The sequence below is a fragment of the Petromyzon marinus genome, chromosome 52 (genome assembly GCF_048934315.1).
Source record: "Petromyzon marinus isolate PM22_M1 ecotype Great Lakes invasive population chromosome 52, UKy_Petmar_22M1.pri1.0, whole genome shotgun sequence".
Taxonomy (NCBI): domain Eukaryota; kingdom Metazoa; phylum Chordata; class Hyperoartia; order Petromyzontiformes; family Petromyzontidae; genus Petromyzon; species Petromyzon marinus.
The window spans coordinates 7,661,334-7,789,478 of NC_133718.1; the positions used below are offsets into that span (position 1 = coordinate 7,661,334).

Sequence of the window (128,145 nt, forward strand, 5' to 3'; positions counted from 1 at the left end):
TTTATCGTCAATGTGTTGTGTGTGTATCGATGCGTGCAGTTCGCTTCGCAGAGCGTCGTGTGGGAGTTGTTTTTGATGCAGAGCATGTTAAGTAGGCATGGGCTAAATAATAATCGTGAGAGGACATCCATCCGTGATTTATGAATGTTACAAAAGCATATTAGCTAATGGAATAAATATAACTCGGTCAATGTCACCGAGACAACTACGCAATGAGACCCAAACCTATCGAGAAACATTTAACGTTTGCAAATAAATGTCTATTTTTAAGAGAGAAGTTATCATCATTCAGTTCACTAGCTGTGAACTCGGGGATCGGTTCAACTCTGTCGTTTTCCATGGTGGATAAATTTGGTACCACTTTGTGACAAGTCCGCAGTTGCTCCTCTCCTGGGAAAGTATTTGTTGTTATGATGACAATGATTTCCTGTGACCAATGAAGAGCAAAACCGTTTCAATCATTTGCGATAAATCAGTGTAAAGTGTACCACGCCTGCATTGATGCGTTCATTTATCAATTAAAAATTTCCTTCTTATGCTCCAGATAAATGTACAATATCATTTCTAATCAGGCACTTGTTAATCCAGTCGTGGGGGTTGTTTGACTATACTTCACCAGGCTGGACACTGCGGGTCGCATATGTGGGGGGGGGGGGGGGGCAGAGAACCCAAGACTGGTTCGGATGTATGTTTGTTGAACTTATTTCGCATCGTACGTAGTCAACCGTGGTTAGCCGTGACCGCATATTAAACTCGAGACACAGCGCAGTGCAGCGCTAACCACTGTGCCACCGCTCCAACCAGTCATCAGCTCAGTTAGGATTTGGCTCACAACACAAACACACAGTGGCTTGCACTTGCACACAATAATGGCACGAACACATTTTGGACGGGGCCACCGGGCAACCGGAACACTTCCCTGGTAAGTCGGCGCTGGGATTCGGGTCGGCCACACAATGGGCCCAAACTTAAATAATTTTGCCGGCTCAGTGAAGTTGAGACTTAAGTTGGACTCGGCGTGCGATGGCCCAACTCCAGCACCAGGCTAATGCCCCCGTTGTTCGATGACCAACTTCGATCCTGTGCAAAAGGTCACTTGGCTTCCGCGTTACAGGACCCTGAATATGGGCCACTCCCAGCTGAGATAACCAACCAGTTGCAGCAGTGGGAATCGAACTGTGCGGGCCGGCTTGGTGGCGAGCACACTGACAACTGATCTCGCTCGGAAAATTCCAGTTCGCGAGATATTTCTGGGTCGCTGCATGTGACTGGCAGTCTCAGCCATAACAATAGTGATTCCCGATGTGGTGTTTTCTGATATGTGCACGCCTTTCCTTAAGTGGGCGTGGTGATGGTGAGATGTTAACTATCTCGCCTGGTATACAGGATGGCCCTGGGTTCGATTCCAACCGTGACGCCTGCTTTATATTTGGAGTTTGCACGTCTCTCTCCCTGCGGTCGCGTGGATTTTCTACCGGGTCCTCCGTTTTTTTCGAGTTATCATTTGTGAGAGCCAGGTGTGTTTCTGCAAAAAAGAGCTTCATAGTTCAGTGGGCCTTACTTGGTAAAATGAAAAAAATAGTAGTTAAATAGTTACGTGTGAGCTCCTCGTGCGTGCGATGTTTTTTTTTTCCAGGCACGGTATAGTTTCCTCCAATGTGTTACTGTGAACAAACATCTCAAACATGACCCTCTTTTAAAATGCGTCTCCAGACTCTGCGAGGCGCTCTCTCCTCAGCTAAATAATGATTGTAATTACATCAGGCCATACATGTGGACATTTCAGAGCTCATTTGCATCGTTGACAATGCATTGTTGACAATGCAAATGAAAGAGATAACAATAATGAACACAATAATGTCATTATTTTTTTTATATAAATGAAGTATGCAATGAAAAACAAACGATAATTTCGGAATACAGGCAAACAATATCAGTATTAGTCAACTACAACAAACAAAAAAACAGACGCTATTCGCCACAAAGTGGCAGTCACGTGACCACAGGTGTAATTTGAAGCTACGTGAAGTGTGTAAGGCTCACTGACGGGAGGTCACGGGAAAGACCCAGGTATTGTGTGTTGATTGACCGAGGTGACTGACAGATGCACCACCTGTGCTCCTCCTTGTGCCAACTTGCTGCATTCTAGCCGCTCCGGTGCCTCCGCTCGTCCAACAACTGACGCAGCATTATTCACGAACCTCATCCATCGGGGGCCGATCTCGACACTGCTGGTACCGGTCATCGGCAAGAACACTCCACTGCACATCTTCTAGTATCACATCAGCCTCTGCCGCGCCCGTTTATCCCCCCACTACCCAGCCAAACAGAAGCTGATTGGGTACGCGGTGGCTGGGATACGCGGGTTACATGACCGAGCCAACGCAGCCTTTGAGGCTGAGTCGACCCAGGTGAGACCCAGGATAGGTTCAGATAATCGTCACTGGTGTTGTCCGTGAGCGGGAATCGCTACCCCTCACTCACCCTCCACCCCAGACAGATACAAACACAAAGATCCCCCATATAGCCTTGCCAGACTGTTGGGGCAAGTGCTGTTAGCGAGCACCTGTGCAGACGGGGTGATGGGGGGTTGTCCAACACCACACGTAAACACAACGACACGTGCGCGCGCACAACACGTGTATACAGACACCACACCACACACCCGAACGTAAGGAGCTTTATCACACGTTTTGTTACACGCACACAGACACAGACAATCACCCCCCCCACCCCCTTCAGCGCTACTGTCCCGCGCGCTCTGGTTACGAGCTCTGCGGCACCGCGGGAGCAAAATTGCTTTCGCCTCTCACTCCTCGTGATGAATACGTCTGGGGCGACGCGCGGGAGAGGCAGCCAGCCGTGAAATGAGGTGGCAACGGTAACCTCCGTGCCCCATACATTTTTTTTTGGCCCTGCGAGTTATCTGGGCCCGGGTTCAGTATGATCACCTGGACACGGAGCGTGGGACACTCCCCACCCCTGCCCGATAATGAAAGAATATCGCTCATCTCTCTGGAACAGCGCGCGGCTGTATACGCAATGGGGGTTTTTGGGGGGGGGGGGGGTCTTTTTATTTATTTTTCGATTTTTAATGTTTTTTTACTAGTAATTTTTTTTGTTCTTCTGTTAGGTTATTGGGGGGTTTTGGATTTTTTTCGGATTTTAGTGGTTTTGGGGATTTTTTGCGTTTTTTTAAGATTGGTTTGCGTGTTTATAGTTTGTTTGTTTACATAACCTAAACCAAACAAAATACTGATTTTATTTTACCAGGTATGGCCCCACTGAGTAATACAGGGTGCTTCAAAAAAATGTGAACACTTCCGAGAACTTGTAACAACACCACGTGACATGTGCTGCTGCCTCCGGGCTCTGGGGACCACCTGGAGATGATTCCAGGCCACGCGTTGACCATGATGGCGAACAAGTGGAGAGAGACTCTTTGACTTTTTGGAAGTATTAACATTACATTTGTAATCCATGCAAGATCTCACCTCGTGGAGTTGCAATGATCATGAGAACGGTGAGGAATCAGCCCAGAACTACACGGGAGGATCTTGTCAATTATCTCAAGGCAGCTGGGACCATAGTCACCAAGAAAACAATTGGTAACACACTACGCCGTGAAGGACTGAAATCCTGCAGCGCCCGCAAGGTCCCCCTGCTCAAAAAAGCACATATATATGCCCGTCTGAAGTTTGCCAATGAACATCTGAATGATTCAGAGGACAACTGATTGAAAGTGTTGTGGTCAGATGAGACCAAAATGGAGCTCTTTGGCATCAACTCAACTCGCCGTGTTTGGAGGAGGAGGAATGCTGCCTATGACCCCAAGAAAACCATCCCCACCGTCAAACATGGAGGTGGAAACATGCTTTGGGGGTGTTTTTCTACTAAGGGGACAGGACAACTTCACCGCATCAAAGGGACGATGGACAGGGCCATGTACCGTCAAATCTTGGGTGAGAACCTCCTTCTCTCAGCCAGGGCATTGAAAATGGGTCGTGGATGGGTATTCCAGCATGACAATGACCCAAAACACACGGCCAAGGCAACAAAGGAGTTGCTCAAGAAGAAGCACATTAAAGTCCTGGAGTGGCCTAGCCAGTCTCCAGACCTTAATCCCATAGAAAATCTGTGGAGGGAGCTGAAGGTTCGAGTTGCCAAACGTCAGCCTCGAAACCTTAATGACTTGGAGAAGATCTGCAAAGAGGAGTGGGACAAAATTCCTCCTGAGATGTGTGCAAACCTGGTGGCAAACTACAAGAAACGTCTGACCTCTGTGATTGCCAACAAGGGTTTTGCCACCAAGTACTAAGTCATGTTTTGCAGATGGGTCAAATACTTATTTCCCTCATTAAAATGCAAATCAACTTATAACATTTTTGACATGCGTTTTTCTGGATTTTTGTTGTTGTTATTCTGTCTCTCACTGTTCAAATAAACCTACCATTAAAATTATAGACTGATCATTTCTTTGTCAGTGGGCAAACGTACAAAATCAGCAGGGGATCAAATACTTTTTTCCCTCACTGTAGGTAAAAATTTTTAATAAATTAAATCACGACGTTTCTGGCGCAACACAAGCGTCCTTCTTCAGGTGTGCTTTCGCTACGTTGTCCCCACCTGAAGAAGGACGCTTGTGCTGCGCCCGAAACGTCGTGATTTATTATTATTATTTTAAATTTACCTACGTGACTTTACCGAAAAAAACCAAGAGTATGAATAATTGCAATCACGAACACTTCAAATCTATAATTATATTTCGTTCACGCTGGTCGTCAGCACGCTGGTGGTTCACGGATGGGAAGAGACCCAAGACCAATTCAGATTCCACTGGCGTTAGCCGTGGCCATGAGTTGAAGTCAGGACGCCGGGTTCACGGCTCCGTGCGTTAACCGCTGCACCACCGCTCCTCCTGTCAACTCGCCCTCTCGCAAAGCAGAGTTACCGTTGTGGTCGCCGATTCATTTTTGTCAGTCCCACGTTGTCACGAGACGTGGCATTTTATTTTTAACGTTGAGTAATTGTCACTGCAAATGTCAATATTTTAGACGTAAGGCATAAAATGTTATTAAAAAAAAACTTTCCCTGTTCAAATTTATATTGGGCAGTGTCCTTTATGTGGTGGTGACCCTGAGCCGGTGATGGAAATGCCACGTTCCTATGGCAGGGGCTAAGTTTACCCACCAATGTTATATAAAGTTAGCGCCAATGTTAGAATAAAATATAAAACAATCATATCAATGCTGCACTAACTAACACACACGCCAGGGTATTACCGGACTCTATGAAACACACCATTAGCGTTACGCTCAATAAGTACATTTAATAATGTCTCTGTAATGCTATTACAGTTTTATTTTTTTATCTCAGTTAGGTTGCATTTGGCCACCTGTGAAGCTGTACTGGGTCTCCCCTAGTTCGACTCAGCCTCAAAGGAGTACTGCTCGCGTGTGAAAAGCTGCACTCGGGAGGCAATGGTGATCAGACACACCACCCCATCGTGTATTGTACATTTCAGCATTTCCATTATAACAATTAAACCATTCCATGATGCACGTATTTGAAACGTCGTGGGTAAATTGCACTGCACCCAGATACAAAAAAAAACGAATTACTGTAAGTTGCTTTTTAAATCAATTCACAGCCCGTCAATATGTCTATTGCTGGATGAAGGGCTGTCTGTATCTTTTGCTGTCGTTCATGGGGGGAGGGGTTGTTCAGTCATACTTCACCACGCTGCTCAATGCGGGTTTGGGGAATAAAGAGGTGGGTGTTGGGGAGGGGAGACAGAGGTCCTACGTCTCCCTACCTCGCCACGGTGGCAAGATGTTAACTACCTCGTCTGGTATACAGGAGGTCGTGGATTCGATCCCGAGCCTGACGCCTGCTGTATATTTCGAGTTTGCGTGTCTCTCTCTCCCCGTGGTCGTGTGGATTTATCTCTGGGTCCTCCGGTTTTTCCCTCTATATTATAATCAACATCATGCGTCTAGAGGATTTTGGCTACTGCTGTAAATTTCCACATGATAAGCCACTTCGTTAGGCTATCAGTTGTGCGCCGGGTCGCTTCTGAAAAAAGATCACGTAGCTCAGTGGGGCCTTACCTAGTAAAATAAAAAAATAGTTTAAATTTATAGTTTAGCTTAGGACCAGGTTCTAACAACGCTCGCCACTGATGTTTAATGCAACCAGGAGTTGAACTCGGGTCACCTGGTACGGGCAACACCGCACTTACCACCGCTTCCACGAGAAACGTGTATTTGTTTAATGCACGCAAACTGAATCCCAAAGAAAACTCTCAAGGGGCACTAGAAGATCAGCACTGGACAACGTCGATGCATTTAGCGCGATTGGAATTGTTGATCAGTGCTTTCATGGCATCGTCGAGGGTTAGGAATTTGATGGCCTTGTGATGTCAAGCAATGCTGTCAGGCTTTGCCATGAGCTTAGAAGCCTCGTAACAATATCGGCATCAATGACAATCCTAGACACATCTCTGGAAGAGCTTTTACACGGTTAGCGCTGATTGTATTATGTTTCTCGTTCTTTGCAAAATGCTTAGCGAAGGAGAAATTCCGTATCATTGTAAGCCGATTTCATACTTTCCAATAATTACTTTGAAGGAAGAAGATTATCTCTGGCCCTGTTGCTCACAAAACGCATACATTGTACATTTTACCTCGACAAAACACGTTTCGAGTTCACCTCCACGGTTATTTACTTCGCCTAGAAACGGGGTGGGGGGGGGGGGGCTCCCCGAGTCTCACCATGAACGTCGTCGGCCGTGCCTCATCCACTCCGAGATGAACGGCTCCGTTGCCGTCCCGCTCGCAAAGCCACTGAGCAGCCCCACGAGTCAACGACCATCGTCACTACATCTCCACGACGGTCGTCCTCGTGGCTTTCAGAAGAAGCTCGCCACCCCCCCCCCCCCCCCCCCCTCCTTGACTGCCATTCCATCGCTCGTCTCAATCCGTCGGCCCGTTCCTACCCGAGCTCGCTTTCTCTCCGCGGCAATCGATATTCCTTCATCGATCATTTCCTGCCTTTTTTTCCCCCCTCCATACATGCCGGCGCATTTGGGATCGACGGATGAAAATGCGCCTTACAAATGTAAATGATGATGATTATCATTATTAATAATATGACGCGTCTGACTTTTTTTGTGTATTTCCCTGATCCATGTATTTTTGTTGTCGTTTTTACGTCTCACGAATGCAATCTTACAGCTTTCGTTCCGCAACATTCTTCGCCAAGTGTCCACGTTTGCACATCCACGTCATGCGGACCGCTTAAATCCACCGCCGGATGGAGGCCTTCCAATGCCCGCATCAACCACGGAGGTAGTTTGGCCATACCTCACCGCGCTGGTCAGCGCCGGTTGACAAGGAATAGAGGGGCTCGGAACAGTTTCAGACTTCACTTCAAGTCACCGACGTTAGCCGTGGCCAGCACTCAAACGCAGGTTCATTGTGCAGCGTGCCAACAGTTTCACCGCCAGTCTATGGCCATTGAAAATGTAAGCAAGCGAAAACAATAATAATTGACGTAATAATTCCATGATTGTGATGTAAAGTGGGTACAGCTATACTTTACAGTGCGTGATTACATAACCTTAAACTGGATATCTTCTCTAATAAACAGGACTGTCTTGTAAACATTAAGGACTTAGAAGCAAATTGGCATCCACACACGCAGAGGAAGACATTCTCTCTTAACGCATTCTTGTAAATTATAAAACGCCAACATGTTTATACCAGAAGCTACAACTTCTCTTAGCTTCTCCGTTCAAAATTCCGACACCTCTGCCATCTCCCCCCCGCGTGCCATTTCGATGGTGGTATCCTATTCTTAGGGTCTCTCGGTAAAGTCACGGAGATAAGTTCAAAGAAAGTAACAAAAAGTCGTATCCTGGTCACCAAGGAGCATAACAACTAAAATATCTCAAGATATTCTTAGCTCTTTCGGTAAAGTAACGTTAAAGGGAAACAATAAAATAATAAAATATATATAAAACAATAAAAATTCTCACGTTTCGAGCATAACGCAAACGGTCATCATCAGGTGTGAAAAAAAACACACCTGGTCGAAACGTCGTGAGAATTTTTATTGTTTTATATATATTTTATTATTTTATTGTTTCCCTTTAACGTGACTTTACCGAAAGAGCTGAGAATATGAATTACTGCAGTCACGAAAGCTTTAAATCAAAATATCTCAAGATATTTTTTTTTTGCCGGGAGATGGCCCGCTACCTGATTTGCACGGCTGTAAAGAAGTGTAACGATGAAGTCCCGAGTGTACGTGCAGCCGCGTAGCTCCCCTGCCATTGTTATTGTTGATCTTGTCGAGAGCCTCAAACGTACCCACTGCTCCCATCGCTCTTACATTCATTCCTGTATCCTCAGCGAGCCTGTGGGTCCCTGTGTGAATATGTGGGTCTACTTAATAATAATGCAGTAAAACCTTGGATTGCGAGTATCTTGGTCTGCGAGTGTTTTGCGAGGCGAGCATTTTTTTAAAATAAATATTAATTTGATAAACGAGCGAGGTCTTGCAATACGAGTAGTACGTATACGCTTTGTCTGCCGAGCGTCACGTGATCACAACTGATATACGAGTGAATTTCGATTTAAAGCATTCGTGACTGCAAGGATTCATCTTCTTTGGTTCTTTCGGTAAAGTCACGTAGAATGAGAATAAAATAATACAAATTATTCTCATTCTACGCGACTTTACCGAAAGAACCAAAGAAGATGATATACGAGTGCTTTGATATACGAGTGCTTTGGATTACAAACACGTTTCCAGAACGAATTATGCTCGCAATCCAAGGTTTTACTGTAATATAAATCATTGTAATTTTACTTTAACATTGCGTCATTCATGCTAATTGCATCCCGTAACGCTGTTGTCACCCCCCCCCCCCCCCCCAATTATCTTCCATTCCCTCCGTTCCCCCAGGAGCTCCCGCCCAGTAGTGACCTCCGAACTCCGTCACGTCACCTCTTCCCCCCTCTCTCTCCCTCTGTGCCACCTCTCGCACTGGGCCGGTTTCCTCTGCTTCTCCCTCCTGCCCACGGTCTCCACCCTCCCGAGTTGGTTTCGTCTCTAGTCTCTTCGTCAGAGCCGTTCTCACGAGGTGTGCTGCCCTACTTACACCTGGTGCTCTTCGCAACGGCCGTCACGAAAGTTTCCAAAGATCCCCCCCCAAAAATGTGCCGCTCGGTGACAAGATGCCCGACAGCACAACCGAAAATATCATCCGCATCTTCTTTGGTTCTTTCGGTAAAGTCACGTAGAATGAGAATAAAATAGCGCTGTCCTACCAGACAGTCTCGTCCCTTCACCTGATGAAGGCCGCTTGTGTTGTGGCCGAAACGTCGTGAGAATATTATTGTGTTATTTTATTTTATCAATTTATTATTTTATTCTCATTCTACGTGACTTTACCGAAAGAACCAAAGAAGATGAACCCTTGCAGTCACAAAAGCTTTAAATCGAAATCATCCGTATCATCGTCATCATCCGTATCATGGTCATGTTGAACTTCTTTCGCACCGTACATAGCCAAGGGGAAGGACAACAAACGAAACAGAAAAAAACAGTTATTAAGAAATTAGTGTTTCAAGATAGGCGATTTTAAAGTGCATAGCTCCAGTGGCTTCCTAATATCGGAAGGGAAGAGCGTTCCAGACGGCCGCAGAAGCGCATCTGAAAGCACCGCGTGACACGGTGACCGCCGCCTTTGTTCGATGGCGAGCGGCCAAAAGCGGCCGCCGCTGCGAGGATGAGCGGAGTTGGCGTGATGGTTGATGCTCCTTGGGACGAGATCAGCGAGGCATCACCACCATCATCAGCCATGGCCAATCCACTGCCGTATGTAGCCCTTGGCGAGCCCGCCACCACCGCCTCTCTCTCACGATGCAACGGCGCTACGCCTCCCTTCCTTCCACGAGAATGTCATCGCGTTGTTTTTGACCACGCACGGTGGGGGGGGGGGGGCAATGTCAGCGCGTGCATGGGACACAACGAGGGCGCGGCCCTTCGCTAACGGCCGTGCGGTTACAACCCTGACCCTCGCCCGGTCAACTTCACGGGCTGCCGTATAGTGGGCGCGGGGAGGCCAGCATTCCGCACGCCACCCCCGTACACGAACATCGCACCCTCAGTTTCGGTTCACAGGCAATCACCCGGCGTTCCTCGAGATTTTATTGCCACAGCCCCCACCCGCTGGCCTTTGAGAGTTTCCCAAGCCCTTTAACTTCGCGGGCCCGATACGAGCTCACGATCCCTTGGATATCTCGCGGGCATCGCGTCAAGTGAATGACTTTGACCGTGAGCCATATGCAAGGTACAATGCCCAACGCTACCACCATCACCGCCACCACCGACCCCACCACCGCCTCCGCCACCACCGCCACCGCCGCCACCACCGCCACTAACGCCACCACTACCACCACCACCGGCGCCATCACCGCCTCCGCCACCACCGCCACCACCACCGCCACTAACGCCACCACTACCACCACCACCGGCGCCATCACCGCCACCACCACCGCCTCCATCACCGCCACCACCACCATCATCGCTGCCACCACCGCCACTACGGCCTCCACCACCATCATCGCCACCACCGCCGAGTAATCAGCTGGAGAATGCGTTCCTTGTGGGTCGACGTTAAATACCCTGTGACGTCACTCGCCAGCTGTAAGCTGCCGGGTCCAGGCCACTCATTATCTCACATCCCACGACAGTTTTTTGGCGCAGTTATATTACAAATAATTACATCGGATTTGAAGCTTTCGTGACTGCAGGAATCCATACTCTTTGGTTCTTTCGGTAAAGTCACATAGGTATAAAATAAAATACATTTTTAAAAATCACGACGTTTCGGGCGCAACACAAGCGCCCGAAATGTCATGATTTATTTTCATTTTATTCTATACCTACGTGACTTTACCGAAAGAACCAAAGAATAATTAAATCGGAAGCAATTAAAACCTTCATAACTGCAGTCAGGTCCCGCTTTCAAAAGAAGCAACGACTTAGCAATTTGTTATAATCTGGTTAAAAGGACAGCATTTCGTTGAATGCATCAGCGTAATATTTTAATTAATCTCCACCACTAATTGTGTGTCCAAAAATGTTTGATTTCCTTTTGTGTTTAATTGACAGTTTTCCGTGGAATGTCATAAGCGTGCGGTTACAAAGTGTTGACATTTGGGCAAAGAGAAGGGTTTGAATATAATACAACACACGGGTACAATTTAGATACATCACATAATACGAACAACTCTGTAAGATTAAAGGATGAAAATGCATTACATTGCGATATATAATGCGAACAAAAATAATTAAATTGTTTAAATCAACTATTAAAATACCCGATTCATAACATAGTTGTAGAGTTATCTAAATTTGAAAGAAGATACACGTGGAGGATGATATAGGAATTGAATGGCAGGATGAGGTGAGCAACTGGGGAGTTTGGGATAGAACGTGGCAGGAAAGTAGGAAAGTGATGTACAGGGGTGGTCCGGATATCTTGTGACCCCGATTTAATTCTCAAAAGCGTCATATTTTTTAAAGTCAGGTTTATTTAAAGCAGAAATTAATATGATCCATAATAACTAGTGTGCATAATATTGTTGGCGAAAGCCTACGTGTTAAACAGGAATGGGAATGCAAAGGAAAAACATTTTTAGATGTTAATTGATGGGGGGGGTGTCACAAGACATCTGGACCACCCTGTCGATGTAACCAGGAAACCGAGGAGGTTACGATGGGTGGGACACGAGTGCGGGGTGGAGGAGGAGGGCCAGGCCACTGAGACAGGCAGTGGAGTGACACCCCAGAGATCACCAACTAAGGGGAAGACTTACAGCCAGTGATTGCTGATGGTGGTGGTGATGGTGATGATGACGGCGAGACTGTAGGAGTAATCTTTTGAGGCTGAAGTGTCGGCTGAGCAACAGCTGAGGGTCCGAGCAGACATAGACAATCAGAGCGAGAGACATTTTTAACACGTAGGCTTTCGCGACCAATATAATCCATAATATACGTTTTTTTGGGTTAGATAGCGGAAATATAAACGTGCCGTTAAACCCGCCACCAGCCGACACAGCCAATTAGGAAGGTTTGTCACGTAAACAGAACGTGCCAATTCGTTATTAGTGCAGCACATCGGTGTGTTGGAGTGCAAATCCACAACATTTACAATCTGAGTACGACGTTTCGCCAGTAATTACAACTAGCTTCATCAGGCGACAGCCAGAATTGTGGATAAATCCTCCTGTTTCGTTCCTTAAATAGGCAGTGGCATCGACGTCACATTTTTTTGGATGATCTCTCGATCCTGACCTTGATGATTTCCTGTGACCTTGAACCCAGGATTTGTAGAGGTCGGAATCGTTGAGCCAACGCACATGTATGAGTAGGCTTCAGGGACAGTCTTGTGGTCAAAACATTCGCGACAGCGGAATTCTTTCAACGGGTTGAGCAATCGATTTCCTATACAAAGGCAAATAGCCCCGTGTAGCCTTAACAGACTGTTGGGGCAAGTGCTGTTAGCAAGCACCTATGAAGGTCGGCATGGCACAGGAGGGGGTGGGTGGCCAACACCACGCCCGGCCGGCTTTATCTCCCCAGTGGCGATGTTTACAAACCACACCAGGTACTCATTTGAGGCTGAGTCGACCTAGGAAAAAGCCCAAGACCGGTTGAGATAATCGAGCTCAGGTCGCCAAATTCGTGGCACAGCGCGCTAGGCGCCACACCACCGCTCCGCATTTCCTATACACGCCCAGTGACACCTGCAGGGAGTTACAAAGTAAGTACACATTTTTGTTGGTGGCAGCGGTGGCGGTGGTGGCCGGTGTTGGTGACGGTGATGAAACGGTAAGAGCGAACTTTTGAGGCTGAATGTCACCTGCGCAACAGCTGGCAAATGAAGCAGACGGACAAGGCGAGACGGTGACGAGCGATGGCACTGACCGCGATGACCTCTTGATCTTGAAGCGTTATTCTCTTTTTGTTATTGTTGTTGTTGTTGTTTTAATTGCGTCCAATTTGTGATCCTTACTGCGTCTACCCGGGGACAGGCGCAGACAGCATGTGGGCTAATGCGATATAGAGACTGGAGCCCCGGCAGAGTGGCAATAGACAACATGGGCCATTGATTCACTCATCCAGGTCACTCGAGGCGCACCTCGGGGCATTATCTCTCTAAGCAGTGCGGGCGCTATCTGTGACCGTAAAGAGCCGCTGGCTGATTGCATTAGCATCCGTCCGTTTGTCTCTTAGTCCAAAGTCCCCTGGGTTTTGGCCCTGGCAGGTACAATGTCAATATTCGGGCCACCCCTGCGCGTCCCATCACACTTGTGTGGTGCTTTGCGCATGCCCGTGCCCTGTAAATAGCGCAATTATACGCGCTGCTAATGGCTCAATTAACGATCCGCGATAATTATAAAGAATCGTCTGGTTGTGCGCGCGCGCGCAAGGTTAAGTTAGATGTATTTAGTGCGACGCACTTATCTTTCGTCACTGTGTTGAACCAGCTGCCTTGGTACACCACACTGTGCGCGCAGGGCTTCGTATCACTGTGCAGATGAAAGGAGAGCGGGCACGGGTCCTGAACTACTTGTGGAAATTCCACATTCCAATGGCAAGGGCCAGTCTCTCCTGGGCGCAACCACTGGTGACTTCTTCCCACAATTGTGTTTATCTTTAATCCAAAAACCCTGTTCAGGATTTGAAATTTTAAATAGAAAATTCTGCCACAATTATTTATTTGTTTTCCCAGGAGAAGATAAAATAACTAATGGGTGTTTACGTGCAGGAAAAACACACAGCAGAGCTGGGAACAACACTTCTTAATCTTTATATTAAAGGTTCTTGGGTTAGATCGCGTTATTATAAAAGTATTATTCATAATAAAAAAAAGATTTATTATGAATAATACTGGTCGCGCAAGCCTACGTGTTAAACTGACTTCTTAATCTACTTGCTGTGCTATCTTCTGATACATAATTACCTCAATACACTTAAACTACTTGCGATGCTTTCTTCTGGTTACATCGCTACCTCAATGCGCATATATACAGGGTGATTCATTTACAGATACTGATTTATAATGACCCCGAACGAGCTCTTAGATGTCTTCTCAACAGCTGACTGAATACTGTGAAAGCGATGGCTCCACAAGTTTCCAGAGGAGAGCGTTAAAATATTAATAAGTGCGGCATTGAGATTTGGTGGGAGACGACGTAGAGGCTTTGAAACGTCGTTTCCTCTCAGCAGCAATGGCTTCCTATTATTAATGATTTGACTGAAGGTATCTATAAATGGATCACCCCGCGTATGAAACCGCATGCTTGCTCGGGACGGTGTTAGTTCAGCTAAACAATACGAGCCGTGTGCCCGAGACGTCCAGACAGCCAGCCAGCCAACCAGCAGTATCGACAGTTCTTATATATGTTCTCTCCGGGCTGTTTTCTTGTTGTTGTTGTACATCTCCCTAATGTGACAACGATGTCAAGACTTGGTCACCCCGGTCTCCAAGAAAGGAAGTTGATTAACAATGACCCGAAGGCGCACTCAATCGGCCCTTTCAGCCCGATCTGGCTGCAGACAAATTCACGCCCAACCACCCCGCGCGTCTAAGCGGTGATGCATTGAGCGGAGCGGGCGGTTATCCTTGCTGGGTGGCTTTGTCCGTCCCAACATTTAAGTCGTTCGATCATTCAATAATCACTTGCCCGTTGGCAGTTTGGCCGACGGAAGAGCCAACCTTGGCTGTCGTGCCGAAGAGATGTTGGCTGTGGCACCAACGCCTGCCACAATGGCTCGGTATCACTTAAGAATCAGAATCATCAGACATATTTGTCTATACCGGAGGAATCCGATGAGCTATTAAGCTCCTTTTTCACAGATGTCCAGATGAAAGAGAGGGGGAATATCGAGCTGGTCGGTTGGTGGAGAGGTCAGAGGGGTCAGAGGGGTCAGAGAGGTCAGAGCCCCTAGGCGGGAACTGCCGATATCCCAAGGTTAGAATTTGGGTTTCAACCACCGATGATTGATTACATCTAAATAAGTCGGTGAATGTGTTTTTGTTTTACTAATATTATTATTAATCTTCAGTTTTGGAATCTACGCTCCGACACAAGTGGCTTAATGTCAACTGGAGCTGTGGAGGGCTGAGGTTCAGAATATACCCCATCCATTACACCCCCACCCCCGCCCTACCAAGTCTGAAGGTGCCACAATAAAATGTAGCCGGCTATGATAAAGCCCTCTATGACGCCACTGCTGAATGGCCCCACCTATCTAAACCAAACTGTTTTCATTTTACCAGGTAAGGCCCTCTGAATGTATAGCGGCCAAAAGCTCTAAACGAATGGTGATTCTAAATGTGGAGGGGAAAACAGGAGGACCCGGATAAAAATCCACGCGACCACGGGTAGAACATACAAACTCCAAATATAAAACAGGCGTTAGGGTCGGGATTGAACCCACAACACCCTGCATACCGGGCAAGCTCGTTAACATCTCGCCACCGTCCCATCAGTGTCTCAAGGCTCAGTATGACGCAGCGCGATAAACTTCCTGCCGAAATTATAACTCTCACCGACAATCCCTTGCAAACTGCCAGATCGATAGCAAACGCCGTGACCCGATATTGCGGTTTGTGCGAATAGAACTGGGACAATGAGTCCATTGATTCGCTTAACCGACTTATATATTCGAATCTAACACGGTTTCAGTGACCCCAAAAATGCGGCTGACCCGACATCCGGCCCTACTGAAGGCAGGAAACCCCCGACAAGCCCCGGGTATCCCCCGTCTCAGCCTCAAATGAGTACCTGGTGCAGTGTGTAAACATTGCCACTGTGGAGACAAAGGCAGCCGGGCGTGGTGCTGGCTACCCTCCCCGTCGTGTGCTGTAGCGGCCTTCAAAGGTGCTTGCTACTCGCTGACAGCACTTGCCCCAATAGTCTGTTGAAGGCTATTTGGGGGGTCTTTGTTCATGGTGTGCGTATGTGTGCGCGCCTTGATTCTGGCTCACGAATATCTTAACCGGTCGTGGGTCTCCCCTAGGCCGACTCAGCCTCAAAGAAGTAGCTGGTACGGTGTGTAAGAACATCGCCACTGGGGATACAAAGACTGTCGGGCGTGGTGCTGGGCACCCCACCCCCATGTGTTCTGTTCCGGCCTTCATCGGTGCTACTCGCTAATGGCACTTGCCCAACAGTCTGCCACAGGCTATACGGGGGGGGGAGCTTTGTCTTTTTTTTGCCTTGCTTGTAACATGCGGAGAAAGGGCAGTTTACAGCCCTTGTTCATTTTAACAACCCGCGATCTGCCTCGAGCTCCGCGGCAAAGGTTGGAGATTTTATTTCAAAGTAACCACAGATATAATGCATGGACAGACATGGGGCCGCCGGGAGGGAACGAAGGTAGACGCAATAATAATAATTATTATAATAATAATACAAAGGCTCCCTCGGCAAAAAGCGCTTCGCAGCGCTCTTTATTAAACAGGAGACGCGTGGGGCTTCCACGGCAGAATTCAATTATTTATTCTCCGTCTGAAAGCTCAATCGAATAAACTGCTGCTGCTGCTGCCTTGGCTACCTTCCATCCGTCTCCTGTTACCAACCTGCCCTGTCGCTTGCATACTTTTAATTCTCGAGCCGTGTGTTTGATTTTCAGTACATGTTTGTATTTATTATTATAATAGTAGTAATAATAATAACAACAACAACAACAACAACGCTTGTTTACGCAGCAAAGTCTCACCGAGTCCTGAGTCTAATGCCTTCGTTTTACGGGAGGGTTGTACGGATGCACCATGTTGAACTTCTTTCGCACCGTCAAGGGAGCGTAAACCATCACGGCAACTCCAGAAATCCTAACAGCAGCAGCGGCGGCGGCGGTGGCTTCCGGCTGCCCATCGAACAAAGACTCTCACCGCGTCGCACGGCGCTTTCAGATGCGCTCCTGCCGGCCGTCTGGAACGCTCTTCCTTTCTGATGTGAGGAAGGCGCTGGAGCTACGCACTTTTAAACCTAGATTGAAAACTAATTTCTTTGGCACGGGTTGGCAGTGTACGGTGCGAAAGAAGTCCCAACGTACGCGCCTACGTTGGTTCCTCTGCATATTTTCGCGGTGGGTGAGGGCGGTGGGTGAGGGCGACTGCTGCTCCGCGCGTCATCCCAACCGTGGACCTCAGAGTGCACCTAGCTTGGCACAAGCGCCGTCGTGACGCCACCGAAACTAAGTGGTGAACGGCGGTTGTTGTTGTTGTACTGTAGTTGTTGTTGTTGTAGTGGTCCCAATTGAGTCATTTGTGGGTCTTTTTGCAGCATTGTTGCACGATTGGGCAATGTTACGAGTGACTGTGGATTTTTGGAACTACCCAACAATGGCCTCGCTCGGGGTGGGTCGGGCTGGAAGGTGGTAACGGATACCCTACCGAACATTGATATTTTATTAATATTTATCGGAGAAAATACTTTTCATATATATTTTTTTCAAAATGGTATTAATCTAGGGCCCGACTTAAACACTTTGCAATGTCGGTATTGGCCCTGGGCCCCCTAGATCCCTCTTTGCGTGGGCATTTATTTATTTATTTATTTATTTCAGAACGATCCCTACAGTCAAAGGGCCCAGCCCAGGAGTCGGCAAACTTGCAGCCCCCGAAGCTGCGTGCGGCTCTCTTTAAGGGCTGCGTCGCGGCCGTTATTTATTTGAGGACACCGTCTCGCCGTTTCTTCACATCGCATTACGGCTCTTGAAACATTGACGGGGGTTGTTGTCGTTGTTGTTGTTGTTGTTGCTGTGTCGTTGTTGCTTTGTTACCAAATTGGAAGCGGTAAAAAAAAAAAGATCAGCTCCGCTTCTTATTTTTCGTTTGCCGAACCCATTGGTCTCACAACCAACGGTCGGATATGCTCGAGCTTACGAATCGTTGGCTCGCGAAGCCACCCGCCGCGCCCCCACTGCTCGTCGCGACGAGCTGCAGTCGGCATAGTCTGGCAGGATGAGTCTCAGGGCATGGGAACAACGCACACTGACCGCTATTGAAAAGCCTCGTAGACATCGGGCCGTGGGAAAGATACGTCACCTAAGTGTGGGAGAGGTGGGGGGGGGCCCTTGAGGACAAATTTTGCTGATGCAGCGTCTAGGAATAATAATAATAATAAGAGTAATAATCGCTGCCCTGAATAATCGCTCATCCCTGGCAGGTCTTAGGGCAATTGAAGAACGCTTGCGTGGATGCGGAGAGGTTGTTTGGGGTTTTTTTTTCCCCCCGTCACACTTGCTGAACCCAAACTGGCTAAAAATGCCAAGCGGTCAGCAACGGACAGCACAATCTAGAAAAGTAATAGAGTGGTCCACAGTCGAATTCATCTCCTGTCCAAATGAGCACTGAGGTGGGGTGCCTGTCCCCTGTTTACAGTCCAGAACCGGTGGTGAAGATCCCTCCTTTCGCACCTCCGATTATCACGGTGGGCTACGTACGGTGTGAAATGAGTTCAACATACATACATATATACATACGAGCGAGTGGGCGGGTGAGTGTGTGGATGAGTGGTTGAGTGAGTGAGTGTGCTGTGACCTGCAGTGTGGTGAATGAGTGTATGAACGAGTGGGTGGGTGAGTGTATGGATGAGTGATTGAGTGAGTGAGTTGAGTGACTTAGAGACTTGTGACTTTCATCCAAACACATTTCAAAGATATAATCGCATGGTTATCCCGCAAGGGCTATTGAATGTAAAAAATAATTCAAACAACGCAGCCTTGCACAGACATTAACAAGCTCACATTAACTCACTTCGTCAGGGTTATGTTATTTAAAAGATATAGTTTCAATTTCGTTAGACTTATTCCAATTGTGGGCTTTTTTTAACTAGAGTACGATTATTTATACTGCATTTTAACATCAATCCTGGATCCTTCGGAATGGAATTGTCTTTCCTTCAGAATATTCGATCTCCCCGTAATAATAATAATAATTTATGTTGTAGATAGCGTAATTCATGCTACTTGCATCTCACATCGCTGTACAATATTTATAAACATAATCACATTCAGGGTAAATACTATTTGTGGAAATTAAGTTTTAACTTGTTGACCCGCCCCGACTGGAGATCTGTGAAAAAGATAGCATCATAGCTCATCGGATTCCTCCTGCCAGTCAAAATAAAGATTCTGATTCTGATCCTGTTAAGCAAATTGATACCCCTCAGAAAAAAATCAACAAAACAAATCGAGAAATGCTATACAACCAAAAACGGCATAAGTAACAACAACAATAAAGATATAAGTAACAGAAGTAACTCTTATTCATATTCTTGGTTCTTTCGGTAAAGTCACGTAGAAGGGAAACAATAAAATAATATAAATACAAAACAATAAAATTCTCACGACGTTTCGACTGCAACACAAGCAATCATCATCAGGTGTGAAAAACCACAACAAGAAAATTTGCATCTCACATCGCTGTTGTAACTCTGCCATAAAGTGAATGGACTGGATTGTTAGGGGGTTGACTGTGGTCATGTGTCGTGCATGCTCGCTTGCCAACCACATCCACTGCCTTTGCAAAGCGCACGCACTCTTTCCTCTCTCTCTTGCCAAATCTTTCGCAATCGTTTGGAAGGAGGAAGGCAACGTTGCTGCTGCAAGTCTGCGCTGAAACATGTCGAGAGAACAAATGGAGCCTGAGCCCTTTGGAAACCTGTCTGGTCAAAACCCAGAAGCCTCCTCCCGTTGTGAATAAGGCCCCCGTCAAAATGTTATTTTCCTAACGTATTCATTTTACTTTATTAGTATTCGTGCATTACATTTACAACAAAACAAGTTTCGGTCACCGTATCACGCCCGAGTTGCGTGTCAGAAATACAACTACAGGGTCGTGCGCAATGTCAAGCCACGCAGTGTGGGCCTCACAATGTCAAGCCACGCAGTATGGGCCTCACAATGTCAAGCCACGCAATATGGGCCTCACAAATGTCTAGCCACGCAGTATGGGCCTCACAATGCCAAGCCACGCAGTATGGGCCTCACAATGTCAAGCCACGCAGTGTGGGCCTCACAATGTCAAGCCACGCAGTATGGGCCTCACAATGCCAAGCCACGCAGTATGGGCCTCACAATGCCAAGCCATGCAGTGTGGGCCTCACAATGTCAAGCCACGCAGTATGGGCCTCACAATTGTCAAGTCACGCAATATGGGCCTCACAATTGTCAAGCCAATGCAGTTAGGGCCTCACAATTGTCAAGCTATTCAGTGTGGGCCTCACAATTGTCAAGCCACAAAGTGTGAGCCTCACAATTATCAAGCCAATGCAGTTAGGGCCTCACAATTGTCAAGCCATTCAGTGTGGACCTCACAATATCAAGCCACGCAGTGTGAGCCTCACAATGTCAAGCCACGCAGTGTGGGCCTCATTGTCAAGCCACGCAGTGTAGGCCTCATAATTGTCAAGCCACGCAGTGTGGGCCTCATTGTCAAGCCATTCAGTGTGGGCTTCACAATGTCAAGCCACAAAGTGTGGGCCTCACAATGTCAAGCCACGCAGTGTGGGCCTCACAATGCCAAGCCACGCAGTGTGGGCCTCACAATGTTAAGCCACGCAATATGGGCCTCATAATTGTAAAGCCACGCAGTGTGGGCCTCAAAAGTGTCAAGCCACAAAGAGTGGATCTCATTGTTAAGCCACGCAGTGTGGGCCTCACAATGTCAAACCACGCAGTGTGAGCCTCACAATTGTCAAGCCAATGCAGTTAGGGCCTCACAATTGTCAGGCCATTCAGTGTGGGCCTCACAATTGTCAAGCCACGGAGTGGGGGCCACAAAATGTCAAGCCACGCAGTGTGGGCCTCATTGTCAAGCCACGCAGTGTGGGCCTCATTGTCAAGCCACGCAATATGAGCTTCACAATTGTCAAGCCATTCAGTGTGGGCCTCACAATATCAAGCCACAAAGTGTGGGCCTCACAATTGTCAAGCCACGCAGTGTGGGCCTCAATGTCAAGCCACGCAATATGAGCTTCACAATTGTCAAGCCACGCAGTGTGGCCCTCACAATTGTCAAGCCACGCAGTGTGGGCCTCATTGTCAAGCCACGCAGTTTGGGCCTCACAATTGTCAAGCCACGCAGTGTGGGCCTCACAATTGTTAAGTCAAGCAGTGTAGGCCTCTTGTTTATGGGTGCCTTTGTTTTTTTTTACAATGCTTCTGACCAGGGCAACGTTCTGCGTGAATGTTTTACCAAAAGCTTGCCGTGGAGTGAAACCACTCCGAGGGTTTATGTTGTCTTACTCAATGAATGCTAAGGAACAAAATACTGTACTAGCGGGGGGGAGGGGAGGAAGAGTGATGGTGTTTAGCCCACTGCACTTTGAATCCAGCGACCACCGTGCGACTCACATAAGAGGTGTGGCGAGTGATATCATTCCTGACCCCCCCGCGTTACAAACCCGGACCGATCAGCGTGATGACGCACGTGTTATTGTACCCAAGTATAAAAATATATTATTTTATTTTACCAGGTAAGGCCCACTAAGCTATTCGTAATTTTTCAGAGCCGACCTGGCTATCACAAATGATAGCTCAACGAAGTGGCTTTTCGACCTGTGCAAATTTATATCGGCAGCCAAACACTCTAAATGCGTGATGTTCATTCTAAATGTGGAGGGAAAAACGACCACGGGGGAAGAGACACCAAAACATCAAATATACAACATGCGTCAAGGTCGGGATCGAACCCACGACCTCCTGTACACCAGGAGAGAAAATAACATCTCCTAGCCACCGCTGCACCCCATATTTTAACCACTCACTGCTCTATGTATATGCAATATGTTGAACTTCTTTCGCACCGTACGTAGCTCAAACGTGCTAATTGCCACTCACTGCCGTAGTGGTGCCAATTAGTAGTAGATTTATACCGCCACCGCTATTAACAATGCGATGCTTTTCACACTGGCCGCATGAACGCGTTTCTTGCTGTCGCCGCATGTGCCACTGCACGCGGCCATCTGCGAAATGCCGTCTGTGGCCACATTTTCACCACCGACTGAAAGTCACTTTGTGTGAAGTATGATCGAACGCATTATTCCGCCCTCTGTAAATCCACCGCTGAATGAAAGTCCCCCGCCACCACCCCCACACTGCGTCAGTCGTAATGCGCATCAAGGATACGAAACGGTGCAATTGAAAACTAGCCGTGAGACTGTCACAGGCAGAGGCAAAGACGGGGAGGCTCATGAGCCTGGACTTGAACCGGGGACGGGGTGTCGGCAGCACTGACGGCTGGGAGAGGAAGGCTTGACTCACCCACTGAGCAGAGGGCTGGTTGAGGGCCTTGCTTGGATCTTCGTACGTACGATGAACTTCTTTAGCACCGTACGTAGCCAACCGTGCTTATCGGAGGTGCGGGAAATCTGAGGTGGTGCAGAGCATACGTGCTGCAGAGTCGTAGAGGGAGAAGAGAGGTCAGAGAGAGGGCGGCAGAGGCGAGTGCTTCGAGAGAATCTCGAAGACGTTGAGTCCTGATCGTGTAGATGATCCGGGATTGAAACTAAAACTAAAAATTATAAAATATATTTTTATGTTACCAGGTAAGGCCCACTGAGCTATGTAGCTCTTTTTCAAAAGCCACCTGGCCACAAATGAAAGCTCAACAAAGTGGCGTATCACGTGGAGATGTATAGCAGCCAAATACTCTAAACGTGGAGGGGAAAAAACGGAGGACCCAGAGAAAAATCCACGCGACCACGGGGGAATACAGCAGGCCTCAGGATCGGGATCGAACCCACAACCTCCTGCATACCAGGCGAGGTAGTTAACATCTCGCCAACAGCGGAGGGATGAGTGTTGGGGCGACGTCGTGACATTAAAAGTTTCGAGCGAGCGAGGAGTCTGGATAGCGGGGGGGGGGGGGGTTGGAGGCGTGGGGCGTCGAGGTGGCCGGCGAGAGACATCCGCAAATCGTCAGGGCAGAAGGTGATGAGTGCAGGGACGAGGGTCTTGGATGATGGGACGGGACAGTGAAGGATGTTGGGGGAGATGTCTTGCAGCGGGTGGGAGCAGGGGGGCTCCGGAGAGAGACGACGGATGTGAGAGGGGAGCAAGAATAAACAGGAACGAGAGTGAGAGCGCAAGCTCTATCTGACGTCGGTGCTTGTGTGTTACAGTCATTTTAAATCATGAGAGTCTGTGCCACTGACAAAGGAGGTAGATAATATATATGTATGCTCTATAGGTATACATATTATATGTTTATGTGTGTGTGTATGTTTTCATTCTCTTACTTCAAAGCTTTAAAGCAGCCACGAACCACGACTGCTGTAACGAGAGCTGTAATTGACACTGGTGACACGATTGGGAAATTAAATTGGAAAAATTGCAGGAATAACCTTAAAGAAACACATTTGGGTGAGCGCTGCACGCCGTCAGTGAAGCATACGCCCTGAGGGCTATTTGGATTGCGAAAATTGGCACTGATTTTGACTATTTCAAATTCACATTGTTATTTTTTTTCTGATATCCGGGACGTTGCGCTGCAAAATTAAAATAGCGGTTAAAATAAATACGACTCCGATCAAACTTTGTTATCTTTTTTTTAAAAAACGGGGGGGGGGGGGGGAGGAGGAATGAGATCCGTGCCTGGAATCGCTCCAAGGAGATGCTGGAGAGGATGACAAATCAGAATGTTTATTTATACCGGGGAGAAATCCGATGAGCTATGAAGCGTTTTTTACAGATGTCCAGCAAGGGAGGGTCAGAACATTACAACAACAATCAATACAAAGACACGATCGGGAGTGCAAAGTTTAGCGAAGGTAAATAAATCACTTTAAAATATATACAAATATCTAAACTACGTTTCACCTTACCAGGTTAAGGCCCACTGAGGTATTAACTTATTTTGCGGAAGAAGCAACCTGGCCACAAATAATAGGTCAACAAAGTGGCCTTATCGCGTGGAAATTTATAGCAGCCCAAAAAAAATCGAAATCATCTCAATGCGTGAACCATCACGCAGCGCTTTTGTATCTTTATTTTAGTTTGTTTATTAATTCAGAGATGAGAAACGGCTCTGGGTAGCGAAATGTCAGCGGGAAAAATGAGAAATCAATCGAATATATTCGATTGACAGGGCATGCGACTCTTTACAGCCCGGTCACCAGGACACACAGCGTTCAGCCACAGCAACGATGATTCGACTCCTGCGAATTAAATAATATAATTTGAGACCACGTATATATCAAGCTACCCCTTATATGCCATTGGTCGTGAGGGTTGTTCGGCCATAATGCATCGTGTCCGTAGTACTGCATCGCGCCGGTGGTGAAAGTTGCGGGACCGCTTTGGACATCAATCGCCACTGATGTTAGCCGTGGCCAGGAATTGAACTCAGGTTGCTGGGTTCACAGTGCGGCACGTGAACCGCTCCGGCCATGGCTCCACGTTCACGCTGTACGTGAAATCGTACCGAGATGGACCAGGGAACCATCAAATCACGGGTAGAGTGGCTCGCCCCTGGACATCCCCGCCAATATAATCGGCGGGGGTGGAACCCACCTCTGTTACTATGGCAGGGGCCAACTCTCTGCGAAAAATGATCGCTGTTGACTTTTCACACGACGGCACATTTGTCGATCGATTCTGGGATGCACGACCGGCTGATAACCCGAACTGACCCCGGCCGGAATTTGAACTTGCAAACCCTCCGGATTGGGAGGCTAACGAGTCGCCAGGGGCAGTGTCGCATCTCGTCATTACCGTATTCTCCAGTGGCACTACCCCCCCACCCCTCTCTGTATTTGAAATAAAAAATAAAATCGGTGGTGCGTTTAAAAACGCACTCTCTAGCTGTCGGGTGTGTGCGTATGGCCAGATCTGTGTAACTGTGTTGACACGGGGCACGCAGTTCCACGTGCGTCTTACTTTCCCGGGGGTATCGCATATTCATGAGAATACGGTAGGAAATATTTTTTTAAAAAATGTATGCAATGACACAACTCAATTCTCTCTTGCAAAAGGTGTTTCAAAGCTGCTACACGATGCGCCGCTCTTGTAGATTAACGTCACAGGGTGTTTAATTTGCACTTAAAAGCCCGCAGCAAACGGCATGGGCGCTTTGGGGGTCTCCCGGGAGAAATATGTGGACGCTCCAGGTATTGAACCAGTTAACTCTGCGCAATCCGGCGGCTCAGACAACATCAACGATGAGCTCTGCGGAGCGTCTCAGAATCTTCAGTGAATTCATCGATCATCCGTTGAGGCAGTGCAAGCTGCAGCTCTAATCCCGAGTTCGATTCCCGCACACAAACGCCAATACCAATGACGATTATCTGAACCGGTCCTGGGCCCCCACCCCCCTAGGTTGACTCGGACTTAAACGAGCACCTGGTGCGGTGTGTTAAACATCGCCGCTAGGGAAATGAAGGCGGCCGGGCGTGATGCTGGCCACCCACCCTTGCCCCGACAGTCTCTTACGACTATACGAGGTGATCTTTGTCTTTATCGAGTCTGTACTCTATAGCTGCGGTGACACAGTGGTCGACGTATTTACTTGGCAATTGCATTGATGCCCCCATTGGTGGCGGTTCAGTGTAATGGATATGAGCCACCCGGGACACGTTCATCTGAAACAGGCACCATGGGATATTGGATTAAATGTAATGTCATTTCGGCAATGTCACTAATCATCTTACCTACATATTTGGTTAAATTACAATGCTCTAGCGGCAGCATCAAAATAATCCTAATCTCTCCATCTATTAATCACGCCGTCCGCTTTGCTTTGTTTTCCATAACAGTTTCTGTTCAAATGCATTGCTTGCGAAATTAGTTAATAAATGCACAACGTTGCTGTGTCTTCCGATATAAGAACCATCTGCCTAGCCAGTATATATATTCTTTACGCCTTTCATTCCATTCCAATTCATGTGTGTTTTTCTGTAAACCGATTGCAAACACACATGCATGTGAGTGAGTCCGCGTGCTCCAGCCACCGCATGCCCAAGCAGCTTCTTTTTGGCCGGATACTTGGGGATAAACGGGCGCGGCACGGACGAGAGAATAGGTGGACTGATGCAGTACATTAGGATGTGGAGCTGATTGGACTTGCCGATGGCTGGTACCAGCGGTGTCAAGATCGGCCTCTGTGGAGGAGGCTCGTGAAGGACGATGCTGCTGCTACTGGGCAGTTGGAGGAGGCAGTCGCCCTACAACAACAACAACAACGGGGGGCAGAGCGCCGGGCGGCTAAAACGCAGAACGTTGGCACAGTGAGGAGCACAGCTACTGCATCTGCTAGTCATCTCGGTCAGCCCGTGGGCACGCGGGTCTGTTCTGTGACCTCCTGTCAGCGAGCCTTCGACACTGAGCCTGGCACAAGCGCCGTGGTCAATGTTGGTGAGCGGTAGTGCAGCGGTAAGAGAATTGCCGCTATGAAACCGACGACCCATTGGCGCTCACGGCCAACGCCAACTCCGGTGACGATTATCTGAACCGATCCTGGGCCTCCCCTAGGTCAACTTAGCCTGAAACGAGTAGTACCTGGTGCGATGTGTCAGCATTGCCACGAAGGAGACAAAGGCGGCTTGGGCGTGGTGCTGGCCTCCCACCCCCTCGCGTACCGGGCCGGCCGTCGTAGGTGCTCGCTAACAGCACTTGCCCCAACAGCGCGCTAAGGCTATACGGGGGATCTTTGTATCCGTGTCTGCCTGTGTGTTCGTGCGTGCAACTTGGCCCAACAGTCTCTTAAGGCTATGCGAGGGATCTTTGTCTTTGTGCATGCGTGTTTGTGACGATTACGTGAACCGGTCATGGGCCTCCCCTAGGTTGACTCAGCATCAAACGAGTTCCTGGTGCGGTGTGTAAAGTCATCGCCGATAGGGAGACAAAGGCGGCCGGGCGTGGTGCTGGCCATCCACCCCTTCGTGTGCCGTTCTGGCCTTCATAGGTGCTCGCTAACAGCACTTACGCCAACAGTCTGTTAAGGCTATACGGGGGCTCTTTGTCTTTGTTGTGCGTGCGTGTTTGTAAATCTACATGGTTGGCTACATACTGTATAGGTGCGAAAGAAGTTCAACATTCTTTCACACATTTGTGTCTGCGTGTCCACGTAGGGCCCACTTAGATGTTTTCTAACAGTACTTTCCCCAAGAGTGAGTTGATGGCTATATGTACGGTTAATGGGAAGCAGTGGCGCGGTGGTTCTTGCACTGCGCTTACAACCTGAAACCCCACGGTCGATTCCTGCTCACGGCTAACATCAGTGGCCACCCATGTGCGTCGTATGAACAGCAGCACCGGGGCAGACAAAAGGCGACCAGGAGTGGTGCTGGCCACCCACCCCACTTCGTGTGCCGTGCGGGGGTGGTCGTCATAGGTGCTTCGCCAAAAGCACTTGCCCCCAACAGCCTGTCAAGGCTATACGGGGGATCTTTGTCTTTGTGCGGTGCCGTAATTGCATCCCGGGGTAGAAATCCCTGGGGCGAGTGAACGTGATCCATGCCATGCCGGCTGGCGGAGTTTGGAAAGCCGCAGTTTTTAATTTTTAAACTCGCTATCCATTGCAGATCACCTTAGCGTGTCTTGCCAAGGCTTGCAGAATCGTCGTAATGGCCCTATACATGTTTACACTTCACAAACTTCGACGTGTGTTGCGTTTCCGTATCTGTCTGTTCACTTGTCATGTTCACGAGTCCGGTGCGGTGATGCGCAGTTATGTTTCGACATGGGGACGGTCGCTTTAAACATCCAAACAGTTGCAATTATTTGAAATGGTCTCCACAATGACGCTGTGCATATCTCCCCCCTCCTCCCCATAGTATCCATGGAGCACTCTTGCCAAAATCATCTGGTGAACACTCGCCTGGTTCTGCTGATGAAATCCAGAAGGTCAAACCCATACCCGGAATTTGCTGTCTTCAGCAAATGTATTACTGCTGGATAATAATAATAATATTGAGTCTGGAAAATCGATAGGAGACACAGTACGGAGTTCTGCAAACGTTTTTGCTTGCAAGCCACTCCCCCCGTTAAACAGTGCCCGGCTAGGTGCCCCTGCTGTTTAACTCGGCTAAAGGTTGTAAGGTCAATCCCCGGGTGAGCGGTCGACTAAGCCTGTCGTTCCTCCGGGTGAAGATACCACGAGTCGTACCCTTTCGCGCGTGGGACATCAATCGGTGGGCCCTCGTTTGGAGAAACTCGCCAGCACCGTCCATGGGAACGTGGACATATTTTCCACCGCCGTAGAGGAACGCCAGCGAACACCCATCGCCGCTCATTGGAGAACGTAAATGTGACTTCGAGGAGCGAACAGAGGGAAGGGGGGGGGGTGATCATTTGCGCGCGTGTCGCTGTTTTCGTCCGTCGTCGCTTTTCGTGAATCTCGACGCCTGCCAATTGTTGGTGCATTGCCAAGCCGCGAGTCGCTTAACAACGCACGCCCGTGGGTCGCGATACGGCTCTAAGGAGCTGCTGGGGGGGGGGAGGAGTTATAATTAAATCTCCACCGCACAAAAAAATCCTTTGTCTGAATCGCTGCGAATTTGTTTTCTGACACCAACAAAACAACCCCGCGCGTGACAACACGTCAACGTCTCTCGCCCGGGCCACCTCTGCCCTCTCCCCGTGAACTTCTTACCCCCACGAGTTCATAATTCAACTCCCAGCTGTTAGCACGGCACGCTCGCTCGCTCTGGGTGGCCCGAAAGGTCGGGTGTCGGTTTTTTTTTGTGTTTAGTTTTTTTTTTAATACCAGCGAGGTTTTAATGTGACGTTGTTGTTGTTGTTGTTATATTTTTGTTTCTTTCGGTAAAGTCACGTAGAAGGGAAACAATAAAATAATAAAAATATAAAACATTAAAATTCTCACGACGTTTCGACTGCAACACAAGCAATCATCATCAGTTGTGTAAAACCGTAGCAAGAAAATTTGAAAAAAGTGGTGCTTTTTTTTTACGTTAGCACCACGGAGAGCGATTTGGCAGTTATTCAGATGGACGAGTCCATCTATATTCTTGGCTCTTTCGGTAAAGTCACGTAGAAGGGAAACAATAAAATAATAAAAATGCCGGGGGCATTAAGAAGAATGGGGAGAGATGATGTGAGAATCGTGAAAGGATGTGCGAAAGAGGAGAGAGACCGCGAGACGAATTTCACATTCACGCTCTGTCGGATGGAAGCGTTTCGTGCTATCGCACAGCTCATTGAGCGCTCTTTGTTTTATCCCCCGTTTCACCCCCCCCCCCCATTTCCCCACACACAAAAACTCTAAACTTTAAATAATCTCGTGCGCGGGAGTCTTTCTTCGCATCATCGCGTTTAAAGGCGTTGACTCATTCTGCGAAAGTCATTTCGGTTGAGATGCGTGGAAATCGTTACGTTCTTGTTGTCATTTGCTCCATGATCAACTCCGGCTCGCTGTTTTTAGCGTTATTTTCAGGACAATATAAACACGAATCTGCATTGTTAGTTAAAATGAATAATAAAAAATGTTTAATCTAAATGTAGATTACAGTATTTTAAAAATGAACTGTTATTCCAATAATCGTAACAATAAACAAGAGAAGCTGTGGTACATTATAATATTATTGATTTATATAAACACGATCCGAGACATTTTAGGACGTTATTGTAATAATTACAATAATAATTTACGTTTCTTTTTCACTCCACCGCTGGATGAAGACCTCCGAATGGCAAATCAGTCAAGGGGGTTGTTTGCAGGTTCAGGTCTTGTTTTCTCATCACTCGCCACTGATGATAGCTCTGGCCAGGAACCGAATTCAGGACGTCAGGCTCGTACCGCAGTGCGCTAACCACTGCGCCACCACTCCTCTACCCCCCCCACCTCCAAATCGTATAATCGGCAATTACATTCGAACAATAACTATGGTAGTAACAGAAGCAGTCTCAATGGCAATCCCTTCAATTGACAGCCGTCATAGCACAATCGACTACACAGAGCACAATGTACTGCACAGGGCACAATAGACTACATAACCATGTTACCATTTGAATAAGGACATTCAGTTATGGCTTCATCGGGTGTCATGCCCGAGCCTGTGTATTGCACAATAGGCAATTCAATCATGCGTGTCTGGGCCAAATAGGCGACTGTCATAAAGCTTAGCTTCCTGGAAAGAAAAAAAAACACCCATTCGGTTTGCAGGGTTCCCATCTTCCAGTGGTTCGCCAACCCCGCCCATTGCTCTGCCCTTTTATCTTTCATAATCACTGCACCTGAATTACTGCAGGAGAGGATTTGTCACTGCTGCTGGAATGATTATCCGTCCTGGGATAGGCAACACATTCACAATCGATGTTCCCAGTGGGCAGAGTCGTCATTGCGACAGAAGAAAAGACGCCTTCAATTCCCTTGCTATCTCCTATGCAACAACAAATATAAACTACTTCATTTTAACCCCCGAGGTAAAGCCCACTGAGCTATGAGATATTTTTTTCAGCGGCGACCTGGCCACACGTGATAGCTCGTCGAAGTGGCTGACATAATCATAATAATCACACGTGGGATGTTTTTCGTTGTAACCAAATCATCTAAACGTGCGTTGGTTATAAATATGGGGGGGGGGGGGCAACGGAGGAGGAACCCGGAGAAAATTCAACGCTGTGACTACCACGGGGAGAGAAGTGGAGTGAGAACACGCGGACTCCAAATACACGACAACAAGCGTTGTCAGCGTCCGAAATCGAACCCAAGACCCTCCTGGGAGATCACATCTCCTCTCCACGGCAGGGCGTGACACACACAATGCTGAGCGCCATCCTGTAGGCGCGGGTGTGTGTGTGTGTGTGTGCTTAAGGGGGGGAGCGGTGGTCTGGCGGGTTAGCGCGCTACGCTACGAACCCAGCGACCCGAGTTCGATTCCCGCCCATGGCCAACACCAGTGACGATCATCTGAATCGTTCGCGGGCCTCGCCTCGGTCGACTCAGCCTCAATTAAGTGCCTGGTGTGGTGTGTGGTGAACATCGCCACTGGAGAGACAAAGACGGCCGAGCGTGGTGCTGACCACCCACCCCTTCGTGTGCCGTTCCGGCCTTCCTAGGTGCTCGTCAACATCACTTGCCCAGAGTCTGTGCAAGCTACACGGGGGATCTTCGTCTTTGTGTGCTGCAGTGATGGGCACGCACACGGCGCTTGAATATTGGCAGCAACAACAACAACAGGGTCCAATTGAGGACAACTAGACGGGTGATAACTGGTACGCGCATTCTGAAGATGGCTTTCAAGGCCCTCCCTTAGGTCGCCCAGCGCCTACATTGAGCGCCCGTTGTGTGGCAGCGCGATGATTAGCGTCGGGACGAGACGGACGCAGGCAGCGGGAGGCGTTACCCCGCCGTGCTTGAGGCCAGCCTTCGTGTGAGCGGCTCGCTTCAGCTGTCAACACTTCTGGAAGGCCAAACGCGTGGACGCGCGTTTGACTATTCATGAACGCGTGCACGCGGGCAATTGCCTACATCGCTTATGCATTCACGCGGTGGTGGAGTGGTTTGCCCACTGCGCTACGAACCCACAGTGAACCGAGTTCGACTCCTGACCACCGCGTAGTAAACATCTCAGCGGCAATGAATCATTTGGCGGGACCCCGCAAAAATCAGGTCAATAATAATCCAGACAGCAACGCGCCGCCACCTAAGTTAGCCGCCCGCCCAGACTCGAGCCAACAAGCGCCAGCAGCAGCAGCAGGCGGCGATCAACACGATGGGCGCCACCCCACCGGCCAAACGCGAGCCCCGGGGGGCGTCCGCCGCAGTCACGCGCGGCGACGACGCCCTCCGGTCGGCCGTCGATCCTCAGCTTCTTTGCCAAGGCGAGCCCGCCGCGCCCCAGTCAGTGAATTCAACGTGTTTGTGTAATTTTTCAACTTTTTACGAAACTTAGTGCCCCGAGTAGCTCTCGACGAGGCCAATCGATTGACGCTAGTTTTGTTGTCGGTAAGGCAACAAGACTCGTGTCGCTACGCGGTTTTTCCCACCCAGTGATGGGACCCCGGGGTCCCGCCAATTGCTTCAAATGTCATTTTAACTGGTGCCGGGCCTTTTTAAAGTCGACCCAGCCTTAGATTAGTACCTGGTGTGATGAGCACACATCGCGGTCGGGTGTAGGGATAGCCGCATCAATCAATCGTGCGCGTGCCCGCCTTAAGAGGTGTTCGCTCACAGCACCTGATCTCAGAGTCTACATAGGCTATACGGGGACATTTTTTGAGTCTTTACGCCCATGCTTAAACACACACTAGCGTAGGAACGGCGTACAGGGGGGTGGGAATGCTATTTACACGTGACACCAAGCACTCGACTAAGGCTGAGTCGACCTAGGGGGGGTACCTAGTTCAGGCATCATTCACCACCTAAGTTAGCCATACACGGGAACGAAACCCGGCAGTGCGCTATACAGGGGACCTTTGTCTTTGCACGTGTGCGTGTGTGCGCGTGTGCGCGCGCACGTGTGCGTGTGTGCGCGTGCACGTGTGCGTGTGTGTGAGCACACTTTACCCGACAAGGGCACGCGCCGAGTCCCTGACACCGCGGCTTTAATGCGCGAGACATCACACGGGCACCAGCATCCCGTCCATTTATTCCTGTCAAATCCCTGACACGGCACACACCGAGGTCAAGCGAGTGCAGGCGTGAGAGGGGAATGGGGCTCAGGAGGAGGAGGAGGAGACCCCAGATCCATCGTTCCCACAATCGCTTCCCTTGCACACCGCTACAAAAAAAAAATAACACAGAGCGATCTCATTGCCCGCGCTGGTCAGCGCTGTGATCGATGTTACGAACGCGGCACTGTGTATGTATGTATGCGTGTTGAACTTATTTCGCACCGTACGCCGCAGACCGTGCTAATCGGAGGTGCGGGACAGGGTTCGGGGTTAGGTCTTCGGGTGTAGGGCTTGGGTACGTACCATGCGAAATAAGTTCAACATACACAGGGCTAGGGCATAAGGGTTTTCAGACTCCCTTTAAGAGTCCATAAACGACCGATCTATTAGCGTACCCCCCCCCCCCATAGGAATGAATGGAGAACAACAATATAAATAAATAAATATGTAAATGTATCGGCGTATTGTGCTGCGGCAGCTCCCCGAGAGTGCCGCTGTATCGACGCCGCTCGTCCGGTGATACCCGGCCGGGTAGAGGCGGCGATCTCCCAATCTTTCACCACATCCGTCCCCGCTGCACGTGAAACACACACACACACCACACACACGCATCACACACACGCATCACACACACGAATCACACACACACACACCACACACACGCATCACACACGCGCATCACACACACACACCACACACACGCATCACACACACACCACACACACGCATCACACACACGAATCACACCACACACACGCATCACACACGCGCATCACACACACACCACACACACGCATCACACACACATCACACACACGCATCACACACACACCACACACACACACATCACACACACATCACACACACGCATCACACACACGCATCACACACACGCATCACACACACGCATCACACACACACCACACACACGCATCACACACACGCATCACACACACATCACACACACGCATCACACACACGTGGCTTGTACAGCATCCCATCAGCCACCACGGCCTTCTTCTGAGAGGGCACCATTTTTTTAAACCCGTAATGTTGAGTTGCACCGTTTAAGAATTTAGCCGAATTAAGTGCAAACGTAAAATTCCATACGGTGGTGTGCTGTGTGTGTGTGTACAATCAGTGTGTGTGTGTGTGTGCGGTAGTGTAGCGGTTTGCGTGACCCAAGTTCAATTCCCGCTCAGGGACAAGACCGGTGACGATTATCTGAAGCGGGCCGTGCCTCCTCCGCTCGGTCGAATGAGCCTCAATCGAGTACCCGGCACGGTGTGTAGTAAACATCGCCACTGGGGAGACAAAGACGGTCGGCCGTGGTGCTGGCCACCAACCCGCTCGTGTTTCCGTGCCGCCTTCCATAGGTGTCTCGCTAACAGCACTTGCCCCAACAATCTGTTAAGGCTATAGGGGGAGGATCTTTGTCTTTTTTACTCGGAGGTTGGCGTGGGGGGGGGGGTTCAGTGGTCTTGATTTGTGGGGGGGGGGGGGGCAGAACAAAAAGCGTGAGAACCACCGGCACAGAGGCATGAGCCTCCACACTCATCCTCATCTGCAGGTTGAAGGGAAGACGTCGCTCTATCGTATTGGTTTAAATAAGATGCCTTACGCTATTGTTATTGCGAGCGTTTGCACGTGTGCGTTCTGCAATTTGGCTCACGAATTTTGCACGTGCTGCGCAGAAACGTACAGCGTGTGTGCGCGTGTGTGTGCGCGCGTGTGTCTGTGTTTATGTTCAGGGATCCGTGTTGGGACAACAGAGGAAGTTTAATGAAAAGGAAGTAATTTCTGAGTCTGAGTTAGCTTATATCGAGTCACGTCGCTAGGGTATTTGTGTGTGTGGGTGTATGTGTGGGTATGTGTGTGGGTTCGTGTGTGGGTGGGTGTGTGTGGGTGTATGTGGGTGTGTGTGTGGGTGTATGTGTGGGTGTGGGTGTATGTGTGGGTGTGTGTGTATGTGTGGGGAACGGTAGTGTAGCGGTTAGCGCGCTGCGCTATGAACCTGGCGTGGGTGCGTGGGTGCGTGCGTGGGTGGGTGCGTGGGTGGGTGCGTGGGTGGGTGCGTGGGTGGGTGCGTGGGTGGATGGGTGCGGGGGTGCGTGCGTGCGTGGGTTGGTGGGTGCGTGCGTGCGTTGGTGGGTACGTGGGTGGGTGGGTGCGTACGTGGGTGGGTGCGTGCGTGGGTGCGTGCGTGGGTGGGTGCGTGCGTGTGTTCGTGCATGTGGGGAGCGGTGGTGTAGTGGTTAGCGCTACGCTGAGTTCGAACCCATCGACCCGAGTTTGATTCCCGCTCACGGCCAACACCGGTGACGATTATCTGAACCGGTCCTGGGCCTCCCCTAGGTCGACTCAACCACAAATGAGTAGCGAGTGCAGTGTGTAAACATCACCGCTGGGGAGACAAAGGCGGCCGGGCGTGTTGCTGGCCACCCACCCCCTCGCGTGCCGTGCCGACCGTCATAGGTGCTCGCTAACAGCCCTTGCCCCAACAGTCTGTTAACGACTCTCCGGAGGAATCTTTGTCTTTACATGCATGCGCGTGTATGTGTGTGTATGTGCGTGTATGTGTGTCAATACGCTTGTGTGTGTGCGTGCGTGCGCGCGTTCACTGAGCTGCACTTTCGCAGAGACTCAGATTTCATTCTGAGCCAAGAACACCAACAGTGGTCGTTATCTCGACCTGACAGGAGCCTGCACCCGACCACCAAGGGTACACGTGGCGCAGCAATTCACCACCAAGCTCTCGGGAGAGACAAAGGTGGTTGTGTTTCGTGTGCGTGTCGTACAATCTCCAATGAACGCTGTGCTGCCACACTCTGCGTGTATGTGTGTTGAGGTTCTTTCGCACCATACGTAGCAAAACCGTGAAAATCGGAGATTTTTGCATTATTATTAGAATTATAATAATACAAGTATTCACGTTTAGTTTTATATATGGCGCATATTACACTCGCTGACGAACCACATACAAGCTGGACGGCGGCAAGGCAGTGAACCGGCCATACCAACAATTCTCCAAGTTCTGCAGTCCTCTCGATACAAAGGGGGCCGCAGTGGCGAGATGTTAACTACCTCGCCTGGTATGCAGGAGGTCGTGGGTTTGATCCCGAACCTGACGCATGGACATTTAAAATTAGTTTGTTCCCCCCGTAGTCGCGTGGATTTCTGTCAGGGCCATTTGGTTTTCGATCTTCATTTAGAATCAACATCACGCTATAAATGTCCACGTGATAAACCACTTTGTTGAGCTATCATTTGTGGCCCGGTCTCTTCTGAGAAAGAGCTACATAGCTCAGTGGGTCTTACCTGATAATATAACAATTGTTTAGTTTTAGTGTTTTCACCCAATAATGCACGCGTCTGTGTACACACGTGGGAGAAAACCGGAGCACCCGCAGGAAACCCCACGCGTGCGAAGGGGCAACGCTCTATCCTCTACAGAAGGGACAGGTGGTGATATTAGTCCGCACTTTGCCGTACGGCCTTCTGCTGGAAAGCCGGTGGCGTGACGCTTCCGCGACGCCCACAGAGAGGGAGTTTCGCGACGTCTGTTCGGCGTTCCACCAACCCCTCGCTGCTGCCTCCCCACAGTGCTGCTGGATGTCAGGCGGCCACGTGGCGTGATCTGAATATCCTCGTCTCCATTCGCACTTCAACTGCCGGGTGCCACTTCACCTCCGCTTACCGGCCCTAAGCCAGTGACAGAAATTCCACATTCCCATGGTAGGAGCAATTTTTTGTCACAGGATGACCCACGTTTGATGTCCCACAAAGTTTTACTCATTTTGCAAGTTCGGACTGACGTGACCACTCCCCCGATATTGAAATCATAGCAGTTCCATTGAATAATAATCATAATTCACGGCCCTTCTGTTAATCCACCGGATGAGGGCCTTCCCATGACGTACGGGTCATCGGGGTCATTTGACTATGCTTCACCACGCCGGTCAGTGCCGACGGTATAGGCAGGAAACCTTTGACACGGGAGCATAGAATTGCGGCACAATAATGGCTCTCGCTGCACTGCCCATTGCTGACCCCCGTGTAAGCACAGGACCTCAAGCCGCCAATGGCAGCCTGTCATGCATGGTGATCGCCCCATCCAAGCACTATTCAGGCTCATCCCTGCCTAGCTTCCGGTCTGGCGAGATTGGGTGCATTCTGGGTGTTTTTTGTTCATCGGCCAGTTGCATATGTGAACCGTTGAAGTAACCTAACTCTTTTTTATTTAACCAGATGAGGCCCACTGAGCTATATAGCTATTTTTCAGAAGCGATCTGGATATCACAAATGATAGCTCAACGAAGTGGCTTATTGCGTGGAAAATTATAGCAGCCAAATACTCTCAACGTGTTTTGATTCTAAATGTGGAGGGAAAAACCGGATAACCTGGAAAAAATCCATGCAACCACGGGGAGAGAGACTCGTAAACTCCAAATATACAGCAGGCCTCAAGGTCGGTATCGAACCCACGATCTCCTGTATACCAGGCGAGGTAGTTAACATCTCGCCACTATGATGATGATGATGATATGAGACATGCGAACTCCAAATATACAGCAGGCATCGTCAGGGTCGGGATCTAACCCACGACCTCCTGTATACCAGGCGAAGTAGTTAACATCTCCTGGCCACCGCGGCGTGACTGCAGTCGGTGGGTGGTGCACAGTGGGTGGTGCACAGTGGGTGGTTCACAGTGGGTGGTGCAGTGGGTGGTGCACAGTGGATGGTGCAGAGGGTGGTGCACAGTGGAGAGACACCAGTGTAGTCGTGACGGCACCTGACAGATGAAAGCCACGATGTTGCCACCGCCTGAGATCAACTTCCAACATTTAAAATCTCTCCGCAACTGTTGCGAGATAATTGCCCCCCCCCGTGCAAATTCGTGTTCGAGGGATTACATTTTTAAAAGAAATAATTAATCTCAGTGGACGTCTGGATTATTTTACAAAAGGCAATGAATAATTCATTGATGCTGTTATTAATGGTAATGCTGTGCATGGGATTAACTGGCGAGGCACCACTCACCACTACCTATTCAGGGGTCAACTCAGTCTATCATTCCTCGTGTGTTGTTGTGTTGGCAAATCAATAGCAGTTGTCTGATGGATAGTCCGACCCATTGCCATGAGAACGTGGAATTTTCACTGCTGATTCATGGTCACCAACAGTGATGAGCACTGTCGTATTGCGCATTTGAGAAACACTTTGATTTGTTCCGTCTAATATATTTGTTTTGAGCTTTACTCGACACATCTTAATTCAATGCAAAGACTTCCTGTGAGCATTTTGCTCTGGTGGAAATCTCTTCAGTGGGAATATTCAACACTCCGCACGGGTGGCCTGGCAAATATTTGCTCCCCAGAGGTGACCGGATGATTTGGGGTGGCTGAGTATTGACCCAGCACCGCTTGGGGTCAAGGGTTCAATTGGAATTGCAGCGGCCACCGGTGACCCAATCACGTGTTCACGTCAGTGACGTAACAATATTATCAGCTCAGCGGGTGCGGCAATTGGTCAGGTGGGGCCCCGATATTTGATCTGACACGCACAATCGCTCTTTGGCAATTCTATATCAGGACTCCTCTTACCTAATCGCATCATTAAGCTCACGGTCTCGACTATTTTACGCTGTACGGGCGCTCCGTCTTCACAAAAATGCAGCCACTGCAGCTCCGTAGTGCCTATTTTCAGCATTCCGTGGCTGCCCTTATTGCATTACAATAAAACGAGGAACGCTTGGATTTATGTTAATTTAAACCGCGTTCATAAGTCGTGTTTTGTTCTTTTACACTTTTTGTTTGAAAACATATCCCTCGGTGGTTGTTGAGGGGGCCCCGACCCGTGGCTTTGGCCACCAGGGATGGAAGCCAGGGCAGCCCCTGCCCCCACGCTCATTACGCTGCTGGTTCAAGTGGAGCGAGTTAATGGTCTCGGATCGGTTACTGAATGTTAATTGTTCATTTAAATTGCCAACTTCATCTCTCCGCATGATAATAACATCTGAATGATGATGATAATAATACCAACAACAATTTTGGTTGTACTTTCATGCAGGAAGTTCCTTCCCCGATAGCAGGGCGCGCGTGCGCGCGCGCGCGTGTGCGTGTGTGTGTGAAAGCTACGGTACCCTCGTTTGGTGAAGGGACCAACGTGGATGAGTCTCAGGACAAGCTCTGTGATATCTCCTTCCGTACGTCGGTGCCCAATACTCGAGATTTCGCTGAACGGCTCTGCGAGAGTTTTCTGAATTGAAGTCAAATTGATAGAGAGAGACGAATGTAAAATATAAACCCGTCTTGCTGCACCTCCTCCTCGTGCTGACGCCTCATTACGCGAGAGACGCATGGCCCGACGCAGTTTTCATTTTCTCGCGCGCCTCCTATCCAGCCCCGAGGTCACCCCAAGACAGTGATGACACCACCGCCACGGCCGTACTTTTGCCTATTCCAAATATTTGGCCATGAAATGAGGCAGTTAATGGAATATTATTTGTTTGTGTTTGCGGTTATCAACGAGGGTTGTTTTTTTTTTCATGTATTCGCGCTTGAATATTTTTATTTTTATTTTACCAGGTTAGGCCCCCACTGAGCTAAGTAGCTGTTTTTCAGAAGCGACCTGGCTATCACACATGATAGCTTAAGGAAGTGGCTCATTATCGTGTGGAAATGTATAGCAGCCAACAACTCTAAACGCGTGGTTCTCAATGTGGAGGGGAAAACCGAGGGACCCGGAGAGAAATCCACGTGACCATGGGAAGAGAGACATGCGAACTCGAAATATACAGCAGGCGTCAGGGGTCGCGATTGAACCCACGCTCTCCTGTATACCCAGCGAGGTAGTTAACGTATCGCCACCGTGGAATACATTCAGAAGAAAGCTCCCGTTAATTTAATGTAACTGTGCACCGCACCTGAACACATTACAGGAGGGACCAGCCCTGAAAGGAGACGCGTAGGACCTCTCTCGATGCCACTGTCGACAAACATTTCCCGTGAGCTACTGACGTGAGCGTTGTGTCTCTCCCGATTGTTTTCTAGTCTCATTACAATGCCTTCCTTCAGAAGGTTATAGCTGGGCAAAAAAAGAAAAGGCTCAAATCAGCATCAAGTGTTGCATTATTGACGTATACGTATTGAAATACAGCATGGCCAATTCCACGCCCATCGCTATTTGGTAATTCAGAAATCATAACTTAATGTCATTTTTTTTACACAAAAAAATTGTACCACGCTGCAGGAAGTCATTGGTTCGCTATGAATCTGCTGTCCCCCCCCCCCCACCCCCTTCCTTCCTTCAAACAAATGTGGAATTCCCACCGCTGGTTCCAAACCACAAAAAGAAATCATAAAACCACCGCCCTGCCGCGTGGGGACACACACAGTTGCGCAGACGAAAGAACCAGCCGCTGTGGTTGGATTAGAACACGCGTGCGTACGCAGTGGTTCCGCACGTCTCGTCGTGTCCCGACGCGAACACGAGCTGACTGAGAATGACCCAGGCACTGCCACTTCAACCCCAGAGAATCCACAGACCTGGCACGGTGCCCCGAGAGAGACGTCGGTGGCCTTGCCAGGCTGCCCACCCCCACCGGCGTCAGAGGCGGTGCGCGCGCTCTTGGTGAACGAGTTTGACCTTCGATGGGTCTCGGCTATTAAAAAAAAAACGATTAAAATATTTTTTTTTCATATTTATATATTTCCAGGTAAGTCCTACTGAGCTATTATATGGTTTTTCAGAAGCGACCTTACCATTACAAATGATAGCTCAGCGAAGTGGCTTATCACGTGGAAATCTTTGGCAGCCAAATGCTCTGAACGCACGTTGATTCTCAATGTGGATGGGGAAAACCCGGAGGACCCGGATAAAAAAAATAATCCACGAAACCACGGGGAGAGCGAGCCATGCAAACTCCAAATATACAGCAGGCATCGTCAGGGTCGGGATCGAACCCACGACCTCCTGTATACTAGGCGAGGTAGTTAACATCTCGCCACTGTGATGACGATTATGGTGATAAGAGAGAGAGACACGCAAACTTCAAATATACAGCAGGCATCCTCAAGGTCGGGATCGAACCCACGACCTCCTGTACACTAGGCGAGGTAGTTAACATCTCTGCACTCCTCTTCTCACCACCGTGGCGCCCACGGCGGCGAGAAGGGCAGAGCAGTCCCTCCAGCTGAGCAGTGCAGTCCACCCCCGTGTAGTCTTCGCCTGCAAATAATTAGTCAAACTCACGAGGGCGGCGAGTGAGCGGAACCCAAACTGACCGCAGCGGGACACGATCTAAGGGTTAAGTTTGGGGGATATAAGGCGGAAGCACATTTTATCCTTCGAGCACCGTGACCCCAGGATGGGTAAACATTGCCAATATTTTAATATTTCCGTTTGGCTGGCTCTGTGCTCCAAGACCGCTTCTTCCCAGTGTCTCCATGGGGATATTCAATTATTCTCTTCAAACAAATATTTAAGGCGCGTTTTCTAGAGCGATAACGTAGCAGACACAGGGCTGAATGTCACAACAACCACACAAATTGAGACTTGAAAGGTGGCAATTACACCCAGCACGCCAGCTTGTGATGTTTCCTCGTTTGAAAAATACATTTTGCACAACTTCAATAAATATCGCTTGCACAACAGTTTAGAAGGGGACAAAAGTGCAGCCCCTGCAATTTCTCACTCCACTGCTGGCAAAAGCCCTCAACCACTCGAGGGAGATCTAGAGATCCGCTCTGCCAGAGGGTTACTTGGCCTCATTTTCCGCACCGGTCAGACGTCTTTGAAGTGGTGGGTGTACCCACACTTTACTCCACCACACACGACCTGCTGACCGATTACTGTGTTCCTATTTTTACTGCTGCGTGGAGAGAGGCCAGGGAATTTCAGTAATGTTCCCCATTGTTTTAACTTCCGTGCCGGGAGATCGAATCAAGCCGAAGCACATTTGAGAGCACGCCAACCGTGATAATCAGAGGCGCGGGGGAAGGACAACAATCTTAACACAAAAAATAAGTTATAAACAAATTAGTTTTAAATCTAGATTTAAAAGTGCATAGCTCCAGTGGCTTCACAATGATAACAATGTTTAAGTTATCGAATCGCAGGTTCTGTCCGACGCTGGCTTAAAGGTTGTAACGCAAAGCGGCCAGTGACAGGCAGCACGATTGGCAGCAGACAAAATCACGTGTCTGGAATCGAGCGGGGCTAGAGCGGCTTTGTAGAGACGCGATGATGACAGGGAGATGCGAACCTGGTGCGGGGTACATGAATCGGTGGATTCGTTCCACCGCGTATACGCCGATGTCGGTGAGCTGCGAATCACGACACGGGGCCCTCTTGTGGCTGTGATAGCAAAAGGCCCCACGGAACAGAGAACGTCGTTCCGTGATGACCGTTCCAGAGATGTCCCCTGCAGCGTCGTTTACTCTGTTGCTGTGCGCGAGAAGTGATGATCAAAGTGCCCCTGCCGGCAATTAATCAGGAGGCGTCAAGATGTTCAAACGCCGAACAAGACACCTATCGCAAGGCATCGAGTCTGCATTCAACATACACGGTATTTGTGGCAAAACGTGCAACCAAACACGCTCTGGTGATAATGAAGTGCATCGTCTTTGAAGCTGATTGAGCCACACCAGAGTCACCGCCTTCTTTATTGTCGCGTCTCGCCGGTATTAGACCAGAGAACGCCAAAAAGCGAACAGCACAACGGCAATGCAAGTATTCATAGCTCGGGTGTAGCTATTCATCATTTTGATACTGGCAAAAAGATCCCATAGATTATATCAGTGTCTCTCCTGCATGCGGCCCTGAACCACTGGTGTAAATTCCACATTCCCGTGGCAGGGATCAGTCCATCTTTAAGGTGCTCACCGTTGACGCATTGCATCGGCCCTGACAGCGATGACAGATCGAGTTGAGCCACATGCCGGGGGCTTCAACTTTCTAGCGCCTTCTGCATGCCACCAGAAGGTGTTCTCGCTCGGGCTGAAAGGGGTTAACGCCAACGAGGTTCACTTCATTGATGTGATGCAGGCTATAGCCTTTCGATTATTCCGGAAACGGCTCTTAGTCTATCTATTAGTCTATGGATGGTCGTGAACCCCAATGTACTATTTATTTATGGGTAAGGCCCACTGAGATGTGTGGCTCTCTTTGAGATGCGATCTGGCCACAAGTGATACCTCAACAAAGTGGCGTTTCATGTGGAAATGTATAGCAGCCAAATACTCGAAACGCATCCTGATTCTAAATGTGAAGGGGAAAACCCGGAGGGCCCGGAGAAAAATTCACGCGACCACGGGGGGAGAGAGAGAGAGACATTTAAACTCTAAATATACAGCAGGCGTCAGGAGTCGGGAGTCGGGATCGAACTCACGACTTCCTGTATACCAAGCGAGGTAGTTAACATCTCGCCACTCTGACGATGATGATGATTAGAGAGAGAGAACACGCGATCTCCAAATATACAGCAGGCGTCAGGGTCGAGACCGAACCCACGACTTCCTGTATACCAGGCGAGGTAGTTAACATCTCGCCACTGTGATGATGATGATGATGATGATTAGAGAGAGACACGTGATCTCCAATTATACAGCAAGCGTCAGGGTCGGGATCGAACCCACGCCCTCCTGTATACCAGGCGAGGTAGTTAACATCTCGCCACTGTGATGATGATGATGATGATTAGAGAGAGAGAGAGAACACGCGAACTCCAAATATACAGCAGGCGTCAGGGTCGGGACCGAACCCACGACTTCCTGTATACCAGGCGAGGTAGTTAACATCTCATAGCCACCGTGGCGCCCCAATAGCTGCAGGACTGACATGAACCCACGACGCAGTGACGTCGCGTGGTTCGTATGGGTGCTGGCGCAAGGAATATAACTGCCCCCCCCCCAACTCTTCTCAATATTCCGTTGTCCCCCTCTTCAAAGGCCCAGTGCTGAGTCCCTCCGCCCTCGGGTCGAACTGCCTCGCCACTCAAGTAGCAATACGACTGCCCTTAGATTCAACACATACAAATCAGCAGCATTGATCCTTGCACACGCTGCTACGTGCGTACGTCGCCGCGCTTATGAATCGATGCACATCGATACTTCGTCAGTCCTCTAGGTCAAACCATCGTGCCGCCTGGCCACATCTACTGTGCGTGTGAAATTTCAGACGGGACGTTCTGTGCCGGCTTTCGCGTCGCGAGCTCGGAACCGCACGGACGGGATACGATTTGGAGAATCGGGGTCTTGAGCCGTGGCATTTTGTGCCCGATGGCTGTTCTCGACGTCTCCCGCCTGGATCGCTGGCAGCACGACTGCGTCGAGGTTGATGCTCCTGCGGGCCATTGAGAGTCCAGTTAAAATCAGCTCATTTTGACGTATCCTGAAAGGCAGTCACTCTTCACTAAACTATTTTATTTTTATTTTTTTTTACCAAATAAAGCACACTGAGCTATATTGGCGCTTTTTCAGAGGCGACCTGGCCACGGGTTGATAGCTCATCGAAGTGTCTATCATCATCATCATCACACGTGGGAATGTATAGGAGCAGCCAAATAATCTAAACGCGCGTTTCGATTATCAATGTGGAGAAGAGCAAAGCCGGAGGAGGGAACCCAGAGACAAATATACGCGACCACCACGGGGATAGAAAGAACGCACGCAGACTACAGATGCACTATAGGCATCGTCAGGGTCCCGGGATCGAACCAACGCACCTCCTGCGTAACCGGACGAGGAAGAGAAACGTCTCCTCGCCACCGGGTCACGCGTGACAAAGCCTTTTCGACGTTCAGTAGGAACCGAGACTGCGGTTCGTTTCACGTTGGCCGTTGCGAGGGCCGCTGATATGATCGTTCGCTTTGGCGGTGATGCTCGGGGGAGATCGATGAGCACGCTGGGATGTCGAGGGACGAACGCCTCGCGATCACGGCGTGGCAGACGGCGTCTCGGCGTCCGATTTGCTCTTACGAATAAGCAGGACGACTTTTGATGAGTGCAATGTTGACGCGTGTGTCATCTCGTCTGTTAAAAGAGCAGCTCGGCTCTGGATCTGACGATGACAATTTCACGCCCTCAAATGCACTAATTTCGCGAGCACATTTCATCTGGAATCGCGCGTTATTACGCTACGGCAGATTTAATTAAAATTGCCTACAAATCCGAAGCAGACAGATGATGAGGCGTGTCAAACTCCATAAGGCCGCCCTTTCTCGTAAAAAAAAGGGCCAAGTCGTCGAGATTTAAAAAAAAACGTGCGAAGAAAAGAAATGTGGGCGCAAATGAATTGGTAATGATAACCGTTAATAATTACGTGACCTATAAATCAATGGGGCAGTTAATTTCGATTGATGGCGGTGATTAACAAAACCATCCAGCGACTTAATTTCATTTATTTTTTTCAACCTTAGCCCATTAATGTCCATCTCGTATACCCCACCCTCATCGCCGCTGCCGTTCTGAAGGGTCACGTCCTCGCTACTCGGTGGCCACGTGACTCGCGTGGCTCACGTGGCTTTTCGTGGCTCGCGTCTGTGTCAAGAGCCCTGAGCAGTGAATGAGCCGGCCCTCCGATATTGACAAGGCCCCCCGTGGTTAGCGCACTTTCGCTACGAACACGGCCCTCCTGGGTTCGACTCCCGGGCGCAGCTACCATGAGAGGCGAGTGATATTTGAACGTTTGCATATTTTCACGCCGATTATACCCATACATACCACCCTGGAACATTGTATTTCCTCTACCCCTTCAGAAGACTTGGTGGATTCCGTCGTAACGTACAGCAAGCAAGGTGGTTTATTCAGGAAAGCATTATTCCGCACAGATGAGCTATTGAACCCACTTACTGTACTGACATCTACCGGCCATCTAATAGTCGAGCGGGTTTGGAGCTTCACCAATCTCAGCCGCCTTTGGCCTTTGAGTCGTTTTGCTCGGCCACTGAATACCAGGCGGGTTCATCAGCGTGGCAGCCGTCAACACCGCGGCAGCGTCCAGGGGACATATCATCGACAATATGCACAGCAAATTTCTCCCCCCACCAACCCCCCCCCCCCCCCCCCATTAGCCTGAACAGATTGTTGGAGGCAAGTGGTGTCAGCGAGCACCTATGAAGACCGGAATGGCACACGGGGGGTTGGGTTGGCCAACACCACGCCCAGCTGCCTTTGTCTCCCTCGTGGCGATGTTTATACACAGCACCGGGTACGCGATTTGAGGATGAGTCGACCTAAGGGAGGCCCAGAACCAGTTCAGATAACCATCACTGGTGTTGGCCGTGAGCGAGAATCGAACTCGGGTCGAGGCACAGTGCGCTAATCCCTGCACCGCCGCTCCCCACAAACGATACGCAGTGTCCCAGCGGGCGATTCCGTGGCTATTCCAATCAAAACGTGGAAAATTTTCACTGAATAATAAAAAAATAAGACGAAAACACCAACTTTTTTTGGCCTTCAATTACCCCGAGCGAGAATATTAAGGCTTTAAACAAAATAGTAGTGGGCCCCCGGTTGTGAGCTGGTGCGTTAACGTGATTTTTTTTTACGCACAAATCTTTCCGTTACAAAACTGCTTCGTGTTTTTATTTTTGCGTAATGCAGAACTTGAAATATCGCACACTGCCGACCAAGTAAAAAAAAATATTTAACCCAACCCAACACACGCGCGACATGAACAAATACGGGACAGTGCCCGCCTGTTGCAAATAAAGTTGGGCAGTGACAGAACATCAGTGACATAACCCGTATTCACAAGGACACCTACACACGCTCCCACACAGAGCAATAATTTGTTTAAACTTGACGAAAAACAAATGATGCAGTTATTTCGGACGCATAAAACAATTAATGTGTTTATTTATTTATTATTTTTATTCACAGGTACTGCGTACGCAGGTATAGGACACTTAAAATGTTGTAGTTTAATTATTTCGCTCTTGTCAATCCACTGCTGGATAAAATGCCTTCCCACGCAGTGGGAGTTACGTGGCATGTTTGACCATACTTCACCTCGCTGGTCAGAGCAGCATGGTCAAAAGGGTGTCAGGAGAGGGCAGGACTGGTTTAGACATGCTACTGTAACTCGCCACTGATGTTAGCCGTGACCAGGAATCTCACCCAGGTAAGATTCAGGCTCGTTGCGCAATGCGCTAACCACTGTACCACCGCTCCACGATCCATTAATACGTCTCGCCAATTCATATCGTCCCTTGTATATACGTGGAACTTCTTTTGCACCGCACGTAGCCAGACTGGTGCCACACACAGACTCGTGCCACACACACAAACTCGTGCCACACAGACTCGTGTCACACAGACTCGTGCCACACAGACTCGTGCCACACAAACTCGTGCCACACAAACTCGTGCCACACAGACTCGTGCCACACAGACTCGTGCCACACAGACTCGTGTCACACAAACTCGTGCCACACAGACTCGTGTCACACAGACTCGTGTCACACAGACTCGTGCCACACAGACTCGTGTCACACAGACTCGTGCCACACAGACTCGTGTCACAAAGACTCGTGCCACACAAACTCGTGCCACACAGACTCGTGCCACACAGACTCGTGCCACACAGACTCGTGTCACACAGACTCGTGCCACACAGACTCGTGTCACACAGACTCGTGTCACACAGACTCGTGCCACACAGACTCGTGCCACACAGACTCGTGTCACACAGACTCGTGCCACACAGACTCGTGCCACACAAACTCGTGCCACACAAACTCGTGCCACACAAACTCGTGTCACACACGCAGACTCGTGCCACACAAACTCGTGCCACACAGACTCGTGCCACGCAGACTCGTGCCACACAAACTCGTGCCACACACACAAACTCGTGCCACACAGACTCGTGTCACACAAACTCATGCCACACAAACTCGTGCCACACAAACTCGTGCAACACACACAGACTCGTCACACACGCAGACTCGCACAACTGCACGCGAGGAGCCCCCCCCTCCCCTCCAACAAGGCAGGGAGAAACGCTCCGCCCCTCTCACCCTGGCTAAAGGGCAGCCGGTATACCTCGCGGTGGCAGCTCCGGCACGGCGCAGTGGCTCGGAGGCTTGCGAGCAGCGAGTCTGCTTCTGAACCAAGCCCCTTCCCTCGTCTCCCACAGCCAGCGGCCAGCAGCACTCCAATTACCAGCATCGGCAAGCAGCAGCAGCATCATCATCATCGACTTCAACGCCGTGCGTTGAAGTTCCCTAATCTCGACGGCTGAGACCACCCGTGCAGTTTTTGCATGAACGTTTTGAGAGAGAGCGAGAGAGAGAGCAGCGGTGGATTCTAAGGGCACTTCCGAAAAGTGGCTTTGTCATTTTTTAACAAATAAAAAAAAGGACCCAGGTAAGTTGCGTCTCGCTCACTCACTCACTCACGTCGGCCCGTTCACATTGTTTGTTGGTTTAATGCGGACTTGAATTGCTGATGTCACGTCGGGATGTCGCTGCGTGCATTGTTTGTACAAATGAATGTTTGGGGAGGGGGGTGGAAAAGTTGCCTGTAAGTGGCAGATTCGGCGGAGTGTGCGGGGTGGCGGTGGCGCAGTGGTTAGCGCACTGCGCTACGAACGCGGCCCTCCCTGGGTTCGATTCCGGGCCGCAGCTACCGCCAGAGGCGAGTGATATTTAGACTTTGCATATACCGATCCTACCGGGGAGGTCGACCGACTCTCAAAATCAGCATTACCTAGTGCCGTGCGTAAACGTCACCACTGGAGAGACAAAGGCGGCCGTGTGTTGCGTGTTGGCCTTAATGTGCTCGTTAACAGCGCTTGTACCGGCAACATGGAAGTATATGTCTAAACGGAAGACCTTTGCGCATAAGCCATAATAATGCTCTGCAGTACGCAATGTGTATGTCGGGCAAGTGAATGTAACTTGAGCAAAGCATATTGATTTAATTGTCTTGCAAGAAAGAGTAATGCTATCGTCTAAGACAGGTTCACGGGACCGGTGGACTAAGCATATTGCTATTGCACACTCGCGATTGACATGTTCATTCGTGATTGGCTGTACGCGAGTAAAATAGTGTGCAGGACGTTAGCGTGTGATGCACCTTTGCATGGATGACGTGGAGTATGTTCGTGAATGAGAGGACGTGTCAAGCGAAATATGTCCTTAATGGATATCTGTTAAACTACTGGACGTCTGCGGAAAAAAGCGCTTTATAGCTCATCGCATTATATGCATGCTGAACTTATTTCGCACTTATTTCGTACGTAGCCAACCTTGATAATCGGAGGTGCGGATTCCTCCGGTATAATTAGATATTCTGCTTCTGATTTAAAAAAAAAAACCCTAACGTGGTATTGCTCCATTGCAGTCTGTTTGATTTCGTTTCTCGGTGGAGGAAATTGCATTAGTGTGTTCGCAGCAAGACACTCTCCATGCAATGGATTGTTTGTACGAGCCTAAAGTACACAGATCAGGATCCACAGACTGAATCAGCTGCCAGTCGCTTGTTAGCAATGGCGATATTCGTTGTATCGATTATTTGAGTTCGACACCTGGGCACGTCCAACATCCGTGGCGACCGCTATCCGAACCGGTCGTGGGCACCCTCCCCTAGGTATACTCGACCTTAAAGTAAGTACGGTAGAGACATTCTCCACTCGTCCAACCCGCACTGGCGCGCGGCGGCTATCATCCAGCAGTGGATAGACGGCAGAGGACGGCGAATCACGATCGTCAGGGATGCCCGTGGTAACGAATCGCGCTTCGCTGAGCGAGACCCCCACCTCACTGCTGGGCGAGCGAGCGAGCGAGGAATGAATGAATGAATGGACGCTCCTACGGACAAAGTTACTCTCTCTTCTGGAAGACTTCGCCGCTTTTTCCTGGATTTTTTTTCTGTTGCGCGTAGTCACTTTAAGATGTTCCTTGTTTATGTTTTTGTTTGTTGCGGTTGCACCCGAGTCAAGAGCCGCATGGCTCACGGGGCTATATACCTAATACATGAAACTGAAACGGGAATCGAATGCTCAACGCTCGTAGGCAGAGCGAGTGCCATTCACCTGGGGCTCTCCAACCCCTAAGCTCCACAAGAATAAACACAGTTAATCGGTGCACAGGACGCGCGAATCAGTCGCTTGTATCAACATCACATCCGATGCATTTTGTTGTGCGTGTTTTTTTGTTGTTGTTTTACGACAAACAAAAAATTGTCGCGCAAGTTCAACGCACGCACATTTCTCGCTGCGGGAGGGGGGGGGGGGGTGGTGGAACGTTGGCGCAGCGGTTAGCGCATTTCTGCTACAACGGGGGGGGGGGTGGTGGGGAGGATCGCGAAGCCTGCGGCTCCTGCAGCCGTGGGCCGTGGGGGGCTCCGCGAAAACCGCTTCGTGACGTAATCTAGTTCATAGTCATATGCATTACGGCTCTTGAAATATTTTAGGGGGAGGTGGGGGAGGGGGTTGTTTGAGCAAATTCGAAAATAAGTCTCTCCTCTTCTCTCGTGATCTTGGTTGCCGACCCCCAGCACGCCGCAACAAACCTGACCGCCCACCCGAGTTCGACACCTCCCCCCACCCCTCCCCCGGGTGGCCAGGGGCATCATCAGTGGCACGGGGATTTCTTCACTGGACCGAGGCTTCTCATCAATCCGCTTTGACAGCGGAGTGGTGGCGAGGACGACGCCGTACGGTCAAACTAACCCACGGGTTTGGGGGGGGGGAAGACCTTCATCCAGCAGTGGATAGCTGAAGGGCGGTACGGACACAGGGGAGACGTACATGCAATATTTCTGAGGTTACTACACGTTAATGTCCACACGTCTCATCTTCAACGGATTATAAGACGCCCCCTCCCCCACCCACCCACCACTCAGCCTTGTATTTGGAAGCAAAATTTAGAGGTGCGTCCGACAATCCGCTGTGTGTGTGTGTGTGAGTAACCAATTACGTGACACTTTGATCACAGCGTCAATACGGCACAGTGGTCTCATTCGTATTCCACCAGAGAGGACCGTGCTGCAGCAGCGCGTCCTGGCGTGCGATGGGGTAAAAAGTGTTTCTGCTCCCACCTCTTCAAACAAAAAAGGGAAAGAGGTCTGGCCGGCGTGGAAGAGTAGGCCAAAACACCCTCTTCGCTGGGCTCTCACTCGCTACTCTCGAGCGCCCGCTACCGACGGCAGTCGCGCGAGCGGGTCATTTGCGGAGCTGCGCCTTTACCGTCCCTCTGAGAATCCCCGCGACGACGTTGCAGGGCTGCAGCCAGCGACGGGAGCCTCAGAGAACCGTGGATCTATACCGGCGACGAGTCGAGAAAAAATCCCTCGCCCGCTCCCGCCACGCGGATGCCGCAGATTTCCCGTAGACTGCGCTCGCGCGCGTGGGGGGGGGGAAGGGAATTCCTCCCGCGCGTGTCGGGCTGGCCGATGGATCTGCCACGCGGTTTGAATGACAACGAGAAGATGGCCACGGCACAGGGAGGAGACACGGACGGACCCCTGCGGTGTGGGGGAGCGGTAAGGGTGGCGGGTTAGCGCCCTGCGATACGCACCCGGCGAGCTGACGCTCGACTCCCGATCACGGCCAACGCCAGGTGACGATTATTATCGGACACGGTGCCGGGCCTCCCCTAGGTCGACTCCGCCTCAAATGAGTCTGTGTGAACGTGGCCACTAGGGAGACAAAGGCGATCGGGCGTGGCGCTGGCAACCCACCCACTCTCTTGTGTCGGTGCCGGCCTTCGTAGGTGCTCGCCAACAGCACTTGCCCCCAACAGCCGGTTAAAGGCTATACTGGATACATTTGTCTTTGTACATAGCTTTCCACACACTCATTCAGGGATTCATTTCGTCCTGGGGCGAGCTACGGAAAATCTCTCTCATGGGGAGTTTGGGATTAGTGGGCTCCCGATATGAGCAATCCCTGTATACAGAAAGTGTTGTCCGTAGCCAGAATGACCGTGTTAAACACTCTGAATAACTGCATGCGTAATAGCCACGGAAACACAACTTCCTACTTCGTGACATTATTTCTTAATGAGTGGTAGCCACCACTCGCCAAAAAAAAAAAATATATAAGACCCAGCTGACCATCGCAGCGAAAGTCGGTGTGTGTGCGTATGTGAACGCTTAACCCAACATGTCATGTAAGAACCACAAAGATGCATCGCGGCATCTATCCAATTTTAAGATCTACAATTAAACTGCTTGCTACGTAAAACAGATACTCACCGTATTCCCTCCATATCCAAAGCCCTCCACATCACGGTAGCGCGCCCCCTCCCTCCCTGTGTATAACCCCTCCACCAAGCATCGTCCCAGCGCTCCCTTATTACAAACCCGTGTCACCCTTCTGCATCACCGCCCAATCAACCCTCCACAGGTACCCACGCCTTCGCAATCACCCCAGCCGTTCCAGCCAAACAATAGCAGTCACTCACGTAATCGCCGTATCCTCTCCTTCCCTTTATCGGTCACCGTACATGCATCGCTCCGGGCAGTCTACCTGGCTACGCGTGCACCCATCTCATCTCTGTTGCGTCATAGCTGGGCCATCCACTTGTGCCCCCTATGTCAGTGCGAGCCATTATTATGTTTTTTTTACTTCAAATATGCGAGACGGGGAGTGGTGGCGCAGTGGTTAGTGCACTGCACTGCACTATGAACCAGTCGACCTGAGTTTCGCTTCCCGCTCACGGCCATCATCAGTCGCGAGTGAAATCCGAACCGGTTCTGTCCGAGCCCCCTACCTGCACCAACTCGTACTGACTAGCGCGGTGAAGCATGGTCAAACAACCTCCCCCATGACCAAACCCATCGGTGGATTGACTAATGGCTGTATATTATTGATATTAATACAAAAATGCGTAACATGTTCATGAATTATTGAAACTATATGCGTGCATAAATAATAATGTCAATAATTATGCAATTGATTCTAATCATTACTATAATTATTGGCACTGCCATTAATACTGAATGTGATTATTATCAATAGCTGTGCAATTACGTGCATCAGATTTGTAGCTTGTAGGCGATATCCGTCACGTGCATTGCTGTACACACGTCTCGTTTGTCATTTATGTGAAGTACACGCATGCGGCCCGTGTCGCACCCAGCGTATCGTGCGTGGCCGGCGAACACATCGCACTTTGTGTGTGTGTGTGTCGCTATGCCCCATTGCTATGGCGCGTACGTGTAGCCGCGCAGTACGCATCCACAGCTCATTGATGTCGTCTTCCGAGAGCCGTTAACGTGAAGTGTCAGCAGCGATCCGTACCAATAAAACGCACGCGTGCCCCCCCGCCCCCCACCTGAAAGCCGCGTGCGTTCGTACGCACGTTGATCGCGTTAACGCATTCCCCGTGATTGAAGCAGATGGCAGCCACGGTGATGTCCATTGCCGCCTTCCTGACGGAGAGCTGGGCTGCCATAAAACAGAGAACGAAGGGAGGGCAGTTTAAGGAGATGCGTCGCCGTTGTTTTGTTTGAACCGGAGACTTTAAAGCCATGACGCATGGCCCGTGAGCCGGAGGGTTTGGTCAGTACCACATGGGCTAGCGAACGCCACCAGTGGTGACCGTGGGGGATAACTTTGGGTACGTACCGGCCTGTGTTGTTACCCGCTCTTCCTATACAGGGTGGCCCAAAAGTCAGGACCCATAGGGCGCTTTGAATTATTTCAACACATTGGTTCTATTGGGTAAAGTCACGTAGGTAAAAAACAAAATAACAAAAATCACGACGTTTCGGCCACAACACAAGCGGCCTTCATCAGGTGAAGGGACGAGACTGTCTGGAGGACAGCGCTGGAGTAAGACATTTTTATAGTTTATTCTTTAAATTCATGTTGTATCTATTATAATATATTTTTCTTCTTCTTCTTGGGGGAGTCACTCCACATCCATTCTTCACAAAACTCGACCGATAACCCCTGAATGTATGTAGGCAAACAACACATGATTGATGAAAGTTAAAATATCACGGCAGTAATCTTATTTTTTCTGGTAAAGTACTGAATTAATTTCGGGAAGAGAATTCACGCACACATGAGAATTATAATCGAATTTATCCTGGAGGAAATCCGATGAGCTATGAAGCTCTTTTTTTTTGAGATATCCAGCCAGGGGCCGGTGACATCAACAAACAATACAAACCATCAGAGTGCAAAGTGGAGAAAATTTTAACAAAGTCACTAAAAATGTATAAACAAATATGAAGTACAAGAAGAAGTTATAATTTGCACAGGTACGTAGATGTTCGCGCAAGTTCACTTGAACATTTGTTAAAATAACTTAAATAACCCTGTGTATTCTCACCTTGTCTAAATGTATCACGTCATCACATTGCCTGCCCCCCCCCCCCCGCTCCCACCCACACAAAAGCGATATTCTCTTTTCAAAGATACCAACATAGTAGCCTTCATTTTCGAAAAAAAATTCTCATCGAAAGCTACCGCTCTGACGTGGCTATCGAACATATTTGTGATCTAAAGATAAGTTTATTTAATAAAATCATGGTTAGCATTTAGCCCCCCCCCCCCCCGTGGGTGTTACTGATAAGGATTTTTTTGTTGAACTCAAAGATCAAACAAACCGAGGGGCATTCAATGGTGGTCCTGCGTCTCCAAACTAAACTAAAGCTCTTTTTTTTGTTTTACCAGGTAAGGCCCCCTGGGCGATATAGGTATTTTTCAGAAGCGACCTGGTTATCACAAATTATAGCTCAACGAAGTGGGCTTATCAGCACGTGTGGACATTCATAATAGCAGCCAAATACTCTAAACGCATGTTGATTCTAAATGTGGAGGGAAAAACTGGAGGGATCTGGAGAAATATCCACACGACCATTGGGAGAGAGGGACATGAAAACTCCAAATATACAGCAGGCTTCAGGGTCGGGATCGAACCCACGACCTCCTGTGTACCACGCGTGGTAGTTGACATCTCCTAGCCACCGTGGCGCGCTTAACCTTAATTTGCCACTACAGGGTATGCTTTGGTCATACGGCTTTGGACAGCCAGATTCGCGTTGGCTATGCGTTGCTGGTTCAAATGCACCGCAACATTGTATGCAGAGGCACAGATGACCTTAACACTGTACTCCGCGCGCGCCTGACCACGTAACGGGCACCCATACCACTCCATCTCAAGACTGGAGCATCGATCTGCCGCAGATTTATATTCTACTCTTCCACATCAATCACGCTCTGTGTGCCATTAATGTGGATAATCACCGTATTTACTTTTGGCAAGCCGGCTTTATCATGATATAACCCCACCCACGCCAGTATCCACCCAAAACACCAAAAAATCAGTTTAAAAAAAATTAAATCTCATATTCCAGTAAATAACTTGTGGATTGGCTTTTTTTAAACGAAACTACCACGGCTTGTGTAAAAAAAAATGTATTTGTGTTGGTCAAATAAACGGAACGTATGCATCAATTCATCACCAGACTGTTGGAATGCAGTCTGGAAGAACCGCTGGCACGTCCTGTCGGCCTCGTGGCTGTGCTTCTGCGCCCATATTTAGGGCCACCCTACCCAGACATAGTTTGAGTGTGAGGTGGGTCTGTGACTCACAGGCGGTGTAGCAACGCTCGGCACAAGTAAACCAAGCAGAGCGCTTAATGGCCCTTGATCAGCTCCAAGTGGGAGAAAGTGGGGGGGGGGGGGGGGGGGGGTTCATAAATCACGACCGAAAAAAATCCGTTGGATCAAAAATGAGCTAACATTCAAATCCTAACAACCGTGGTCTGTTCAGAGGCGGCACCGGCTTGGGGAGAAGTTTAATGATGATTGTTAACGACGTGATTAACATAAAAACGAATTAACATGAATGGCAATTCAACTCTATCTTGACCAGAATATCTCTTCTCTAATCTCACCACGTATATATTTGTTTGTGTGTGCCTGCATTCCCCTTATCTCACTGCATCTCTCGTCTTTGTCTCTTTCGTCATCTCACTTACGAGTTGATAAATCGAAAGTAGGGGGGTGGGGTTGGGGGAGGGAAGAACGCAAATATATATTTCTACTTAGAGCCCTCAATGGGTTAAGATCGACACTGTCCACAGACGGGCTGATGCTAGGACTGCATCACAACACTGAGTCATCACCACTGAGCCATCACCACTGAGCCATCACCACTGAGCCATCACCGCTGAGTCATCACGACTGAGTCATCACCACTGAGCCATCACCACTGAGCCATCACCACTGAGCCATCACCACTGAGTCATCACCACTGATCCATCACCACTGATCCATCACCACTGATCCATCACTACTGAGCCAGCACCTGAGTACAATCCTGGGGCTCCCACCCAAGATAAAGCTGGCCTCTGCCCACGGCTGCACGCTAAAACGACGTACAAGTGAAGATTGTCCACGTGATTTCAGTTGCGCCGATCGCCCAGAGGACATCCATTAGGCAGGCGCATACTCAATAATCATGCAGCCGCTTGCCTCTACGGCCGAAGACGATGGCGAAGCCGTGAGAAATTGCGCAAGCCCGGGGCTTTACGTTTCACTCGAAATCGACGCTGCCAGCATGACTCGTGGAGTAGGGATTATGGCTGTAAGGCACTTACACTCCTCGGTGTAGTGTAAGGCACTACACCGAGGGCACGGCACGCCTAGCACAAGGAACGCCTTATTGTACCTAGCACAAGGAACGCCTTATTATTGTAACTAGCACAAGGAACGCCTTATTGTAACTAAGATCTGTGCTGTATAACATCAGTACCGTCGCAGGACGCAAATCAAACAGATCCGAACAGCTTAATGAGCCATCCCTCCTGAAATAAATACAATCCATCCACAATAATCCTCTATTATTGTACTCTATATTACTGTAATCATATGATGATATTTACAAATATATGTGAGAGCAAAATAGGGCACAGTGGATGAGGCGTGCCAAATAATTCCTGTAGCAGCTCGAATGAAGCAACTGTCTAAGGATATCGGATGAAGTCTATGATGTCACTATGAAGTCTATGATGTCACTATGAAGTCCCAGATGTCACTATGAAGTCTATGATGTCACTATGAAGTCTATGATGTCACTATGAAGTCTATGATGTCACTATGAAGTCTATATCACTATGAAGTCTTTGTCACTATGAAGTCTATGATGTCACTATGAAGTCTATGATGTCACTATGAAGTCGATGATGTCACTATGAAGTCTATGATGTCACGATGACGTCTATATCACTATGAAGTCTATGTCACTATAAAGTCTATATCACTATGAAGCATAAGTGACTATAATGTCACAAGGCTCTATCCGAAAACGCCAAATCAGAGTCACAACAACATTCCCGCTTGACTGCCGGACGCGCCTGGATTTGCTTCACAAAGCAACGCCATGCGGGAGTCCGCCAGCGTTTGTCATCATAGTTCCATTTCATAGTTTTCATTTATTTGGTATAGCCCTGTGAGCCATTCGGCTCTTGAATCGGGTGCAACCGCAACAAACTAAAAAACAAAAACACGAACAAGAGAAACATCTTAAAGTGACCAGTTGCCCTCTGCGATGTGTGCGTGTTCGATTTTCACACTTCCCGCGATTATTTTTTTTTCAAATTCCGAGCGTCCACAGTGAATGTGCCAACACGGGTAAGTCCGCCTCCTCTCCAGGGGCCGTCCTCATAGGCGAAGTTTGACTTCTATATTTGGGGGGGGGCGGCGGGGGAAGTGGGGGGCAGGTACTCGCTTTGTCCCTAACGTCAGGAATCGCGCGGGTGCATACAAAATGAATTTATTTTTAATCTTCATTGTAGACTCCTGAACACAAATTAATCGTGCCGACGGCAGGCACGATTCGTTTTGTACTTCCACTGAGATATCCGTCACGTGGTGGTGGATCACCGCCGCACAGGGCTGTTCATAATGACTGGCAGGTGGAGTTGGTGAATCACCCAGCGATTTGGAGCTGTGGCGTGAGGTCAATTCCAGTGTCGTCATCTCGACGAAGTGGGGTTTGCTACGGGCACCTCGGTTTCCTCCCCACACGTGAGAGTCAATTAAAAAAAAACACATACTCGCTCAAACATCGTCCCGAAGCGTGGCCCTGAGACACGGTGAAGATGCGCGTTTCTGTGCGTAGTGTGTCGTCGAGGACCGCTCCGTCTCCTTCTCCAGCTCGCTCCACAACTGCCCCGTGGAGAATCGCGCGAGAATTCGTAATCTCCGCGAAAGTTCTCGCAGACGAATTTCGATTTAAAGCTTTCGTGACTGCAAGGATTCATCTTCTTTGGTTCTTTCGGCAAAGTCACGTAGAATGACAATAAAATAATACATTGATAAAATAAAATAACACAATAAAATTCTCACGACGTTTCGGCCACAACACAAGCGGCCTTCATCAGATGAAGGGACGAGACTGTCTGGAGGACAGCGCTGATGGTGCGCTGTCCTCGATGGTTGCGCGGAGCCACCCCCGGGTCGGACTAAGCCAGCGGTGGCGCATTGGCAGAGGGGAGTGGAGCGAACGAGAGCGGGGAACAACTTCGGGCCCAGAGACCACCCACGTCGGCCGGTTAAGGAAAGTTGAGCACGGGCGGAACACTTCGCTCCGGGCTGGGGTGACGACCGAGGGACGAGGCTGGTGACGGAACGACCGCCAGAGGAGGGAGGGAGAGAGCGATGAGATCGGTGTCACGTCACACAGCGAGAGCTCTCGTGCGCCATCGCGAGAGAGGCATTCTCCATCCACCCAGCGTGGATGAGGGTTCGACTCTGGAATCGACAGCGCAGGCACCGTCACCGTTCTGCAATTCGCCGCGCCACACGAGCACCCGGGAGCCACCAGACGGCGCACCGCAGCTGTGCGGACAGCTCGCTTGCTTTGTGAGCGTGTCGATGGAGTTTGGGCTTTTCCCTTGGCCAACACGAGAGATTTTTTGTTTACGTTTAAACCACTTTTATTGCCGCCAGCAGCAACAGCACTGGAGGCGATTCCGATATGAAATACACAAAGTCACCAGCAACACAAATGAAAATAAACGCTTAAATCCACGCGCTGTGGCGTTAAATGCACCGCACACAACACGAAATAAAAGTCACGTGATGGTGGTGGTCATCGCGCACGCCACGGTGACGAGCGAGCGTTCAGAAGGTGAACACGTGGGGTGCCGTCCACGCTGGTACAGAGGGCTTTTCCGGCTCCCCAGCGTTCGAAGAAGACGTACACATCACCGACATGTGTAGAAGGGCACCCCCAGTTTCTTGAAGATGTCCCCCAAAAGGCCGAACATTGGTTTGAGCCGCTGGCAGTGTAAGTACTGGTGGGGCAGATCCTCCCTGGCACCGCAGGAAATGCACCAAGTCTGTTACCCCTGGCGAGATTCGGTTGAGCCGAACGGCCGATGGCAACGTGCAGTGTGCCAACCTCCACTGGAGGTCACCGCAGCTTTTGGCTACGGGAGAGTTGTACATTTGTTTCCACTGAGGGGCGGCCGCAATGAGGGGAGATAAATGGTCTCTCCATTTTGTGTCCAGTAGGTCGGCCAGGTCCCTGGATGCAGCGCCTTGACACAGCCACATGTAGAGCGCCAACACCAGAGAGAGAGAGGGGGGAGGGCACTTTGGCATTGCTCACCCCTCCGCCTGTTGGAACCTCTTTATGCCCCAGCGGGGAAATGTCGCATCCCAAATAGCGCAACCGCGTGATTCCATCAGACGTCCCAGAATGCGATACTCATTTTATAGCTCCCCCCCCCCTCTTCCGGGGGATGATGGTCTGAGTCAATCTACAACCACGATTTGCACAAAGCCAACCTTAGGGTTGGCAAGCCGTCCTCTATGCTGCACGCATCTATAGCCGTCACATTGCGGATTCACTGCATTAAGTACTGTTAACGAAAACAATAAAGGCGCGGCCCTGCAATTGCCTTGCTCACAACCACTGCTGCAGAAGGAGCCCGCGCTAGAGAGAGAACTCTATGAATCTCTCCTGGAGGGCGTTTCGCCTCCTCTTACAAATTGACCAAACCAAATACTCTTAAAAATGCGTTTAAGAGTATTTGGCTGCTTTAGATTTCCACATAAGCCAATTCGTTGGGATCCAACCCACGACCTCCTGTATACCAGGCGAGGTAGTTATACATCTTGCCACCATTTGCAAATGATGAGACCCAGAAGGTCAAAACCAGCTCTCACACTGCACCCAGTGCCAGATGAAGCTAGTGCGGGGCCTGTAGCATTTGATGTTATAAAGGGCCCCTAAATAAATAAAAACCACATAAATATTAAAACACAAATTTTTACTTGCATAGTAAAGTAATTGTATTTTTTTCATTTACTATATAGCCAGACAAAACGACAAATCGCTAACCTCAAACGCCCAGTCGCTCATAAAAGTTGAAGGCGGTATAGTACTATAGTAATAGAGCAAGTGCAGAATCACTGAACCGGAATTGATAGATTGAAAGCATTTAGCGCGGGGCCCTTGAAAGTGCGGGGCCCGTAGCATATGTAGATATGTAAATACCTTTTCTACTCGGATAAACCAGCACTGGTTGCTAATTATTGCACCCACGGCATCGTCCATTAAGTACTCTACACATTCATACCCTGCCGAGGGTCCAATTCACGTGTTGCCGAATGTTCCTTTCCCATCACCAGATTTCTTGGCAAAAAAAAATATTACAAAACGTGCCGATGTCTCCGCCACGAACAGCAGCAACGTGATGCATTTCGGCCGGTTTGTGAAGATGTTTTTAATCTGCCATCCCGTTTATTGTGAAACCGTAGGTGGTCATACCGAAGCCATGAAACCCCACCGCGCTTGAGACACACTGGCTGTGTGCGGGAAAGCCAGCCGGCTCACTACTCAGACACAGCTATTGATGCTGACTTGCAGACTGGTGCTGTGTTAAACCTTGTAATGTACGCCCGTTATCAGAGGATCCCACAGGCCGAACAAAACCATAGCTGGCCATTGGAACGATTGAGATGGGATGTGATGGTACGTTCCTTGAGACTCTGGCGAATTTAAGCACCCAAAATATTTATCCTTGCTCCATTTTTTCCCCACTGAGACATTCGGATACCCATTCAGCCACTTTGATAATAATTTGCAATCTATAATTGCATAGCTATTAATAATTATTATTATGAATATTCAGCCTTTTGCTGTTCCAGTTATGGAGGGGAGGCTTATTTGACCATACTTCACGTTGGTCAGCGCGGGTTGGTAAAAGGGGGATCCAGAACCTAGGACAATATCAGATATCGCTCGGCACCGATGTTCGCCCTTGGCCAGGAATCGAACTCAGGTGGCTTGGTTCGTAGCGCAGTTGCCACGAGCTGCTGCGCCGCTGCGCGACCCTCTCGTGTGTCAGCTGAACAGAATGAGATAATGGGCGAGCCAGGGTTGATTAGGAGAATTCCGTGACAATTACCGCACTGTATTACGAAATTGCCTCTTCCTGCGTTCATGTCCAAGACTAAACAAGACCACATCATTGGCACGGGAGGGGCCGGCCACCCCTTTGCAAACAGCAACGGCTCAGCAGCTTATTTCATAGCTGGCCAAAGTTCCCTCTCAAAGTAATGTTTTTTTTCGTGGTAATCAATACGCGAATAAATTCTTGTTTTTTTACATGGTTTTGAAATGAATTCACTCAAGCTCCGTCTCAAGAAGCCTCTTGCGTGGACAGGCACTGAGCTCACCGCTCGCTCCTCCTCAGCTGAAGACTGCAGCGGCTAGCGGTCTGCGTAAGAGAGCATTTAAATGCTATCGCGCGGACACGTGCGACATCACTTTCTGGGCCATCCAACCAGGTGGCATGTGGCTTTGTAATGGAGAAATAAAAAAAGCCTCGTTCCTCTGCACCACGGTTGGCATGGGCCCTGAGACTTGCATGGGAGGGGCCCTCTCTCTGTGAAATTCCTCCCTCTCTTCCTAGCGCGGTGCCTGGGCCCCCTCCGGCTTGTGGGTCCCCGCTGCTACCTTTGCACACGAAAAAGCATGGACGGTGACATAGTGCGAACGATAAATGTGAAGAAAAAATAATGGTGTTTAAATGTAAATGGTCGAGGCGATACGCACAGGACAGATTTATTTTGGTTTGCGGTTTGGCAGTTGCTGGGTGCGTGCACTCCCCTCTGTTGGCCTTGCAAAAGCATTGCGATGAAGGTACAGGCGCAGCTCGGCAATTTCCCGCTCACGCCACCACTTTTCTCGTAATTATCTGCAAACCGCGGTGGACGTGCAGTAAGTACATAACCTTTATTTGCAGGCCCCATGAGAGCCCATCGAGACAAGTCTCCTCTGTTGACGGGATACCTGGGATTTCAGACAAAGTAATGCTCGGCACGGAACGTTCAGGAAAGAAGAACTGCAGACCATTCACATCACGAATGCCCGACAAATTAGGTTTTCAACAAATGTTAATGAAAATGTCCACGGAGAGTCAATACAAAATAAATCTTACAGCTATAGATTCCACACAATTTGCAACGGTTCGCTGCCCTGATAGAGTTGTGGTTTCCGTGTTATGGAACGTTGTGGGGATTTATAGCGGTTCGTAGCTGTGCATAACTTGCTGATGACCCCTAATGTGGGCGATTGTCTCCCATGCTGCAGACTGCCCAAACCAGCACAGCAGTTAACAGAGATCACCGTTCAAATGGTGATAGAAGCATGACACATTTGATATTGAGATCGCATTAGGGCCATTGAACGAGAACGAAATGTTAACCACCATGAAAAGACAAGATTGATGCCATTTTCCAAGATGGCTACCAGGTTTTTTTTTGTTTATTATCCACGACTGTCCATTTTTGGCAGACAATTTGAGAAGTTGTCTGAATTTGGATGATCATATAGCGCCCGTGTGTGTTTGACCGTGCTGAAACTAATTCCGCTATTCAGCGATGGAGGCTAAAACGGCAACCATTTTGTGTATCTCCACGTGGGCTGCCTGCACCTGCTTAATGACATCGCCCAGTCTCGTATAACCCTTGGAACAAGTCCTCCATAACATCATCTCTTTCAGCTGCTCTGCTCAACAAAACTAATTCCATCTTTCTTCAACGCGTGTCTTGCAAAACAGGTTTAAATCTACCAACGATTGAAGCTTTCGTTTAAAATCTTTCAAACTAAATTCGCGAAACCTCTCTCACTGTGTTTGCTTTTCACAGTGAGCGGGTGGGTGGGTGGTTTTGGGCTCATTTGAAACGCTCACGGGGCGAGAGTGTAAGAAGCGTCTTGTTGGCCGCGTCCAAAGTTGTGCCAAGTCCGCGAAGCGCTTGCGCAGAGCTCGCAAATGATGAATAGCGCACATTTTGCGGAGAATGTTCCGTGATAACCTTCACACCCCTCCCCCTCTCCCCAGTCACCGTACGCCTCCATCGGCTGCAACACACGTGACTTTGGTCTGGGTCGGTTTTGTGAGCCACGCATTTTAAACTGTCACTCCCGCGTCCTTGTGAAATTACATTTTCGTTAAGTTCACACCGTTCATTATGGATGATGATGATGTTAATGATGCGCATCCCGCTGTGAATCCACTGCTGGATGAACGCCTCGCCGAGCCGTATTGGTCACGAGGGAGTTGTGTTCGTCCGGACTTCGCTACGCCGCTTCTAGTGTCGGTTTGGTGAAAAGGGGAACTGGGAACAATTACAGATGCCACTCGCCACTAATGTTCGCTGTGGATGGGACAAAAACAATCCCAGGTGTTCCCTCGTCCATAGCCGAGTGTTCATACCCAGGCCATTCAGACGCACAGCCAGTGGCGGGTCCACTCTAGCAGATGAACAATCCCGCGCAGACATTTTCCTGGGAGGTTTTTTTTTCCTTTGTCGAACGCTTTATTCATTTATTTTGAATGCACGGAAATGTCTAAGACAAGCGGTGGCCTGTGGCATCGCAGCAGGCCTTCGCCAGGCAGCAATTTCCAAGACGGCTTCGCCTTCAACCATCGCCACTGTACCGCAGCGTCGCCGGCCACGGAGACGAGTCGCCCGAATCGCCGGGCTTGCCTCTCTGCTGACTGCGTAAGCCCTCGCGAGGCCAGGCTTTGGCTCAACTAAGTGCAACATCGATCTGTATACGCTGCTTCCCCCCACCTCCCTCCTCTCTCAATCCACTGGTGATCGGTTTGACTCCGTCAAAAGTCTGCCACACACGAGGACCCCCCCCCCCCACCCGTGTATTAGTGGGTGGGCAGCTGGGGATTCTCATTCAGCATCCCGGCGGTGCTGGTTCAGTGAGTCGATTGGCGGTTCCCTGACCCACGGCACCTTGCCCACGCCCAAGGTGAATTTGGCCTTTGCGAGTTTTCGTTTTCTCATTGGTTCGGTGCTCGGTGGTTTACCGATGCGACGACGTGACGAGGGCCATGGAACCAACCGTCCTCGGCTGCGTGCGCTCTCGCGTTCTCAACAGATACTCTTAGCCTATTAACGCTTAACAGTCGTACAAATCTATCTATCTGTATTATTATTATTATTGTTTACGTGGCGTGCCTCTTGATGTCATAAATGTAGAAGTGGCGTCTGTCGCAGTGCGTGCGCGAGCGCGCGAGCCAGCGAATTCACGTCGCGGACACAGATGGAGTGCAAATTGCAATACCCCTTCAGGGAGCCATCCAGAAAATAACGCGTCTGGAACGTGCGAGCGACGAGGTAATGGCTGTGCCACACACCGTGTGGATCATTTGAGCATACTTTACCACTCTGGTCAGTGCGGGTTGGTGGAAAGGAGGGGGGGGGAGGTAGACGTGGGAACGTAGTACAGTACAATTGACTTTTATGCAATGGCCACAACGTAGCCCTTATGGGATTAGAATCATTGTACAGTGGTCATCATCACGACCACCACCATGATTTTATCTTTCTATTCGTCATGCGTAAATCACCATCATCATAACCTCTACTATAGCACTACCAAATCATCATCATCATGACCACCGCCATCATCATTTTAATCATGATGCAGATTCATCATAACCACCAATATCATCATACAAAAATAATAACTGCCACGGTGCTATCGTCGTCGTGATCATGCAAACGTGCATCCAACGCGCTGCGAATGCAAGGGGACAGTTTGAATGCAAGAACGCACTGCTTTATGTTTCCTTCCACGAACCTCAGTCTTTCCACTTACTTGACCGAGCTAAATAAAGACCACAGCCCTCAATTTAATGAACCACACAAGTCCCCTCTCAATACTGGACCGCTGCCTTAATTCAATAATCAATGCAGTTCTCTTCATTTAGGCCCATGCCCTCATTTCTCGTTCCTCCCCCCCCCCCCCCCCGCGTGGAATCGCGGCTGGGGGTTGAGTCGCCGTCGGCCCGCTGATCGCTCTCACCGTTCAGCAAGCTCGTGCTGGCCGGCGTGGTGGTGAAGTACGGTCAAGCAGTAGCCCTCCCACCAATAAATTATAAGTTTAAAAAAAACAGAAAATAAACACGATCGTACACGTGCAATTGAACATCATCCGTGTTTCGTCATTGTAAAAAAAAAAGAGCTTCATAGCTCATCGGATTCCTCCGGTCAAAATAAAGATTGCGATACTCATCAGTAGCCAGTTCCCACTCTTAAAATCCATTAAATAATTGCGAATTTGCGAAGTTCTTTCACTATCCAAGGAAAACTTCACGCAGTCGTACCACTCGTTTACGAGTGGGCCCTGCCATGGGAGGTTTGGCCACTTCGTTGTTTTAATGAATGCTCTAACTGCCCTATCGAACTGTCTCCCTTGGAAATTGTTAATCTCATTGGACCATTACTTGGTTAATTCAAGGATATTGACTGGCCGATGCTGTACAATACCAGGCGTGTAGATATTCTCTCTACACTTGAGATCACAAGCTATCGCTGCTACTTGTAGAGTCGCTTTGGGTAACATTTGCGTCGTCTAATCATGTACGCTCAGCCTGCCATAATTACCATTACACGTGGACCCTGTATGAACGCTGAAGTTCTTTCGCACCGCACGTAGCCAACCGTGCTAATCGGCGGTGCCTCGTGTGGCGATGAACACCCGTCATGCAATGACTTCTACGTGAGATTGATGGACCGTGCAGAGTTAAGAGTCAGTGAAATTATGCGCCTGTATTTAGGCAGCACAGCAAGCGGGTTTCGACCAGTTCGCGCGCGGCGTTAATCCCCGTGTGTGCTACAACACAAGAGCCGAACAAGGAGGTGACAAGTAGGAATCGCGGAGAGATGCGTGCATGGAATTACGCTGAGGATGCGTGTGGATCAGAGGGCTGACGAGGAGCGTTGAGGACACCGCATTGAACTGTCAAGGAACGTAAGTTGGCTTGGCAGGACACGCCGCTAGAGGGAGCCGTGGCCGGTGGTCGAGCCTAACAGCGAAGTCGCAGCCAAGGGAAGGAACGAGCTTGGAGAGGACGTCCATCCTGGAGGATGAGCTATGAGCAAGTGGGCTCGAGATGAGTTGTTACGTGGCAGGATGGTGGGATATGCCGATGGTTTTTGAGGAGGCCCTGATACAGCGGTGGTTTCATGGCATCGGTTTAATTTTAACTTTTTTTATGTTCAGCAAATAATAATGCTACGATTCTTCAGAATTCTTTTTTTATTTGTTTGGTTCACATGATGTGGCTGAGTGCCACTCTTTAGCCACGGCAAGTGCTAATTTCCGAGTAAGGAGACGATAAATCACGTCCTCTGTCAACGACTCAAATAGCTAGCCGGCGTCCCGCGCTCCGACGGGTGTCACGTGACACTCATCTCTTTCCTGGATTCCAAGCCAGTGGTGCTAATTCCATATTCCTATGACAGGGACCAGGACAGTCAAGATTATGACAAAGACAATCTGGTGGTGCTCGCTTTACCCACATCGGATGGGTTAAATCGTTTGAAGTGTGGTTTTAAATAATCCCGTAGACTACATACACACGATGTACACATACGGCAGTGATTGAATGATGCAAACATTGATCCTCGCCATAGGTTGGAAACTCATTCTCTCGATTGAAAACTCATTTCTTTGGAACCACTTTTTTGTGCTTGTTCTTTTTTTTTGTCCTTCCCCCGATACACTCCGATTATCACGGTTGGCTACGCACGGCGTGAAGGAAGTTCAACTCACACGCAGTGGCTCAGTTCTCAAGGCAGTTTGCGACGCCACGTCTTGGCAGTGAAGTGCCCTGTTGCGGGAGCCCACTCCTTTTTTCAAGTCAGCGCCTTCTGATTTAAAAGCCCCCCCCCACCCCCTCCATATTTCACTGGTCCAAGTCCATCAGTATAATAAGTATGTCCACCATCGATTTACGAGTCCACTCCGTATGTTCGTAACCCACGCCAGATTTACGCTGCAGCCCAAACATTGGCATGACGCTGGCAGAGTCCAAAAGCCCTTGGCTGGTTTTTTTTCCCTCTCTCTCCCTCTCTCTCACAAATTCCCCCTCCTCCCTACCGCCGCCGTGCGGATCTATTTTTTCGTCGTATTATGCTTTGAAATTAACCGTCGACGTTGAAACCAATCCCAGTCGTGGTCAAAACGCGAGGTTGGAGAAAACGTCTTTGCCGATGTCGAGGAGCCGTCACTGGTAGATGATGGCCATAACACCACGGGAGCTGCGGAATCATTTCTCGAGCAACTTCAACAGACTTCTCTCAGCCGCCACCAGAATTCAACTCCTTCACGCTCCACAGCGAGACGTTCTGTCACGTGCCAACCGCCGAATGCGTTCGTGTGAATTGTTACACCCTCGGAGTCGGGCTAGCCCAAGTTGAGCATAATAAAAACTTGTTAAGGTCTCTGTGACAGCCAATGGTGCATGGGTGGTGCAGCGGTCAGTGCACTGCGCTGCTATTAATCTGCTCAACCTGAGTTCGATGACAGGCCACGGCCAGCATCAGTGGCGAGCGGTGTATGAACCGGTCCTGGTTGTCATCACCCCCCCCCCCCCTCCACCTTCACCAACCGCTACTGACCTGGGGTAAGAAATATGGGCAAACAACAACCACCACCATCATCACAACAACAGGAGCCCTCATGATCAAACGGTGTTGGGGAGGCGTTCGTCACCAGCAGTGGGCAAATAAAAGGATGTGCAGCGGTCAACAGTGGCCAAGCAGCTTCGCCCATACTCGGTGAACTTGAGAGCGTTGTTAAATCCCCAGTAGCTGCCTGGATTCGAACTGAGATTCTCAGCTACCCCGGCTCAGTCTCCCTCCACCCCCCTCCCCAAAACCTGTCACCTCCCCGGACCGTTCCATTGACAAGAAGGCTCTATGCCAACGGCAGCAAGCCTATTGATTCTTCCCTTGGCAAACTTTGAGAATCGCTATTTAATTAAACGAGGTCGGTCGGAGCGAAGGAGCTCCCCGTCTCCTGTCTCTCTCTCTCCCTCCCTCCCTCTCCCTCCCTCCCACTCTCTCTCTACGTGCTCCGTCACACGTGCAGAGGGCCCGCGCATGCATTAGCACGAAATGACCCTCGGCTCCGTTCATGGCGACTCTCAGAGCGCTCTCCTGGAATTATTACATTTTCCCAATCTGTCAATCAAAAATCAAAAGACGTGTGCACACACACACGTGTGTGTGTGTATGTATATTACTCATTATCGAAACTAATTGCATTTATTATTATTGAGGCATATACTGAGTATAGTGGATTATATTATTTGACCAAATCACCCATCAAATCATCACTTATTGACTCGATGTAATGTAGGTCACCCTTGCAAAAGAGGCAAGGAATCGTGTGTCTCGAAGGGCCTAAATATCATGATCATCCCATGGTCAAATAAAGGATGCTACCACTCCTACCCAGAATGCACCCGAAACATCGTCAGCTGTCATGAAGCGAAGCAAATTTTGAGCCTGGATAGCGCTTTGGACGTACGAGCACCATGCGTAACAGGTGTTATAGGCTGCTGCAGCTGCTGCAGAGGGCTTACATCGGTGGACAGCAAAATATAATGCGGCAAAATCCATTGTTGTACTGTACCTCTATGCGTTCGCATGTATACAAGCCGCCTTCGCAAACCCCGCACTGACCAGTGCGGTGAAGTATGGACAAATAACCCCCCACGACTCTGCCATCTCTAACAATTGCTGGGCAACGTCTTTTCTATTTTACCGTTGATAGTGTCAAAAGCCATTGCTGGAAATTCCACAGTAGTGTGATGGAGCCCAGTCTATCCTTAAATAAATAAACCCATCAATCAGTGCGCTCGGCAGGTGGAGGTCATCTGGAGATCCCAATTGGACGATGATGTCGTGAAGATGCTGGGGCGGGCTGTGGTGATCCTCACAATTACAGCAACATTAAATGTGTAACGATGTAGAGTGTTTAATGAAAATTAAGCAGGTTGGCTATGTACGGTGCGAAAGAACTTCAACGTATGCGTACATTCAAGACGATTAGGAAATGCTTCATTACAAGCTTGCCGACCAGCACCGCTCGAATGCAAAGTCATAATTATTCTCGATGGTGGTGGTGATGGTGGTTGTGATTATGGTGGTGGTCATGGTGATAATGATGATGGCGGTGGTGGCGGTGATAGACAAATTACACGCAATTATGTCTGGAACAGATGTGGCAACGCTGCATAATGACCAAATACGTTTCAATTATCATCTCATTGTAACATGTCGAAACCATTCTTTTGGTATGAATATAAACTCCACAACAAAGTACAATACTGCGATTAAAATACCCACCAGTATCGCGGAATGGTTCATACCGTGAGTGTTATAGTGGTTGGTTGCACTGCCCTATGCATCTGATAGTCCCTGAGTTCGATTCCAAAGCCCTGTCTAACGTCAGTGACGAGTGATATCCGAACTCTCTTTCACCAACTCGCACCGACCAGCGGAGTGAAACACGGACAAATAACCCCGAAGGATTAGAGGTGCGGGGATATTTCCATCCAGCAGTGCATTGACAAAGGCCTATTAATACATTTAAGCACATATTCCCGCAGCATTGGTTAAGGAGGATGCTGATTTTCTCGCAACTAAATTCACAAATTGTCGAGGGAGTTATTATTATACACCAAAAAAACCTCTATTATGGATTATATTGGTCTCGAAAGCCTACGTGTTAAAGTGAAATGTCTCTTTTTAATTCGCGTCTCCGTTGCAAATCGGTTTGCTGTCTTGCACGACAAAGGGCGATGATGACGCCGGCGATGATGAGAATCGTGATGAGAGGGGCCTTCATATTTGCGGTGAAACCTGGCTCCATCTGGTGGGAACATCGTGAGGCTGTCCCTCATTCAATTCGGAGCGCGATTTATTTCCCTTCCCCAGTAACGTGAGATCTTGATACTTTTTTTTATCTCCGAAATAGTTTTCACAATTGAAAAAAAAGATTGTAATGAAAAAAATACAATTTGCGTGGGGGATTTAGTTTTTCTCTCTCTCTCTCTCTGGTAGCGACTTGATCTGCAAACTAAATATTTTAAAAAGTCACCACCTCACAACACTTTACTAGAGGTGACACGCATAGGTGCTGTGCTAGTACAGCGGTGGGGCTGGGTATAAGCAACCGAAGCGAGGGCGTAGGGCCCCAAGCAGCTCGATGGGATGCATCAAAATATGACCTAAAATGCAAATCCATTTAAATATCGCAAGCTAATGAATATAACAAACACATTCATCCAATGTTCTTCACTCATTCTCAGAGGCGGTGGGGGGAGAGGGGGGGCACATACGACATCATCAGTATGAGGGACGCCACACATTGGACACTATTGGGTTTGGCAGCACAATGATGGGGGGGGGGGGTGTTGTCACGTGTTGTGGATTGTCGGAGGGCCGTACCAAAGGCCAACAAGGGCCGTCAGTAGGCCGCGGGCAAGACAGTGAAGACCACCGGGTTAACCAATCTAGCCGTGTCTGCATCTCTTCTCTCATCTCACTATACATCTCCGTTTTTTGTATGCATCTCACGAATTCTCGAGTGTCTTCTCGTAACCTCTTCTGCCATCTCTCTCGGAGTCAATGCACTGAAAGGGGACACACAAACATCATTGAAACTATTTCACTATTTTTATTTTACCAGGAAAGGCCCACTGAGCTAGATAGCTCTTTTTGAGACGCAACCTGGCCAAAAATGATAGCTCAAATAAGTGCCGGATCATCACGTGAACATTTATAGCAGACAAATACTACAACGGCTGCATTTTCCGCCACACCTCCAAGTCGCACGGTTGGCTACGTATGGTGCGAAAGAAGGTCAACGTGCATGCATACATTGGGCTGCCAATGGGCCAGCACCACCCCTATGTGTGTGTATGTCAGGGCTGGAGGGACAAGGGTGGCTGAGCATGATGCTGGCCTCACCATCCATTCCTGACTGGGACCAATGCTTGCGAGCGACACTTGCACTCATCCATAAGGCGAATGGGGAATGTTTGTGGTGCTGGCCACCCACCCCCACGTGTGCCGTATCGACCTTCACATGTGCCCGCTAACAGCACTTATCCCAACAGTCTGTTAAGGTTATACAGGGGATCTTTGTCTTTGTGTGTGTCTGCCAACCCCTCGTTTGCCGCCGTGCCGGCCTTCATAGATGCTACTCGCTAACAGCACTTGCCCCAACAGTCTGTTAAGGCTATAGTGGGGGGTTTTGTCTTTGGGGTGTGACAGCCAAGTGTGTGTGCATACGTGTGGGGTGTACCAACATCACTGGCGAATTATATCAAAATTTGCTCCTAAGCCTCCCCTGGGTCGACCCAGCCTCAGTCAGCACCCATTGAAGTGTGACATCATCCACGATGGGGAGATAAAAGATGGCCGGGCGTGGTGCTAGCTGCACCACTCACTCACGTGTCATGCTGACCCTTAATAGGAGCTTGCTAAGAGCACTTTCCTCAGCAGTATATGTAAGCTTCATGGGTTACCTTTATCTTGTTTATTGTCTTTGGGGTATTATTTAGTGGTAAGTGAACTGCACTATTCACTTGGGTTAAATTCCACGAGTTGTTCAATTGTACACATTTACTTAACATCAGCAACAGAGGGGGGACAAATATTAAATTCTGGAGCATCGTTGACTGAACCACGAAGTCCTCCTGGTGCCCAGGCAACGTCGCAGTGCCCTCCCTGGCTCAGACGCGGCTAGAGGACGGTACTTAACTACATTGGCATACGTGCCCCGCATGACCATAGCCAGGGCCAGTCTATCCACACGATGGACACTTGATTTCACTCAATTTTGGACTAATATTGACCTCCGACCCACGAGAGGTGAAAGTAACACAAATTTACCAATGTTTGCCTTGCTAAAATATAAGCATAACTCCATTACAGTACATGTTTTCATATACACATTTAACAAACAATGTGTCCACCAGCCTACAACCGGCTTTGCAGACTAATATTTTGAGTCTAATCAGCGGAGCCACTCTCGGCCAATGTTATTGGCAACAGCATTCCGTATAGAATATGGGATTCCATTCAACATTGCACGGTCTTGATTTAAATAGGTCTGCATAGGTAAAAGTATCGAATTATGCACGTATGTTGAACTTCTTTTGCACTGTACCTAGCTAATCGGAGGTGAGAGGGAAATGCAACAACAACACAAATTTTGATTTAAAGCTTTCAAGACTGCAGGGATTCATATTCTTGGTTCTTTCGGTAAAGTCACGTAGAAGGGAAACAATAAAATAATAAAAATATAAAACAATAAAATTCTCACGACTTTTCGACTGCAACACAAGCAATCATCATCAGGTGTGAAAACCACACCTGATGATGAAAACAATACAATTCTCACGACGTTTCGACTGCAACACAAGCAATCATCATCAGGTGTGAGTTTGTGAGTTTTCACACCTGATGATGATTGCTTGTGTTGCAGTCGAAACGTCGTGAGAATTTTATTGTTTTAAATTTTTATTATTTTATTGTTTCCCTTCTACGTGACTTTACCGAAAGAACCAAGAACAACAACACAAATTTAAGACACTTTTGAACGCTAAATTGGCGAATTAAAAAAAAACACCCAAGGAAGCTGCACGCTTTACAAAAAAAAATGTCACAATGCTCGATTTATTTCATAATGAGCCACTGAATGCGTTACTGTGACGTGCAGCGATGACGCAGGCGTTCCGCGCTCGCCATTCAGCAGGGGTACGCACCGCGGCAGTCACAATCGTCAAGTGACAATGCATGAAGCAGCGCGTATTTGCTCATGTTATATATTTTTTAAAGCTGCCACCTTCGCGGGCATGCAAATCGAAAGTCGCACAATCTTTCAATTACAGGCCCTTCAACAGTAACTCTTTGTCACTTTCAATGCATTCACAACTGGAATTGGCACCCACGAACTTCCTTTTTGTTGTTTTCTTTTCTTCCTGATCATGGGGCCAGTAACTAGCGACGCTCTTGAATGTACAATAAATAAAATAGGTGCTCCAACTAAAGTGCCACCCATTTCGGGGGGGGGGGAAAAACAATCTCACGGTGCAATTTCTGTAAACGCAATTCGTTCTCAGCCACAAATATCGGCCCCCAAAACCCCCAATCTCACCGAATAGGGATTCACAGCCACTGTTTCCAAAGAAGTGAGTCCCATATTCCTTGTAAATTGTGAAAACGAGCTTCACAGCTCATCGGATTCTTAATTTGAACCTATCTACGTGACTTTACCGAAAGACCCAAAGAATATTAATTCCTGCAGTCACGAAAGCTTTCAGGCAAGATGCTTCTAACGATTCACACGCAGTTATCTCACCTGCACCGTTATTGTAGCAGCTGCTACAGAGCCATTAACTATACACGCGATGTGTGTTTTTGACTCTGCAGGAGGTATCCTATAATAGGCACACTAACCCTACACCCCCTTCCCACCAGTTACCCCCTTGATGCGCTATTTGAATAGCTTAGGCAGTCTTTTAAACAGCTTTCGACGGCTAATTTTGTGCGTTGTTAATGACTTCGTCAAGCTTATGAAATGCGCAGCACTTTGAGAACTACGTTCGGGGAGTTTGGCCATGCTCTCTATCTTTGGTCGGGATAGACTTTGTGTTCTGCAAGCGCAGCACAGAGCCAGGGTTCCCGTGGTTTGCAGCTCAAATAATGACACCACCATCTGGTCATATCTATGAGGAACCGAAACATGACATTGGCTGTGAAGTGAATATTTATAGACATTACTGCGTGGGGGTCTTTTCGCGGTTGTCCTGCTGTGTGGCTCTCCCTATGCGTTTTTCCGGGTTGCACTGTGTGTTGTTCGGTGTCAAGATCGGCCTCCATGGAGGAGGTTCGTGAGGGACGCTGCTGGGCAGTTGGAGGCAGTCGCCCTGTTGCTGGTAGGCAGACGCCTTCCAACAACAGTGGAGGGCGGACCAGAAGATGCTCACAACAATGAGTGGAGTGCCGGGGCAGATAAAATGCACCGAGTTGTCCTAGTAGGGGGCACAGGTGATGCGTCTGACAGTCATCTCAGTCATACAACCCATGACACCTGGGTCTCTCCCATGACCTTCTGCCAGCCGGCCTTCGACACTTCACGTGGCCTCGGAGTGCACTTGGCCTGGCGCAAACACTGTGGCAACGTCACCGCCACTTAGTAACGAATGGCGGCTGCTGTTGGTGTTCAGCACGATTGTTGGACTTTCGCTCCATGTGCCACGGTTCAACCTAAAATCACATTCTGACGAACAGTAATTTGTATAATTAGCCATTTTTTTATGGTGTCCCATGATCATAACCACAAAATGTAACCCTCATGCACCGTGCCTACTGTCGGGGGAAACTGCTGCTGTGACTTTGTTAATAATAATAAAAAATTACATTTGTAAGGCGCATTGAATCAGTAGATTCCAATGCGCCACCGTGTATGGAAAGCCAGGAAATAAACAGAACCTGCAGGGCAAACGGCCACAACTCGGGGCTAAAGGTCAGCTTAAAGAGGCCACTTTTCAAGACGGGACTTAGATAGCTCTAACGACTCTGATTGTATCATGAGCAAAGGCAAATCGTTACAAAGCTTGGGAGCTGCACTGGCAAAAGCCCGATGACCCCGGTAAAAGAGCCTTGACCTCGGAGTACTCAGTAGAAGACGATCCAAAGTATAAGACGATCCAAAGAGTAAACATGGACCAGTTCCTGTAAACATTGTTGGCGTTCAACCACGCTACACACATGCAGACGCCTCAGAACCGTTCGGTGCATGCGCAGTCCCCTTCCACAGGACGTCAACAATTCAGTGCGGCCACCTTTTGGTGGAATCTATGAACACCTGAGGCAGAAACACTGGGTAAAGCAGAGGTGGGAATTCAAGATGGCGGCGGTTCGTGGAAGGTCCCGTGTCCTCTCAAAATGGCCATGATCAGAATTTTGTGAATAGATTACACGACGAAATATGACAGGCGGGAAAGGGGGTGTTTTTTGTTACTAAAAGGATTAGATTTTTTGTACGTTTGGTTTAACATTTAAAACAAGAATTGAGCAGGGAGCCACACCTCCATCGGTGGCTCTGAGCCAGCGATGTTAATTCCACATTCCCGTACCATAGACCAGTATCTCTATATGAACGCCACCTGTGGAGGGACAACATAGTTGTGTCCATTCCTAACTGGAATTTGAACTCCCAACCTTCCATTTGCAAGTCTAGACTCAAGTTCGTCAATCACATTGCCACCTGGCTAGTATGGTGGGCAGTAACGTGCAGCATTTGAAATACCATAAATATGCGTGGAGCGATGGCGCAGTAGTTAGAGCACTGTGCTATCAATCCAGCTACCCGAGTGTGATTCCCGGCCAGGGCTGACAAAAGTGGCGAGCGATTCCTGAACTGCTCTTGCAGTGAACAGTTGTTGGTGATGTATCATCGTACAAGCCCCGGCAAGCCGACACGGCATGGGGCTAGGCCTGCACTCAGCAATGGCTTGACAACGGGGTAACCCAAATCTATGCAGGATCACGTGGACAGAAGCTGTTACTCACCTGTATGTGTTTTTGTCCCCCGCTCCAAACTCCCAACCCAGGCTGCAATGAGGAAAGCAACACTCACGGCAGGTTTCCTTTTCACGCTGTGCGCATCGGTCTACGCGAGCAACCTGAAAGGTACGACGAGATCCGATCGCGCTGCACTGCGAAACACCATCCCTGCACACTTTGCTCCTCGTCCCTGCCTCGTCCTGCCACTCGTAATGACTTCGCTGAAAGGCACCTCATGGACACTTGCCGTTTGAGGAAACACAAAAGTTAGAAGTGACGTGCTGGCTCCAGCTCATGCTGTGTCTAACCACCAAACCGCCCTCGCTGACATCCCGGGTTTATATCCCAAGCAAAAAAAGCCTACGGATTTCAGTCCAGTCACCAGCCAGCCAATCGTCCGCACCTTCTCCGATTAGCACGGTTGGCTACGTACAGTGCGAAAGAAGTTCGACAAACGTACATGATGCGTACGTTCAAGAATTTGCGGATTTATTTAGAGGAAGGTAAAAGACACTTTGAAAGAAGTCTGTGTCAAGGTACAAACATAAAAACACGGAATGCAACTGGCCAAATATCCCAAGTAGGGCCCTTCTGAAAAGGGATACCACCGAGACTTGGCAAGGCATTATTTGAAAAAATAAAGTATCGTTATTATTTAATATTAAATGTAAAAATAAGTTTCTATTTAATTTGGTCATTTGCAGGTCTAATGGCTAACCACTAAAAAATTAACATGTGTTTTCAATATCTTTGGGAGTACGCGTGGTTTCAATTTGGCAATTATGACTGTACAATGAATTGTTTTACCCTAAATTTGGCAAAGCCCAGATTTTGAGTGCTTATTTGACAGAGCGGCACAGATTTAACCACCCAATTGTGTGCACAGCTCACAACACTTCTTTGTTCCCGTATTAGAGAGACCCGGGACGTGTGTCAGGCACATAGTTAAGACAAATGGCCCATTTTTACTTGGTAAAAATAAATCACTATTCACACATGATCCTCCTGAACCAATGTGTTCCAGCAGTATTAATTTAAGCCGCAAACCCAGGACTGGCTTCGACTTTCTGAGTCTCATCAGCAGACGGTGGCCTGTAATAAATAAATAAATAGATCGCTTTTCACACATGCTCCTCCTGAACCAATGTGTTCCAGCAGTATCCATTTAAGCAGCAAACCCAGGACTGGCTTCGATCTTCTGAGTCTTACCAGCAGATGATGAAAAAAACATTTTCTATAATAATTTTTTTTATTATGCTGGCTGCTGACTTGCCCATTCGATAACGTGACATGTGATAGCTGCTATCTTGTTTGGGGCAGTTAGTCGATCGGCAGGTTGCATGTGGTGGGGTAAAATATTGGTACCACCCCTCCCTCCCCACCTCTTCAAAGACTTCTATCTAGCGTGGAAGAGTGGGTTAAATAAAGGACCATCTCGAGGGGGCCCTCTCTGGAGCTTCCTCAATATGGAGGCACCCATCCGCTGCCAGTGGCGTGGGTGAGAAATTGCAGGGCTGCACCTTTAACTTTTTTGGATCTGGAAATGTAATGACGCTTTGCACCGTGAGAGCATGATAACATATACCCTAATTGGTGGGGAGTGGGTGGTGGGAAGCGAGAAATACAAAACGCTGAATATAAAGAGGGTAAGAGTATGACAGTTCCCTGGACAATTTTGAATGTAATCATAGTTCTTTCGTTTAAAATGTGGCTTCGCGATCTAGCAGTCTTTAAATATCCACGCCAGCACATTTTCCCGAGATTTGACAGCTCATTTGCAGCTTGACCTTTCGTATTAGCGTCGTGACCCTGGCGACCGCTCGTATTGACATTCCCGTGTCACGTGACTGTCCCCCCCCCCCCACCCTTTAACCCACTTTACGATCGCTTGCGAAGATGATGTTTTCGTTCATTATTTGACTTAATTAATTTGATTGCAACAGTATTCCAAAACCATTAGAATGCAATTCAAGGAGTTCTGGATACCAACATTAATATACTCTTTGGTTCTATCGGTAAAGTCACATAGGTATAAAATACAATAAATCACGACGTTTCGGGCGCAACACACAAGCGTCCGCTTTCCCACCTGATGACGGACGCTTGTGTTGTGCCCGAAACGTCGTGATTTATTTTAATTTTTCTACCTACGTGACTTTACCGAAAGAACCAAAGAGTATGGATTCCTGCAGTCACGAAAGCTTCAAATCAAGATCAATATTAATATATTTTACCAAAATTACAGTGCCTATATTTCCCGAAAAGGGAAGCTTCAAAATTACCATTTACGGCTAGCTTGGAAAATTAGCGTGCGACTGAGAACAGCATTATAAACATTGAGGAAGAATTATTTGCTTTTTGGACAGCCACTCTTCCTGTTGACGTTGGAACAAAATGCACCTCCAATAATTACGTCCCACGCATGTTTGAAATTCACTCACCACCACCACCACCATCAAATCAGCCATGATCTATCCACTGCTGAATGTTATCTCCCTCTGCCTGGTATCCTGCAACCGTTCTCCGACTCGACATTCATCCCAGAGTCCTGATCACGCCCTTGCTTTCAGACCGACATCGATTTATTCCGATAGAAAATGCAAACCTTCCCCGTGCTCACTCCACCTATTTGACTTTGTAGTCGATCCGGGGTTTGCATTGTGGTTAATTGCACATTCGTTACGACGGGACATCGACAATGCTTTTTTGTTTGTTTGTAACGAGTCCGCCTTAATCAACAAAAAAAAGCGTCTGTGTCCTGCAGCGCGCCAATTTGCCACCGATGCACGATAGGTGGATTGGTGCCGTATATGAACATCATCCCGATGCGTATCTGTGGTAGCCCCATGCTGTTATAGGCACCACAGGTTGCTGTGCTGCACTTGTATTACCACTGTTGCAGTGTCTCCCATCACTATCGCCACACGGCTCCCCTCCACTGCCTCTCAAAGCTCAGTCATGCTCCCTTCTTGAATGGACACCGAAACTTACGCACAACGTGTACCTCCATAACAGCTTTATTTTGTACCTGTTTGACCATCCCACTCCTGGAGGAGGGCCTCCCCACTCCTTGCGGTCCGTGGGGGATATTTTGACCATACTTCACCACGCCGGCCGGTGCAGGCAGGTGAAGGTAGGCAGGGTACAGCATAGAAAGCCACTGGGAGCTATGCACTTTTAAATCTGAATTGAAAACTCATTTCTTTAGAGCTGCGTTCTGAGTTAAATGTGTTGTCCCCCCCCGCCCGCACCCCCAATTAGTGCGGTTGGCTACGTACGGCACGAAAGAAGTTCAACATCATGTACATACAGCAATGGATTTGGCTGCACTGCCCTCGACTTGCCCACAACCCCCTTACTGTGCCCGTCCTTTTGCGTGAGGTGCCCACCGATCCAAGCACTGTCCAGGCTCAAGCCTCGAGCTTTAGCTGCAAAGCATTCGACGAGATTGCGCGCGCAATTATGGGCGATTAGCTCACGGTTATCATTCGCGTTGCATCGGTGTCGCATTCCTTGATTGCGATTGGGGGGAATGCGATTATGTTGAGCGGCGTGAGAACGTAAGTCAGTGTCGGATTATCCCAGTAGCACAAGTAGCTACATATGCTACGGGCCCCGCATTTTCAAGGGCCTCGCGCTAAATGCTTTCAAGCTATCAATTCCGGTTCAGTGATTCTGCACTTGCTCTATTACTATAGTACGATACCGCCTTCAACTTTTATGAACGACTGGGTGTTTAAGGTTAGCGATTTGGCGTATTATCTGGTTGTATAGCAAATAAAAAAAATACAATTACTTTACTATGCAAGGAAAAAATGTGTTTTTATATTTACGTTTTTTTTTTATTTTGGGCCCCTTTATAACATCAAATGCTACAGGCCCCGCACTAGCTTAATCCAGCACTGGGTGCAGTGTGAGAGCTGGTTTTGACCTTCTGGGTCTCATCATTTGCAAATGGTGGCAAGATGTTAACTACCTCGCCTGGTATACAGGAGGTCGTGGGTTGGATCCCAACGAAGTGGCTTATCATGTTGACAATTATAGCAGCCAAATACTCTTAAACGCGTAATGTTGATTCTAAATGTGGAGGGGAAAACCGGAGGACCCGGAGAAAAATCCATGCGGCCATGGGGCGAGAAACATGCAAACTCCAAATACATAAAATAAGCGTCAGGGTGGGCATCGAACCCACGACCTCCGTGTATGCCAGGTGTGGTAGTTAACATCTCGCCACCGTGGCGCTGTGCAACAATAAAAGCGGACTGTGACGGAATCACCGATCTCGCTGATATTAGCCAATCAAGTAAAGGGGGCATGTCACATGACTACTCGATCCAAGTATTGCTTGCCAATCAAATCGATTGCCAAATGAATCAACCTTGTCCATTTTGCTGCCCGATCAACTTTGAGCGACTGGGGATCGTCCGAGCTGAACCGAAACCATTCACCTCGATTCACCATATATGGGCAAAGACACGCCGCGCCCACTTTATCCCATATATGGGGGGCAAATCTCTGATCGGTGATTTCGTCGTGCTCCCTCCCTCGCTAATAATCATGAGCAAGTGACGTCACTCCACATCAAACAGCCCCCCACATTAATAATGCTGAGCGGGTGACGTCATTCCGCATGGGGAACCCCCTCATTAATAATCATGAACATGTGACGTCCTCCAAATGTACACCCCCTGCATTAATATTAATTAGCGGGTGACGTCACTCCACATGGCGGGGGGGGGGGGCGAGGCGCCTCCTCCCCCCTCCTCGGCGTCAACTCACAGCCCTCACTACGAAGGCAGAACCCTCACGTCATCACGTGATCTCCGTAACGCTGTTGTTGAGACATCAAAGTAAAAAGGACGTCGTGATGAACTAAGGGATTATAACCTTTAAATGAAATAGGTCTGTGTCACCACGCCCTTACAAACTGCACACGCATTCATGCAATGCACATCACGTCGCGGTCTGCTTCTCACTTGCAAGTTTCATATTTACTGCAACACACCCGTCCTTGGACGGGCAAAAGGCAATTTTTAAATAAGAAAACCGCATAAAACGACTTTTGTCAAAAGCTGCATGTGTACAGCGTTGAGCACGGTCCACGTGTGTGTGTGTGTGTGCGTGCTTATATGTGTGTATGTGCGTTCGTGTATGCGTGTGCGTGCTATAACAGGGGAGCGATAGTGTAGCGGTTTGCGCGCTGCACTATGAACCTGGCGACCCGTTTTCGATTCCCGCTCACGGCCAACACCAGTGACGATTATCTGAACCGGTCCCGGGCCTCCCCTAGGTCGACTCAGCCTCAAATGAGTACCTGGTGCGGTGTGTAAACATTGCCACTGGGGAGACAAAGGCGGTCGGGCGTGGTGCTGGCCACCCACCCCCTCGTGTACCGTTCCGGCCTTCATAGGTGCTCGCTAACAGCACTTGCCCCTACAGTCTGTTTCAGGCTATACGGGCGATCTTTGTCTCGTATATATATAGGAAAGTGGTAGTGCAGCGGTTAGCGCGCTGCGCTACGAACTCGGCAACCCAAGTTCGATTCCCGCTCACGACCAACACCAGTGACTGAATGATTGTATGTTTGTATGTTGAACCTCTTTCGCACCGTACGTATAGCCAACCATGCTAATCAGAGGTGCAGAGGAAGGACAACAAACTAAAGATAAAAAGCAATTTCCAAAGAAATGAGTTTTCAATTTAGTTTTAAAGTGCATAGTTCCAGTGGCTTCCTAATATTGGAAGGAAGAGCGTTCCGGACAATGATTGATTGACTGATTAATCAATTGACTAATTGACAGACCAATTGCATGTTCGACTCTTTGCCTGCATGACCAATTACGTAGACAGACTGAACAAATGACGGATTGACACTAGCACGCACGAATGTTATCCTTGCGCATGATGATGATGACGACGACAGCAGCAATATGTTCAGGAGCTGAATGCCAAAGCCGAGGTCTGCTCGTCAGGAGAGAGGAGAGAGCTCGCCATAGTTTTGGCATTCCTCCGATGAAGGAGTAAGCAGACCGCAGGCGATTGACCGCTGACTTTGCTCATTCGCTGACCGAGCGATCGACCGATTGAATCGTGCGGCATGCGCTCTGCCCGGCCAGGCGTGGTTTTCCACTACCGGGGCCCGGGCAGCCGCTACAGCCTCACGTTCGAGGCCGCGCGTGCCGCGTGCCGGGACATCGACGCCCACATCGTCACCCCCGAGCAGCTGCAGGCGGCCTTCGAGGATGGGCTGGACCAGTGCGACGCGGGATGGGTGTCTGACCAGAGCGTTCGGTGAGTTTGCGTCGCCGCGATTTGCTCCAGCCACGTAACAAAAGCTCTCGCCACCCATCCAGCTACCCAGCCGCTCCCTCTCTAAAGCCCCCAATGCTGCTTTTCGCACTATATTAGAAAAAAAAAACATTTTTCTGGCTGGCTGGCTGGCACGCAGGTGGGCAAGGTGCGCGGTGGAGAGCCGTTGAGGCGACGCCCCCCCCCCCCACACCCCTCCACGTAGACCCTGAATATTCTTGTTTCATTCATATTTGTCATAGAAAGTGCATCGAATGTAATTGCATTGACTGCCCTGTTTTTCTTTCAAGTCTTTACATTTTCACACGCCGCAGTATTAACCAGGGCGACCGCCGGGCTCAAACCGCACCCCTCTTGCGACAACCAACAAGCGGAAGACGCACGACTCGCTCATGTCACCGCCCCCCCCCCCCCCCCCACGAGGAGGTTTTCTCCGAGCCTGACCGCGCGCCGGTATCCCCCCCCCCCTGACCCCCAACCTACCCCCAAGGTACCCGATCGTGCATCCCAGACGTAAATGCGATGGCGACAAGATCCACGATCCCGGAGTGCGAAATTACGGCGTGAAGAGCCCAAATGAGATGTTCGACGTCTACTGCTACGTGGGGGAGTTCCGAGGTGAGCAACGTGTCCCACTCACTCGCTCCGTGGTGGACGCTCACTCCTCCTACCCTTGTTTTTCAGCGTTTAAGACAAAGGCGTCGGGACAGAATAAACAAAAATATATATTTTCGATGCCTGCCAGGCCAGATTTGGTATACAACAATCCCGCTACAGGTCAGATGCGATTGTTTGGAGAAAGCATATCCATGGCATTACTCTGGTTAACTAAAAGAAGCTACCACTGAGCTATGTAGCTCTATTTCAGACGTGACCTGGCCACCAATGATAGCCCAATGAAAGTGGCTTATAGCGTGGAAATGTGTAGCAGCCAAATACTCTAAAAGCGTGTTTCTAAATGTGGAGGAAAAAACCGGAGGACCCGAAGAAAAATCCACACAACCACAGGGAGAGCATGCAAACTCCAAATATACAGCAGGTGTCAGGTCCGAGATCAAACTCACGACCTCCTGCATACCAGGTCAGGCATTTAACATCTCGCCACCGTGGCACCCCACTGTATTTAACAATCTATTATCGTTAAATACAGTGGGGGGTGGGGGGTGGGAAGCTGTGGCCATGCCAACCCCTACGCGACATCATCTTCAGCGGTCGCTTATCTCTCCGTTGACCTCCGCCCCTTCGTCCCCCCCCCCCCCCCCGCGCTCGCGTTGTCACCTGCCCAGGCGAGGTTTTCCATGCGTCGGCGATCGGACGCCTGACCCTGGCCGGAGCCCGCGACCACTGCGAGACGCTGGGCGCCACGCTGGCATCGCCAGGACAGCTGTTTGGTGCATGGCGCCTGGCAGCGTTCGACCGCTGCGACCCGGGCTGGCTTGCCGATGGGAGCGTGCGCTACCCCATCGTGCGGCCTCGCACCAACTGCGGCGGGCCGGTCGCCGGCGTGCGCACCATCTACAGGGACAAGGATCGCACGGGGTTCCCGGGGCCCGAGCAGCGCTACGACGCCTACTGCTTCCGTGGTGCGACGCCGCAACGATCTCTGTGACAAACCCACCGATACAATTTTATATTGCGAAAAATAATAATCATTGATTACATACCCAGGAAAGCCACGATGAGTCTGAGGACTCAGCGTGGCCCTGCTGCATTGGGATGTTTGGGCAACACCAATTACATTGTTTTTTAGCTATCGGAGCAGGACCGGACGACCCAGAAAAAACCCATGCAAGGAAGGGGACGTTACATTAAGCGGGGTTCCACGTATCGTGAGCATAGAGGCATGGGGCACAACTGTGGCTGAGAAGACTCGGAGCTTCGTATGGAGAGATAGGCTGTGTAGCTTCTATGCAGCATTGTTCAGCTGATGGATAGATACGTGTGCAATGGGGTGGCACGAACCCAGTTTTGTAAATTACTCTCTCCATAGTATAATCACAATGCCATCCAGTCACATATAACCCCTTATTTAGCCCTATTGAAAGACATTTTTTATATATCTTTTTCAAAGCATTGTAATTTTTATTCCAATTATACTAATTGTGGTAAGAATTGTCACGTAGTGAGATAAAGAAATTTACAAATGTGAGCAGCATAATTGCACTTCAAATCAGAAGATGGCAGTGGAATACGAAATTACAGAATTACTTTTGATGTGATTTCAAATGGTGTCTTATCCACACTCAGCGGCACATCTTTTTATATATTTCCATAGTTTTAATTGCGGCAATCAAACCAAGATTTTCACGAAGCAAGATCAAGTGATGAACCACATTTAATTTGATGGGTTTGGTGGTGTAATCACTTGGCGATGTGGGATCAAACTATCAGATCACTCTACCTGAAATAATTGTAAATTTCAGGCAGCTGAAACCCGGATTCATACGCAGGGCCTCAGTGATGCCAGCTCACTGCTTTGACACAGCATCGCACCCCGAATATCCTTATTCTACTTTTCTCTCTTACTGCCCACTTCATGTTACAATTTTATTACAAACTGTGCAATTGGAGTCTTAAGTATCCAAATGGTCTTTCTTCAATAACATACCAAACTGCATCATAGGTACCTAGGATGCAATGCATCAGTAACTTATATTCTTTGGGTCTTTCGTTAAAGTCACGTAGATAGGTTAAAAAAACTACGACGTTTCGATTGCAACACAAGCGGTCATCATCAGGTGGAGAAAAAAGAGGGGTTAGCCGGGCATAGCCCAAGTGTCAGCAGCCTGGGCGGAGGAGCTTATGTTAATGTGAGGGATTTAAAACGATGGGCCTCCGCATGTAGAGCAGATAAGGTTATGTTAATGTGAGGGGTTGAAAAACTGTGCTAAAATGGAAACATTACAGCCAGTTATGACTTAAACTGGTTGATAACATCCTTCCAGTGATTGCTGAGTTTGTACCCATCCTCTCGGTTGAAATTGTGTCTGCATATATGGATGGCTTCATGAACGAATTTTTGTTGATAGCTAGTGGGTTTGCAAAGTACCTTCATCTTAGAGAAATCAATTTCGTGTGAGCCCACCGCATTAAAACAATGATCAGCCATAGCCGAGATATTGGTCCTACCGTGTTTTAGATCTGCATTATGCTCACGAACACGGTCCGAGACATGTCGCTTAATTTCCCCAATGTAACTACTGCTGCAGACACAGCTTCTCCGCCCTACATGCGGAGGCCCACCATTTTCAATCCCTCACATTAACATAAGCTCCTCCACCCATGCTGCTGACACTTGGGCTACACCCATTTTAAACCTTTATAAACAGTTTACCTTTAGAGGCTAACCCCTCCTTTTTCTCCACCTGATGACGACCGCTTGTGTTGCAATCGAAACGTCGTAGTTTTTTTTTGTAAAAAAATGTTTTACCTATCTACGTGACTTTACCGAAAGACACAAAGAATATGAATTCCTGCAGTCACGAAAGCTTTAAGCCAAGATTCATCAGCAACTTTTCATGATTTTACTTTAAACAAGACTATGCATATTCTTTTGGTAAATTTTGAAGCAGCCGTCTGTTACTACATATCTACGAATGGGTAACTGTTTACAGACCACGTTAAGACTGTTCATCTAAAGAAGGAACATGCAAAACTATGGCCACAGCACTGACGCGCTCTCCGCCGATCTTTCTTGTGCAGATCACCAGGCCGAGGGCAGCAGCGTCTTCGGTGACACAGCCGCGGCGCTGCCGCGAGAGGAGATGACGATGTCGCTGGAGTTCGTTCCGGGCAGGGATTCTGGCTTGGAGCTCCATCCAGCGACCTACCAACCCCAGCAGCACCGGCAGTACCTCACCGAGCAGCGCAGCCAGTTCGTCCCATCGGACGCCACGGCGGGCAGCATCCCGTTCTTCCACAGCGTCCAACAACCGCAGGGCAGCAGAAGTTCTTGGGGCCCCGGCGAGGCTGCGGAGAACGCGACAGCGCGACAGGTTCACGGCGCCCCCTCTGAGCGACACGTATTTGGGGTTGGCGCAGATGTCACCTTGGCAGGCCACGCGGAGGAGAAGCTGGAGAGCTCCCAGGATGGACCGTCGGACGGGCAAGTGATGAAGGTGGAGCGAGTGGTGTTTGCGCCACACAGGAGGGTATTCCAGCCTGGAGCGACGGCGGCAGGGAGAGGTGGGGCGCACACATTTGCGCCGGGACGTCAGAGCGACACACGCGGTGCGCACCTCGTGTACGTGGAGACGGAGAAGCACGTGACTCACAAAGGCGTTGTGGTGCCGCGCCCCGCAGATTCCGAGACCAAAGCAGGGGCTGCCCACGGACAACGGGGCACGTTTCACGCACCGGGCGGAGAGACGTCTCATGTTTTGCATGGACAAACGGATTCGACTCGTGCCCGGGAAGAAGCAGGAGCTCATGAAGTTCGCGAAGACACCAATTTGTCCCCTGTACCTCACAGCGAGATTGATGACTCTCAAATTGCGGAAGGAGAGGCTGAAGGGTCTCACTTTGCTGTCATGAGCGGAGAAGAGTCTCACGTTGAACGCAGTGGCACTGATGCTCCCGCTGACATTGAGGGAGAAATTGATGCGGCCCAGGTCCCTCACAGTGTGGTTGATGAATCTCACATTACTGAAGGAGATGTTGAAACATCTCACATTTCTGGAGAAGAATCACACTTTTCACAAAGTGGGGCTGACATTCTTTCGGAAATTCATGAAGAAACTGATCAGTCAAATGTCCCTCATGGGGAAACTGATGAATCTCACATTACTGAAGGAGATGTTGAAAAATCTCACATTTCTGGAGAAGAATCACACTTTTCACAAAGTGGGGCTGACATTCTTTCGGAAATTCATGAAGAAACTGATCAGTCAAATGTCCCTCATGGGGAAACTGATGAATCTCACATTACTGAAGGAGATGTTGAAACATCTCACATTTCCAGAGAAGAATCACACTTTTCACAAAGTGGGGCTGACATTCTTTCGGAAATTCATGAAGAAACTGATCAGTCAAATGTCCCTCATGGAGAAACTGATGAATCTCACATTACTGAAGGAGATGTTGAAACATCTCACATTTCCGGAGAAGAATCACTCTTTTCACAAAGTGGGGCTGACATTCTTTCGGAAATTCATGAAGAAACTGATCAGTCAAATGTCCCTCATGGGGAAACTGATGAATCTCACATTACTGAAGAAGATGTTGAAACATCTCACATTTCCGGAGAAGAATCACACTTTTCACAAAGTGGGGCTGACATTCTTTCAGAAATTCATGAAGAAACTGATCAGTCAAATGTCCCTCAAGGGGAAATTGATGAATCTCACATTACTGAAGGAGATGTTGAAACATCTCACATTTCCGGAGAAGAATCACTCTTTTCACAAAGTGGGGCTGACATTCTTTCGGAAATTCATGAAGAAACTGATCAGTCAAATGTCCCTCATGGGGAAACTGATGAATCTCACATTACTGAAGGAGATGTTGAAACATCTCACATTTCCGGAGAAGAATCACACTTTTCACAAAGTGGGGCTGACATTCTTTCGGAAATTCATGAAGAAACTGATCAGTCAAATGTCCCTCATGGGGAAACTGATGAATCTCACATTGCTGAAGGAGACACCAAGACATCTCACATTTCTACTTCAAGTGGAGAAGGATCTCACGTTTCACAAAGTGGGACTGCTTCAGAAACTCATGAAGAAACGGATTTGTTCCACGTCCCTCAAATTGAAACAGATGAATCTCACATGACTGAAGGAGACACTGAAACACCTGACAATGCTTTTACAAGTGGAGAAGAAGCTCACATTGTGCAGAGTGAAACTGGAACTACTGCTGAAATTCATGAAGACATTGATTTGTCCCAAGTCCCCGAGACTGTGATTGAAGATTCCCAAACTGTTGAAGGAGAGACTGATGCATCACATATTTCCTCGGAGAGTGGGGAGGAATCTGTCATACTGCACAGTGGGGCCGAAACTCCTCACGGGATACACGAAGACACTCACGTGCCCCAAGTGCCTCACAGTGGGATTGGTGATTCTCACATCGATGGCGGAGAGACTGAAATATCTCACATTGTTCCTTCAAGCGGAGATGAATCTCACGTTGCAGAGAGTGGGACCGATGTTTCCTATGAAATCCATGAAGAAACAGATTTATCTCCAGTGTCTCCCAGCGGACTTGACACATTTCCCCTTTTGGAGGGACAGCCCGACACATCTCACACTGCCATTGTGAGTGGAGAAGAGGATTCTCATACTGTTCAAAGCGGGGCTGATGTTCTTCTTGACATTCACGAAGACGTTCCAGCGTCCCAGGGTTCCGAGAGTGCCATCGAAGGGTCTCATGCTGCTAAAGGTGAAATTGATACATCTTCCATCATCTCCGTGAGCGGAGAAGAATCGCCCGTATTACACAGTGGGACAGAGGGGCTTCATGGGACACACGGAGACGACCAAGTGTCCCAGGTGGGTGATGGTGAAACAGATGAAGCTCACGTTACTGAAGAAAAGATGGAAACATCTCACGATGCTGTCGCGAGTGGAGAAGAATCAGAAATTTCACAGAGTGGAACTGGTACTCCTCATGAACTTCACGAAGAAGTCGATGTGCCACAGGTCCCTCATGGTGAGGTTGATGGTTCTCAGATTGCTGGAGAAGACACTGAAGCATCTCAAACTACTATTGTGAGTAGAGAAGAATCACAGAGTGGCACTGGCATACCTCATGAAATTCATGAAAACTCCGACATTTCCCACATCCTTCAAAGTGAGTTTGAAGAGTCTCAAACTGCTGAAGGCGATGTTAAAACATCTCATGTGCCTGCTGCGAGCGGCGAGGAATCTCACATCATTGAAAGTGGAGTAGATGTTTCCCATGCTGTAGAAGATGAATTTGGTGTCCATCACAGTGGAGTCGATGAATCTCAAGCTTCTGACGAAGTCGGCACATCTCATATTGCTCTTGCAACTGGAGAGGAATCTCACGTCATTGAAAGTGGAGATGATGTTTCTCATGGAGCAGAAGGGGAATTCGTTGTCCCTCAAAGTGGAGTCGATGAATCTCAAGCTTCTGAAGAACTCGACACGTCTCACATTGCTCTTGCAACCGGAGAGGAATCTCAGATCGTTGAAAGTGGAGATGATGTTTCTCATGGAGTAGAAGGGGAATTCGTTGTCCCTCACAGTGGAGTCGATGAATCTCAAGTTTCCGAAGAAGTCGACACATCTCACATTACATTTACAAGTGGAGAGGAATCTCAGATTACAGACAGTGGGATTGCTGTTCCATCTGACATTCATGAAGACAGTCTAGCACCGCAAGTCCCTCACAGTGATGTAGATGCATCTCCCATCGTTGACGGCGATACTATAGTAGCAAGTGGAGAGGAATCTCACATTACTGAAAGCGGCATTGGTGTTCCTTCTGACATTCATGAAGACACTCTCGGGCCCCAAGCCCCTCACGGTACGGTAGATGAATCTCACATCGTTAAAGGAGATACGGGAACATCTCAAATCGCCATAGCAAGTGGAGAAGATTCTCAGTTTACAGACAGTGGGTTTGGTGTTCCTTCTGACATTCATGAAGACAGTCTAGCACCCCAAGTCCCTCACAGTGATGTAGATGAATCTCCCATCGTTGAAAGTGGAGTTGGTGTTCCTTCTGACATTCATGAAGACAGTCTAGCACCACAAGTCCCTCACAGTGATGTAGATGAATCTCTCATCGTTGAAAGTGGAGTTGGTGTTCCTTCTGACATTCATGAAGACAGTCTAGCACCCCAAGTCCCTCACAGTGATGTAGATGAATCTCTCATCGTTGAAAGTGGAGTTGGTGTTCCTTCTGACATTCATGAAGACAGTCTAGCACCCCAAGTTCCTCACAGTGATGTAGATGAATCTCCCATCGTTGAAAGTGGAGTTGGTGTTCCTTCTGACATTCATGAAGACAGTCTAGCACCAAAAGTCCCTCACAGTGATGTAGATGAATCTCTCATCGTTGAAAGTGGAGTTGGTGTTCCTTCTGACATTCATGAAGACAGTCTAGCACCCCAAGTCCCTCACAGTGATGTAGATGAATCGCTCATCGTTGAAAGTGGAGTTGGTGTTCCTTCTGACATTCATGAAGACAGTCTAGCACCCCAAGTCCCTCACAGTGATGTAGATGAATCTCTCATCGTTGAAAGCGGAGTTGGTGTTCCTTCTGACATTCATGAAGACAGTCTAGCACCCCAAGTCCCTCACAGTGATGTAGATGAATCTCCCATCGTTGAAAGTGGTGTTGGTGTTCCTTCTGACATTCATGAAGACAATCTCCGGCCCCAAGCTCCTCACGGTACGGTAGATGAATCTCACATCGTTAAAGGAGAGGCGGGAACATCTCACGTTGCCATAGCAAGTGGAGAAGATTCTCACATTACAGGCAGTGGGTTTGGTGTCCCTTCTGACATTCATGAAGACAGTCTAGCACCCCAAGTCCCTCAAAGTGGAGTAGATGATTCTCACATTTCTGAAGAAGTTGACACATCTCACATTCCATTAGCAAGTGGAGAGGAATCTCACATTACAGACAGCGACATTGGTGTTTCTTCTGACATTCATGAAGACAGTCTAGCACCCCAAGCCCCCCACAGTGGAGTAGATGAATCTCACCTTTCTGAAGAAGTTGACACATCTCACATTACATCAACAAGTGGAGAGGAATCTCACATTACCGAGAGCGGCATTGGTGCGTCTTCTGAAATTCATGAAGACACTCTCGGGCCCCAAGCTCCTCACGGTACAGTAGATGAATCTCACATCGTTAAAGGAGAGACGGGAACATCTCACGTTGCCATAGCAAGTGGAGAAGATTCTCAGTTTACAGGCAGTGGGTTTGGTGTTCCTTCTGACATTCATGAAGACAGTCTAGCACCCCAAGCCCCTCACAGTGGAGTAGATGAATCTCACCTTTCTGAAGAAGTTGACACATCTCACATTACATTAGCAAGTGGAGAGGAATCTCACATTACAGAGAGCGGCAATGGTGCTTCTTCTGAAATTCATGAAGACACTCTCGGGCCCCAAGCTCCTCACGGTACGGTAGATGAATCTCACATCGTTAAAGGAGAGGCGGGAACATCTCACGTTGCCATAGCAAGTGGAGAAGATTCTCACATTACAGAGAGTGGGTTTGGTGTCCCTTCTGACATTCATGAAGACAGTCTAGCACCGCAAGTCCCTCACAGTGATGTAGATGAATCTCTCATAGTTGAAAGCGAAGTTGGTGCCCCATCTGACATTAATGAAGACACTCTAACACCCCAGGTCCATCACGGTGGAGTAGATGAGTCTCACATGGCTGAAGGTGAAACTGTAGTGACGAGTGGAGAAGAATCTCACGTTACAGACAGTGGGTTTGGTGTTCCTTCTGAAAAGCATGAAGACACTGATTTGCTCATAATTCCTCACGTTGCAATCGATGAATCCCAAACTGCTGAAAAGGAGTCCAGTTCTTCTCATATTGTAACGAGCGGCGAACATCGAGTGACTGCAGAAGAAGACTCTCACGCCTCTCAGAGTGGCTTTGAAGCCCCTATTACGACTCACGAGGAGACCGACACGTCGCAGATTGTCCATGCCGAAGACGCCGGTTCATCCCAGGTCATAATCTCGAGCGGCGAACCTCACCTTCTCGAGACGGACGAGTCGCAAATTGTACGAGGGGAAGTCGAGACATCACAAAGCGCCGTCGATGTTCCCGAGCTGCCGGTCGCAGGCGAGGCCGACCATTCGGCTGACATTTCCCAAGAGCAGCTCATGCCAAGGAGCGGGAACGCCAAAGAGGCAGGAGGCTTTCCCTCGACGTCCATTGACACGGCCGCCCTACACCCGGAGGTTACCCCGCTGCCCACAGACACCCCGAGCGTCGGCCACCTCGACGTCATCCCGTACGATGGCAGCGCGGCGGAGCCCGGTAGCTCCCTCGCCCCCGAACAATCCGGACTCCCCGAGTCCGAGGAATCGGAACACGAAACCGTATCCATCACCGTCGAAGTCCCGGAGTCGTACGAGGAGCTCGGCGTGCCCGGCGAATCCGGGGCTCCGGAGCAAGATTTGTCGGCTGCTGAGGAAATCTTGGAGTCGGTGCCGAGCCAGGAGAGCGGCGTGGAGGCGTTCCCAACGGAGCAGGGCTCGACGGCCGTCCTCGAACCGGAAGTGGGCGTGGGGTCGGGCGTTGCTGAACCGGGGGGAGTCGTTGGCGCAACGGAGGAGGCGCCAGAGGCGACCGTGGTGCTGGGAGAGGGCGGGGAGAGTGGCGTTGGCGAGGGGCGAACGCCAGGCGGCGAGGGCGACCTCTCCGGGGACTTCCTGCTCAAGTCGGGTCCTGGCTCGCAGCTGCCCACTGACTTCACGGTGCCCGAGCAAAGCGGCATTGAAATTGGTGAGCGTTACTTTCCAACCACACAACGGCGATTTCATTTTTCTTGCACGTTTGTTTCTCGCAGCCTAAATAATAGCGACACGTTCATTTAACTATTTTATTATTAAACTCATAAGCGCACAACCCGTGGACTCAGCGCAGTGGAGAATAGTATTCATCAGTTTGCGCTGAAGACATTGATTATGATGAAATAATTGAGGCTTCCCCGTCCCCCGGATGTCACATTGTGAAGGAGATATTTGTGGTAAGTTAATCCTTGTACAAAACGCCCAGCAGGGAGGCGATGGCTCATTGGTTCGGGCACTTTGCTGCGAACCCGATGGCCTGAGCCCGAATCTCGCTCACAGCCAACATCGGTGACGAATACCTGAGTCGGTCCTGGGTCCTCCTCAAGGTCAACCCGTCTTTCAATGAATACCTGCTAGGGCGTGTAAATAATCAGCGCCTGGGCTAGACAAAGGCGGCCGCGTGTGCTCTGCTAGCCACACTTGTTAGCCGTGCCAGCCTGCGTGGGCTGCGTTGCTAACAGCACTTGGCCCAGCGGTGTGGCTCAAGGCTGCACCGGGGATCTTTGTGCTCGTCTCTCGCAAGTGCGACCCGCCACGAGCCCAGTTTGCTGCAAGCTCCCTGTGCCTCCCGAAAGCGCATTGCGGTCATTCGAGTTCACGTCAACAAAACCCCGTACTCGTGAAATGTTCGACTGCAGCCCCATTTGCTTCACCCGGTGCTGGCAATGTAAGAAATCAAGGAGCGAGCGGCTCTTGCCTCAATTGAACTTGCTGCTGTGGGGAGCGGTTAGCGCACTACGCTGCGCTACGAACCTGGCGACCCGGGTTCGATTCCCGATCACGGCCAACGCCCAGTGACAATTATCTGAACCGGTCCCGGGCCTCCCCGAGGTCGACTCAGCCACAAATGAGTACCCGGTGCGATGTGTAAACACCGTCACTAGGGAGACAAAGGCGGCCGGGCGCGGTGTTGGCCACTCACAAACCTCGTGTGCCGTGCCGGCCTTCATAGGTGCTCGCTAACAGCACTTGCCCCTACAGTCTGTTACAGGCTATACGGAGGGATCTTTGTCTTTGTAGCCTGGCACAAGCGTCGTGGTAAGCGTTGTGACGTCACCGCCATTTAGTGGCGAATGGCGGTTGTTGTTGTTGTGTCTGTGGAGCGGCTAGCGCGCCCTGCTACGAACCCTGTGGCCCGAGTTCGTCTCCCGCTCACGGCCAACACCGGTGACGATGATTTGAACCGGTCCTGAGCCTCCCCCAGGTCGACTTGGGGGGCTGGTTCACAGGTGCGTGTGTCTGGATTAGGGGACGTCCATAAATGACGTCACGCACCTGGGGGGGGGGTCAGACATTTGTTACGATGTGTGACGAGTGGAGGGGAGGAGGTTGAGCAATGTGACGTCACGTCAAAATGCGCAACTTTAAATAAATATAGACAACACGTTCTACTTAATTAAACAGACTTTTTAATAAATGTTTTTTCCTACAACATCACAGTGCAGCGGCACATTAAATACGCACTACAATGACAATAGCTTAAAGCGATTTGAAGCATCTTTTATTTGGGGGGGTGGGGGGGACAGAGCTTTGTGACGTCATATTTGAGGGGGGGGGCTGAATTTTTGTGACGCCGTGTGACGATTGGGGGGGGGGGGTCGTCAAAAATCGTAAAAAAATCGCGTGACCTCATTTATGGACGGCCCCTTACAGGAACTAGCCTCCCCGTTATTTTTGTGGGCCGTGCACACCTTAATAGGTGCTCACGAACAGCACGTTCCTTCGGTCGTGTTCGTGCGACGGCAAAAAAGAGCTTACTTCGTGTGTGTGTGTGGGGAGCGGTGGTGCAGCGGTTAGCGCGCTGCGCTATGAACCTGGCGACCTGGGTTCGATTCTCATTCACGGCCAACACCCAGTGACGATTATCTGAACCGGTCCTGGGCCTCCCCTAGGTCGACTCAGCCTCAAATGAGTACCTGGTGCGGTGGATAAAAAAAACATTGCCACTGGGGAGACAAAGGCGGTCGGGCGTGGTGCTGGCCACCCACCCCCTCGTGTACCGTTCCGACCTTCATAGGTGCTCGCTAACAGCACTTGCCCCTACAGTCTGTTAAAGCTACACGGGGGAATCTTTATCTTTTTTTGTCCAGACTCGAAATGCATTCATTCATTCTTCGTGGCAGATAAATTACCGGTCCGCCCTCACCAATGTATCCCGGTCCAGTGAACTCCACAAGATTACGTGGGTGGCTTTGGCTGGGTCACACTGTAGACGAACAAGTCGTTCAAAAGTCGCGTTACGTTGATCTTCGATGCAGACAGCAGTCGATTTTCTTTCTTAAACACACATCGCACGTGCTAGGGAAAGGGGGATTAAAGTATCCTGCACACATTTATAAACCAACATTTGACTATCACACCTTGACACGGTATTGCGTCACGTATGACAGTTCCCATTGAGCGCGGCTGAAATGGATGAGAAAGGACTTCGTTTGTGAGGCGAACGCTCAGCTGCACGTTTTAGTTCCGCTCCAGCCGGCCTTTATTTGCTCAGGTGAGAGAGACGAGGATTATCTCTTCTGCAAATAAAGGGGGTTTTGTGAGCTCAGAGCGAGCGAGATGCTCGTCAATTCTTAGGCCACGAGTTCAAGTCCTGGTCGGGGGGGGGCGGGCCTGGCTGACTCGGGCCATCATTTATCTCCGAAGGTCACTAAAATGGGTACCACTTTGCGGTGAATTGTCCTGCGGATATAGACTCGCCCCCACCGCGGAAATGCGGGGGATCTCCGCCCCTGGCTCAGAGCTGTAAACAGGAGATGAGAGAGCCAATGCCCTCAATAGTCGTTGAGCAGGAAGTCACTTTAGAGGGGACGATTGTCAAATGCGGGCTTTGGGTTATGGCCCCGGCGCACAATGGTCCCACTTATGCAAGTAACACTCACAAGCAAGCCCATTGCAGTCCCGCTTGTAGCACACCACGCACTGTGGTGGCAGCGCCCACACCGCCCCCCACCCCCCCGTCTGAATGAATGAACGCGGCATCGCGGTTGAAGTTAGAGAACTGGGGACTCATTCCAAACCGACTCACGAATGAGCACGCCGACGGCTGAGCAGATTAAAAAAAAATAACTTTAAACTTTTATTTTAGCAGGTAAGGCCCACTGAGCTATATACTGTAGCTATTTATTCAGAAGCGACCTGGCTATCACAAATTATGGCTCAACGAAGTGGCTTATCGTGTGGACATTCATAGCAAACAAATACTCGGAGCGCAAGTTTCTGAATGTGGAGGGAAACACCGAAGGACCCGGACAAAAATCCACGCGACCACGGGAAGAACACGCAAACTCCAAATATACAGGTGTCAGGGCCGCGAATCGAACGCACGCACTCGTGCATACCAGGCGAGGAAGTTAACATCTCGCCACCGCGATTGCCAATTACATTTAATTACATTTTCGTAAAATAAACAAGTGCTCCATGAATTGAACAAAAAACAAAAAAACCCACAAATGACGTACTCCTCTTCAGAGGTACAATGTCCCATGGCGTTGTGCCCTATGATTGTGTATCAGCCCAGCCATTCAAACCGTTGGTGATTGTAGGGTGGAGATTTGTTGGCAAGCCAGAGAGGGCCCAGCGGGAGGGGAGGTATTACAGGACGTTGCAGCGCCAAGGTGAAAGTGCTCTGGCCTGCCCCGCGTTCAAGCCAGACACGAACACGTTTCGCTTTCCACGTGATTTTATTTGCTGTTTTGCGGTGGAGTGTCACCTTGTAAGGTGACTGTGTGCCAACGCCTGCGAACAAAAAATCCCTTTCACGCGGGGCTCACTGGGTTCGGTGATTTTCCACGCACACTAAGTCCCCATCCCACCCTGGCCCCTTCGCTCGCACCAGCTCCCCAATGCTGCCAGTGTCACGGGCTCTTTATTTTTTTTATTTGAAACTGGAGAAAAAGGCCGCCCTTCTGCAAGCCGCCCAGAGTGCGTGCGTACCCACCAGCAGAGCTGTTGCGTCTCTCTACCGGCGCTCATAATCGGCCCGTTTCAACAGAGGGAATTATGTTTAAAAAAAATCTGCGGTGGGCCACGTTTGCCCGGCTGGCGTTGGCATCGGCGCTCGCGATCTGTGCCCTCCAGGCGAACAGACGTGGCTTGTCGCGCGTGTGCGGTGGTGCAAGCTGGAGGCGCGTGCGTGTAGGCACGCGCGTGCGCGCACACTTACGCGAGCACAAAGACACACACAGATCTCCCACTGAGAGCCTGAGGCTATCGGATAAAGTGCTGTCAAATTAAACACTCTTCCTTGCTCAAATAACCATCAGCTGGTGCCAATCCTCTCTTGGTGGCCTTGAGCCCAAAATTCCACATTTCTATGGCAGGGGCTGTAGAAATCAGACTAGCGCAATTGACTTTCCACGGGCAGCATTCACTTTATTGATGCTCGAAAGATACCGGGCCAAGTGCTGTTGGCGATCACCTATGACACCAGCATCGCGCGAAAGGGTGGATGTTGTGGTCAGCATCGTGTCAGACGACTTTTGTCTCCCTATTGCTGATTGATGCTGACACATTACCGCTGCGGGAAGTCACTTTAGGCTGAGTCATCCTCAGGGAGATCCACGCCACGTGCATTTAGCCCTTGCTACTGGTGGCGGGCCGCGTCCAGGAGTCGTAACCCAGCTTCCCGGGATCGTGACGCGGAACCCAAAGCAGCACACTTCTGCGTCCCATCTACGCTCGCGTGCGAACGCTTTACAAAATAAACGTTTTGGGATTAAATGCGTACGTGAAATCTCAAGAAGGGATCCATTCATGAAGCGTGTTATTGTTTCCTGCCGAACCGAACCTTGCCGACACGTGTCAGAGAGTATATTTTTACTCGCCACCTGTCTTCCAGAATTCCAAGTTGTATTTTGAGTGGGGGGGGGGGGGAATGTCATATTTAACTACTCGGTAGGATATCAACTTTGGCAACTACGTTCGCCCATTTCTCAATACGTGGCCTTTCTGAGAATAATTTCGATGGCTGTGTGTTTTTGCAAGGGCGTGTTTTGTCTAGGATGTTGATGGCTTCTCAAGGTCTCGTGGCATGCATCTATTCACACGATCGGTCTGACGACCATATGGAGCCATGGGAGAGGAATTGCAAATATTGGGATCGTTGTATTACGTCAATGCCAAGACAAACCTTTTTCTTAGCATAATGCAGCGTTGTATGCATTTTAAGTATTAATCACAGGAGATTTGAAACATTCTGCCATACTCCCCACAGATGTGCTCCAAATTTTCCCAATTTTTTTTCTTAAATGGAGAACACGTGGTATTGTGACAGATCAGAGCTGCCATTGGAGGACGCTGATCTTGTTTATTTCTTTGCTGATTTTTCATTTTGTACTCAGAGCACATCTCAGACATTCAGGAGGTGTACCCTTTCGGGCCTGGTTTTGAGTGGATTTTTTTTTAAAGGTGTAAGTTTGGACCTTTTGTCATACATTTTCCAAGCCTTTGTAATCAAATAAAACCACTTATTTGAGCACAAAACTAAAATTTTCACTTGGTAAATGACAGCAAATACCGCCCTTTGCATGGCAGAGCAACCGCGAATTGACGTCGCAGACTTATGACCAACGTCCATCAAGGGGGGTCCGTCCTACACAGCCCCTCGACTGTGCAACTGTTCGCTCGATACCCACCTATTGACCGAACACGCTATTGTCACTTGCTCTATTGTCTCTTGCTCTATTGCCTCTTGCTCTATTGCCTCTTGCTCTATTGTCTCTTGCTCTGTTGTCTCTTGCTCTATTGTCTCTTGCTCTATTGTCTCTTGCTCTATTGTCTCTTGCTCTATTGTCTCTTGCTCTATTGTCTCTTGCTCTATTGTCTCTTGCTCTATTGTCTCTTGCTCTATTGTCTCTTGCTCTATTGTCTCTTGCTCTATTGTCTCTTGCTCTATTGTCTCTTGCTCTATTGTCTCTTGCTCTATTGTCTCTTGCTCTATTGTCTCTTGCTCTATTGTCTCTTGACTCGGTACACTTGAGAACCATCGTAATGGTTGTGGAGGAACCCAGCATTGAGACCCATGATATCCATTCGCAATTCGTTCAGAGATATTTGTTACACCTGACTTTCAGTCAGCCAGGTTACTTCATTCACTGCATTTATCATCATTATTATCATCAGCCAAAGTCACTCCACTGCTGGACAAAGGCCTCCCCAAACCACCACCACCGCCGTTTAACAAACTTCACATTATCACGTTGTTACCTCGGGCAAGTGGCTCGTGAACGCAAACAATACGACTGTCTGTGGACACATTAATGATTAAGTGTCCTTGCAGAGAACGTTAATCACAAGAGAAAACATGTAAATGTAAAATATGACATGGGGCAGACATATACGGTGAGGAGACATGATAACCTTTGCCGCTGATAAGACGCACTCCTCGAAAGCCGTGCGGCCGATAAGTTGCGTAAAAGGTAGTTTTGTTACAATGTGGAGAGAGAAATTTGGAAAGGAAGCAGTATTTTATTTCGTCGCTCTATTTGTTGTAGAAAAGTGGCAGCTTTCACGGCAGATGTCTGTGTGTGTGCAAAGTAACCCAAATATTGTTGTTGACAAAGTGCCTTTTGAAGTGCATCAAGGCAGTGCCGAGATGGTAGCATTTAATTTGATTCGATAACTCTGCAGAGAAATAACAAATAAGACTCCTTCCTTAATTTCAGCAGTTTGAAGGCACAGCAAAAAGAGGTCCCAAAATAAGTCTCAACACGTTATATTGATCACCCACTCTGATTCCATTGCAAACCACATTTTCTCATCCGAATGTTATTATTTTTTGCCGGTTAATACATTTACGGTTTGTTTTATTCGTGTTGCCCTCTACTGTATGTGGACCAGAGGTCACCTGAGTGGATCTCAGAGGCAGCTTTGTGATATCCGTGGGCTGCACTGCTCTGCGAGAGTTCCCATTGGGTTCTTTATCTTGTGACGCGACGCCTGTAGCACAATCGGGTGTAAAAATTTGGGAGAAAATAGCAGAAGTGGGAAAAAAATGTATTTTGTTTTAAAAAAAAATAGTTTATTTTATTAGGCTACAGAGCGGCTCTGTGTGCCGGTAGCAACTTTGTTTGATGACGCTGCAGCACCCGGCTAAAGCCGCCTTCCATTGCCCCCCCCCTCCTCCAACCAGAAGTGGCATTAATGCGCCCACTATGGCTTTGCAACAATCTCTGGGCAGGCTTTGCCGTGGAAAAGCCAGCCAAAAATAATTCCATCGCTCACCTACTAAATGTTACACTGTCTTGATTTTCCTGGCCGATGCTCATTTCTGCTAGCTGTTCCGTTACGTTTTTTTTTTTACGGGTGGGTTGTTTTTTTTCATGGAAAACGTCTGAATTAAGCACGTGTTTGTTGTGTCAGGAGAGCCACGTGGCATTGCGGCAGGCGAAGGGATAAACGTTCTTCTTTGTGACACTCGGCCACCCAGGGACCGGCACCGTTCAAAGCCCTCGCTTTACGCAACGCACAAGTCTCTGCCGAGAAAGAAAAAAAAAACATAATATCCATCTTAAAAGAGCCACTTGTACCCCTGCCGCTAAATTAGCAAGTGAAATATTATTGCAATGTTACGTCCGTCTCTAGCTACTTTGCATCCCGACAAAATCTCACACAGCGCTTGCTTTAATCACCCCGTGTCTGTGTGTGTGTGTGCTGTTAAGTGTTTATAACAGCAAATCGTGCCTTCTGTGTATTTACGCGGGATGTGTACAGTGGAGGGCATTGCGGTATCTTATTCTTATCATCTCTTGGCCCAAAGCGATGTTGGGGCCTGACCGTATCCTTCACCTATGTCTCTGTGCGGTGTCTCTATCTATCCATCGCTGCGTCATTCAGCTGAGACGACCTCCGTCCAGTGGTTGATGTCCATCAGATCATGGTCTTCCCCTAGCACTAACCAGTGTTCCCTCCATCACCCCGTCCGTTGCAGCCAGTCACCATTCGTCCTGGTCGTCCGTCCGAAGCGCTGCGGCTACCTGCACGTGACCTGACATAGTAGCCTTGAGTGTCTGCCTACTCTCTGCAGAACTTCCTTCTTTGTTGCACGCTTTTAATGAGAATCTTCGATAATGCTCCGGAAGGCGTTTTTATCTCGAAGGCAGTGATTCCCCTGTCTTCTGATTTGCTGGTGCAAGAGTCCACATTTTTACATTCCCAAATGGCCTGCAATTAAATAGTGAAGTAATAATAGTAACACTGCTGCATCTCAACAACGGAACTTCACTCCTCACATTGCCCCTTGCGAAAGAGGGATCAGTGGACCATTGCGCCGTTAAACAAATGACATCAGCCGGCATTATTCTGCAATTATTGTTGCTGCTTCCAAGATAATACCTGTTGGTGTTCAAAATACATGCACTTCTTCCCTTGTATTATAAAGGCATAGTTGGGTGGGGGGGGTGATGTTTCTTTTTAATGCGGTCACTGTGTGCGCGTGTGTTTTCTATTTTTATTTTAGCAGGTAAGGCCCACCATAGCTCTTTTTTTCAGAAGTGACCTGGCCATCACAAGTGACAGCCCAAACGAAGGGGCTTATCGTCGTGCGGAAATTTATCGCAGCCGAATGCTCTAAATGTGGAGGGAAAAACCAGAGGGCCCGGAGAAAAATCCACGCGACTATGGGGAGAGAGAGACATGCAAACTCCAAATATACAGCAGGTATCGTCAAGGTCGGGATCGAACCCACGACCTCCTGTATACCAGGCGAGGTAGTCAACATATCCGGCGATAGGCACTAACTGCCACACACTAATTGGAACTAATTTTCACAGTCTGGGATTTCCCATGGAGCAGTCTGCTCTTGCGAATTACATCATGGGGGCCTTTCATTGTCCGCTGCACTGCAGATGGATCGCCTTGGCAATGTCCACAATAATTCAACCTATAACCCCCATGAACACCGGCTCAGTTGACAACTCGGCCACCCAGCCACAACACCACCAAGTCCCCCGGTTTCTTTGTGTGTGTTTTTATGTTTTTATGCTTCCACTGCAGCGTTTGGCGGTGACAATGATAGATGCGGGCATGAGCTTAAGAAAAGCCCCGGCACTGTTTGTTCAGGACGGGAGTAGCCGTACATGGGTTTAAGCAAAACACTAGTGCACTTGTCCGTGGCTTTGCAGCCTCCTACTCTGACTGCTCGGGACCACAGCGAGAGTTGCTCATGTGGCAGAGAGCCTCGCTGAGCCCAGCGTCTTTTAAGACAACAGAACAAAAATGCGGAGCGACGAGGAGGCCGATGAGACGCCGGGACACCGCCGCCCGAATGCGGTTTTCCGTCCGTCTGTCCGTGAGCTGAATAAATAAACGTCGCCGCACACGCTTCGTGCAACAAATGAACATCACGTAAACTGTACAATACGTGACGATGAAGCGAGAAAGCAGTACGTTAATACGTCTCATAATGCGCACCCAGTAAACATGGAACGTCGAGGCCCACGTTGGTCCAACAGTTTCAACCGCGCGTGCCAACGTTGGCCCGATGTTGCTGCGTAAAATCTTGCTAATTCCACCCGTAAAACCGAAAGAGTAACGCTGGCGCTTCTCTTCGGCAGGGGTTGCATCTGGCGAGGGGCCGCTGCCCGAGAGCGAGCACGCGGTGCCACCCGGCGAGGAAGGCCTGCCGTCGGGGGAGGGGCCTAGCGACGTCCCGCCCGCTCCCCCCGGCCCCACGCTTCTGGGAGAGGGCCCGACCACCGAGGTGCCCGCTCGGCCGTCGTCCGAGCCCACGTCCGCGCCGGACGAGGCGTCGGGCGCCGGCGAATCGTACCCGGAGTGGGTGGCGCCGCCGTCGCTAACGCCGGGCGTCGAGTCCGTTCCGCCCGAGGAGGACGAGAGCGGAGAGCTCTACCCGGGCTCCGGGGAGGTCGTCCCGGTCGTCACGACCACCGCCGCCGCCGCCGGGACGGGGAAGGACGGAGACGGGGAAGGGGCGGAGCTCACGCCGGTGGCGTCGGGAGAAGAAGAGTTTGCGGAGTCTCTCGGGGAGACGGGCGTGATGAAGCAGGGCAGCGGCAGCACGGAGGGCTCCGTGTCGGGGGAGGACTGGGGCCTGGCGCAGAGCGGCCAGGAGAACGAGACCTTGGTGGAGGGCGCCCCATCGGTGGACGTCATTCCGTACGGAGAGGAGCATCTCGTTCCGGGGATTTCGGACGAGCACCCGTTGACCTCGGCCGAAGGCTCAACCACTGAGGCGTCATCCGAAATTGAAGTGGGCGTTGCCTCTGGAGAGGCCTCCACTGTGGGCGCGGTGCCTTCCGCTCTGCCGGAGATCCCGCCGGCGTTGGGTCCTGACGAGACGAGCGGCATCACCGTGGGGTCGACGCCAGATGAGCAGCAGCAGCAGCAGGAGGAGGTCGTCGCGATCGTTGCACCACCAGTCGAAGGACTTCTGGGTCAGCTCAACGAGAGCTCAGCCGAGGGTCCAGAATCTGGATCCACTCCCGTTCCGGATGTCCCAGAATTACTCATCCCCGACCACAGCGCCGTGGAGCCCGGGCCGTTCCTCACCCCAGCAGCACCCAGTCCCGAGGACGGCAGCGGCGTCGTTGTTTTCGCGACGGCGCCCCCCTCCGTTGCGTCCGGCCTCGTTCCGGAGACGACCGTTGCACCCCTCGGCGTGACGGAGGGCAGCATCGCCGAGGATCGCGACGGCGTTGTCGATGGAGCGGAGGACGCCGTGGTGACGACGGAGAGAGCGGTCGTGAAGCAGGAGCTGGTGCCGGAGGAGAGCTCTCCAGTGGTGGAGGAAGCAATCTCGGAGACTCTGAGAGGTTTGTGCAACCGCTGCCATTGTTGTTTCCGATCTCCGGTGCCTTTGGTGACGTATTTCATCAAGTATGAATTCGAATTATATATGAAATGGATTATGATTTAGATGATCAGAATTCTCCACCGCGGCCAAGAGAAGCAGCGCCTAATCCCCCTGAATGTGGCCGAGATCTCACCAGATCTCGGCAGCTAAGCATGTTAGATCCTGGATGGTGCTTGTTTGAGTGACCACCATGCGCTAGGCATTGTGGGCAGTGGAGGGCAACGCAGCAAAGTCTATTGCTATACGGCACTCCCCCTGACATTTACCAACCCGCACAGAGGCCCTCATCCAGCAGTGGACTGACAGAGGGCTACCCGTGTACATGTAAATGGTAAAGGCACTGCCCTGAAGTTAGTTGTTCACGCCACCGCTGGTGAAAGGACCACCGCTAAAGCGAGCCTCTCGAGAATATATTCGGCCTTCTCTTCCACGCTGTCCAGACGTCCTGGAAGACATGGCAGGACCCATCGTGAACCTGACCACGGGTGACCCGCCGATCGCCGCCGAACTGCTGTGCGCCCAATTGTATTTGGCTGGGAGAAATGTCCACGCGATAAGCCACTTCGTTGGGCTATCACTTTCGGCCAGGTCGCTTCTGATTAAAAAGAGGAGCTGTATTGCTCAGTGGGCCTTACCTGGTGAAATTACAAAAAAGTAAAATGGTACTGCTGACGTGCACCCGTGCACTATTAAACGACATGAGAAACTCGGGCAGTGTTTGTGCCTTCACCGTGTCTCATGAACTCCTTGCCACAGCCATGCAGGGCTCCTGCTCCGAGGTGCCGTGTCTGAACGGAGCCACATGCACGGACACGGACGGAGGACTCCACGTCTGCCACTGCGCGCTCGGCTACACGGGGGACACCTGCCAAATCGGTGCTTCCTCTCTCTTGAACTCAACACTCATGGTCCACCCTAAACCGCATCCATTCTTTACTCGGTTAGAAGTTAAGCTGTTTCCCGCCTTTTCCATGCATAGCGCCCTGAGAACGATTGTTTAAGGGCGCTTTATACACTTAGATTTGTTTTTAATAAGTTCATTTAGGGCCCCGCTATTGGACAGCACTGCCACTGGCTGAGCGGCTTCGATGGCTATGGCTTGCGTCAGGGCGTCAGGGCACGGAGCCAGACCTGCTGAGATTTGGCATTCAAAGCCAGGCAGCCGCTTATAGATTAAAACCCGGTGTTGGTCCCAGCCTATGATTGCACGCAAATCCCATCATGTAATCTGATTTGTATTTAATTGGCTCTGTCCACCCGTCCCCCTCTCCCCGTTCTGAGCTCCGAGATGTATAATTGTATCAGGAGTGAGTACATGCGGTTTGAGCAAGCTGGGGTTTTTTTTTTCCCCCAGAGCGCAGTGATGGAGCGCCACCTCGCGTGCGTTTTGCCGATGGGAAGGGCGTAAGGCGGAACCCGCTGCCCAGAGTGCACGCTGATCCAATCACAGACGCCCCACTGATTTCCATTGGCCCTGGCTGGCGCTCGCGCGGGACGTGACGGGTTGCAGGAGAGACGTCTGTGAATCGGATTGGTTGAGGTGGAACAATCGGTCACCCCCCCACCCGCTCCACCCCTCCCCCACCGCATTCAGCTGACATAACCCCTGACGGATTCTTTTTTGTGGAGTCACATCACAGACCCTGTGAGATGTCAATCACCCCAGTATATGTACGCATCGCTGGACGGTTGTGAACAATAAAACACAACGGCGGCTACATCGGAAAAAAGCCCACCGGCCGAGTGTTCGCAGGCAGAACCGATAGCTATAATGGGATTGGTGGGAGACGTACAGAGGCTTTGAATTATAATGTCAAGTCCACGATGACTTCTCGCTATGGGTTCATGGGATGCTTCCGAATGGATCGCCCTGCCGTCTGTGGTGCCATTGCGACATGCAGTAGAAAATAACATACATAAAGTGGTGTTGCGTTTCGCGCTTTGGACGTGTTTATAACGTGCATGGGGTATCGAGAAACACACCGGTCGGGTTTCCATTGGCGTAGCAGCGGGCCCGGACCCTTAGGTTCACTGCACCAGTTCTCCCCGCGGCTCGTCGGGCTAGCCATGGTTTAGCCGCCATCTGTAAACAACGCCACCTCGCACACCAGGGTGAACTTCGCATTGCCCTGCGGTTGCACGGTGGATGGTGTTAAACCCGAATATTGCGTCGCATTGCTGATTGTGCACGTGACAAAAACCGATCGAGGTGTGAGTTCAAAGACGAGGAGGGTTACAGCACGGGAGGGGCGGCTGCTCGGATTTTACTTCCCTCCGTGAGCTTCTGCTCCGCGCCTTTTTCTCCACGTGTCACGTCCACTGTCATCGCACCTCGTTCCACCGCTTCCCTCCCACCGCGCTCTCGGGTGCCACCCTCTCTGCTCCCTCTGCCCTGTACCGGAGGCATCTCCGTAAGCCCTTCAGACACCGTCTTCTTCGCCTCCCTCGCCTTCTCGAGAACGAGGAGCCCGTCGCGAAGGATCTGACCTCTTCAGTCCGCCTCCTTTCTCTTGGCCATCTCAGCGTTGTTCCTTGTCTTTTGACACCTTTTTCAAGCAATCCCCGTCTCTCTCTCTCGTCTCCCTTCCTCAGTGCCCATAAACAAACACATTGTTCGAGACTCACCGAAGAGGATCACTGGGCTTGATCTTCCACGAAGCCCATGATCCACCCTAAATCGTAGTTGCAAAAACCATGGGACATGCAGACGCCTGATGCACACCTCGGCGTGTCCAGTGGTGCGACCGTGGTCATCCAGAACAGACCGTAGTGCAACGTAGAACGACGCAATGCCACCGATCGATGACAAGTACGAAGAGAGACGTCACAGCGATGCACCGCGTGCTACCCCTGACGCGGTTGTCTGGGCTTGACCACCTGAATGTGAAATTGTAGTCGTTGCTCTGCATCTACGTCAGCAGCCGTACGAAAGAAGAAGCGTCCATGTCTCTCTCTCTCTGCATCACACGAGAGCCGCCGGGTCGTGGTCGAGTCGCCGTCGTTAACGCGTGCCGTGCGCCGGTGTTGCAGACATTGACGAGTGCCACTCCAGCCCGTGCCGGAACGGAGCCACGTGCGTGGACGGCATCCACTCCTTCTCCTGCCTGTGCCTGCCCAGCTACGGTGGCCCCTTGTGTGAGCTCGGTGAGTTTGCTCAGTCGCATCGTTTGGCCGCGGTGTCGGTTGGGCGGAGTGACCGATTTGTCAGTCTGATGTCCAAATGCATCATCAGAGACTGCATCGAATCTTCCATCAATAGCCACTTTCAGGAATGCCTTAGGTCCCAAATGTGGTCTTACACACACACGCAGATGCCAGACTATAAGACGCACCCTCCAACTTTGGCTCTCATATACAGGGGGAAAAGTGTCACTTATAATCCGGAGAATACGATAATAATAATCACGCCCATTATATATCCAGGAAAGCCTCAATGAGCCAAAAGACTTGTTTCCGGGGGTCCTGCATTGGATGTTGAGGGGGAGGGTAACCAGAATACAGTACCTGGAGAAACCCCACACATAAGAGGTGACACTGAAAGCTCCGCACAGATAGATTAAATCATTCATTGTTGTACCCCCATAATCATGTGCTAGCCTCACAGCAGAAGCAAGCAACGCCTGCTTTTTCCAGTGTCCCATCGAAGCACGCTCAACCCTCACGTGCATTCAGGGTGATTACTCATTTTTACAAACAACGGGGAGGGGAGGGCGGGATTATTATTTTTGACCGTGACTGGAAATGTTGAAACAATTAAATCGACTGCCTCCCTTTAGACGTGTGCACACCTGTCAACCCACACGGTTTACCCCGTATTCTTGTACAGGGACATTGAGTTCTCAGGTCCATACGGCGGACAGCCCGTTTCGATACGGGCTTTGTAGGATGAACGCTGAGATTTATGAGGGCACGGGGTGACCAACACAAGGTCTTAATTGGTCTGTAATGAGTCAGGCACTGAAAAGTGTTTGACGGGCATGCGCGTGCGGTCGCGTGCCACCATCTCTGACCACCTCTTTGTCCCCTTCTCAACCCCCTCCTGCCGCCGCCTGCATCGCCGACAACCACCACACCCCGGGGTCTTGCTCGTCGTGCAGACACGCAGCAGTGCGAGGTCGGGTGGCAGAAGTTCCAGGGCCACTGCTACAACTTCTTCCCGCAGCGGCGCAACTGGGAGGACGCGGAGCGCGACTGCCGACTGCACGGCTCTCACCTCGCCAGCATCCTGTCGTCCGAAGAGCAGCGCTTCATAAACCGTGAGGCCCTTTTGTTGAGCTCCACTACAAAATGCATGCACGCGCGCCTCTGCGCGTACGAGCGTGCGGGAATTGAACTCGGGTCGCCGGGATTGTGTGGGGGGAGGGGAGGGGGCACTAACCTCTCCACCCACTGCGTCGCGTGTGACCAGACTGGTCTTGATTATACAACTGTTGTGGTTCCCTGCATTACAAAATCGCAAATTGCGTTCAAATTTAGCTTGTTACCGCTCGTCAAAGTGCGTCTCCTCGTGACACTAGTTGTCCTCGCTGGACGGCCTTCAGAAAAGCGATGGAAATTCCGCTACGAAGCCGACGACCTGAGTTTGATTCCCGCTCGCGGACAAATATGTGAACCGGTCCTGGGCCTCCCCCAGGTCGACTCAACCTCAAATGAGCACGCGGTGCGATGTGTTAGCAAACAGACAACAACCGCCATTCGCCACTAAGGGGCGGTGACGTCACCACGACGCTTGTGCCAGGCTACGTGCACCTTGAGGCCACGTGAAGTGTCTAAAACAGACACACACTCGTGCACACGCGTGCATGTCGCTGTTTCCGCCTGTCGCCGTGTCGAGACAGGGATGGCCCAGGACTACCAGTGGATCGGTCTGAACGACAAGATGTTTGAACATGACTTCCGGTGGAGCGACGGACACACCCTGGTGGGTACAGCCATTTCAGTACAACATCACGCATAAATTTCGATTTAAAGCTTTCGTGACTGCAATGATTCATCTTCTTTGGTTCTTTCGGTAAAGTCACGTAGAATGAGAATAAAACAATAAATTGATAAAATAAAATAACACAATAATATTCTCACGACGTTTCGGCCACAACACAAGCGGCCTTCATCAGGTGAAGGGACGAGACTGTCTGGTAGGACAGCGCTGGAGTGAAAGAGCCACGCTCAGATCACGACCTTTAAGCTGTGTGAGAGGAACAAAGCGCCTTGACAAAGGAATTAGCATATAATTTAGCAATGGCTGACTGGTCACAGAAATAGTTATGTTAAAAGTTAAAGCATACACATCCGCAGAGGCACCCCTTGACAATGGAATTAACATAGAATTTAGCATTGAAATAGCTAAGTTAAAGCATACACATACATCACGCATCTGACCGTCACCTATCCGCCCCGACCATTAAACTGGTGCAGTATTTGCGCACGGTGCCGTGGGCGGTATTGATATCAATTCTACATCCTTTACATTTTGTGTGAGATTGTGTCACTGACAACGGCGCTCACCTGACGTGGTGGACACCACGTGACACGGATGATCAGGAAGTAAAAACAAACTCTCTGGTTGGTGCTCAACGGGCCTGGTGAGAGGCGGCGAGATGGAAGTGATTGGAGGAGAAATACAAAATGGAAAGAGCGGGAAATGGAGGCTGATTGACAGGGAGGTCGGTTGGGATGCCTGAGAGAAAGTGGGAAGGTGATTGGCCGGAGGGAAAGTGGGTCAAGGAACGTTCGAGAAAGCGGCACGAGGGATACATAAGTGGGGGGAGACGTGAAAGCTCGAGACGCTTGGAGCGAAGGGAATAGTGGAAGAGCCGTGTATCTCCTGCCTAAGGAAATAAAGACTCCGATTTGTTGAAGCCCGCCGTGTCGGATGTCACTCCGCATTCTTCTAACCCGGCTAGCTAGGATCATAACGTGGGTCGCTAACAGTACACGACGGTGTCACAGTGGAATTTACACGATGTTATTCAAAGGATAGTGGGCCAATTGATACATATCTCGATTATTGTTTAATTTGAAGGGGAAAAAAATCACTTACAGCCGAGTGCTGTGTACACCAATACCAACACCCGCGCCTTTCGCCACTCTGTGACGGCGACGTCACCACTGCACCTGTGCCAGGCCAGGTGCACTTTGAGGCCACGTAGAGTGTCGAAGGCTCGCTGACAGGAGGTCATGGGACAGACCCAGCAGGTGCCATGGGTTGACTGAGTGAGGTGACTGGTAGATGCACCAGCTGTACCCCCTACTGTGCCAACTTGCTGCATAATTGCCGCCCGGTGCTCCGTTCGTTGTTGTGAGGATCGCTCCTCTGCCTTCAGTTGCATGGAGATGCGATGTGATGTGAGGTGCTTTGACTTGCTGAGGAATTTAAGTCAGGTGCCCCTATGAATGCAAATTCATCATCCTAACCCATCATCCTAACCCCCCCCCCCACTACCATCCCTGTAAATTCAACAATTGTATTGAAAACGCATTTCGCAGCAATACGAAAACTGGAGGCCAGCTCAACCCGACAGCTTCTTCTTTGATGGCGAGGACTGCGTGGTGATGATCTGGCACGAGAACGGCCAGTGGAACGACGTCCCCTGCAACTACTACCTCCCCTACACGTGCAAGCGCGGAGCAGGTGAGAGTTCAAATCCAGAACGTGGTGGACCTTTATCCCTTGCCTCCAACGCAAAACCTTTTCCACTTTTGTGCATGAGAAGTATTACAATGCCACTTACATCTCTTAACGAATCATTGTATGTATGCGTGCGCGTGTCTCCGTGTGGAGCAGTGGTGCAGCAGCTAGCCTACTCCATTACAAACCTGTTTGATTCCTGTAGCTACGAACCGTTGAAACCGGAGTTTCATTCCCGCTCTCGGCAATTTAACGCCGTGCGTGTTGCGCGTGTGCGTGCGCGCGTGCCACCATGGCAGTGTCGTGCGGGCCTCCGCCCATCGTGGAGAACGCCATGACATTCGGGCGACTCAAAAGCCGCTACGAGATCAACGCCATCGTCCGCTACCACTGCCGCGAGGGCTTCATCCAGAGGCACTTCCCCGTCATCCGGTGCCAGCCAGACGGGAAGTGGGTTGAGCCGCGCATTACCTGCATCAACCGTGAGTCTTGGGTGAACCTCGCTCGGAGACGCAAGCTCGATTCTCTCTCTCTGAAATATACTCTGAACTCCTTTTTATTTTACCGGGTAAGGGCCCACTGGGCTGCGTAGCTTTTTTTCTCAGAAGCGACCTGGCCACGAATTATAGCTCAACGGAGTGGCTGATCGTGTGTAAATTTATAGCAGCTCTTAAACGCATGTTTGTGAATGTGGAGGGAAAAACCAGGGGACCCGGAGAAAAATCTTCTCGGCCACGGCAAGAACACACAAACTCCAAAGCTCATTAATACAATTACTGTGTTCCACGGACTAAGATGCACTTTTCCCATGTATTATAAGGCAAACAAATGCGTTGTGTCTTATAATCTGAAGAATGCATGTCTTCCAGAAGTTCAATTAATGTATTAAGTTGGGCAAGAACCTTTAACAACAAAAATGTTTAAACTTTCAATCTAATTAAGACGTGTTTTAATCTCCCAGAAGGACAGAAAAAGATGGAGAGAGGCCATCGTAGCCTTTTGTCCTATAGGGGATGAAGAGGAGTAAGTAAGTTTAATCTGCCAGAACACATCTGGCTCAGGCCCCTTTAATAATGTCATCCACCACTTAAAGCACCGTACAGAGGTGCGGAGAAAGTATGTACGTTGAACTTCTGTCGCACCGTACGTAGCCAACCGTGCTGATTGGAGGCACTGTGACACAGCTGACTGTGCACGTGACACAAATGAAACCTCGCCCACTACTTCCAGTCCCACGGTACACAGTGGGAGGAGATGTGAAACTTTTAATTCCAAACATTTCCATGTTATTGGATTTGTAGAGTTATCGAACAAGATAATCAGTAATCAATTCCTTAAATGATTGGATGCACCAGCTCTGATTTGAACACTATATTTAAATGTGTACAGTGCTTTAACAAGTCACTTGAATGCAATTTGTCAGAATGTCTTTGCATATTAATCTTTCTTTTGTTTGCTTTTACAGCCGGAACATACAATCGGATTCCACAAAGATATTCCCTCCAGTGAACCCCACTGAAGACTCCGCACATTCCCACGGTGCCCACCCAGGAACGATCCGAACGTCGTACACCACGTATAGCCCTTGAGCCGTTGGCCCAAAAATGGCTCATTGGTACCACCTAGGGTGGCAAATGCTACCAATGATTATTTTAAAGAATTTTAACATTACGTCACGAACATGTCTGATAGCAAGGTCACCGTGCTAGTTGTTTTTTTTTAACGAAAAAGGTCATCGAAGAAGGTCACCGTGTTGAATATGATGGAGAATATTGTTTCAGAAGGAAAACAACTGAATGTGAAATGAATCGTCGACGGAATATGAACATGAATACGAAGTGTGTCTATAGAACAGAGAGTATGTGCGCTAAGCTTTCTGCCCATGGTGGATACTGGTAGCCTTGCCACCCCATTTGGTACCAACCAATCCCCTTTGAGCATCTACAATACACTGCCCAACTACAACAATTGTAGAGTGACGTACTTTTTACATTGTTGACGTTCTACGCTCTACTCCTCCCACACCCCCATCCTACTTTAGCCTCATTATTTTTATCATGCTCTTGGCCAAAGCTGAATTTTAAGTGTTTAATTCAGGGATGAATACGTAGAATAACGGTCAGCTGGCAAATTCTGTGGCTAGAAAGAGGGCAGAACGATGTTTCGTCACCCCCATCTGAAAAAATGGTTCGCTCCGTAGCACAATCCCTGTAAACGCATGCTTGCTTAGTTTGGACTGCGGGTCGGTCTGTTGTTTTATAGGGGTGGCTTAGTTGTTGTGCCCTCACCGTTCAGATTTGCTTGGGGAAGTGAACGGCACGGTCGTCAGAACACTTGGGCAGCAAACGATGGGCAAAGCAGCCACGTATTGCTTTTCTTGGTATTATTTGGAAACCAAACTAAATTATTTGGTTCGGGTTTTCTGGATCCAGAAGGCAATTATAGCAATAAATTCTAACATGGAGGCCAGTGTGTGTGTACCCACAACTAAACAAAACGGTCTCTTTGTACTTCAAGCATTCAAGTACAGTATAATTGTTTCGTATAATACAGTATATTACTGTTATAAACAAATTACGTGTTATTTAGCGACCTGCAATATTGAATAACGTATTTAATTTGCAGCTGGGTGTAAAGGGCATGCGACCTAATTATTTGTTTCTATGCGGGACCATCGCGCTCTTCTGCGATTCAAAACCAGGCAATGCCCTCGTCGTTTTTGGTCTCAGAATTGGGCCCTCACTCGACGCGACGAACGTATGCAACCCGTTACGTTCGTCCGTCCGATGCGTTCACCTCTTCGACGCGCCGCGATGAGGGATCCACGCTGCCAGACCTGGTAAAAGCTACCCACGTTGTTCTGATGCTTCACCAGACCAGTGTGTGTAAGTCTGCCTCTAGTCCACCTAGTGTCTGTGTCACTGATTACCAGCATCCTCAAGGGCGATTGTTAAGTCTGGTGGCACGCTGTCGCTCCGGCTTCAGGTGGTGGCAAACTACGCTATGTGTTTTTTGTTTTGTTTCTTGTTTTAAGCAAAGCAAGCTCGTGGTTTAGTTGATCAGCGTGATAATTGGTTTGTGATAGTGACGCGTGACAATAACAAATCACACCGGCGTTTGGGCGATCACCATTACCTTCCACCTGGCAGACTGCATGATTTTTTTTTTAAATATGGCTCCATCTGACGGAGGACGCTCTGACAAGGCCACCTTTCCCGTTCGCAGTATTAAAGTCGAACTGTTTGCTCGAAACTGGCAGACCCAGGAGGTTAGGGCCTATTCTTTGTTTTGAACCTGGAGCAATAGGTTAGCTCTTGAACCTCATCTCCATGACCAACTTTCTGGTGGACTGGCTCTATCCTTGTGGCTCTCCATGATCTCGTGAAGTGGTCCCGTGATATCATCATTATTATTAGGCTGGCCCTAGTCCACCAGGTCTCATTTAAGATATAAATCCGGACAGCATCAATATGCTGATGACATTTGCTTACGAAGTTCAGCATATGTGTCAACAAGGAGAGGCCGAATTATAACACTTGCTTTGTTTTGAGAGCGTAATTTAGTCAACATTGTTCGTTATAAACAGGCACAAATATTAAAAAGTATTGTTTTTTTTAAACACAATACTTTCTGACGCACACGCCCACTCATCCTTCCTATCCCATAAACTAGGCGAGTGCTGCACAGCAACATTGTGGCATCCTTGGGTGAGTGACTATACCACGTGAGATGGGGAAAGGCAAAAAGCAGAGCTGTCAAGTTGGGAGACGGCAAAGCCTATGCCTGGCCAGCAGTGGGTGTGAGATTGATTAGCGGCGGTGTGAGATACGGGTTTGCGGGGGGGGGTTGTATTATCAAGGAGTGGGGGGAAATTGGAGCTGTTATCGCATTTGCAGGCTGTACCGTTACGCCGTTTACTATGAACCGGTCAAGGCTTCCCAGAGGTTCCTGGAGGCATGCAAACAAGCCTGATGTGAGGCCCTCATTCGTACAAGGCCCAGTGCAAACGGCTCCTTTTACCCCCTCACCCCCACACCTTTCTGGACAGGTCTGGTATGGCCTGCAGCGTAGTAAGAAACAGAACAATTGCGTGAGACTTGCGAGCTCTGGAAAGGAATGGTGCCTGGGGCACGTCGTTCGTTGGGATGCCACGCACTGCTGGGCTGGAGCTAATCCGGCTCAAAGCCACAACGCGCAGATAGCCTAACCACAGCGAGTTTTGTTTCATGGAGATGTAGGATTTGCTGCCTTACTCAGGCGATGTTTTGGGCACGATTGACATCTTTGTGATCCATGAGGAATGCAGACCGTGACCCTGGCAACTGACGTGGATTACAAACTTCGGCGAACACTCGTTTTGTGACGGCGCTACTGAAAGAATATCCAATCCACGAGATGACTGGGTTGGCTCAGATATTTGTGTCAGTCATTTTGAAGATTCCAGGCCAGTCATTCAGAGTAGCATGGAATGTGTGTCCTAAAGGAGATTTTTACCGATAGATTTGTCCATCACCATCTGGCAGGGTGTAAGCAATGTGAGGTGAGTGGAGGCAATCAAATGCACAGCTAAAGAAAATATCGACGATTGGAGGGTTAGATACATTCATGGAACAGACACATTTGAGGTGGCTCTAAAGTATATCATCCCAGACATCTTCCAGTGTGTCACTTAGCTGTTGGTAGACTTTGCATTTTGATGGAGCAACGCTTCTGTTTGCAGCCAATGATCATGCCCTGGAATTGTATCAAATAGCCAGTGTGTTGAATGTGCGACTAGAGCAATCGGAAATTGGAGAGAAACCCAGCTTTGTGCATCATTCTTATCTCTATTCAACGGTGAGCAACCAATCTTGCCAATATCATGTCATTTGCCAGAGCTTCATGGCGCACGCCCTTCACTGCAGCAGCAGCAGCAGCAGGTGGCAATAATAGAATTTTATATCAATTTGCTGATCGGAGCAACCGTGCACATTGAATACCATTGCTGTAAAGCCAGGTCAGTTGCATGCAAACCAACAATGTATATGCAACCGGTTTCGAGCAATTGCACTGCCGGTTGCCTGATGTAGAGATAGACTCTACTTTTAGAGCATCTGCTCAATGATTTAGGACGCTTACTCGGACCACCATTGCAAGACCCCCCTCCCCCATTCTTGCATCGTTGCGTTGGTTCTCCATCTCTTAAACGAGCGGTTATTTAAGATCACGCTGCTCATATTCAAGGCCTAGTGAGGGCTGGCTCCGCTGTATATTCACGAGCCAATTCAACCACAATGCCCTGGCAGGGTCCATAAGATCCGCCGATGCTGCCCTCCCATGTTACACCTCGATATCGGTTACATTCTTGGGGTGATTGGGAATTTACCGTGGTGGTCCCCCAGCCCCCTTCCCCGGTTGTACATCTCCCGACCGTTGGAGATCAGGCTCCGGGGCAATGCTGACAGTTTTAAATCTCGACTAACAACCTATCTTTTTAAATAATAATAAGGTTTCTTCTTCATTAGTTTTCTTCCCGTTTGGCTCGTATTCTGCCAGCCGCCTCTTTCTTCGTGACACCTTGAGACTTTGCGAAAGGCGCATGACAAGTGCAAATTCTTATTTCTGCAGCGATGTATTTCATCGCGCGCACGCCCGCGAATTACTCGCTCCGATGTGGACAAAGCAGTTGCAGGAGACTACGTTGCTTTACCAAGAGCGACATGGTTGTGAAACGGATCCGCCCGCCGTGCGCCTGGCTTCAAGCTGTGTTTGCTGATGTTGGAGACCATGCCATCGTTGAGACTGTCCCTTTGTGTAGGTGTGCGGCAGTCTGGTGGCTTTTGAGAGCAAGGCAGAAACGCTGTACAGACTTACATATTATTAACACAGTAACAGCTCACGGCAATTAACTGGTGACACGAAGAGCGTGGGAAGTCGTGTCTTACAAATCATCGGAATAGTCTGAGGTTGACGTCTTAACTTCGTGTCCTATTTTCAAAAATCTCTTGACTGGCATTGATATGTATACATGTTTTAGTAATATATTTCTTGATGCAAATACGTCGAAAAAAGCATCGCCTCAGCTACAGCATGTTACGGGAATGCTGCCATCACATAAATATGGTTTCCATTAGCAGGCTTGTCATCAGGAACACAGTTAAATATTTTGATCAGCGTTGCCACATCTAGAATGTTTGGTACTGTTGTTTTTTTTTTCATTTAGTAATGTCAAAGTCTTTCAACTCTGACGTTCTCACACACAAGTAAATTGTCCAGTTTTTTTTTTTTTACCAGACCCAACCTTACACTCTTAGGCAAACCAAACTTGTGAAGAAGACTTCGATCGATAGGATGAAGTGACATCCTGACCCACCAGTGAAAATCCCAATTGGTGGGTGGGGGTACATGATTGGCTGTTTGCTGAGTTGTGTTATTGGTCAATAAATTATTGAAAGGCCCATATTTTAAGTTTAAAAACTAGTTACTGAATTCGGTTTGTTCACACGTATCGCACATTTTCTATCCGTTGGGCTTGCAAGGTTTTATGGGTTGTTTTTCCATAGTCATGTCCAATTGCAATATATATACAGCATGTCATTTTTACAATGTTGTCATTTGAAAATGGCAGGATCGTTTGTTGTGGTTGACTTTGAAAGAATGGAGTCGAATTTGATTGTTTTGTGTCGTTCACAATAAACCCTACCGTGAATATGCACATCAACCAAATGATCAGCGGCAACGCTTACAGTCCCATCGACCGAGCCAATGATGAAGAACGTTCTGGTTAGGGAGCCTTAATTTGTCTCACAGACTTGACCAATATAATTGAATGGCTATCGACAGAGACCGAGCTTCAGTTAATCACACTATGGTCGCTAGTGGCTGCTGTAATTAGAGAAAACTCGACCACGTTTTTGTTTATGCAGTATTTTCAAAAAAACTGACGTCGGAGGCTATGAGAGCCATGGAGTTGACATTGGTAATATCGAAGTTTGTGGAGGCGATTCCGAAACTTTCTTTTTTACAAGAAGCCAAACTCGCAACAAATGCATTGACATGTAGCTGTTGGTAGCTTGTTTGCAAATTTGTTGACAAAGCTGTGACTTTGTTCTTTACCGTTCTGCAAATGTTACCTTCTTGCTTCTTGCAAACGCTTGAAATGACCACGAAACCGATCGCTGCGATAGAAAAATAAAAAATGTAAAAATAAAAATAGCAAAAGCGAAAAAAATTACAAAAAATTACGACAAACTCAAAAACGCAACGATTAAAATGAAGATGGAAATAGGTACGAACGTTACATAAATTGTTTTCATTTTTAGCTTTAGGGGCCATCCATTTACTAGGTACGTATAAATCTGTCAAAACTTGATCCCTCCCTGTACGCACGTGTATTTTTACACCCTCCACCTGCGTAAGTACGCTTGACGCACCTCCACCCCTGAGTCCTATAGAACGGCCGATATTTAATCCACGCAGAAACGATCAAGGATTAATAATATTAACATGTTTAAGCAAACAGATAGTCCACCGGGGGACTATCTAACTCATTTGAAGGCCAATGTAGACAAATTATTATCGAGGCCCCCCCCCCCCCCCCGTTTGCTATGCGTACGAACATTGTCAGTAGACCCCTACCATACGCAAGCATACGCATTTGGGTTAACCCCTTCATCCCTTCATGCGTACGTACTAAATGCATGGCCCCTTACTCTATGTAACAAGCTGAACCCATGAACTTTTGTCAAGTGATATTGTTGTCCTCCTCCCATCCCCGTCCTGCTCCAAAATCCTCGGCCCCTATTTCGCGACTCTCCTCCACCACCGCCACCCTATTTATCCACACCTCACAGGATTTCCTCGACCCCCCCAAAAAAAACAAAATCTCTGTCCCCCAATCGCCGCACGCACCGCTGCAAACGTGTTTTGTGTTCTTCCACAAACACATTTTTTTGTCCCCTGGAAATGAACGAAAGAGACGACATCGTGCACAGCCAGGCTATTGATAAAGTCGACACAAAGTGACCGTTGGGATGACGGTGTAAGGATTCCTTGCGGCGTTTTGAAAGTTATATAGCTTGTGATTTGGGCACACACGCCGCCAACCTTAGCGTATTGTTTCATAGGTGCGGTCTTCCAATCTCGGAAGTTCCAGAGGCATGAAGGTCGTGGTTGTGAGTTCCTTTTGTATTTGGCCATAAGTCCCAACTGGGTGGTGAGATTTTGTAAAATGAATGCTTTAAGAGCCATTGCAGATTGGGGTTTTAGTGAGCACTGCTCTCTTAGCAACTTTGCAACAGTATAATACAGTGCTATTGTAATATTTAGTAGTAATTGGCGTTTCATCGGCAACATCTGTACTGAAATTTTCGTTCTACCCTCAACGTTTGAGGTTTGTTATGATTTATTATGGAAGGTCAAAGGATATTTAACATTTAAATGTTTAAATTCAACCGTTTGGTCATGCATGTAAGCCATTATTTACATGGGTCCTGCGATTACAACACCTGTACACGTATGATCGCCAGGTAGCTGATAGGATGTCCTATTAAATATTATTGACTGATGGTCACTTAAGTGATCACGCGTAAGGAATGACTCCGTATGAAATTTGCATTCGATCTGAATCCTCCACAAGGGGGTGGCTTGTCCCGAGCATTCTCTTTGAAAACGTTACAGGACTCCTGCATAGAATGCACGCGTGAATAACTCCTGAATACAACCACCAATGTTGACTAGAAGGCAATACTAAGCGTTCACTATTACGCCGTGCAGTGTATAATTAATAGTTGTAAGTGAAATATAATTGCCAAAAAACGAAGCACATATACATACCGCGATGTTTGTATGCATGCATACAACATGAGGAATACTTCTTTTTTTAAGATGACCATTCAAATGTTCTGTGAAGATTCCAGATTAAATGTGTTAATAAAACTGTCCTGTGCATGCTAGCAGGTTATTTGAAAACTATAACCGTATTGTTGATGCACAGTGATGTATGTATATAAACACCAATGACACTAAAAAAGTAATCTACCCATACATGGACTCACCCACGCATATCTATATAAAGGTATTTACTATATATTCACTATACAGTATTCATCATTCACATCTCATATCCCACTACAATAATATTTGGTTTGTTAATTAAGGCTCATCCCATGAGGTTCCTCTTTCATCTCCACAAGGCACCTGTGCTGTCGACATCCGGTCAAGTGGAGAGCGTCATTAGAAATCCTGGCAATACCCCCCCTCCCATGTATAACATAGCGCTCCGCGAATAAAGCTGCCTAGAGTCTTCATTAAAAAAAAATGTCTTTACGGATGTCCGTTTTTGGAGTTCCGTCACGAGTAGGTTAAAGTCACTGTTGTAAAACTGCCAATATCTTTTATTCTATACATAGCAACATAAGTCTTGAGAATTCTAAAGTGAACAGCTCTGGTGTCACGAGGTGATGCTATATTTAAATTGAGAAGCCCTACAACAGCACTTGTGTCATCTTGCCCGAAACATGTTCAAGTCTATTACTTTCTTAGCGTCCCTCATTTGTGTATACGAGAAAGAAAACCACGACAATTATAACTCCAGTTTGCTAGAGTGTGCATGGTCATTCGTACTGTAATCCAACTCTCCTGTTAAAAAGGCTCTGGAATTTGTAAGCCAAGGAGCTAATGTCATCAAGTTGAACAGTGTCCTCAAGAGGAATGTTGTTGCTCACCAAGATATTATTATGTTTATTGTTAGTATTAAAACCAACGTTCTGACTTCAATAAGCTATAACGATGGTTACACGGCAGAGCTGTCCCACAATTCGTGGACTGTGAATATAGCACTACGTGCGTTGGTGAGAATTATTATGCTGAAAGCAATGAAGACCGATTCGAGTAAAGGTGGTCACATAATTTGTAACGTCTGCATGTGTTCAAGTCTGTCTGTACAACTACCGTACTGATATCAAAGCTTTAGACTTAGTTTAGGCAACTAGCATCAGATAAGTGGGGGTTCTGAAGTGGATATTTAACTCAGCAATTATCAACGGTCTATCCCACAATGCCAGAGAGCAAAACAAACTCGTGCTGTGGTTCAAACCATTTATGGGAAATAGGAGGTGAATACGGTTTCAGCCTTTCCAGACGGATTCTAGATTATTTGTTTTGTTTATTATTACTTTATTTAAGAAGTCTCTTCAATGCTCTTGTAACTAATATGTTAATAAGCAAAAAAAAACAAGTCTGGGAATGTTGTTGTGGTTAAACAAGGTTTTTTTTGTGTTTCGCGCGCTAGTCGTCTAATTGCTTTTTCTTTTGCCTTTGTTTTCTCACCATTTGCGCATGAGAAAACATTTTAAACTGTACAACTTCAACGAATAAAATGGCAATAATCTGACACTTTTTTATTATTATTAAAAGTTACCAATATTGTGCGTACTGTTGTGTGCTAGCAGGGCTATTATGCTTTGCTGTGTTAAGAAGTTATGGAAACTTAATTTCATTCCTTCCTCGCCAGTGTTCCAAATAGCGAGAGACTTTAAATCGCTCTGTTGTTTTATTTTATGTTGGGCACGAAACATTGTGAGTGGTCTTCATTGTATGGAATATTTTGCAAAGTCATTAAAAAAGTCACACTTCAGATATCCGCGTGTCACACTTGAATCCACGCGTTGTGTGTTTGAGGTGTCAACGGTTACGTGATTGAGTGTAATGTTTATTAATAAGTGATGATAATAATTTGTCGATCCACTTCTGGATGAAGACCTGCCCACACCGTGTCGGTCATTGGGGTTGTTTAATTATATTTCACCGCTGGTATCAAAGAGGGTTTGGTGAAAAAAAGTGGCTCGGAATACATAAATATTATTTGGTTATTTCGGTAAAGTCACGTAGACAGAAACAATATTGTACATTCTTGATTTTTAGTATTAAATTGTAAATATTAAATGGGCATGTTTAGTTGTAAAGTTTAAGTTTAATTCCGTATAATTTAATTTAAATTTTATTTTCACCTATTTAATTTATTTCAGTATGCTGGACATCCACTTCTAGGGTCCACCTTAAATTAGTCTGGATTCTACAGATATATTCTATTATTCTTATTACATATATTATCTTGATTTTCCTGTCATTAGTTTTGCCCTCTCTTTGGCTATGTTGACAGTCTGTGGTCACTCTCTGTGTTGAATATATTCTGGACAGACATGTGTGAGATTCTGGGGTTTGTCCTTTAGAATCAAGTTAATCTAGTCCTTAATTTCACCATTTGGCCTTCTCCACATCCATTTCCAATGTTCCTTCTTTTTAAAAATGTATTCAAGATGTTTATTGTCTTTGCTGGCTGCAGGCTGGCTGGAGGCAGAGACAGGCTTGGCCCCAGGGTTACTAAGCCTACCTCATCTAGGTTTCATTGCCTGGGAAGGTATGAGGTCCTGGGTAGAGAAACTAGGCTAAACAGGCCTGGTCCAGGGAACACAAGGCCTACCTCACCATTTTATTTATATTCTGGTTGCATGTAGGTTCCCCTGGCATTCATATACCTCGACGAAACACCCAATGCACTGAACTCGGGATTTTGAGTCTCCTGTCCTACACGCAATGTTTCGGTTAATGAGTTTGCAATAGCACATTTCGAGATTCTCTTACATAATGGGACTGGGATAGACATTCCAGAGTGACTGTGGATTCATCTCCAGCCATAATTAACCTATGGGGTATCTTTGCTTGCTCAGGTTTCAGTATAGCATCACGGCTAATACTTCATAGCCATCATTTTTACATCGGGGTTTCCTTCACGCTGAGCTCACCCTTCTTAAAGCACAGGGGCCCAATGGCTCACTCTCACCCCAATGCCCCCATCCCACTCTCTGTTATATGGGAAACCGATGACAAGTTAACCTTCTAGGCTATCGGAATAAAACCAAACAAATAAAAACTCTCGTGCGGAGGACAGGTTGGGTCGTGAGCCTCGGGTGTGTGTGTGGGTGGTGGGGGCGGGCGGTCGGCATGCCGCTGCTACGGTCAGCTCGTCCAGCCTCCCCGCGTACGTTGGACTTCTTTCGCACCATACGTAGCCAACAGTGCTAATCGGGGGTGCAGGGGAAGGACAACAGACTAAAACACAAAAAGCAGTTATTGTAATACGTATGTGGAAATGTCCAGCGATTAGGTTGTTCACTGCTTGTTGTAGAGGTTCCCGTTTCGAATCCGGCAGGCTTCCCTGATTATTACTGTGGGTGTATAAGCCATACATGTATGCCGTCGGCTTCCCATTCAAGATACCTTAACGTTATGAAAAAAGAGTAGGTTATTGTGTATCGGCATCGCGGTCCAATTTTAAAAGTGTATTCGCAAATAACTCAATTTAATTATACATTACAGCAGTCGCCACCCACTAACAAATGAATGTCCACCTACAGGCCAGGTGCTGAGTCACTTTGCGCCACACAAGGACAGCTGCCACCGGGGGTGCCCTTTAAAAAAAACGTGAGATGTGGCAAGGAATCCCGAATTTCACTGAGGCGCGTGCTGTTGGCACCAGAAGGCCCTTCCTCCCGTCTTTGTCCCCAGCTCCACTGCCTCCACTGGTGCCGCAAGACAAGCTCCGCGGCCGCCGTAGCAAGACACTTGGAAAGCCAGGTCGTACAAACATCATTTAATATCCAAATAAAGGGGGCAACCACGGAGACAAACAATAATAATATGACCATGGTGCACTCCCATCAATAATAAAATCACTGCATGTAAATATTGACCCCCCCCGCCCGCCCACACACACGCACAATTAAATATGATCATGGGACGTGCTCATAATGTTCCTATTGAGGTCGTAGCGCATGGTGGAAATCTGTCCTTGGGGTCACGTTGGCCTGGGCTGCGTGGTGCGTCCCAGTGACATCACTCTCATGCGGGTGACTTTCGTGGTTGTGGTGGTGATGGCCGGCCAGCTGCTCATCCACACGTCCCGAATCCTTGATCGTGTGATGCAAGCCGAGCCACAGCGCCATGGTGAGCAATGCGAGGCCGGCAGCGACCCGCGTGCACGTCTCCAGGTGACGCGAGGAACGGACCAGCCGAGGTGGCGACCTTGGAGCAAGGGGGGAGTTGTGGCAAAGAGGGGAGACGCATGACTGGTCACGCCACCTCCTGTTTCATTTGACAACGGCACACTTTGACAATTCAAATACATCGTTGCACTCTTCATCAAATGGCTTGCACGACATTTCAATTGCATGACATGCACATCAGTAGCAGCAGCAGAAGCGTCGTGTTGGGCACAGGACGTATCGTTGAAAGGGACCGAGTTGGACGTTTAGATCAAAGAATGTGTTCCTGTGTGGTTGACACAAGTCAAACTGCAAGCAGTCTACTCTGCTTTCTTTAATTGATTTGACGTTAAATATAATTCGTACAGTACATTGATACTTAACAGGTGCAATCTGATACATGATAGTGGCAATAGGTTTTCAAGTAATTTCCGTCGTATTGTAATAGTTAACTGCTATATGAAAGCTATTGTATTTAACTTCTAGCTCAGATGCTACGGTTGTGTTTGTGGTCATTATTACAGGAGAAAATTAGTGTAATAACCCGAGGGAAAGGGTGAAGAGGAGCATCGGGATAATGAGCGGAATGAGGGATTCGCGGAGAGGGGAGGGAAAGAGGTGAAAGCAGAGGTAATGAGCGGAGGGAACACACGAGGGAGATCATTTGTGTGCAGAAAACTGTGTTGCACTCATTAGTGTAAGCAAAGCCGGTCCATAGGTGGGGGTGCAGGGCCCGGGACAAACCCCACCGTGTGGGGACCCTCCTACGCCTTCAAACTAATCTGGAAGCATTATATCTGACACCGTGAGGTCGAAGTACGCCACACCCCCCCCCCCCAAACGCAGGGCCCGGGACGGTCGCCCCGATTCTCCGTACCTCTGAGTGTAAGACATAGGATTACAATTCTTTGTGGGGAGGGACAGGAGTGGGATACGAGGGGGCTATGGGAGGGGCACGGAGAAGGGTTTTGGGAGGAGAGAGGGGTTCTGGGAGAGGGGAGAGCAGAGGCAGAGAGAGAGAGAAAGCATTTTGCGTAAATCAGAGCCAAGGGAGGGGAATGAGGGTGGCTGAACCCGGCGACTGCAGAGCGGGAGCGAAGTTCAAGGAATCCTGGCGATATAGAGACGCAAGGTTAACGTTCGGGGCGTTAAGAGTTGAGACATTGGCGGGATTCGAGTGGGAAACACCAATCGAACATATTACGCATACAAAACAGATAGTTACGATATACAATTCACTTTAATATAGAAATTTTGGTCATATAATGCCTATCAAATTGAAGGCCGTTGTCTGCAGTATTTATCAGTTGCAATTGCCAATTGTGGTGGTGGCTGGCTTGTCGGGCAGCGTTCTTCCCTAATTTTCAGAGGAGGGCCACTTTCGCCGATAAGACACATTTGAAACCATTGGGGATTTGACAGCAGCCACGATGTTATCACGTGCCGTGTATTGTCGGTGTCGGGGGGGGGGCGCACTAAATGTCAGCAGCGGCCGCCAGTGGAGCCCGCGGGCCTCGTAATGAAGAACGCTGCTGCTGCTGTAGGAGTGTAGCAGTGTAGGAGTGTAGCAGTGTAGGAGTGTACCAGTGTAGGAGTGTAGCAGTGTAGGAGTGTAGCAGTGTAGGAGTGTAGGAGTGTAGCAGTGTAGGAGTGTAGCAGTGTAGGAGTGTAGCAGTGTAGGAGTGTAGCAGTGTAGGAGTGTAGCAGTGTAGGAGTGTAGGAGTGTAGCAGTGTAGGAGTGTAGCAGTGTAGGAGTGTAGGAGTGTACCAGTGTAGGAGTGTAGGAGTGTAGCAGTGTAGGAGTGTAGCAGTGTAGGAGTGTAGGAGTGTACCAGTGTAGGAGTGTAGCAGTGTAGGAGTGTAGCAGTGTAGGAGTGTAGGAGTGTACTAGTGTAGGAGTGTAGGAGTGTAGCAGTGTAGGAATGTAGGAGTGTAGCAGTGTAGGAGTGTAGCAGTGTAGGAGTGTAGCAGTGTAGGAGTGTAGCAGTGTAGCAGTGTAGGAGTGTAGCAGTGTAGGAGTGTAGGAGTGTACCAGTGTAGGAGTGTAGGAGTGTAGCAGTGTAGGAGTGTAGCAGTGTTGGAGTGTAGCAGTGTAGGAGTGTAGGAGTGTAGCAGTGTAAGAGTGTAGCAGTGTAGGAGTGTAGCAGTGTAGGAGTGTAGGAGTTTAGCAGTGTAGGAGTGTAGCAGTGTAGGAGTGTAGCAGTGTAGGAGTGTAGGAGTGTAGCAGTGTAGGAGTGTAGCAGTGTAGGAGTGTAGCAGTGTAGGAGTGTAGGAGTGTACCAGTGTAGGAGTGTACCAGTGTAGGAGTGTAGCAGTGTAGGAGTGTAGAAGTGTAGGAGTGTAGGAGTGTAGCAGTGTAGGAGTGTAGCAGTGTAGGAGTGTAGCAGTGTAGGAGTGTAGCAGTGTAGCAGTGTAGGAGTGTAGCAGTGTAAGAGTGTAGCAGTGTAGGAGTGTAGCAGTGTAGGAGTGTAGCAGTGTAGCAGTGTAGGAGTGTACTAGTGTAGGAGTGTAGCAGTGTAGGAGTGTAGCAGTGTAGGAGTGTAGCAGTGTAGGAGTGTAGCAGTGTAGGAGTGTAGCAGTGTAAGAGTGTAGCAGTGTAGGAGTGTAGCAGTGTAGGAGTGTAGCAGTGTAGCAGTGTATGAGTGTAGCAGTGTAAGTGTAGGAGTGTAGCAGTGTAGGAGTGTAGCAGTGTAAAAGTGTAGCAATGTAGGAGTGTAGGAGTGTACCAGTGTATGAGTGTAGCAGTGTAGGAGTGTAGCAGTGTAGGAGTGTAGCAGTGTAGGAGTGTAGCAGTGTAGGAGTGCAGCAGTGTAGGAGTGTAGGAGTGTACCAGTGTAGGAGTGTAGGAGTGTAGCAGTGTAGGAGTGTATGAGGTCGCCCGGTTTGCACAGCGGCACAAACAGGGCGATTGTTCGCTGCGTCGCCACCCGTGGCTCAGAGCCCCCCCCCCACCCCCCGAGGGGGTCACGCGCCCAGCCCCGCGCCCCCCCCGAGCGGGGACGCGGCGACTCGCGGACTCCCACACACAGACAAAGATCCCCCGTGTAGCCTGTGACAGACTGCTGGGGCAAGTGCTGCTAGCGAGTAGCGCCTATGAATGCCGGCACGGCACACGAGGGGGGTGGGTGGGCCAGCAACCACGCCCGGCCGCCTTTGTCTCCCGCGTGGCCGTGTTTACACACCGCACCAGGTACTCATTTGAGGCTGAGTCGACCTAGGGGACGCCCAGAACCGATATAGATAATTGTCACTGGTGTTGGCCGCGAGCAAGAAACGAAATCGGGTGGCCGGGTTCGTAGCGCAGCGTAGCGCTAACCGCCACCCACTCAGCCTCCCACCTGGACCCTCTCACCTGCCCCCTCCGCCTCGCTCACCTGGCCCCACCCCCCCTCTCACTTGGCTCCTCCCCCCTCTTGTGTGACCCCCCCCCCCACTCTGGCTTGGCCCCTCCTTACTCTATCCTGACCCCTCGCTCACTTGCCCCCTCCCCCTCTCGCCTCGCCCCATCTCACCTGGCTCCTCCCTCCCACTTATCTGGCTCCTCCCTATCTGTATTGTCCCCTCCCCCCTCGCTCACCTGTTCCACGCCCCCTCTCGCCTGGCTCCTCCCCCTCTCACCTGAACCCCTCCCCATGCCCCTCGCACTCTGACCGCTGCGGTGGAGGGGGGGAGTTCCTCACCTGAGCAAAACGACCTCCACTCGTTCCGCTTCCTCGTCACTGCTCGCGGCAACCCTCTCGTAGCGCAACGACGTTTCGATACTGGCCATGTCCAGCGGCGAAAGGTCACGAGGACGAGGTGATGGGGACGAGGTGACGGGGATGAAGGTGACCGAGGAGGTCGCTGCACAACTGATGATGATGATGATGTTGTTGACGATGGCGAGCGCCGAGCCTCTTCCAGCAAGAGCCCCGGGCGTTCCTCCTCCTCTGCGCCCACGTCACCGCCACCTCGTAGTTTATTTATGGGGCCACCTCCCGCCTCCGAGGCGGGCTCACAGAGACGCCTATTTATTTATTAAAACATTTCCCCGTGAGTGTCCCAAGAGTATCGATTGACACGTGGCGGACGCGCGGCCGGTGACACACACGGTGGTACATCGGTGTCACCACCGCCACAGCCTTTCGCAGAATGTTGGGGCGAGTGGCACCTGTGAAGGAGGCCGGCACGGCACACGAGGGGGTGGTGTGGTCAGCACCACGCCCGGCCGCCTTTGTCTCCCCGGTTGTGATATTTACGCACAGCACCCGGGAACTCAATTAAAGGCTGGTTCCACCCAGGGGAGGCCCAAGACCGGTTCAGACATTGTAGTTTTTTTGTATTTCAATTCGTGTACTTAACGGGGTGTACCTTACGTGCGTTATACGTATGTATGTTGAACTTCTTTCGCACCGTACGTAGCCGACTGTGCTAATCGGAAGTGCGGGGGGAGTACAACAAACATTTAGCATCATTAGAGGCGTTATCAACACAAACAAAACCATCACTTCCTTGATATCCATCATCACGATCAACATTATTGCCAGCATCATCACGGCAATCACCACCCCGAAGGGGTCTGTGGGGATGTAAGGTCTGTGTGTGTGTGTGCGAATGGGACTCTATGGGGCTTGTGGGAATGTGAGGGCTGTGTTCGGGTTATATCGTGGTCTGTGGGGTTTATAGGGGTGTGTGGGGGTATTAAGGGTCTCCTGCCGCATTAGGAGTCTGTGAGAGTATGAGGGGCCTATGGGGTATTTGGGGGGGCCGTGGGGGTATTGGGGGCCCTTTAGGGGGACCTGAATGGAAACGTATATAATAGGCGACGTTTCGGGCAATGTCCCTTCATTTTTAGGTGCTCTGAAACAGGGTAATTCTTAATACCATGGCGCCTGATGATAATTGCATTTTTTGTTGTTCAACTTTGACAGAAGTTTTTTTGTTCATTTACAAACGAAGCGTTGCCTACGAGTAACAAACCTCCATTCAGTCGGTGGTGGCCGAGGTGTTTCGGACTGTTGTCCTTTGATGCGCAGCCCTAACGTTGTGGGCAAGACGAGTGACAGTTGGAAGAGTCACGGGGCCGGTTGGAAGTCACGGGGCCGGTTGAGAGAGTCACGGGGCCGGTTGGGAGAGTCACGGGGACGGTTGGAAGAGTCACGGGGCCGGTTGGAAGAGTCACGGGGCCGGTTGGGAGAGTCGCGGGGACGGTTGGAAGAGTCACGGGGTCGGTTGGAAGAGTCACGGGGCCGGTTGGAAGAGTCACGGGGCCGGTTGGAAGAGTCACGGGGTCGGTTGCCCGGTCTCCAGCAGGGAGCGCTGTGTGGT

At 49.2% G+C, this 128,145-nt stretch overlaps 2 protein-coding genes across 7 annotated transcripts in view; both read left to right on the forward strand.

The window, feature by feature from the left end:
* The first annotated feature begins 47,705 nt into the window (after positions 1 to 47,705).
* Positions 47,706 to 120,431, forward strand: LOC116953469 (uncharacterized). 3 transcript variants are annotated; one of them, XM_032973695.2, is made up of 15 exons: positions 50,151 to 51,158; positions 75,594 to 75,672; positions 81,663 to 81,837; positions 82,346 to 82,473; positions 83,142 to 83,438; positions 85,558 to 86,040; positions 86,158 to 92,307; positions 101,930 to 103,147; positions 103,945 to 104,064; positions 106,219 to 106,332; positions 107,286 to 107,444; positions 108,027 to 108,109; positions 109,675 to 109,819; positions 110,116 to 110,298; positions 111,282 to 120,431. In XM_032973695.2, exons 1-15 carry the CDS (start codon positions 50,988 to 50,990, stop codon positions 111,323 to 111,325), a joined length of 9,549 nt encoding a protein of 3,182 aa, XP_032829586.2. In that variant the 5' UTR covers positions 50,151 to 50,987; the 3' UTR covers positions 111,326 to 120,431. The 3 variants fall into 3 exon arrangements, with proteins under 3 accessions (XP_032829587.2, XP_032829586.2, XP_032829584.2); XM_032973696.2 differs by lacking the exon at positions 50,151 to 51,158 and adding an exon at positions 47,706 to 48,038 and having other exon boundaries at positions 85,558 to 92,307; XM_032973693.2 differs by having other exon boundaries at positions 50,152 to 51,158; positions 85,558 to 92,307.
* A 7,589-nt stretch (positions 120,432 to 128,020) lies between these two features.
* The window catches only part of LOC116953471 (uncharacterized), a 10,156-nt gene continuing 10,031 nt past the window's right edge, over positions 128,021 to 128,145 (forward strand). For 2 of the 4 annotated variants that reach the window (XM_076075175.1, XM_076075177.1), the window contains exon 1: positions 128,021 to 128,145. This exon is cut by the window's right edge and continues 77 nt beyond it. The gene's annotated coding sequence lies outside the window, so the exon portion shown is untranslated. The other 2 variants (XM_076075178.1, XM_076075179.1) reach the window with 1 other exon arrangement.

Excerpts from the sequence above, each read along its gene's own strand:
- LOC116953469 (XM_032973693.2), top strand. The coding sequence starts at position 50,988 with ATGCCGCAGATTTCCCGTAGACTGCGCTCGCGCGCGTGGGGGGGGGGA. Across the intron at positions 81,838-82,345 it reads GTGTCTGACCAGAGCGTTCG|GTACCCGATCGTGCATCCCA; the intron begins GTGAGTTTGCGT and ends CCTACCCCCAAG. Across the intron at positions 109,820-110,115 it reads CACGTGCAAGCGCGGAGCAG|TGTCGTGCGGGCCTCCGCCC; the intron begins GTGAGAGTTCAA and ends CCACCATGGCAG.